This window comes from Cydia amplana, chromosome 14, assembly GCF_948474715.1.
Source record: "Cydia amplana chromosome 14, ilCydAmpl1.1, whole genome shotgun sequence".
Classification (NCBI taxonomy): Eukaryota; Metazoa; Arthropoda; class Insecta; order Lepidoptera; family Tortricidae; genus Cydia; species Cydia amplana.
The window spans coordinates 6157010-6297106 of record NC_086082.1 but is presented as its reverse complement, the minus strand read 5'-3'; the positions used below and the strand labels follow the sequence as shown (position 1 = coordinate 6297106).

The window sequence follows — 140097 nt, the reverse complement described above, 5'->3', positions numbered from 1 at the left end:
CACTCATATATTTTGATGCATTGTATGAAATGATACTGATAACTACTATAACTAGGTTGTCAAACGTACTTAAACGTTCTACTAAAACGTGTCAGTATTCCTTTGTCTATCAGGCACCATCGTGGCCACCTCCTTAGGGGTTGGGCGGGTCTGGACAGGCCTGGCCGGAGGGGCGCAAAATGCCCTCGCTTTGTAGCCGTCTCTAATCCTTTAATAGCAATCGAGCTTGCAGAGCCGGCTTCTTACCAGATTACCCTGTATAACTCCATTTTGGATACCTAATTATTGATTGACTAGTAATTCAGGAGCCTTATTTAACTCGTCAGAATTGACAGTTCGTGAAGTAGCCAGCTAGTATCTGCTTTTCCATAGATGGTAGGATCCTAATAGATGTGGTATACGCGTGCGTCCGTGAGGGATACGATGTTACGCAATGCGACTCTATGTTTGTTCGAATTTATTTGTTGCTCACCTTAATCCATAGGTACTTATTACGGTGGGGAAATTGGGAAATAAAAAAATGTGAGACTGTGACAAGGATAAAAAAATAAAAGCGCTTTCGCTGCTACTCCTACTGAACGATACATAAGACTATCCCGTTCTGTCATTTCCCCCCACCCCTCATGACTGATCTAGTTAAAATACTAGATTCATGTGCTTTTCAATGTTTTGCGCAAAAGCAGGAAACATACCTACTCGTATTATGGTACCCATATCACTCAGAAGAGTCAAACTCCGAATGCGAGAATGCGTATCTAAATGTAATAACAAATTTATAAGTTGCTTGAGATGTACTTATAGGGTACTCTTCATTTTTCAAGTACCACAGCTACCAGGCTAGACTGCCTAGACTATACCAGTTGTACTAACAAAAAGAATCAATAGTGTGTATAGTTAATTCTAGACACGTAAATTCAATGTTGGAATTACCGTAAAGCTCTCAAAGCTTGTAAATAGTGAAGCAAAGCTCGCCTTCAATGGACGGTAAGAGCCGTACGTAGTAATGTGTCTTCCCGGGAATATTCCCGTGTTGGGAATGTTCCATGATGAAGGAAAAGTTTGGGAATGAACATTTGAAATACCATGTTGTAAAATGATATCTCCAATAAGCATATATGTTTATAAATGTATAACGTTAGTAATTAACCCAGTGTTTAGTCTATCATTAAATGGATGCTCGGACTCTGCGAAATGGATATTGTAGTCTAAACAACTTTTTCTACGGGACTAACTCTGTAAACATGAAAAAATTGGCTTCACTTCATGGAAAACCTATTTCTAGACAACTATAAGAACTCTTGTTAAGTACCTATAAGGTAATTTTACGTAAGTAGGTAAATAGTCGCAATTTAGCAAACTAAAGGACTTTCGCAAATGTTGACGGATAAGATAATTTTGATCACAAGAAGTCCTTGGAAGAGCCATTTGTACTACTTCTTGACACCTTTTGGCTGACATGATTAACTAGTAACAATTGATTGTAGCTAATATTCCCGGGATATTCAATAATGCTCTCAGGGCATCACTAGCCGTAAGCAAGAAAGCTCATGTGCCACTTATCCTCTTAGTTAAGCTTTTAATTATTAATGACTGGACTTGCATATTCATTTAGGTTCCGGCATTCTTGTTTTATTTTGATTACTAATCGTACTCTTTTGTTTTGTTGAGGTACGTAATTGCAAAGAAAATTATTATGGAAAATATTTTGACATGGTCTTAAAATAGCGGTAAGCTAAGTAAAACACTCTCAATTTAAAAATAAACGCAGTAAACACAAGTAAAAGCAAATATCATACGAGATTTTTTTTAAAGCCGCGAAGTGAATCAACGAATTATTAATATTCTACTATATAATTTATTCAAACCGAAAAGAGATATTCTATTAGGTAGGTACCTTATATATACCTTTAGGTGTCTTGAATATAGCTATGGGAACAAAGCTAATATACCTACCTACCTAAATAATAAAAATTAGGTACTTTTCTTTGCAAAACAATATTCTCTTCTGGACTTGTATTGACAGATAAGTTCAGAAACATTAGTAGGTCATCGAACCTTATAAAACTCCCAACTCTGTTTCTATTAATTAAGGCTATTAGAAATTTTTGACTTCGTAATTTAATACTTTGTTATTCGACTCTGTACCTAATTAATTAGGGGCTGATATGAAACGTAGCTTGCGCGAACTTCGCCTTAATAAGCCAAGTTCGGTACAAAACGTCTTTTTAAGTGAAACTTGGCTGCTTTGATGGGTCGAGGGGCGCGTGATTAGACGGGACTTGGTAAGACTTTCGGTTCGTAAACAAATCGAGACATCGGAATATAACACATTTTATTATAGTTTGATATAGAACGAACAAACATAGAAAATATAAATACAGATATATCGAGTCGGTCTGGATTTAAACCTGACCTATCATGGTCGCATTTTTATCACCTGTCATGCCATGCGTCACTTTCGCACTTACGTATTTGATAGAACGTGACAGCCATGGTGACAAATGATAAAGAACCGGCCATCTTAGCCCTACGGCACGATATAAGTATTTATGTAGGTAGTGGAAAATATCAACAAAACACATGCCATTTTTCTTCGTCCGAGTTATTTATGTGCGACAGCGTCCGAGATTTGAATAGGAGATTAATTGAGAAGATAACCTATAAGTTTGTTGTGTTGCCAATTGATTAAGACGTATAGCCAAGGCCTGAAGACGTATTCAGCTTTTAAAAATACGATAGAAATACCAAACCAATCTCAACGCGTGCCGTTCTCGCTTTTGTATAGGGAGTATTACTGCAATGTTTTGCCGCCAGAGTGCAGCACTAGTGACTTAAGTATACCACAGAGTAACTTTTACATACTGTACCTTAAACTGTTTTTTGACAAGTTTTTACAGACAATCAAATATGACAATGATGTATCAAGGCGGTTTGCTTACAAAGGGCCTACCGGAAAACGCGAAATCGAAACTCGGCTATCTGCCTCTTTATCGCTCGAATATGCCAGAGTGATGGAGAGGTTAGATAACAAAATGTCGACTCTCGTTTGCGGTAGACCCTTAGATTGTTTACTTGTTGTTGTAGTGGCGCCCCCTACGCAGACTTTCGCGTAATATTCCCTACTGGTGCAAGAAGGATCATATGGGATTAGTATTGTATTTTTGGAAGTCTGAATGTGTCCCTTGGATATAAATCATACCGCCCTCGCCCGAGGGGTCCTAACTTAATATACTGAGAAAAAGTAACCCGATCTCGCTGGACAAGGAAATACACTTTTAGTTGTCGGCCTTTGGAAGTAGTTCGTGGAGTTTCGTGCAAATGAATAAAGTAGGTATAGGCTTTTGGGATACCTTCTTCTTGACTAATTATAAGTATAAATTTTTGACATATAAAGTTTGTAATTTTATGAATAAAGAAATATGAAATATGAAATATATTGAAGATTTTGAGACTTTTGGCAGGCGTGTCTCGCTCCGCGATTTCGTCGCTTTGCTACAGGTAGCTAAAAGTACATCCGTTCGGCCCTAATTTTGGGGAAAGCCATAAGCCACGCGTGGCGCTGTCGCCACCTAGCGGCCATATCTGTGCTGATCGTAACCATAGAGAAATATAGTAAGACAAGAGTGCTCACTCCATACATCAGTTCAGACTATTAATTTCAGTATCTACATCTAGCATCGAGTAGCGGAACTATCAGTACTGCTACTTGACAATAGATGTAGCAGCGACCGGAAAGTCTTATGCTGTTGAGATAAGACTTTCCGGTCGGTGCTACATCTATTGTCAAGTAGCAGTACTGATAGTTCCGCTACTCGATGCTAGATGCTAATAGTCTTTTTGGTACTAAAACTGATGTATGGAGTGAGCACTCTATGCATTTTTTTCTCTATGTCGTAACAGACACGTTTTGTTAGAGAGTGAGTCTTCTGTACTTAGTACTATTATTTATTTTGTGCTTTTGGACTAGAAATATTTGCATGTACCTAATTGTAAAGGGTTATTGAATGATCAAGTAAGCTTAAGATCGGTCTGGTGAAATTATACCTACCTATGCACTAAATATAGTGACAGTCGACAATCATCAATTCATCATCCTCTTCGCATTTTGCCACGGCTAATGGGAGCCTGGGGTCTGCTTGGCAACTAATCCTGAGAATTGGCGTAGGGGTAAACTAGAGGGTAAACTAGACCTTACTGGGATTACTCCGGTTTCCTCACGATGTTTTCCTTCAGTGAAAAGCGACTGGTAACTCATTGGTACGAGGCGGGGTTTGAACCCGCGACCTTTGGGTTGAAAGTCGCAAGCTCTTACCGCTAGGCCACCAGCGCTTATTGACAGTCGACAATCCTTGCTGTAAAAAAACGGTTTCACCATATTTTCATGAAGTGAAAGTTGTTTTGCTTTTAAATTCTCGCGTTCCTTTGAATCACCTTACTCGTACAGTCGCCATCAGATATATCGGAGCGGTCAAGGTGCTCACAAACATCTGAATACGCCTCTATTGTCAAGGCGTTAGAGTGCGTGTTCAGATATTGTGAACACCTTGGCTGCTCCGATATATTTGATGGCGACTGTACCTATTTTAATAAAGACGTTATATCTTCTTGTACTCTTACTTGTGTATAGGTATAGGTACATACCTACTTAGTTTTTAGTTTATTGTGATAAAGTAAGACTGAGCAATTAAGACTTACGTTACGTAGGATGGGATTACTGAGAAGTTAAGTCCAAACACGTGGACACTAGACCCAATTTGGTGGAGAAGCCGGCTTAGTAGAAAACGATCTATGTTATACTTATAAGTAGGTATATAATTATTTATAGATCAAGGAAGCGTGTAATCTTTAATCTTGGTAAACATGGTAAAATATAACATATATTTTTGGTAACCTAGAATTCAGAATTCAGGGTGACCATATACAACTGATTTTGTTTCTTCTATCGAGCTAACAACATTTATGTCAACAACAACAACAATCTCCTTGCAAATAACCCTAGTCTAGTTAGGTACCGTGTGAATTTTATTAATAGGATTTGCCATTGATTAAAATGTGTGAAAGAATTCATTATAATCACAACGTTATGTAGGAGCTGTTGATCTAAAATTACGAAACAAAGATCTCAAACTTCTCCTTATTTCACCGTTGAAAAACCATGTTATTTTTCACTGGCACTTGTTTACATTTGTGAACCCAGTCACGTCCCCATCCTTTGTGTTGTTCGCTGTTGGAAGTCACGTTGGTAGTGGGCGGTGTGACGGTTACACAATAAACAGTACGACGCAACTACCCGCTAGCTTCACTCCATAGGGAAGTGTCATGGCGTGCGCGTGGCTGCGGAGTGCACAAGCGATAACAGTTGTTTCATTTGGTCACCCAGTACACAACGGCGCCTGGACGTCACAGGCGGGATTAGTATAACGCAACTTTTTATTTGAAACTCTTTTTATTTAGTGATCTGTCTGTCTTTTACTCTCTCATCTTAGCGTTAACCGTAGGTAACCATTGTTACATTCTTCCTGATAGGATCTTAAGTACTTACTGCTTTGTCACTAGGTACATCTTATAAAAAAACCGGCCAAGTGTGAGTGCAATAGCCACTCTATTTCTGTTTATCAAGTGTTATATACTCGTAGCATATTTTTCTTTTGGCTTGTTTCTTTCTGATTTGTTAGGAAAAGCCAATTACTATTGTATGTACCTAATAGTGGCCAATAACTAATAAAGATCACGAAAATATGACAACAAATGCGTCCGATTAATAATAGTCTAACTACAGCAATCCTTTACTGGAGGCTGAGTCGGTGGCGGCACCTATAAATCAGCTCCAGGAAGCGACGATCGAGCGGAGTGGACATAATACAGTAGGCCAGATTTAAAGATAATACATATAAAGTTGTGTTTTTTTAAAGTAGTACTACTACATATGTTATATAAATATTAAACTGAAATAGATGTCATTTATTAAAGAAAAAAGTGACGAAGCCCTCCAGTGGTGAAGGCCGGATTCGAACGCCGTCTTTAGCGATCAGTGCAATTGTGAACCCGTTAGTTTACAATCTAACGTAGGTTAGGTTAGGTTAGATTATAATCTCCCTATCGTCAGTTTATAATGTAACTAGCGAGATTATAATATAACGAGTGTTTACAATTTTACGGTGACATATACAACACATTTCAAGATGTGACAATCTTGCCCAGAAAGCGGTTCTAATTTTAGTCTTACCATAGGTCAAACTATTGGATTTCGTGGTTAGTTTTATTATTGAAATGTACCTAGGCATTTTAATGTTTTGCTATTTGGTTACTGACGAACTTACCATGCCTTTTCAGGAATACTCATATACATATTATAGGAGCGGGATGCGTAGTATTAGATGACTAGCTTTTGCCCGCGGCTTCTCGCGCGCAGGAGAGTTTTTTTTTTATTTTGGACCCCTATTTCACCCCTTTAGGGGATGAATTTTGAAAAATCCTTTCTTAGTGGACGCCTAGACCTTATAAGGAACCTACTTGCCAAATTTGGACTTTCTAGTCCCAGCGGTTTGAGCTGTGCGTTGATTTAAGTCAGTCAGTCAGGTCTTTCACGTTTATATATATAGATTATCAAATTGTTTTTTGATTATTAAAATAAGTAAGTACTCCATTATAAAATAAATTCGCAACAAATGATACAATTTTTCAACATTAACAAAAATCAAGTTTAAATAAGTGAATTTGAGGGATTTTTTTGCTGTGAGCTACGAGTTCTTAACTCCATAAACAAGAAATTGGTCTACATATTTTTCAACGATTGCAGCACTGAGTGTATATCAACATCGGAAAGTTCGGATAGGCCTCATACCGCGGTATTCGGAAAACAAGATCCGTTTTAGAGAAGAGAACGATACGATATGTACTAGATACCAACTAGTTTAGATTTCAACTAGATATCTTTTGCAGCTCAATTCGGGCAACCAATGTCAATTTTACGTTAAATTATCGTTTTAAAATAGTTTCAAAATCGTTTTGAGATCTAAAAATACATAACGAGACGTTTTAGACATTGTGAAAATCGTTTAAGAGTCGCGGAAAGTCAAAGACAGGCTACATCTTAAAAATACCGTTGTCGTATCTTGGTGATGTCTAATAGATATGTGGCGTCTCCTCCAGCTGTCACTGTCGACGACTTGCCACGTGATTCTAACAGATGGCGTTAGTGAGGTAGAAACCTACATCGCACTTACGGAGTTTCAAATGTCACTTACTATATATACTCCTTCTATCTCTCAGTGGACTTCGGTCCCCAGGCATAACACTCGCCTGGAGAGAGTACGCTCTATTGCCCTCTCTCTACCTTTCCTACAGATATCTAGTTCAAAATCCGAATAGGACCCCTAGCCTGCTGTATGGGTGATCCCGCTATGCGCGGGAGGGGAGGCGATTTAATTAAATCTTGCATCGAACTCCTGAGGCCTGCCGCCGACCTAACGAACGCCATTGTATTTAAATAACGTGCGCGCACTTTTTGCGCTGCGAATTAGTTTTGATCAGGGTACAAAGGGACGAACTTATATCTGCATATAGCGTTTAGGATTTCATGTAAATAGGTACCTAAGATCATACGATATAGATATATACTCGTATGTGTAAGTTTAGTGAATTTGCGTAAATTAATTGTACCTACCTATACCTAATATACATGTTTATTACAAGCTTTTATTTAACTTACAATGTTTGTACCAGGGATGTTGCGAACATCCGCAACCGCGGAACTTCCGCATTATTTTCAACATCCGCATCTGCATCCGCATCCGCATAAAATCGATGCGGAGCTTATGCGGATACGGATGTCGAACAAGTCGGTACAGGGGGCCGATTTTTGAATTTCGACCGCTCGACTTCGTTCGAGTTTCTAGTATTTCGTTCAATAATATCTGCAGTACCTACCCGGCATTTAAATTCTACTAATAGAATTGAAAACGAGTGGTCAATACCACTCGATTCCCAATTTCAATCGCTCGTATTTCAAAAGTCAGCATTACGCTATTTTCCACCGATTTTCGAGTGACGAAATCGAGCACTCGAAATTCTAAAATCGGCCCCCAGGAACGTCTTAGCGGCGGCGTAAGTGCTAGGTAATTTCGTCATTACCTATAACGTAATCGTCTAGATCCAGAAAAGTCGGCCAAGTTACTGTTTAATAAATATTATAACGCACTATATTCTTGCTCAAATAGGGTAAACATACCAGTTTTCGGCCATTTATCCGACTTGCTCACTTACGCCTTAAATTTCATCCTAATGCTGTTCACCTACAGTGTTTATTTTTTTATTATAGCATCCTATGATAGTCTAGTTTATTAAAATGACATGTATGTGGACAAATACCTTGTTAATAAATTATAAAAAAATATTATTTCCAAAACTAGTAAAAACACTGGTTATCGGCCATCTGGTTCAGTTTTCGGCCTTCTGAGCACCATTTATCGGCCGCCTAATTTAGCGCCGAAAAATGGGTCGTATCATTGAGGACGTAGGGTTGATTGTTGTTTGAAAGAAAAACAATTGATTAATTCAATATAAACGGTTTATTTCTTTATATTAGCTTTCCCTACACACCAGCAGGGGGTAACAGGATGGAAAGAAGAAAAAGACAAATAGTATGGTCCCTTGTTACTTATTATAACTTCCTAAGACTTCTTTCCTGACACTGTCAGCAGTTTTGCATAGTAGGCACTGGTACGGTTGAATAGCTGCTTGGCTATATGATAAATAATTAAGATTTGTACATTTTAGGTGATACCATCGAATGCATTGATCACAGCTTATATTCTTTTCTCCCTCTTCCTCAGTCTCACTTATGAGGTCACAATCGCAAGATCCACACTTTATATGGGATTGCGTTTCTTCTTTCTTTTTCTTTGTAACATTTCTTTTCTTTCTTTGTGGTTGTTCTTTCTTTTTCTGCTCCCTTTCAAGTTTTCTTTTTTTTATTTGGTTTTCTTTATCTTGCTTTTCTTTTTCTTTTCTTTCATAATGATCTTGCCAGGCTTTTGATGATATAGCACTGGGAAGATGGTCCGATGTACGACCGGGTTTTGTTTTGTTAAGGACAACAGGGAATTTGAGGTGTTTTTCGAATGGATCCACTTCATTGTTGGTGGCTGGGGCGATTATAATATTTTCCAATATTTGAATCGAGGGTTTTTGGATTTGGATTCCATCCGTACCGTAGCAATTTTCAATTGGTATTGGAGCTAGAGTGTCACCTTGATTGTCAATGTCCGAGGCGATTTCAATCGGAATATCAATAATATCTCCATGTATTTCCGACAAATTTAGTTCGTTGAAAATTGATATGTCGTTTAGCGAAACATATGAACCGATCTCTGGAAACTGCATCGGGGTTGACGCAGATTCCAGAGTCGGTCGGTTCATAGGTGTATCATCTGTCGGTTTCACCACTTCAACCATTTGTGGACTCGGACAGGGCTCAGGTTGGGCGACTTGGGCGGAGGTTGAATTTCGAGGAGTCTTGCTTAGTTCGAAAGACTTCGACTGTCGTACTGTTGAACTCGACAACGACGTTCTCGGTGTCTTAGATTTAGACCGTCTGGAAGAATTTGACAAGGAGGTTCTTGGTGTCTTTGATCTCCGTTTTTGCAAATATGTCTCCTTAGTGCGCTCTAGTTCCCGTAAAATAAGGTTGGGGTTTATTCCCATCTTAGTAAGGTTCTGTTCCATAAGGTAAAAAACTTGTTGTGCTATGTCGAAATGCCTTTCAGTAAGACGTTTTTCTGCTTTGGTGTTATCAGCAGCAGCAATTCGCATCTGCGCGTCCCTTACACATTTAGAGAAGTCGACCTGTTCGACATCAAAAGGGTACAAACCGCATTTACGGAACCCGTTCTTGATGGACTGTGCCATGTCTATGTTTAGCGTTTCATTGAAAACGCTGCAGAAGTTTGTTTTTGTTACACATTTGTTGACGTTCGACGCCTGCCATTTTCTTACGGTACGCTTCCACTCTTGTTTCAGTGGCTTGAAAACACTTACATCCGCTGGCTGCAAGATGTGAGTTGTGTTCGGCGGCAAAGCGTATAAGATGATTCCATTGTCTTCGCAGAACTGGCTGAGGGGCATAGACATGTGTGACTTATGACCGTCAACAATGAACAATACCGGCTTTTTAATGTTTTTTTTAATGAGCCAGTCGTTGAACCCGTTAGAAATGTACTCATAAAAGACATCTGCCCTCATCCACCCACTCTCCGATTTACCTAAGATCCAATCAGGTGGCATGTTTTTGGCTATCTTCGGTGGTGGTTTTACGTAAGGAAACACAACTAATGGTGGGCAGATTTCCCCAGAGGCAGAAATGACCATAAGCACAGTTAGATTTTCTTTTTCGTTTCCCTTCTTTACAACGTATACGTTTTTATGGCCTTTTGGGGCGAGAACTTTCCCCGATTTTGGAGCCAGCGCCACTCCAGTTTCATCGGCGTTCAGGATACGGTTCGGATCATTTAAAATGTCTAAAGCATTTTTTTCTGCCAAGAAATCATGTAAATCAGCGAACCATTTCCGAATAGAACATTCCTTAATTGCTTCTCTCGCCTTATTTATTGCTTCAGGCTCTCGAATAGCTATGCTAGGATGGCGTTTCAAAAAATTATGGTACCACCGAATGCCTGGTTTACCTCCGGGAAACCGTTGGCTTATGCCGAGATCTTTGGCTAGGTCAGCCACTGTGTCCAGGAGGTCGCATTTATTAACTGGAATTCCACACTTTGCCATCTTGATTATCCAGTCAACTATTTTTTTTTCCCCTTCGAAGCCAAATATAGGGTCTGGACCAACTTTTACATTATGTTCGGCAACACGACCAGCAAGCCTGTCTTGTACAGTGGCTCTTGGAACCCCATATAATCGGCATGCTTCTCTAATACTCCTGATATCACCACGAATATCTGAAAGAGCCTTAGTAAGAGACTCCTCTGTATATTTAAACCTTCTAAATCGTTCTTTCTTTTTTTCTTTCTTTTTTTCTGTCGTAATCGGTGCCATCTGTAAAAAAAAGACAAGCAAACTTCCAACACCATGCATCCAAACCATAATAAATTAAGGTATTAGCCTTTTTTTCTCAAGAGAATGAAATACCCTTCTCCTTCAGTAAATATGAAAAATCTTTAATTTTACAGAAATAATGAAACAGCATTAATTTAAATCTCCATCAACACCTACTGCCGGAAATAGGTTATATTTTTACCAATTATCGGCAGTCTTTTATTTGGTGGCTGTAAACAGGTTTGACGTTTACTAGTTATCGGCCGCATTTGATTACCTACGGCCGTAAACAGGATTATTTTTTACTTGTTATCGGCCGTCTATTATATCCTACGGCCGGGAACAGGTTCCATAATTACCAGTTGTCGGCCGTAATTTTACACCTATGGCCGAAAAAACATTAAATTTTAACTAATTCTCGGCCGCTAAAAAGTAGATGTTTCAAATGTTCGTATATTTAAAATTGTACGGTATACTGACGGCCGGAATCTGGTTACAAAGTCACAAAGATCATGTTATTTACAAATATAATGTTCTCTATGCTAATGATAATAAGGTGTTCGCAATATAAACAAAAATAATGCACACATTTAAATTTGGTTTTCGGCCACCCGGCCGTAAACTAGATTTTGATGTAAATCGTCAACGTGTTCACCGGCCACCAAAAATATCGTAAGTTATGTTAGTTTGATGAGGTTTAGCAATTAAATATTAAATTTTTATATGTTATATACACACCAACCAAAAATAAACACCAAATAACCAATAAAAACATTATAAAACTCACCTTTGAAAGTCACTGCACTTGATTTTTTTTTTGCTAATTTTCGCACGCGTCCACACAGCAAATTTTGAAATGGCGACTGAGGCTTTGATTCGCCGTTGACAAGGTCAAACTTGCTACTTATGAATCGTGAAGTTCGGTCGGTTGATATGGCGCGAAATTTGAAACGCATTGACGTTTTATAAAGCTATTATTTAAAAAAATGTGCAAAGCGGCCGAAAAGCGGTAGTGGCCGGGAAACCGGTATGTTTACCCTACTAAACGTTTCGTTTTTTTTTTAAATAAAAAAATACTAAAAATGTAATATTTGACGTTTTCTAAGTACCTAATCTTGACATCCGCATCCGCATCCGCGGATGTGAGCCTTTAAATATCCGCATCCGCATCCGCGGATGTCAAAAAATCGACATCCGCAACATCCCTGGTTTGTACGGGTCAAATCTTGCAAGTTAAATTTGACTCACTTCCCAACTTCCAATGAGGCTGAAAATTTGCATACCTACATATGTAAGTCGGGTGACAATGCAATATTATGGTACCATCGAGCTGATCTGATGATGGAGACACGAGTTAGCTATAGGAAGTCTGTGATGAAACAACGCAACCTAATTGTGTTTGGGGTTTTTAGAGTTGTCTCGCCAAGTATTAGTTGCATGTGGAAAGAAAAGTACAGTCAGCGATAAAAGCTTGTACCAAAAATATTTTTTTAGCAAAAACTTTTTTAGGGTTCTGTAGCCAAATGGCAAAAAACGGAACCCTTATGGATTCGTCATGTCTGTCTGTCTGTCCGTCTGTCCGTCTGTCTGTCCGTCCGTATGTCACAGCCACTTTTTTCTGAAACTGTAAGACCTATAACCAAACTTGGTAAGTAGATGTATTCTGTGAACCGCATTAAGATTTTCACACAAAAATAGAAAAAAAACAATAAATTTTGGGGGTTCCCCATACTTAGAACTGAAACCGAAAAAAATTTTTTTCTTCAAACCCATACGTGTGGGGTATCTATGGATAGGTCTTCAAAAATGATATTGAGGTATCTAATATCATTTTTTTTCTAAACTGAATAGTTTGCGCGAGAGACACTTCCAAAGTGGTAAAATGTGTGTCCCCCCACCCTGTAACTTCTAAAATAAGAGAATTATAAAACTAAAAAAAAATATATGATGTACATTACCATGTAAACTTCCACCGAAAATTGGTTTGAACGAGATCTAGTAAGTAGTTTTTTTTAATACGTCATAAATCCCCTAAATACGGAACCTTTCATGGGCGAGTCCGACTCGCACTTGGCCGCTTTTTTATTTCTACACTAGGTTATATGTATGCAATGAAAATACAGAAGTGAAAAAGGGTAATTCTTTAGTACAGGCCACTTTTTAGGGAAGAACACCAGAAGTGCTAAGTACTTATTCTCCTCAATGGTTCATATTTCATTTAGGGGGCTCTAAATAAGGCTTTATTAAGCAAATAACCCCCAAATATTCGCTAATTAATATAAGGGTTCGGTAAGGGATGTGTTGCGAGGTTTACGATCTGAGCATTGTTGATTTATTTTAATGATATGCCGTTGTAATAAGTTTGGGTGAAGTTATATCTTGAAGGAGGTTTAACTTTGGTACAATTGTGAGCTAATCAGTGAAATTAGGCTAATGTTGATGAAACAGTAGGGGATTAAAAGATAAGATTTTATTTTACTTGGTGGCGTACAACGTCAAATAACCATTATATCTATGGCTTTAGTTCACTTGAACAGGGTTGCTGGTTTAATTTTTTAAGAGATAGAAAGCAAACGAGCAGAGGGATCGCACTGATAGTAAGCGAATACCGTGGCCCATGGACACCCACAACACCCTAGAGTTTGTAAGCGCGTTAGTGCGTTTGTGCGTTTGCTGGACTCTGAGGTGGAAGTACACTCTTTTCTTGAAGGTTTGAAGATTTGAAGTTCAAAGATTAACTCAGTTCAATGTCTAAAGGGGTCGTCCAGAATTCATGTGATCATATTTGGCCTATTTTTTGAGTACCTAACTGTTGTTTTTGGCCTCCCCTCTTCGAAAAAAAAAATTACACGTGACATCTTCTCTGACCCCCGGCCCCCTCCCCCACCGTGATATTTATCTTACCCCCACCCCCTACCGCCCCCTAAACGATCACATGATTTCTGGAGGCCCCAAAGTCCCGAATCACCCCTGAAGAAGGAGCCCCATTGGAAAACGCTTCCCTTAGGCCCATTTGCACCATCCCACAAACCCGGGGTTAAGCGATTAAACCGTTAACCTAGTGTCCAATTATACTGGTGGCCATGGTAACTCCAGTTTAACCGGTTAACCCCGGGTTAGTGAAAGGCAACAAGCACTCAAGCGCCGGTCAAAGCAACAAATGCGTGGATTTACATATGTTTGAGCAAGTCCTAGGGGGCCGGCCATTCATTATTCAGGGGCTTGCTTGCCCGGGGAATTGAATAGAGGAGATATAGTATGTCAAACCAATGTTGCCAGTAGAAAAATCGTTCGTCTGGGAGTTCCAGATGAATTAAAAAAAAAACTCGCTTCTGGCCATAACGCCCATGACTTAAAATAAATTATTTCACACCGTGCACGAAATAAAGCACCAGATAATTATTAGAATAACATAGATAGCAGTTATTTTAAAACACGATTTCTATTTAATTAATCGGATGGAAAAGTATAAAAAATAGGTGAATTTCCATATTAGCAAATCGTTTTGACAGTTCTAAAAAAGAAGCTGATTTGACTAGTAGGAAAGTAGCCAATTATGGCGTTATCCTTATGGATAACGCCATACGCCACGCATACGTTTATACGTTTGCCAAGTTAATCAGCTGATGATCATCGTTTGTCCCTCTCTATGGCATAACGAGAGATAGGGACAAACGATCATCAACTGGTTAAGTCAGCAGCCGTTTATTAATAACGCTAATGGTGTAATTTACATGAATATACCACGTCCATAGTAACTTCCATCCCTCGTTTCACCCCTACAGGATAAAAACTATCCTTTGTCCTTTCCCGAGACCGGGACTAGCTCCATATCTAATTTCATCTAAATCGGTTGAGCAGTTAAATCGTGAAGAGGTAAACAGGCGGACAGAGTTACTTTCGCAATTATGATATTAATTGATTTAGGTTTCTTTCTTCGGTACTAAAGTAGCGTTCGGTAGGTATAATACATTATGATGTCAAACAACGCGATATCTAGGCTGTCCAGGTGCACTATCCTAAGCACTAAGCATTTTTCAGGCATCGATCCACTGCGGTCACAGCTCCACTTAATGAAATAGAAATCACTCGAAGAAGCTCCTAACCCTCTCCCGTCCCGCTCCCACCCGCCGCAATCATCCCCTCAAGTCCCGCGCGACAGAGACAAAATATATTTATACAAAGTCAAAGACGACCGAGTGGGATAGCTGTATTCATTATGAATATAATGCGGTCACGGTTGTGTCCGTGCGTCTACACGTGGTTGCTTCTATGTGTGCGTGGAGCTTTTCTCAAAGCTGAATCAATATTCCATCTTTGTGATGAAGGACGGTGGCCAGTTAGATGTTATCTGCTTATTAAAAATTAGTAGCGTTGTTTTAAATTAGTTTCTATTCAAACTTTTTTAATTTGGATCATGTAGTTTCTAAACTCGCCGGTTAGAAAATACCTTTGAAATTTAAAGAAAAAAAAAACGACTCTAAATAATAAATAACCACCGCGAGCATTTCGAAAAAAGAACGCGGGTTGACTTGAATCGATAACGAGAAGTAAACGTCTCGCGTTGTGGTTGGTTTGCGGTTAGAAGGGCGTGGTCTGTGGTTTTATTTACAACTGCTGATTGGTCGATCACCTGACCTTTGTGGTTAGTCCTGCGGTTTCTAAGATTTTCACCCTTGGAAAAATAGATAGAGGAAAATATATGGTTGGGCGGGCTGCGATTGGTCGGCCGATAATTTTGCGGTTAACCGCGGTACGCGATTCGTTAAGATAATAATGGGTTGTGTGGGCTTATTGGGAGGATTGTCGCGGGTTGTTTTAGGTGCCGCGATTATGTTGTTGCCAAAAGGGAGGTGTTGATTCGCGGTTTTGCTGACAAATCGACACTCTACAAGACCCCTTCTCTGTCATTGGTCTAAAAATCTTAATAACTAAAATTTCTTCTTCACCCTCATTTTATCACACAAAACTGTTGTAATAAATATTTTTATATAAAAAACGGGAAGTGCGCCCTCTCTGGGCAACGCGCCGAACTCTCAAGTTTCTATTTTTAACAAAACTCAAGTGCGAACCTTTCCGCTTTCTTCGTGTTCTTAAGAACGCAAACGTCTTGTAAGAAAGCTCGCTAGCCACCCTAAATAGCACACAAAGACATTTCCACCAAGGGGAATCGTAGTTTAATTCTAAACAGTCTCTTTCAACAACTTACTTAGACACTCTTAAGTCTTATTAGTTCTAAGACGTTTGATCAAAAGCGTTTTATTTACAAACGTTTCATTTTTGAATATAGAGCGTCGACTTACGCCGTTTTGCTTTCCTTTACAACTTTTCCTTTCCGTAAGCTCAATCCAAGACACATTATCTCCGCAGTCATGTCATTCAAAACAAAACCTTAACAGCCGCGCGTTAAGTTGAAACTTCTTTGCATAAAAGCTGAAGTTGCAGTGAAAAGCGGTCAGTAACATTTTTGGCTTCTTTTCCACTCCGTCAGTGTGGGTGAGCGTACGTACACGGGATTTTAAAGAGTGGTGTGCGGTGGCGCTAGTGTGTTGGCGGTTCTGCGTGAAACCGGGAGATGGCGCCACGGGTCCTCTGTGGTCGCCGCGGTCGGCCCGTCTACAGATATTGGGTAGCTTTTTGAACTAAGTAGTAAGTTGGAGTATTGAGAATTATTACGGGAGATGATTTTTTTGGATGCCAATGGGAGAGTATGTAAGTGTGTGTGCACGTTTATATGTATTTTTGGCACGCTTTGTAACCCAAACGTTCTTTTACGCACACGCTCTACTTCGGACGCCTTCCTTAAAAGGAAAAACGGCCGCTTTCCATACATTAGACCAGCGGTTCTCAATCTTTTTTTTTTGACTGAACCCTTTTGGAAAGCGAAATACTTGAGGTTAACTGGAAGAAATCCCTTAAAGGGATAAGTTCGCCTTTGTACTGCCTATCCTGTGCCATAAATTTGTGTTTTGTGTTTTGTACAATAAAGAGTTTATACATACATACATACATACTTGATGGAACCCTACAATAAAACAATAGTTTTTAGAAGTGTATTTTTTTATTAAATAAGCATAATTCTAAATTCTTGCGGAACCCCTGCAGGGGTGTCGCGGAACCCTAGGGTTCCGCGGAACACTTGAGAATGGCTGCATTAGACCCTTAGGACTACCTACGTTTCTATGAAAAGGTGATTCCGCCACTTTCGATACCGGTAAAGAAATTTAAATAATAGTATCGATATAATTTCAGGCCCGGGGAGGTAGGTACCTACACTACATAGGATTAGGATAGTTTTATTTATTTATTTATTTATTTATTTATGTTAAGGAGAACCAACAGCTACAAACTTTAAATAGATAGTAAGATTAAAAACAGGAAGCCAATTACAGGAACTCACAGGTAGTTACAAAGTATTAAATTTAAAACTAATGCTAGCACCTACGCACACACACATGCGTACAAAAAGAGAAGGAAAAAAAGAGAAAAAAAACATAATTGAAAATGGCAATAGAAGCCTTACAATAGATCCTAAGTTTAATAAGTTTAATACCTACTTAGTACATTAGCGCCTGGAATGTCAGAGGTCTCAAAATTCGAGCGATGAAAACAAAATAAAGTAAAATTATCATAACGGTATACAGTTAAATAATACATAATTATGTAATGTCGCTATCAAGGCGCCAATACACTTAGTTGAATAAATTAATTTTAATGCATTTTGCTCGCCTAATTAGAAAAAAAAACAAAAAGTATACATGAATTAAATACATTGGTAGGAAGGTCGCTCACATAAAACACCGCTCAACCAAACTATGCCTTACATTGGGAACTTTACAATTGAATATATCGATATCAAGTTCCTTCGACAGCTCATTGAGCCTTCGACTCGCACGAACTAGGAAGCTATTCTGTCTATACTTGGAGGATGCAGTCTTAACAGATAATGGGGGATAGTACCTTTTAGAACGATACCGTTTAGAACGATTTTATCAATCATCATTATCACCATCCCACGCAGGTAAAGTCGCGGGCAGAATCTAGTTCCATATAAATAGTTACCTACATAGTGTGTTCTAAATAACTATCACGTCTAGTTGTATGATAGTTACATCCCCAGTATAGGTAGAAGTATAACGACGTGGATATGGGATCCGAGTATAAAAGGCACTTAGTATAACATCGGGCGGCTGCGGACGGGGCTTGTTCCACTTAGCACTGCACTCGCACGGCTGAAAATGACTTGAATATAAATGTATCAGATTTAGCTATTTCCTACTACCTAGTGTACGTACAAAGGTAAGAAGAGTTGGGGGCTAGGCGGAGCGCGCCAGACGGGTGAACACTTACCTAATGTTCTGGACTATTTATCCGCGCTGGTCGCATTAAACCGCGACTCGTACTTATTATTTATTAACTATGATATTATTTCCTACTACCTACTTACTGTACGTACAAAGGTAAGAAGAGTTGGGGGCCAAGCGAAGCGCGCCAGACGGGTGAACAAGTAATTTTCTGGACTATTTATCCGCGCTGGTCGCATTAAATCGTGACTCGTACCTACATATTATTTATTATAATTATGATATTATTTCCTACTATTGTTGGTCAAACAGAATTTGTCAGTAAATAATACAAAAAAAAACTATACATACTCATCCTTTTCTGTTGGGTGCTAGTATAGTACCTTTAGGACAAAGATAGTATGATTCTCTCTGTCTATGTTTGAGATGAGACAGTCCTTTGACAAACTATACCTACTGTACGTATGTACAATGGTAAGAAGAGTTGGGGGCCAAGCGGAGCGCGCCAGACGGGTGAACAAGTAATTTTCTGGACTATTTATCCGCGCTGGTCGCATTAAATCGCGACTCGCATGTTTTAGTGCCGAACCCTCATTAAAGCCTTTGTCTGAACCTCTTTGTTTGGATCTACGCAAATCTACGAGTTTAAAGGATAAATCTTTGAAGACGTGATTAATTTCATTATAAAAGTAATGTTTATGGCCGAGTATAATTAAACACGTAAAAGTCGTAACTAATGTAACTAATTCAAATAGCTAACTAGAAAATATGGAAAAACCTAAATTCAATCAATCCTTTTTAAATTTTGAATGCTTTCAGATACCGCTGTTATTATTTTATCACTATTATTTCTAATTACAGACGGTGTACAAGTTGTGGAGAGTTTCCATAAAAGTTGGAAAGAAATTTTTCCATGTGGAAAATTTTCATAACTCTGATTGCATTCGTGGTAAGTAGGTGCTTAAGTACTTATTATATAAAAGTGGCCCACTGATTAACAGTCCGCCGGACGATATCGGCCTGTCGGCAAAGTGAATATAGGTACTCTTTTTTCACTCGTACTTTTCTTTGTATAGGTACCTACTAATACTCAACATACAATAACGTAGGTTCTCATTAGCAAAGCAACAAATTACCCGGCATGTATTGTATCGACGCGTCTTCTGCCTAATCACACTGTACCCTTTTAATTACCGGCCTTTGTGAACGGCAATTATTGCAATAACGCGCCGCTCGTCTCCGGTGACAGTTCTTTGTACTAATCAACATAATTAGGATGTTGAAGAATGGAGTTATTTGTGCAGGTATAAAGTACCTACGTCACGGTGGTTGGAAACAGTATTGTGAGTTAGATTAAAAATTTTTTTTTTAAATAAACGAAAATTAAGAAAGGATTGATGTCATTGATGCAATTCAGATTTAACAAGATACGGCTTTAAACTGGTTTTATACAATAACAGTTTTGAATGATTCACGGTTATAGTTTTACTAGACTTACCTTTATCAACCGGACCTTTTGTATTGTTTTCGAGCTACCGATATTTCGACGGTTCATATCCCGGTCGATATAAGTCTAGTGGTTTGATACAACTTTGACAATCGTCTTGGTGATGGTCTTAGCGATCATCTCACGCACCATTTTCTTTTTACTTCGCATGCACTAATCAGCGTGAGCGATCTTCAAGGTCGTATCAAAATAAGATCAAGAACCGTAACAAGTTGTTAAATCTGAATCGGACGCGAGTTTGAATCTCGTTCGTAACAATTAAATTTAAAATATTGTGTGATTCTTTAAATAGGTACGAAATAGATGGAAAATAAGCTAACGATGCGTCTGACAGTAAGAGATTAACCATAGCTTATCGATCCTTGTAGGAATTGGGGTATCAAATACGTGCTAAGAAGAATCGAATCGATCGATAAAGATGGTCGTAATTTGCGAAAAAATTGTTTATTATGGTACAGATTTTATATTTTTCATCCATTAATAAGTAAGTAGACAAAAAATATATCTTCCTCGCTATTTTTAGAACAATAAAATGCTACGTTAATTTGATTTGCATAAACTGCATAGTATGCTTGTATTGTGGCATGTAAGTAATGTACTGCGAAGTTGGCAAATCCCTAGACGAAATATTCATTATCCGTAAAGGTCCCCGTGTGTACGAAAGGAAAATCTAAGGAAGTATTCTTCCCCCTTTCGCATAAGTGAAGATTGCGAAGCGTTCCCACATTCCAGGGGCCCGAGTAAAGAACAAAAGATTTATCTTTTTTCTACATTTTTTTTCTTATATATCTACTCATAGTCTTATTAACTTATTAGCTTACAGTGAACTAAATAACTTTATTTCAGTTAAGTGTAGAATCATTACAAAAATATAATAGAAGAAATTATCTGACATCACTTATAAAATAAAACAACTAAAACCCTAAAACCTACCTTCTAAGCCATTCAATATTTTGGATCGGCAAGTAAAGTTGCAGGCGTCCATAGGCTACGGTGACTACCATCAGGCGGGCCGTATGTTTGTTTGATACCGACGTGGTATTATAAAACCGTGTAGGTAGATCTAAGTATTGCCATAGAGAAATATAGTAAGACAAGAGTGCTCACTATGGAGTGAGCGTGAGTGTGTGTATGGACATCAGTTCAGACTATTAATTTCAGTATCTACATCTAGCATCGAGTAGCGGAACTATCAGTACTGCTACTTGACAATAGATGTAGCAGCGACCGGAAAGTCTTATGCTGTTGAGATAAGACTTTCCGGTCGGTGCTACATCTATTGTCAAGTAGCAGTACTGATAGTTCCGCTACTCGATGCTAGATGCTAATAGTCTTTTTGGTACTAAAACTGATGTATGGAGTGAGCACTCTATGTATTTTTTTCTCTATGGTATTGCTATATTTCCATAAGTTAATGACGTAGCTCTCTTTCTAGGGGCCCCTGATTAACAAAAAGTCCGTCGGACGGTATCGGCCTGTCAGTTAGAATTAGAACAAAATTTTGACAGTTCCGAACAACTGACAGGCCGATACCGTCCGGCGGACTGTTAATCAGTGGGCCCCTTTAGCAATAATTAAAACCAATGTAATGAATAGAGATTAGTGTATTTAATCAAGAGCGTGAGCTGTTTGAATGGGGCACAGACTCGGAATCCTCTAGACAGAGTTTAGAGCAATTATTTCATGAAACCGATGTTGCCAAAAATACTGGGGTGCGGGGGACGAGGTGAGCGAGTCCCGTGCCGTGATTGGTCCGTTCAAAGACACGGACGTCACACAAAGACACTTTGACTCGAAAATGGAGTAAAACTACCGTATATTTGTGGCAGAGGGGGTAGCGCTACTATGCTCAGTCTAGAGGATGTCTTGTCTGTGGAATGGGGATATTTTAATTACGCCCGTATTTCCCACGGCTGCGATAAAGAATAAACGACCGTCTTGAGCCGCTGCTAAAAATTGCGGGGACTAGGGTTGACACTCGCTTTTAAATATACCTTGTTTTATTTTTTACAGTACCGTTTACCGGGGTGAATAAGGACGAAGCTTGAAATGTGATTTACGTGACAATTTCTTCAAAAATACCCACACAATTGTATGATTCGATTGTACATAATTGTAAATTTTGTATGATAATATTTGTGTGGGTAGGTATTTTTGACGAAATTGTCAAGTAAATCACATTTTATGTTTTCTCCCTATTCATCGCGGTACTGTTTTTAATGTTAATGCGGTAATTACGGATTTTGGAAGCCTTCAAATTCGTAACTTGATAGTTAGTTTTATCATAATTATTAAAGTGACTGCAAGACCATAGGATTTATACACATATGTAAGGTATAGGTAGATGTCACTAAGTAGTGATACTAAAATTGTAACCGTCGGCACAACCAACTACGAAGTTGCTAAATAAAATCAAAAAAGGAAAAGAAACAGCGTACTGAGAAAGCCTTTAGCGGAGGCCTTAATTTGTCAATGGAAACAACATGAATTCTCTAGCAGCTTTTATATTTATTATCACTGTAACAAGGAACGAAATGAAACAGAAATCAAATTCTTCGACTGTGCCAGTTGGAACAGTCCTAGCAAGTCTCAAGGCGCGGGTCCCTCGGGCGCGCTCTGCGGTCACCACCTTGTTAGTGCCCTGATTCTACCCTTCACTAGTCGGCCATTTTATGTAGTTTTTTTTCAATGTTTTTATTATTTTTCACACATTTTGTATGGTAACGGAATGGAGCGAACGAAAAATGTAAGGACATTTTGAGACACTTTTCTTCTCCAATCAGGATGAAGAGAGTTTGTCGTTCTTAGTAGAAATAACATAAAAATATCCAACCTTTATGAAAAGTGGTGTATAACTGATGAGTGTTTACAATTTTACGGTGACAGGCATAGCCTATAGTTCGTTTTTTTTAGCATTAGAATAAAGAACTTGCAAGAAGGTAAGCGATCTTGATATGTCTTTTAATTGAAAAACGCTTTTTAAAAATCAAAAACTATTACTTATGAAAGCAGAAGAATATAAATGATCGTATTAGATTCATAATTGTTACATATTTGCCGTAACTTATTTTTAAAATGTGTTTTTCAATTAAAAGACACGTCAAGATTGTTTACCTTATTTCTAATGCAAAAAAAACGTACTATAGTGTGGGGCCACTAGACATTATATATTGTTAATAAGGTTTTTCCTTTTAAATAAATATTATTCTTACATATAGAACTAAAAACAAAATTGTTCACCAGTTGGCACAGCCCTAGCAACCGTCTCAAGGCGCGGGTCCCTCGGGCGCGCTCCGCGGTCGCCGCCTTATTACCGCCCTGATTCAACCCTTCACTAGCCGGTTTACTAGCTACGCCGTACTTGAATATTTATACTTCCTAGTCTTTACCTATCTTTGAGGAACGAAATATTTAATTGCTCCTCTACACGGATGGGCCAGCGTGTAGAGAGGGTATATAGTGGTGTCGGATGGCTTATGGCGCGCCGGGATGGCGATGGGATGGTCACGGTGTCGGTTTTTCGTCCGCACATCAAAGGTAGTGCGTACGCATCTACACGTGGCCCATTACATTAGTGCGTGCTCTCAACCGCCGCATGGCCATCTCGCTGGTCCAGTGCTGGGCCATCGTGTAGAAGAGCCATACATAAGTAACAACAACGAAATATTAGGTATATTCGTATGGAGTTTCTTAACTTTCTTAACTTTCTTGGGGGCCTAGCCAAGATGACTTCCGTTGCCAGAAAACTAATACCTACCTAATGTACCTATAGAAATAGTCTCGTGACTTCGTAATCGTCAGATGTCATCCACATACATATTTTCATTTTTTTTTGTCGACAGAGTGACATCCCTAGTGCGCAAAACGTTCAAGCGGATAAACAAGACCAAGTGCGGGTAGTTCGAAAAACTTGCGCGGTTAGAAGATGCTGATGTCAACTTAAGCCAATCTTCTCCGAGACCACGGGGACAACGCCGTCCTCGAAACGTCGGAGGTAAATCTTAAAACTTAGATACGCGATTAAGTCCTGTTGTACAATTTAATAATGTGTAAAAATCGTGAAAGTTTAAACCAGTGTTACATATTTTCTTTTCATTGTCATCTTGGCTAGGCGCCCTGGTGTAACTCGTGTGCCTAAGTCCGTTTGTCATTCGACTTCACAATTGTCGTCTAAAATTGTCTTTATAAAGCATAGCAAACTGCTAACGTAAATATACATTTCCATCTGATTACCTCCTTAATTTAACCCTTCCTAGCTAGCTAACCCTTTTCGCCCGCTCGCGCAAAGCAACGACGTATGAAAATATTACCGGCCCACACCAACACAAAGCATACCGTGTGTCTATTTCATAATATTCATTAATTATATTATGCTGGCCCAAACTTATCTATATAGCCTCGTTATGAAATAATTTAGAATTATAAATTCCACCAGATGACTTCTAAAATAATCACAAATAATAGACTATAGTGCGAAATCCACAGAACAAGTAGAATGGCGATGCGAGCAGGGTACGTGTCGCCGCCGGTTATAAGCAAACGCTCGCATGCTAGTACTCGCCCGCGCTGACCGAAAAACGTAAACATGCCTTTTGCGCCACAATAACGTTCAGATTAAGAAGCCAGACATCAAATCTGTCTAAAGGAGGCGTATCCATTCACCAGGCACACAAGTTTTTACTACCGTTGCGCGAGAAATGTGGAAATGTGGAGAGGAACGAGCGGCGACACCGGTTCCGATACTAACTGCGCGCGATAGCCGTTCTAACCTCTTTAATATGTTCTGTGGCGAAATCCAATAAATGAAGTACAAAAATGCGTCAAAAGGAACCTAAATGGCTTAACAAACATTTCTCTACAGTGAAGAATTACAATAAAGATATTATTTCAATACACTCTTTCACCCCCTTTTTCCCCTATCTGGGCACCACTTCAGCTGGGAAACCGACATGTCATTTCTCAGTGTGGGTACATTTGTTATCCTCGTAAGTCCTGTGTTTTTCCGACAGCAGTAGTCATATCTGCCGGCTGTACTATAACAAGTACAAACCAAGAATAGTGCTTCAGACCGAAACAAAAAGATGTCGATATTAGAGATTTTTTGAAGTGAGGTTTTATTTTGAGTATTTTTTATGGTATGTTTATTATGTATAGCACCTCGTTAAGAAGGAAATTATTGAAAATATTTTGTACTTGTGTGAGTACATCAAAATTATATTTAATTAATGACATTATGCAGAAACTAATATACATAATATACATAGTGAGTACATTGGGTTTTTACACAGTATAATAAAAAAATTAAAGGATTTATTTAAATTTAAAATTAAATTAAATATTTTCTCTAAACATCACTAAAGTAAAAATTTTACTTTATTACAACATAACTAATCTTCTTCTTATAAAAAGGTGAATAAAATAACCTCATTTCATTATTTTAATACCATACTACATCCACGGAGGTTGGATTTGGGTGTTCAAAACCTGGACTAGATCTCCAGACCTATCCCTGATACTTTGCCCACGTCGCGCCCTTGTACACTTGTGCTTCTACCACGGTTACGCCCACCTCATTGACCACGAGCACTTTGAAATCGATGACTAGATACACGTCCGCGTACTGCAACTTCTATTTCTCCATCTTCATATTCCGAAAACGAAGAAAAGTCCCTATTTGATTCTTGGTCGGGTTCAGATATAAACATATCTTCATTATCCGAGTCCTTGAAGTCATAGTTATTGAAAAGTTGTGATATTTACTTTTCATCAAACGCTAGAATAAGAAAAAAAATACTTGTAAGTTAGACCGAACGTACTACCGTAAGTACAAATTATTTTGACCAATCACAAACCTCCTTAAATATACAGGTTTCTTTGAAATATTGTTTATTTTACAATATTTATAATTTAAACATACTAATACATTCGTATGACAACAGGAAAAACAAGTGATTACTTGAATATAAACCGATTATCTTACCTCGTGCTGGCCAGCGACCTGAATGTGTGGCCATTTTGCGAAAAAGTGATACTGACACTGACAGTTGACTTTACCTGTTTAACATGGCGAAATTGACCATAGAATATAGAATGAGAATGACCGTGTCAGTGTTGCCGTTGTAAAAAAACTACCCGGTAAATAGGGAATGAAAAATTTGTACTTGAGTAAGTACATTAGGCAGTTACGCCATCTATGTAGTTAAAATGTCAGGTCTGCAGTGCTATCCTAATTTGTACTTGTACAAGTACGCGGGGACTTACGAGGACGATTTAGAAATTGCTTGCTATCAATCCCGGAAAACCGGGCTATGCTAATAAATGTCGCCTTTATCCCATTCGACATTCCGACACAGAATAAATAATAGTAATAAGTACAGAAGACTCACTCTCTAACAAAACGCGTCTGTTACGATCAGCACAGATATGCCCGCTAGGTGGCGACAGCGCCACGCGCGGCTTATGGCTTTCCCCAAAATTGGGGCCGAACGGATGTACTTTTAGCTACCTGTAGCAAAGCGACGAGATCGCGGAGTGAGACACGCCTGATTCCGATCAATTTATTAGTATTTACGAGCCAGAATTTGAGAGGATTTCATCATAAAAACAGGATCCCCACAGCTAATAGGTACTTTTAATTCATAATACAACTGCATATGTAATATTAAAATATAAGTATGCAATAATAGTGAGCACATTATTTCGTTATCAGGCGGCGAGCAGTTTGTGATGTTTTCGCTCGGCGGAGCACGAAATTATTGATTTTGCAAACATTCGACTGGACGGATGATATTAATATTGTTGGAATAATGGCCTTTTAATAAAAAACTCATTATAATTTACACTACATCATAGGTTTCAAGCCTGCTGTTATTTTTGTTATGATTAATAATAAATGAGTTAAGATATTACGAACTCAGTTGTAGATTAATTATTACTTTACAACAAAGGTTTTATTTTTTATTTAAAAACACATAGGTAGTACACACCAGTCGAGAAATATATGGTGCATAAATACCTAAGTATATATCCCATTAATCTACTCTCGGGAAACGGGTTATTTTGAACGGAGATTATATATAAAGTGACCAGTTTTCTTTGCACGTTTCAAACGTGGATACGAGGAGAACACATGCTGTATGTGGTTTGCATTTAGTCTACCGCGGTGGTTAATATATCTACCGTAGGATTATTTCAGAAATAATTCAAAAGTAGGCATATACCTATCTCAGTGCATACGTATTGAGAACAAGTTAAAATCTTCGGTCCAAAATATTTTCAAATACACCTTTTCTGTTTTGGCAACGTGTAATGAAATGACAGCTCTGGAGTTGAAGGTGCCCATATGCGTTTAGGCCATATGCTTGTTTGTCAGCGACATGGATATGGTAAAGGTGTTATACCAGTCCTTAGAATTATCCTACAGGTAAAAGGCAGAGCGAATTTTGTGCAGCCAAATAATTAAAAAGCCAAATTATGAAGACATTGGCGTTAGTCATAAACCACTGCTAATTTAATCAGTTGATGATCGTCGTTTGTCCCTATTTGTCGTCATGCCACAGAGAGGGACAAACGACGATCATCAGCTGATTAACTTAGCAGACGCTTATGAATATCGCCAAATGAATATTACAGTAATTTTATAAGCTACCGCAATAGAAACGACCGAAAATTTAAAGCTGGCTTAACCTTTCAAAGGCTTAGCTCTCAAAAACTCCAACGATTTCATATAATATAATAATATCTGTTTATTCGAGATTATCGCGGTGTCATTTCAGTTTTCAGTAATGCAGGCGTGCATTTTAGCCTCTGCATTATGCAGCCGCGGACACAGCGTATTAATTACATACAGCGCTTAATTATTGATTTTTAGCATTAAATACGGCAACATTTTCTCCAATAACCTACACTACCTCGTATCTTACTTCACTGCTTTATTCAAAAATATACCTTAACGTACAATTAGAAGATTCAGTTTTGAATATAACATTGAATATAGATGAGATAGTGGGGATATAGCGTGTAGATTTTGGCCCGCTCGCTACCAGATTTATGCATCGCTTAACGGCGAATAGTTATATGGAAAATAATGTTTTATTTATGCGGTGTCCTTCGTTTTGTGAAAATAATCATTACGGCTACGTACGGAGCGTGAAGTGCGTCCGGGATTTTGATAGGTAATATAACTGTATATGAATGTTTGATACCTAATAATAATATATGCATGAGGTAAGCATATCGTTTTAAGGATGACTCACGTTAGACCGGACAGGGGCCGGGCCGGAGCTTCCGGCGCTTCGTTTTCTATGGAAAGCACCACGTGATCACCGATCAGCTGTCATATCTAGAAAATGACGTGTCTGACGCCTCGGCACGGACACGGCCCGGTATAGCGTGAGTCATCCTTTGGGGTGTTGCGGCTTAAAATAGGTACGAGTAGGTAAGTACTTGATTTTGTAAATTATTTGATTTGACTCATAACTTTGCGCTATTCTATAGACAGCCAATTAATTTTCTAAATCAAGGGATGTAGATGACAGTAGCGTAGAAGATTTTTCTCTTTAAATTTGAATCTTCATCTTCGTTTCTTAAATAAAGTAGTTAGGTAAATAATGTGACAGTATATTTAGGAATACGTGCATATAAAATAGTTTGCTTTGTCAACAAGAACAATTCTAAACAAAACACAAATGTCTGAGCCTTTAAAATTAAAAATGTGTGTACATTCAGACTAAGTAGAGCGTCGAAAGTTGCATTGTACTATAGAGAAAAAAATACATTGTACATACTTTGATATTAGGTAGGTACATAGGTACTTGTACCCACAATTCTGCGAAATAAATTCGTAGCGACTCTATTCTGAAAGATCGACAGCAAAACTCCATCGTCTACCGTCTTACACCAAGCGTTCCAAATTTAAAATTCAAACTATCGAACTAGACTGTCGAACGGCGACGCAGCGTAATTTAAAACCGCACCACACCCCTGCGAAATTAAGTGCGAGGCGGCAGGGACGTGACATGGGCAAATGCCGGTGTGTGCTCGCCTTAATTGTGAGCTCCATTTTGTAGGCCTTTGAGTTGTAAGATTTTAATTAGACATGTTTACTGACGCTTGGTTATTGCTTAGTGTTAATTGACAACCTTGTTACTTACAATACAACTTATTTTAGCTAGGTGTGGTTTCAGCGAATTCCGAATATTCCTTTATAAATAGTGTTCGAGTAGACACTATAGACAGGCTTTTGATTAGTACCTCGCAATTGTGGTTCCGTAAAACCACCCAACTATAGTCAATACAGTCCAATACAAAATACAAATCCTCTTTCCAGGCAGCCTTGTCGCTAAAGAGCGATCTCTTCCGGACTCTTCCAGACAACCTTTAGGTACATACCATGGAGAAATGAAACTCATAAATTAACCAATTAGGAGGTGCACAAGTCTAAATACTTATTACACTTATGGTCCACAAGTTCCACAACTTCAATACGTGAGTACTTAATACATACCAATTTTGTTTTTGGAAGCCTATAATAATATTGTCCCACCATTAAACATATATTAATGAAATATTAAAACCGTCTCCTTACTCTCCTTAGAAAGTAATACAATACATATATTTATTCCCAAAATTCCCAATTGTCTCTCCGTAAGCGACTAACAGGAATCCAGCAAAGTACTTACCTGTCCGGGAAGTGAGGCACCCGGCCGGCAATCCATCCGTCACGAGCACTAATCCTCATTAATTACTTCGCAATTTTAAATCTCATTATTGCCGGCAAATCGGTCTGGCATCGATTTTTACTTTCGGTGCAGATGGCATGAGTCGATTCGCATACATTATCGCCGGTACCTGGTAGGGTGACAATTATTCGGTGAATGATAAGGAATTTGGACATTTTTATTTCGATATTTTTTTATAATAAAACAGGAGAGTTCACAAACAAGCCAACGTCCCAAAAACATATTTAGACGCCTCTAAGAAACTGATATTGACGTAATGTGAATATATTTTTGGAATGTTGGCGTGTTTAGATGTTTGTGAACTCGACCGTACGAGGCTCTTGAAGTCCTGTAGGCAAAATTCTAAGATTAACACATTTTACTACCATCGACTCACTGAAGGACTTTAGGGCTGTTCGTAATAGGCGCTTTTCGCGAGAAAACGCGTTATCGGCTACTGTGCAGGATTGGGGCTGATGGCAGCAAACAAAACAACCCTGTACACAGTAAATGAATTATATTAATAAAAAATGTAAAAATAGAGGCGCTTGATGCGCGGACGCGACATAGTGCCATGCCGGTCGTTCGTGGAGTGTGAGTGGGGAGACAGCGGCCGCGCCGCTCCGGCGCCGGTGCCCGCCGCCCGCGCCCCGCAGCCCGGAATCGTCCTCCGGTCTTGTCGTCACGCAGTGGTGGCGTGAACAGGGTCCCCGCCTTGGAAGCCCTGGCTTGCAAGAGAATCATCCATTTCGCTATCTCGGACTGGCAGGAGGCAGACTCGGTTTACTGCCCTCTTCACCATGCCTCTGGCAGTTTTAAACTCCGCCACTCTGGTGATGCCGTCCTGGCCTTTATACAGTTGGTGCACTCGTCCCAGGCGCCACCGCATCGGTGGGACGTTGTCATCTTTAATTACGACGAGATCACCCTCCTTCAGCTCGTTCTGCTTCTCCCTCCATTTGGTCCGCAGCTGTAGCTCGCTCAGATACTCATCGTGGAAGCGGATCCAAAAGTGTTGTCTCATCTGTTCTATTCGTTGATATCTGTTCGGACAATTGGTAGTAACAGGTGTCTCTGGTAAGGCGGTGAGTGGACGCCCTATCAGGAAGTGCCCTAGAGTCAGAGGAGACAGATCAGAGGGATCTGACGTCAGAGGGGTCAACGGCCGAGAATTTAGGATACTTTCAATTTGAGTGAATAGCGTCGTTAACCCTTCGAACGTCAGACTAGAATTACCAATTACACGTTTTAAAAGTGACTTTGCCGATTTTATCCCTGCTTCAAAGATACCTCCAAAGTGAGGTGAATACGCCGGACTGAAGTGAAATTTGATGCCCTTATCATGGGCGGCCTCAGTCATGGCCTTTTGGCTTGCTCGCAACATTTTACCCAACTCGTTACAGGCTCCCACGAAGTTGGTGCCATTATCACAATAAAGGTCATGAGGCCTGCCGCGGCGTGATATAAATCGACGGAAAGTCATGAGAAAGGCTTCAGTACGCAGACTGCTCACTACTTCCAAGTGAACAGCCTTAGTACTGAGGCATACAAACAGACATAACCAACATTTGGATAACTTGCAGCCCCTGCCTTGACGATTTGCAATTAAAAAGGGACCTGCAAAATCCATACCCGTTACTGTAAACGCGTAAGTTAGTGTAACTCGAGGAGGAGGCAAGTTACCCATCATGGGCTGGATTGAGTTGCCTTGAATACGCACGCACACTATACATTTTCTAAAAGTGCTACGTGCAAGATTTCTTCCCCCTATAGGTCAATATTGGTCTCTGACAATATTTAATAACAATTGAGGACCACAGTGCATGTGGCTCTCATGCTCCTTTCTAAATAAAAGTTTAGTAAAAGGGTGTTTTGAACACAACAATATTGGGTGCTTTTTAGAATATTCACAAATCGATCCTTGTATATGTCCTCCAACTCTAATCAGGTCATGCTCATCCAAGAAGGGATTGAAGGCTAACATTTTGGACTTACGATGTACAGGCCGACCTTGCTTGAGGCACTGGAGGTCGTCTGCGAATGAATCCCTTTGGCTGACCTTGATGAGAGTTCGAGTAGACTTATTTAATTCGTCACTCGATAAAAAGCCGCTTTGACGTACATTTATTGCTTGTCTACAGTTAAAAATAAACCTTAAAATGTATCCTACCACGCGAATCATTCGGTGGAACTTGGAAAACCGATCAAAGTCGAATGACGGCTGCTTTGAGACTAAGCAAGTATAAAGTATGTGAGTAGCTTAGTAAGCTTTGAGAGTAAGCAAGCATGTGAGTGACTGACATACCTTCGCGCTCAATTGAGCTCCAAGCAAAGCAGCAGCCAATTCGAGCCTCGGAATGGTCGATTTTTTTACTATCGGTGTGACCCGGGCTTTAGCACAGAGCAACTTTACTGAAACATTGCCCTTCGAGTCCACACAACGTATATAAATGCAAGTTGCGAATGCATTCTGGGATGCATCCGCAAAGCAATGAAGTTGTATCGATGCCGGTGAGTCTTGCATGACAAAGCGTGGAATCCTTATGTCTGCAATTTGATGTATATTGGATATGAAATTATTCCACTCTTTGTTCATATCGCAAGGCACCGGATCATCCCACCCGAGTCCAGAAAGCCAAAGTTTCTGCAGCAACATTTTAGGTACTATTGTGCAAGGGCTTAGCAAGCCAAGTGGATCAAATATCTTGCAAGTAGCTGACAGAATATTTCTCTTCGTGGACACGGGCTCATTATCGAAATCAACTAAAAAGTTGAAATTATCTTGTGAAGGACACCAATTCAACCCAAGCACTGATGATTGGTTTTGTAAATTTGAATATTGGTCATTTGCTTGCGATAAATTCTTTTCATCACAAGTGGTTGAAGTGGGGTCGTTCGCAAATATACATGGTACATTTGTTCGAAATTTTCTCAGCGGGAGACAAGCTTCGGCTAACTTGTCAACCACTGAATCGCGTATGCGTTTTAATTCAGTCAAATCATCACTGCCAGTAATGAGGTCATCGCAATAAAAGTCATTTTTAATTACATCTGCAATTTTAGGATCTGTGCATTCCTTTGAAAGCTGAACTAAACATCTGAAGGCTAAAAAGGATGCTGATGCCGTGCCATACGTGACAGTGTTGAGTTGCAGTGTTCTCAATGGTTGAGATTCGTTATCTCTCCATAATATCAACTGTAAATGACGTTGAGATTCGTCCAATGAGATCTGACGATACATTTTGGCTATGTCGCCAGTAAGAGCAAACTTATGTTGACGAAATCTCAGCAAAATAGACAATAGGTCATTTTGCACCACTGGGCCCACGTACTGAATATCATTCAATGATTTACCTGATGTGGTGCGAGCTGATCCATTGAAAACTGTACGTAATTTGGTAGTTTCGCTTTTTTCCCGTAACACAGGGTGGTGGGGGAGATAATTGCCATTTGGTGGCCTTTCTATTTCAGTCAAGTGGCCCAGTGTTGCATATTCTTGAATAAATTCACTATACATTTGTTTTACAGTAGGCTGCTTTCGAAAGCGCCGTTCTAAATTGAAAAAACATCTTTTAGCTAAAGCAAATGAGCCTCCCAGGACCTCTGGGGACTCTTTCAATGGCATTGAAACTTGAAATCGACCGGAGTCTAACCGGATTGTGTTTTTTACAAACAATTCTTCACATATTTGATCATCAGTGGAACATAACTTAGTGGGTGTGGTAAATGTTTCCAACTCCCAGAACTTGGAAAGTGAATCCTTGATCTCTTGGCTAAAATTACACAATACTTTACCTTGCGGCAAAATAGGTGTGGCAGGGCACATGGGTCCCGCTACCAACCAACCTAACTTTGAGTAAACTAGCGTAGGTCCGTTTTCGCCTAATGTCTTTTGATACCCAGCCTTAACAATATTCCACATTATGTCGGCCCCGATTAAAATATCAACTTTGTCACTTTTATAGAACAGAGGATCCGCCAAGCGAATATTGTTAGGTAAGTTCAATTCTTCTAGATTCAGATCCACATTGGGTACATTATCAGAGACCGCTTGAGTAATTAGACAAGTTACGTCAACAGTATATGAATTAAATCTAGATTTAATTGTAATTGTGCAGCAATCAGAGGCACTTGATGTTATATTATTGAGCATAGTTACTTGTCTTTTTGAATTGTTGCTTTTAATATTTAGTTTCCTTTTCAGGTCTTCAGTTATGAAACCTCTTTGGCTACCACAGTCAATCATAGCTCGTGCAAGGTGAGTATTACCATGATCATCAGTGACTTCAACGATCGCGGTGCCCAGAAGAACCTCGCTATCGTCAATGGATGTTGAAAGTGACGTTACCGAAGTGCCAGCAGTAGCTGAGTTATGATTATTTGGCGCTTCACTACTAGGACCAGGTTTGTCGCAGCTGATGTTCTTGTTTTCATGGTAAGACTCATTTTTATTGTTATTTTGATTATTATTTTTTCTACATAATAAACTATTATGCTTCTGATTACAGGCCCTGCAGGAGCTAAGACGACAGGTCTGTGTTAGATGGCCGGGGCGAAGGCAGTTGAGGCATAACCTTCGCTTGGTGATCTCAACTTCCCTCACCTCAGGTGACATCTCTGCAAACATTTTACATTCAAACAATCTATGATTCTGATTACACATGACACATGATCTGTTGTTTGACGCTGATGAAAAGAAGGACTTAACCTGACTATGCTCTTTGTTGTAATTATTATACTTTCCATATCTTGTTTGATTAAATTTATCATTTTTATTTTGATTATTATTTGTCTGAGCGCTCTTGGCGCTGCCTCCTTGCACAGTCTCCAATACGTCGGCACGATTTCTTAGAAACTGATAAAAGTCTTCAAGACGTGGAGACTCCGCAAGGGTGGCTTTGTACTCTTCCCACTTAATGCTAGTCACGCTGTCTAATTTTTGAACAACTATGTATATTATAAGAGTATCCCACATCTCTGTGCGCTCCCCAAGCGTATTCAAGGCTCTCAAATTTTTTGAAACGTGGTCTACAATAAATCTTAGTGACTTATGAGATTCTTTGTTAAGAGAGTCAAGTGTGAAAAATGATTTGAGATGATTATTTATCAGCACGTTCTTGTTATTGTATCTATTACAAAGTAGGTCCCACGCTACTTGATAATTATCGGCCGTAAACTCAATCGATTTTATTGTGACTGCAGCACCGCCCTCTAGGGAGGATCTGAGATAATGAAACTTGCTAATATTGGGAATAGTCTCGTTTCCATTGATCAGCGAGTCGAACGTATCCCGAAATTCGAGCCATTTTGTATAATTCCCATCAAAAGTGGGCAATTTTATCGTCGGGAGACGTAGCTGGCCAGAGTGACCAGCGCAATGATGATTAGAACTACTTCCAGTTGAAAGCCTCCTGCTGGGGCTTTCGACTCGCTTCTCATGGCTGGAGACCATTTCCTCAGCGCTGGAAATGACCGAGTAAAACTGATTTTCTATTTCAAATCTTTCTTGCAAACGTTTATCTAAATTAGCTTCACTGTCTTTAGATTCTATCCTCGTCTGAACAGATTCAAATTCTTGAAAGAGTTCGTTGACCTTTGTTAGTCTTAAATTAATATCGCTTATATTCTTAGTGGTCAACTCTTCCTTACTAATCTGTTCATACGGAGTAAGAAATTCCTTAAATTTAGTAATCCGCGATTTAATAGTACCGCGTTTTCGAACTAACATTTTCAGTTTCACTTCGTCCATTTCCCCGCTATCCTTGCTATCAGTGTCCGACATTTTATTTATATTCACTGAATCAATGCACACAAATAAATAAATGAAGAGAAGGGTTAGAATGTGCAAGCAAACCAAATTCCAGCGAGGCGAAGCAAGCAGATATGCGAGTGCGCTGTTGCGCGGACACGTGGCGCTGTAGCCGGCGCGCTGACCGCCGAGCGCTTAGCAACAAGCCCGCGGCAACGAAGTAGCTGAGCGCCGCTCCACAACCACCTGGAATGTTCGGTGCGTGGGCTAAAGCGATGTGCTATGATTGTTGCGGATGCAATAACAGGGAAAACAAAATACGCAAATAAATTGTAAGTTTGGTGCAGAATGGGTTAATAAGAAAAAACAGAAATAGTTTATCTATGATGAGTATAAACGAATATTTAGCGATGAAATGCACCGTTGAAATAAACACAAAAATGCGTAAATGAAAACAATCGCTTAAGTAAAACTAAGTTTGGACCATCAAAGGGTTAAGTGGGACTATTTATCGTAATTTTAAGTATTTATCCTTAATCGTAACCTTTTTTATGCTCGGCGCACAAATTTAACACGAAATATATGTCGTAAACAAGTTACGAATACTGTACCCTTTGTTCGGGTTGATAATTGCCACGTTGCAATATTAATTACAACTGACTAAATACCTAAACGAATCTATGCCTAAACTGCGCCCTAAATGTCTGACGGAGGCAATAAAGATTCAATACTTATTTCTACAACTGTACGTATTCACGTAGGTAGATACTTATTGCTAATTACTTAGCGAATCTATGCTATATTTTATGTTTGCAATCCCGGTTAGGTAGATTTCTCTGTACCTACCGGCGACTGAACTAAATTCACTTGAACTGTAAGTTAACTATTTGTTTTACTTACGATTTGATAGTGCAAATTTGGATCACACTAACACTAATTATACCTATCCACAAACTCACGACACTATTCACAACAAATCGAAAAGGGGTGCAAGGGAATCAAAACGGAGGTTTATACGGAACGGGCTACTTCCTTTGCGAATGGTCTTCCAGAGCGATGGCTGTCCGAGAGACTTCGAGAAATATCCGCTGCGTGACCTTTGGACCCGTGATGTTGGCCTCGCCCGACGAGTGCGTGATAGTGCAGGCACTGGGATGGCTTCTTTATTCTTTCTTGTGGACTTCACTGGCCATTGCTTGCTGGCCGTGTCCTGTTGCTGGTCGCCATCTTGTGCAGGATTGGGGCTGATGGCAGCAAACAAAACAACCCTGTACACAGTAAATTAATTATATTAATAAAAAATGTAAAAATAGAGGCGCTTGATGCGCGGACGCGACATAGTGCCATGCCGGTCGTTCGTGGAGTGTGAGTGGGGAGACAGCGGCCGCGCCGCTCCGGCGCCGGTGCCCGCCGCCCGCGCCCCGCAGCCCGGAATCGTCCTCCGGTCTTGTCGTCACGCAGTGGTGGCGTGAACAGCTACCAAACCCCGTACCATGAGTCACTGACAGTGTCAAAACTGACATAAACGCTTTCGAGAACGTAATTTGCTTTCTATACATCTCGTTTGCACTAATATGCGAGTACGAGCGAGATGTATAGAAAGTAAATTACGTTCTCGACGGCGTTTATGTCAGTGCCAAACTGATCGTAGCCGTACAAGTGTAGTACGTAGCACAGCTCATGTGTCAGTGAATGCGTTACGGCATATATACGGGTTATAATTGTTATAAGTTATGAAATTCCTGTCTAGAACCACTATTATCGTTCACTGTCAATGCCAGAAAGAAGAATAAAAATCCTTTTAGGCGGACAAACATTAGCTACGATACAGAGGTGCCCGTCAGATCTGCCGGGCGGACGTGGCTGGCAGACAAATCTGCCAATTTATAGCGACCCAATGATATTATATAACCATAGATGGGTTATACTCATACTTGAGGAGCACAAAAATACTTCCATATTTATTTCTGTGCCTACGAAGAAATCTGTTATTTTTGATTAATTTTCTCATTCCATCCATCTTTGTCACACTCGTTGTTACACATAAGGTCGACCCTTTCTCTTTCGGTGTGCGGGAGCTCGTTAGCACGTGCACACTCCTCGCTTATCCAGCCGCGACTAAAGGAAACTTGTCCAATTTGTCACAAGGTAAGCGCTTCAATTTTGGAACGCCTATAACCTATCTTGAGTTATAAATCATTGTAGCGACCCTAATAATTCCCACCACACATTAACAGATTTGTCCACCAAACAAAGCATTGCAATTGGGATAAAAATGTCAGTAAATATCTTTTCTTATCCGATAAATGCTAGTAAAGTCCCATCCTCATTCGATATTCCTGGATTCCCTACGCTCAGTGGGCGTGCGACCGTATGTCCATCGTTTCGCATTGGCGCAAATTAATGAGGGAGGGATATTTATTTCAGAGCAGCGATACCCATCAGAATATCAATTCAGCCATATAGGTAATTATGTGATACGTAATATGTTGCTAGGTGACGTCTGCGCGGATATTGCTGGAAAATACATCGATTTCAACGTTTAATTTCAGTATACTAGTGTTTTCCTTCCATTATCTGCCTTGGAAGAATTTATTGGGTTTTCTCGCGTAACCTTGATAGCCTTAAGAGATACTATGTATAGGCAAGTGTCAGTAAACTAAGCAAAGGTAGGATTCCCATCCACTAGCTAACATAGCGTATGAAGGGGGTTATGCGCATTTGCGCAAGTTTTAAGGCTCTATCAAGAAGGTTCCATTTGGCAGCGCAGCACTTAATGTACTTACTTGGCGCGTTTTATGACGTATTTTGTACCATGTTTTATTTTAAGAGCCTACATGAATGGTACAGCCAACACCAATAAATAATAAAACTCAACTAGTAGAATTCTAGGCTTAGGGTTAGCTGGCAGTTGTGTTGTAACTACGAGTAAAAACTTTATAAGGTCAACTGAGGTAAATGTAGGGTCACGAATTTCATTAATGTGTTGACAGTGTTTGAAAGATATACGGTAGTTCAACCGAATAATCCCGCATGTGATTAACATTTCTAAGTACATATTAGTTCTCTTAATCTGTCCTGCATAAGACGATATTTAAAGCCTAGAGGCCGATTCTGACTAAACAATTTGTTTTTTATTTTGTTGTGATACGACTCACCGTGCGTCTCACGCTTACCAATAAGCGCGAGCGAGATGTCTGATGACCTATATGGCTCCCAAGCCCCAATATATTTCGTGCGCATCAATCAGCGTCAAAGTCGTGTCATAACAAGGTCGTAACCTTACAAACCATTAAATCATAATTGGCTTCCTAGTCTCAAAATGTTTATAGGGTAGTAAAAAATACTCAATGAGGTACTTGTAAATTTATTAATTTCAAATTAATTCCGCTACTTGCAGTAAACAGAATATATTAACAACAATTCATTCAAAATTATACCATTATATAATTACATGTTATATTTTTGAATGATAAGTCATTATGCGCTTTGCAAAGTAAGTAAATATTATAAAAACATATAGAATGTATCTAAACTAAATAATAATGATTTTATATTGCACTAAATAAATCTAATCAATGATTAGCTAAATTAAATTAACATATATTTGGTTCCGGCTAGGCTGGTACAATAATTTTGTAAATTATCAATAATTATAATATAATAACTTGTGTTTAGGTTCATAACTAAATACCTACATACTTAATATCATCAGGTGACAACCAAAACTCACAAATTACTAAAAATTAATTAAACAAAAATAAACCTTATTTTAAGTGATAACATGTTTCACTATTGATGGCTATGAACTTGTGGTGGTAATTAATGAGTTTTGATTGTCACCTGACGATATAAATAAGGAGGAGAGTCAAGTCCAAAAGCATTTAATGTGTCCTAAAAATGTAACAATCTCTTATGTGTTCTTTGTCGATGTTGAATTTTATCCATCTATTTACACTTGACTGTACCTATTCAATCAACATAGCTTTTATAAGAAACGCTGAGATCGATAAACGATAACTTGAAACAATATCAATATGACACTGAAGGAAAAACATATCTACTCAAACTAAAATGGTATCTACAATACTACAAATAAAATTATGTGCCTCGGCAATCTTCCGTGAATCTTCAAGGGGTCGTGTGGTGTGGTTCCAGATCCAGTATGTTTGTACGAGTTCCATATATGTACATAAATAACTTGCATGAAACTTGTACCATTTTAATCTGTACCTTTTCACTGGATACACACTTAGTGAAGCCATTTTTACCATGTCATTTGGACACAGTATCCAAATCTTAACATAGTGTCGGCGACAATCGACACTGTGTCGCTCTTTCAATCGATTGTTGTTGTAGCAAAATAAATGGAAATGTTATTTGACTTCACATTTTAATAACTCGCCTTTGTAGAAATAGGTTTCTCATTCATTCATTCATTAAATATCCATGTATCTGTCGTTGCTGAAGATATGTAGACGAAGAGTGATGAGGCGCTTAACTTTATAAGTAGCAGCGTACTGTACAACTATGGACTTACGTCACATTCCCAACAGACAGCGTCTCTTAGTCTATCAGTATACATCTACTCAACGTTATAATTGCACATCTATTGCACTTAACATTACGCATTTACAACAATGTATTCACAGATTCTTATTTACAAATTACATTTTTGAATAAAATTCAAAAACTCACGACTCTACTTTTGAATCAATGAAATCAAAGTCGTATAATTTTAGGACGGGAGCGAATTTCAAAGAACATACAATTTTACTAAACAAATTTACCCGTACGTTTTTGTATTTTACACTTAATTACATTATCTATCATAATAATTAACATCCGAATTCTATTTCGTTGCAATCGTATTGTTTAATTTTATTGACAACTTCTTTCTTCTGTACATCGACATGGACTTTTCGAAAACAAACTGCCCGTTTGCTATGTTTAATAAAAAATATTTTGATCATTGCTCTGAACTGGGATATTTGCTTAAATATTTCTTATTAACCAAGAAATTCACGTATCTACACAGCACTGCACAGTGTCCTTTACGGAAACGTCGCTTCAAAGAAAGAAGCGTCAAATTGACTTTAGTAAGGTCGCCAGACAGTATTGCTGTCTGGTTGTGGGTTTCCCCGCTGTCCAAGATTATTTACTCTGCCATCCTCCCCTCTCGCCGCGGCGGCAGCACAAGAATTCCCTCCACCGAGCAATAGCTCTTGCCCGTGATTCCCGTGCTGTCTATGATTGTTCGTCGTTGAGGATATTTGATCCATCATAGTCTGTAGCTCGTTGTGGTGGTTCTGCGTCGAATGTATCGAGTTGGAGTGTAGAGGATGGAAGTTGTGCGTCTGGTTCGCTGCTGTATAGAGTTGGCTATATAGTAGACTTGCTGGTAGGACAGGATATAAGGAGTTGTTACAGTTACTGCTGCCGTAAGAGGAGTTCTGACTGCCCATTATGGAAGGGAAATTAGAACTGTTGGTGTGATTGGCGATGTTTGTGGTTGTGTTAGATGTTAGTAGGTCGTCTTGTACTGGGCTCTCCGGTTGCGAGCTGTTGTCGCTGAGGGAGCGCGGGCCGGTGGAGAGGCTGTAGTCGGTGTTGTTGTTGTAGCGGGGCAGGAGGCTGGGGTGGTGCGAGGGCGATGACCCCACGAGCCCGGACAGCTGTTGGTCCAGATCTACTGCCGTCGTGTCGGGAAGCACTGCCGAAAGAAAACTACGGTTAGTATTACCAAAGTACGGTTAGTAGGCCAAAGTTAAAACAGAGATTCGAGTAATCAAATTCGCTCGATTAGAACAGAGAAAATGTATACTAAGTCAGGCAAGTCAATAGTTTTTTGAGATAGGCGAAACCTAAATTCGACATATTTTATTGTAAACTTGACTTGACTTGGACGTGTCGTACACAGTTTTCTAGTATGTGTCGTATAAACAATAATGTGAAAAGTGGTGACTCGCAATTTAGATCTACCTGACTAAATTAACATTTAGTACAGTCACCAGCATAAATATATGACTGTGGGCAGCCGTGCAAAAATATCTGATGCTCCATTGGAGGCATAAGTATATGACGACACTACCTCGGTAAAAATATGTGATGCTTTGTGGCCGGCAAAAATATCGTTAGTCTGTATCCGCATAAATATCGGATCGGGTCGCTTAAAAATATTTGATTACTCATAAAAATCAAAATTATCTGATTGCTCTCATCTGGCATAAATATCTCTCCAATGTGAAAGCAAATACATCGGATGGACGACGGACCGCCTATTATAATATCTGACACATTGGAAAATCATAAATATGTTATCGACCTTCAAAAACGAACCATACATGTTTGGGCCCGGCCACATGTGCGCGTTGCGGCGCCGCCGCCGCCGCGCGGCGCGGCACCGCAGAAATCTGCGGCGCCGCAAACCGCTCTGCGGCGACGCCCGCCGCAACGCAAAATTTTGCGGTGCCGCGCCGCGGCGCCGCAAAGCGGTGCGCGTCGCCGCGCGCGGTGCCGCGCGCGGTGCCGCAGAGCGATGCGCGGCGCCGCGCGCGGTGCCGCAAAGCGGTGCGCGTCGCCGCGCGCGGTGCCGCCGAGCGGCGTGCGATGCCGCACTGCATAGTAAAGAATAAAATTCGACTACCAGTGTTTGATCAGACATGGATCCCTTCACACATGTTCTGCTCTTGCTGTTGTTAAGAAGGCGCAGAAATAGAAAACAATCGAGAAGAAAATTTTGGGTGAACCCATATCTTCGTATAATGAATGAAAATGGAAATCATTTCAAAAGAAAATACGAGGCGTTGAAGATGACTGAAAATAAATTTATTAACTATTTTCGAATGTCTGTGCCGTGTTTTGAAGAACTTTTATGCAAAATATCACCTCGAATAAAGAAGAAACACATATTTAGAAGACCCGTTGGGCCTCTGGAGATGTTGGGATTAACAATAAGGTAAGAAATGATAACTATTTTTGTATATAAATTATTTTAATTCTTTAGACCATAATTATTAGGAAATTTTCAATAGGTAAATAAAAAAAAAACATGTAGGTATATAACTATATAAGTCTTTTACAAAATCAACATTATATATACTACTACTATGGTTAACATTGATGTTAATAACTTATATTATACCTTATTATAAGATTGCCGTTATTAGGAGGTACCTATATAAAATATGTTTATAATTGTGGCTAACTAAATCAAAAATCAACAACTTTTATTTTTAAATCGTCATTTTTTATATACTAACATGACTATAATTTCTTATTCAAAATACTATTTTTACATAAATATTTTATGAAAATCAAAAACTTCCATGAAAATACAGTGGAACCTCGATAAGGCGAATTCCTCGTTAACGCGAAATAAAATGCCATTCCCTTCCCTTCATAGTCCTAAAACTCCATAACTCGAAATATTTAACCTCACCAGACGAAGTAAAACGACGAACGACGATTCCCTTCACGACTATAACTCGAAAAAGATAATAAAACTGTACTTTCTCAGTTTCTACAATTAGCTCTCTCTAACACTAATATTTCGTGCGTGTTTTATTACCTCTGTAACTCGAAACCTCTTTAAGACGAATAAAACCCCACAAGAACTTTCCTAAGTCGGTGCCCTCTATAAGACAAATCCTCCTCGTTAACACGAATTTTTTGGCATTTCCCATGAGATTCGTGCTCTGGAGGTTCCACTACATACATAACTGTAATCGTTACTGAAAATCACCACTTATAATTCTAAAATTAATGCCACCACCATTTTACAAAATGATAAAGTTTTCTTAGCGCGTAAGTAGCGCTATATTTTAATAATTTTACAAATGTGTAATCACAATTTCAACAATCGCTTATATAAATATAGCTATACTGATTTCTTGCTAATTCACCAACTTTCATATATGCTTAATAGGTATATAATCTCAGAAAAAAACAAGTTTTCATATCGGTACAGTCGAGTTCACAAACATCTTTACAAGTCAACATTCCAAAAATAATAATATATATAGGGATATATCTACAAAAATCAACAATCGCTTATATAAATATGGCTATCATGATTAGATACTTGCTAAATCACCGACTTTCATACAGGCTTAATATATCTTAGAAAAATCAACAGTTTCCATATAGTTACAGTCGAGCTCAAAAACATATTTACAAATCAACATTCCATAAATAATTTACACACCTCTAATGGCTCTAATACAATGACAATCAGGTCACGTTGATTTGTAAAGCTGTTTGTGAACGCAACTGTACATACGAGTACATATAAATAAAAGTCTCAATAAAAATAATATACCTAATCTATGTATTATACTACAGAAAATTACCTTTTTTGTATAAACAACAAAGTCTTAATAAAATCAAATTTTAGTAAAAGTACGTACTTACTCTAATTTACCTATATGTGCTTCCTATTATTTTTTTAAGAAAAATCAAATTCATATTCATTGTTTGATTGACTGTCGCTTTCGTTGGAGACTGGTTCTACAGGTGTTTGTAAATAATTAGGACCTGATGAAGGGACTGTTGGTGGATGATTATTAAATGTTTGTTGGGGTCTTTGGTAACCGGATTCGTATGCTGACGAGTTGGGTCTTGGGTTACCATCTTGGTAAGATGAGCGGACTTGGTAAGACCTTTGGTAACTATTTTGAAATGAGCTATGGTAACTATTTGGTGACCGTTGGTGGAGATCAGTGAGTACTTGTAAGACGCGACTTTGAAATATTAAAGTTTGATGATCGTCTAATTTGTTTAGCGACGGTAAAATAGCTTTGAAAAACGACAGATGTCTATTTTCTGCCTCTTTTAAGGCCTGAAGTATGTCTGACTCAAATTGGTCGGTTGCTTTTCTTTTCCGAGAACAAGGCTGGTACCGAGATCTTGCAGTTTCATCTTTCTGGCCATCTTCGTCACTTTGGAATGTAGGTATAAGTAACTTGATATATTATTATTGTAATACATATAAGGAGAGGCATGTAATATGACTCTCCTCCATATTAGGTTAGGAATGTATCCATATACGGAGAGTCATGTAAGATGACTCTCCTCCACATAAGGAAGGGAATTTAGGTCATGCTACTGGACACCATCCACGTGTAAGTCTCCCCACCTAAACACGTGTAACCTAAATTCCCTTCCTTATGTGGAGGAGAGTCATCTTACATGACTCTCCGTATATGGATACATTCCTAACCTAATATGGAGGAGAGTCATATTACATGCCTCTCCTTATATGTATTACAATAATAATATATCAAGTTACTTATACCTACATTCCACCTTCTATCTTCCTACTTATCTTCTTCTTCTTCTTGCGTGAAGTGGGTCCCATCGTTACAACTTTCTTGGTCCTCAACTATGCTCGAGTCCGTTACGTTTGCAGCATTTTTTTTAAAAAACATGAGTTGCTTGTAGAAATGGTACTCTTTGACTTTTGTTGCACCAGCGCCCGATTTATTTAAACTTTCAAGCCTTTTTGCGTATTTTGTGAAATTGTCTTTCATATTCTTCCATTTTTTTAACACCTCGTTTCCTGAAAAATAAAAACCATTTAAAACATTTTAAATTGTCAATAAACAAAACATCTCTAATTCAGATTATTAGTGACTGTTTGCAAATTTTCGACCTTTGCATTAAATTACACATGTACTATAATAATAGGAAACTTTATTAGTAAATATCACAGTCTAACTGGAAATTGTTGCATACGATATTCATTATCTTAGTTTCTTTTTACATATTTATTTATTTATTTGTTTCCTAGTTATGACATTTAAACTTTTTTTACACATTAGGTATCTAATAAAACATAATCAATAACAAATTTACAACAAAATGTATATAATTTGTACTGGACGGTTGTTGTCACTTTGTATGGCTGCGTAACTATATTGGGTCAACCAAATCTTGTCAGTAGAAAAAGGCGAAAATGTAGGTGCGAAGGGATATCGTCCCATAGAAATTTTTAATTTCGCGCCTTTTTTTACTGACAAGATTTGGTTGACCATCTATATTAACTTGCATATACGAGCCCCGGTGCATATGTTTTCGTCTAGTCAGACCATTTTTTGAGGTTCTCGCGTTTGTACAAACATAATGTTTTAGTTTCAAAATCACTAATATTTAATTATTATACTAATGTAGTTTAATTTTATATGGTAATATTCTACAATAACTAAATCCAAATACAAGAAATACCGTTTCTACTCTAATGAAAAAAATAACGATTTTTATTTATTTGACGGGTACCTAGTAATATAACAGATGTGATAAGGGCTATTACTAGGGAAAGCAACACGGCTCTGCCAATGTACTGACAATTTTGTTTCGAGCCCATGCATGCAGCAAAATTTTTTCAGCAATAAAAGTCTCCTGCAATTTTATTATACGATCAAAATAAACTAGATTAAACATTACTATTATGGTTCCCATTGCTGGGTCATTTTATTTTCATGTGTAAAATGTATTAGAATAAACCAAATTGTTGTGTGGAACTAGACGAACTAATTTGCATCGGGGGTCGTATAACTAATACAACACATAAGCGCTGGTGGCCTAGCGGTAAGAGCGTGCGACTTGCAATCCGGAGGTCGCGGGTTCGAACCCCGGCTCGTACCAATGAGTTTTTCGGAACTTATGTACGAAATATCATTTGATATTTACCAGTCGCTTTTCGGTGAAGGAAAACATCGTGAGGAAACCGGACTAATCCCAATACGGGCCTAGTTTATCCTCTGGGTTGGAAGGTCAGATGGCAGTAGCTTTCGTAAAAACTAGTGCCCACGTCAATTACTGGAATTAGTTGCAAAGCGGACCCCAGGCTCCCATGAGCCGTGGCAAAATGCCGGGACAACGCGAGGAAGATGATGACAACATATAACTAATACATGCATGCATACAGATTATCGTGGAAGAAGTACAATCGGAAAAATAGTTAGAGAAGTCTGTCAAGCTATATGGGAAACCCTTCTAGGTGAAAGTATACCTAGAATAACAAAGAATCTACTAGAACAAATCGCGGATGAGTTTTTTAAAAATACTAACTTCCCCAATTGCATTGGGGCCCTGGATGGTAAACACATTCGAATTTGTAGTCCCGATCACAGTGGCTCTCTTTTTTTCAACTATAAAGGTTACAACTCTATAGTGTTGCTGGCACTTGTTGATTCCAATTATAGATTTGTATATGTGGACATAGGAGCTTACGGCAAGGAATGTGATTCCACAGTTTTTCACAATACGAAACTGAATGAATTATTACAACAAGGCCAGCTTCCCGTACCAGCAGCAAAGACGTTACCCGGTTCTCAGACGTCAATTCCCCATGTATTTGTAGCAGACGAAGGCTTACCTTTAACGAATAACATAATGCGTCCATATCCAGGAAAACACTTGACTATACAACAAAGAGTTTTTAATTATCGCTTGAGTCGCGCAAGAAGATACGTTGAATGTACTTTCGGTATTCTAGCAAATAAGTGGCGCATTTTTCATCGACCACTGAATGTCCAATATAACTTTGCAACAGATATTATAAAGGCATGTTGTGTTATTCACAATTTTGTTATTAGTAGAGATGGAATTAAACAACCTGAAGAACTACTGATTGACGACGGTTTTTCAGATTTACATCATTCAACAAATTATATGTCCTCGACAAACCCAGTTAACATAAGAAATGAATTCTGTAAATACTTTTCTAGTGATGTGGGAGCCCTTAGTTGGCAATTAAGTAAAATATAATTTAATATTAGTATATTTAGGTTTTATTTCCATTCGCCTGTACAAAACTATGTATTAGCTTAGTATACTTGTATTGTATTATCCACTTAACACTTAAACATATTTGGAAGATGAGTTTCCATGCTACATATATGACTAATATGACAACAACTATATAAGAAACAGGTAGTAATAATGTTTTAAATAGTTTATTAATATTTCTTATCCATATGCCTATAAATAAATGAGATGAAAAGATTCAGGCAAAAAATGCCACGTTGTACCACTGTCAGTTTTCAAAGACTATTTCACATTACATCTTGATGGCAGGGCTATAACCGCGAACATTGAAGTTCGTAAATTTCAAATACCTATCTCATCTCTGTCACTCTAATAACGCCTCAATTGGCGTAAAAAATAAAGATTCCCTAAATTAGCGAACTTCGGTGTTTGCGGTAGGCCCTCTGTAGTATTAACAACCGGCAATAAGTTATTTTTTGCTTGAAAACGGGACATTGGTAAATTAATTAGGTAAGTAGGTATAATATTAATCAGTAACAAACTTCTCACATTTTACTAATTTTATGTATCTATAGGTAAAAACAAGACAATCGATGTAGGTAATCTATGTAGTTAGTTGGCTAACTCTGGAACGCGCAAGTGGCCCTTAACGAAATGAATAAATAGTATGCGAAATAAATAAACATGCTTACCGATTTTTGTTTTTTCTTTATTAGTTTGCTCGTCAAACGTCGGAAAAATGCTTCGGCAGACCTCCTTCCATGCACTATTTTTCTTATCTTTGTCTTTATACTCTTCTATGGTTTTATCCCAGAGAACTGGACGTTCCTCTACGAGAGATATCAACAAATCATTATCAATATTATCAGCCATCTTCCCCAAAAGTAGACATGGGTAACTCAGGAGTGATAGATAAAAAAGATATATATCTTTCTCGTTTCATGAATCACTCTTCTTGTCTTTACGAATCCGAATGTATCAGTATATTCGTACCTCTCACTCCCTCGGCAACGATTTACTAAAGCGAAAGCGATAAGCGATGTCTCAGTCGCGCGACTCGCGCGTCGACCGAAGTAACATGAACGAGCGACAGCGTTCGTTCGGGCGGATTCGGAGTTTCGGACGCGTCATTCGCTTCGCTATTCCGCGGGAACGAGAAGTCTGTCTCTCTCTCATTCATAAGATGACGCAAAGTCAGCAAGTGCCGATACAGTTGTGAGCGGGGCAACTGATACGCACGGATATAAAGATATAAAAGAGTGATACATATCCCAGTGATAAAAAGATATATATCAATCTTTTCCCTCTACTGACACATTTCGCCCATGTCTACCCAAAAGCAGCGTAGGCACTGACAAAAAAACATCGCATTGGGAACCGGTGTTAGCAAAAGTTTGCGCGACGTTGCCTGCCAGTGCATTCACGGGACGCGGCACCGTACCGTGCGTCGGCCGCCCGGCACAACGCCGTGTTCCTGCACGACGTGGCAACCAGCATCTCCACGGCGCACATGGGACATAACATAAGATCTAAAGGGAGTAGGTATATTATATTTGCTGTATTTATTTACGCCTTATAGGTAGGTACTATTTTTAGATTAAGTATATACTTTATATGCCACTTTTAGCTTGCTCAACGGCCTTGAAATTTTGAAAACTTCATACGAACCTAAATTTACAAATGTGTGTTTTGCAGTTTTGCCTAATCTGATGTTTTTATATGATCAAACTATGCAATTAATAAAATATTATTTTAAGATTAAATTAAATAAATCCAAGATTTATTTGAACCCGATATTTAATTTTATACCTGTGCCACACCATGAAACTCTTCGAGCACGTGTTCGACTCAAGGCTCCGGCAAGCGTGCACGGTCTCGGAATGTCAGTAAGGGTTTCGTCCTGGATGTGGCACTATATAGATCCCATCTTTGCCCTAAGAATGCTAGTCGAGGCCTACAGAGTAAAGAAAAAGACCTTGCATATGGCTTTTCTGGATCTGCAGAAGGCTTTCGACTGCGTACCGCGCCAGGTAATCTGGTGAGCTTTGAAGGAGAAGAATGTGCCATAAACCTATATTGACTTTATCAGAGACATGTGCTTACCACAACTCGGAATCCATAGTAAGGACCGCCGTTCTTCTTTTGTGATCAAGCATAAGAACCATTTTCTCAAATCACAGATGAGCATTATTCAAATAAATAATAATTCACGATTTATTCGCGAATAATTTATCCGCGTATAAATCATTAGAGCGCTTCTCAAATTATTAATGATTTATTCGTTATTTCATTTGAATAAATCAACGAAATACATTTAAGTTGTTTGGCTTATTCTATGCTAATAACAAAACTAATGTTTATGTTTAATATGACTTGTATTTACTGTGTATTTTTTCTGACACGTTAAATATTGTTAAGAGTTAAAGGATAAGCAGGTAGTATAATAAACAAAATTAGCGGGAACAACGAATTACTTACGCACACCGTTAGGAGGAACGAAGTTAGCTAGAACGTTACTACGTTCTAGCCTGGCCTAGAAAGAGAGCTATATATAAAAGAGTAAGAAAAGAAAGCAGAAAGCAAACGGGGACTGGAACCTCAGGTGTATGAGCTTTCTCTGCCAAAAATGTGGGAGGTCGTGCCGCTCACACATTGGCCTCCACAGTCTGGTGACCTTAGAAAGAGATCTTAGAAAAGCGCTGTAGTAGTGCTGTAGTAGCGTTGATCAAGTAAGTTAATAAGTGACTATTAACCATTTGATTACTACTGTAGGTCCATATCCCAACAAAAACATAAATGTGAAATGAGAGCCAAGTTCAATATTAAGAATATGTGTCGTTGTTATTGATCTAGATAGAATGCCAAGATCTGTGCTGTGTAGAAAATCCTGAAATTATAACGGATTTGACTTGGCTAGTTTTTACCAACAAACCAAATTTTAGAAAAGTAACATAGATTAATATAATAGCCTATACGTAAAATCTAGCCAAGACAAATCCTTTATAATTTCAGGATATTCTACACAGCACAGAACTTGGCACCTATCTAGATCTCAATTCTTTTGTCGGCGAGTCAACAACGACACATTTATTTTTAATATTGAACTTGGCTGTTATTTCATTTTTATGTTATTGTTGGGATATCATTACTTCTTGTTCAGAAATTACTATAATATTCATCATGAAACCAGTTTGCCTAAGCTGAAAAGGAGACCCCGGCTAATGCGCGGTCAATTATCAAAAGTTTCAGTTTCCAGATTTTTTTTTTGTACATACATATACCCATCTTCCACTCCCTGTTATTTTAGCGTAGTCCAGATACTTGCATGTGATACGGAATCGAAGGCTTTTTTATAGTCTATGTATGCGACATATAGAGCTCTCCTTCTCTCTTGATATTTTTCAATCATAATCTTTATATACACCTAATAGTCTACCTTGATGCCAAATATCAAGTTTCTAAGTGATCTAGAAGTGGGTTAGGTTTTTGGTCTATAAGTCTTAATTAATCTAATAATAGGCTAGATGACTAATTTTTTTATGGTATCAATCGATCGGGTTTGTTTTTAGGATCAAATGTCTATATTTGCATTAAAGTAACACAAAAGTCAGAAATTATAGTCAAAGGCCGACAGTCGCATTTCACTCGCGTAACGCCCTATACAAAACGGCCAAGGGCCGTGACGTCATCGCCCATCTTGTAGTATGGACAAAACAAGAAAATTTCGTTTTTGTCGGTGAAATATTGCGTTTATGTATATATGTAGTTGCTATACAATATTTTTTTGGATGAAATGTAAGGAATCGAATTTTGAAAAAAAAAACTTAAATTTTGAAACTTTCAGGTCCTGTATTTTTGTAATTTTTCAATATTTTATTTTAATATCCACATTATTGTGATAAATTGCTCGTTTGCTATATATTTTACTAGATTTTGTTATAAAATTCAACATGTGTCATCATCCCTATTATCAATATATTGTAGCCAATAAGCCTGATTGTGATAATAGATCGATCGCAACGTCGGGCCGTGCTCGTTGACATCACCATCCCCCATGATGAGAATCTCGTGAAGGCCGAGAATTACAAGTGCAGTAAGTACCTAGACTTGGCTCACGAGATAACCGCCATGTGGGATGTTGATTCGACGATCATTGTCCCGATAGTCGTTTCAGTGAACGGTCTAATAGCGAAGAGTCTCGACCAACATCTTAAGATACTCTCGCTAGGTGGTTGGATCAAGGGTCAAATGCAGAAGGCGGTGATCTTGGACACGGCGCGAATAGGCCGCCGGTTCCTCTCTCTGCAGCCCTGACCACTAATTTTAGAAAACCAAGCAATATCCGTGAACCGTGAAGTTCGGTTTTAAGTGTAGTAGTAGTAAGATTAAGTAAATATTGACAAAAACTATGCGTTTTAACTAAGTATGTACGTTCAGTTCTAATTTAAGTACAGTGTTTGATTTGCTTGTTAATTATCGGTCACCATAACATGGCACACATTTTGTTAAAATATATCTTATTATTTCCGAGTAAAATGGATGTGACATAAGGACAGACGGACGGACGTAGGTACCTAACGAAACTAAAAGGGTGTCGTGTTTGCCACTATGGCTACGAAACTCTAAAAATAGTACCTACCTATAAGGCGTAAATAAATAGAGCAAATATAATATACCTACTCCCTTTAGATTTTATGTTATGTCCCATGTGCGCCGTGGAGATGCTGGTTGCCACGTCGTGCAGGAACACGGCGTTGTGCCGGGCGGCCGACGCACGGTACGGTGCCGCGTCCCGTGAATGCACTGGCAGGCAACGTCGCGCAAACTTTTGCTAACACCGGTTGCCAATGCGATGTTTTTTTGTCAGTGCCTACGCTGCTTTTGGGGAAGATGGCTGATAATATTGATAATGATTTGTTGATATCTCTCGTAGAGGAACGTCCAGTTCTCTGGGATAAAACCATAGAAGAGTATAAAGACAAAGATAAGAAAAATAGTGCATGGAAGGAGGTCTGCCGAAGCATTTTTCCGACGTTTGACGAGCAAACTAATAAAGAAAAAACAAAAATCGGTGAGCATGTTTATTTATTTCGCATATTATTTATTCATTTCGTTAAGGGCCACTTGCGCGTTCCAGAGTTAGCCAACTAACTACATAGATTACCTACATCGATTGTCTTGTTTTTACCTATAGATACATAAAATTAGTAAAATGTGAGAAGTTTGTTACTGATTAATATTATACCTACTTACCTAATTAATTTACCAATGTCCCGTTTTCAAGCAAAAAATAACTTATTGCCGGTTGTTAATACTACAGAGGGCCTACCGCAAACACCGAAGTTCGCTAATTTAGGGAATCTTTATTTTTTACGCCAATTGAGGCGTTATTAGAGTGACAGAGATGAGATAGGTATTTGAAATTTACGAACTTCAATGTTCGCGGTTATAGCCCTGCCATCAAGATGTAATGTGAAATAGTCTTTGAAAACTGACAGTGGTACAACGTGGCATTTTTTGCCTGAATCTTTTCATCTCATTTATTTATAGGCATATGGATAAGAAATATTAATAAACTATTTAAAACATTATTACTACCTGTTTCTTATATAGTTGTTGTCATATTAGTCATATATGTAGCATGGAAACTCATCTTCCAAATATGTTTAAGTGTTAAGTGGATAATACAATACAAGTATACTAAGCTAATACATAGTTTTGTACAGGCGAATGGAAATAAAACCTAAATATACTAATATTAAATTATATTTTACTTAATTGCCAACTAAGGGCTCCCACATCACTAGAAAAGTATTTACAGAATTCATTTCTTATGTTAACTGGGTTTGTCGAGGACATATAATTTGTTGAATGATGTAAATCTGAAAAACCGTCGTCAATCAGTAGTTCTTCAGGTTGTTTAATTCCATCTCTACTAATAACAAAATTGTGAATAACACAACATGCCTTTATAATATCTGTTGCAAAGTTATATTGGACATTCAGTGGTCGATGAAAAATGCGCCACTTATTTGCTAGAATACCGAAAGTACATTCAACGTATCTTCTTGCGCGACTCAAGCGATAATTAAAAACTCTTTGTTGTATAGTCAAGTGTTTTCCTGGATATGGACGCATTATGTTATTCGTTAAAGGTAAGCCTTCGTCTGCTACAAATACATGGGGAATTGACGTCTGAGAACCGAGTAACGTCTTTGCTGCTGGTACGGGAAGCTGGCCTTGTTGTAATAATTCATTCAGTTTCGTATTGTGAAAAACTGTGGAATCACATTCCTTGCCGTAAGCTCCTATGTCCACATATACAAATCTATAATTGGAATCAACAAGTGCCAGCAACACTATAGAGTTGTAACCTTTATAGTTGAAAAAAAGAGAGCCACTGTGATCGGGACTACAAATTCGAATGTGTTTACCATCCAGGGCCCCAATGCAATTGGGGAAGTTAGTATTTTTAAAAAACTCATCCGCGATTTGTTCTAGTAGATTCTTTGTTATTCTAGGTATACTTTCACCTAGAAGGGTTTCCCATATAGCTTGACAGACTTCTCTAACTATTTTTCCGATTGTACTTCTTCCACGATAATCTGTAAATTCCATATCTCTGAATGTGCTCCCAGTCGCCAAAAACCTGAAAATAAATGTTTCATAGGTTACATATATGCATGTATTAGTTATATGTTGTCATCATCTTCCTCGCGTTGTCCCGGCATTTTGCCACGGCTCATGGGAGCCTGGGGTCCGCTTTGCAACTAATTCCAGTAATTGACGTGGGCACTAGTTTTTACGAAAGCTACTGCCATCTGACCTTCCAACCCAGAGGATAAACTAGGCCCGTATTGGGATTAGTCCGGTTTCCTCACGATGTTTTCCTTCACCGAAAAGCGACTGGTAAATATCAAATGATATTTCGTACATAAGTTCCGAAAAACTCATTGGTACGAGCCGGGGTTCGAACCCGCGACCTCCGGATTGCAAGTCGCACGCTCTTACCGCTAGGCCACCAGCGCTTATGTGTTGTATTAGTTATACGACCCCCGATGCAAATTAGTTCGTCTAGTTCCACACAACAATTTGGTTTATTCTAATACATTTTACACATGAAAATAAAATGACCCAGCAATGGGAACCATAATAGTAATGTTTAATCTAGTTTATTTTGATCGTATAATAAAATTGCAGGAGACTTTTATTGCTGAAAAAATTTAATTTTCAAAAACGTTGTCCAAATCATATTGTCCTCTCCTACAGCACTGCTGCATGCATGGGCTCGAAACAAAATTGTCAGTACATTGGCAGAGCCGTGTTGCTTTCCCTAGTAATAGCCCTTATCACATCTGTTACCCGTCAAATAAATAAAAATCGTTATTTTTTTCATTAGAGTAGAAACGGTATTTCTTGTATTTGGATTTAATTATTGTAGAATATTACCATATAAAATTAAACTACATTAGTATAATAATTAAATATTAGTGATTTTGAAACTAAAACATTATTTTTGTACAAACGCGAGAACCTCAAAAAATGGTCTGACTAGACGAAAACATATGCACCGGGGCTCGTATATGCAAGTTAATATAGATGGTCAACCAAATCTTGTCAGTAAAAAAAGGCGCGAAATTAAAAATTTCTATGGGACGATATCCCTTCGCACCTACATTTTCGCCTTTTTCTACTGACAAGATTTGGTTGACCCAATATAGTTACGCAGCCATACAAAGTGACAACAACCGTCCAGTACAAATTATATACATTTTGTTGTAAATTTGTTATTGATTATGTTTTATTAGATACCTAATGTGTAAAAAAAGTTTAAATGTCATAACTAGGAAACAAATAAATAAATAAATATGTAAAAAGAAACTAAGATAATGAATATCGTATGCAACAATTTCCAGTTAGACTGTGATATTTACTAATAAAGTTTCCTATTATTATAGTACATGTGTAATTTAATGCAAAGGTCGAAAATTTGCAAACAGTCACTAATAATCTGAATTAGAGATGTTTTGTTTATTGACAATTTAAAATGTTTTAAATGGTTTTTATTTTTCAGGAAACGAGGTGTTAAAAAAATAGAAGAATATGAAAGACAATTTCACAAAATACGCAAAAAGGCTTGAAAGTTTAAATAAATCGGGCGCTGGTGCAACAAAAGTCAAAGAGTACCATTTCTACAAGCAACTCATGTTTTAAAAAAAAAATGCTGCAAACGTAACGGACTCGAGCATAGTTGAGGACCAAGAAAGTGACGAAGATGGCCAGAAAGATGAAACTGCAAGATCTCGGTACCAGCCTTGTTCTCGGAAAAGAAAAGCAACCGACCAATTTGAGTCAGACATACTTCAGGCCTTAAAAGAGGCAGAAAATAGACATCTGTCGTTTTTCAAAGCTATTTTACCGTCGCTAAACAAATTAGACGATCATCAACTTTAATATTTCAAAGTCGCGTCTTACAAGTACTCACTGATCTCCACCAACGGTCACCAAATAGTTACCATAGCTCATTTCAAAATAGTTACCAAAGGTCTTACCAAGTCCGCTCATCTTACCAAGATGGTAACCCAAGACCCAACTCGTCAGCATACGAATCCGGTTACCAAAGACCCCAACAAACATTTAATAATCATCCACCAACAGTCCCTTCATCAGGTCCTAATTATTTACAAACACCTGTAGAACCAGTCTCCAACGAAAGCGACAGTCAATCAAACAATGAATATGAATTTGATTTTTCTTAAAAAAATAATAGGAAGCACATATAGGTAAATTAGAGTAAGTACGTACTTTTACTAAAATTTGATTTTATTAAGACTTTGTTGTTTATACAAAAAAGGTAATTTTCTGTAGTATAATACATAGATTAGGTATATTATTTTTATTGAGACTTTTATTTATATGTACTCGTATGTACAGTTGCGTTCACAAACAGCTTTACAAATCAACGTGACCTGATTGTCATTGTATTAGAGCCATTAGAGGTGTGTAAATTATTTATGGAATGTTGATTTGTAAATATGTTTTTGAGCTCGACTGTAACTATATGGAAACTGTTGATTTTTCTAAGATATATTAAGCCTGTATGAAAGTCGGTGATTTAGCAAGTATCTAATCATGATAGCCATATTTATATAAGCGATTGTTGATTTTTGTAGATATATCCCTATATATATTATTATTTTTGGAATGTTGACTTGTAAAGATGTTTGTAAACTCGACTGTACCGATATGAAAACTTGTTTTTTTTCTGAGATTATATACCTATTAAGCATATATGAAAGTTGGTGAATTAGCAAGAAATCAGTATAGCTATATTTATATAAGCGATTGTTGAAATTGTGATTACACATTTGTAAAATTATTAAAATATAGCGCTACTTACGCGCTAAGAAAACTTTATCATTTTGTAAAATGGTGGTGGCATTAATTTTAGAATTATAAGTGGTGATTTTCAGTAACGATTACAGTTATGTATGTAGTGGAACCTCCAGAGCACGAATCTCATGGGAAATGCCAAAAAATTCGTGTTAACGAGGAGGATTTGTCTTATAGAGGGCACCGACTTAGGAAAGTTCTTGTGGGGTTTTATTCGTCTTAAAGAGGTTTCGAGTTACAGAGGTAATAAAACACACACGAAATATTAGTGTTAGAGAGAGGTAATTGTAGAAACTGAGAAAGTACAGTTTTATTATCTTTTTCGAGTTATAGTCGTGAAGGGAATCGTCGTTCGTCGTTTTACTTCGTCTGGTGAGGTTAAATATTTCGAGTTATGGAGTTTTAGGACTATGAAGGGAAGGGAATGGCATTTTATTTCGCGTTAACGAGGAATTCGCCTTATCGAGGTTCCACTGTATTTTCATGGAAGTTTTTGATTTTCATAAAATATTTATGTAAAAAATAGTATTTTGAATAAGAAATTATAGTCATGTTAGTATATAAAAAATGACGATTTAAAAATAAAAGTTGTTGATTTTTGATTTAGTTAGCCACAATTATAAACATATTTTATATAGGTACCTCCTAATAACGGCAATCTTATAATAAGGTATAATATAAGTTATTAACATCAATGTTAACCATAGTAGTAGTATATATAATGTTGATTTTGTAAAAGACTTATATAGTTATATACCTACATGTTTTTTTTTATTTACCTATTGAAAATTTCCTAATAATTATGGTCTAAAGAATTAAAATAATTTATATACAAAAATAGTTATCATTTCTTACCTTATTGTTAATCCCAACATCTCCAGAGGCCCAACGGGTCTTCTAAATATGTGTTTCTTCTTTATTCGAGGTGATATTTTGCATAAAAGTTCTTCAAAACACGGCACAGACATTCGAAAATAGTTAATAAATTTATTTTCAGTCATCTTCAACGCCTCGTATTTTCTTTTGAAATGATTTCCATCTTCATTCATTATACGAAGATATGGGTTCACCCAAAATTTTCTTCTCGATTGTTTTCTATTTCTGCGCCTTCTTAACAACAGCAAGAGCAGAACATGTGTGAAGGGATCCATGTCTGATCAAACACTGGTAGTCGAATTTTATTCTTTACTATGCAGTGTGGCATCGCACGCCGCTCGGCGGCACCGCGCGCGGCGACGCGCACCGCTTTGCGGCACCGCGCGCGGCGACGCGCACCGCTTTGCGGCGCCGCGGCGCGGCACCGCAAAATTTTGCGTTGCGGCGGGCGTCGCCGCAGAGCGGTTTGCGGCGCCGCAGATTTCTGCGGTGCCGCGCCGCGCGGCGGCGGCGGCGCCGCAACGCGCACATGTGGCCGGGCCCTTTGGTATAGAGCCGTAAATTGTATGAAGTGATTTGACAATTCACGAAAAGAGTGCAGACTTGTCATTGTATATGTCTGTCTCACATTATATTCTATCATCGATTTGACGGAATAAAATGGATATAATTTTTTTGTAAATTTGAACGTATTGCAATCATATCATGAATCTAGTATATAACTGGATCTGGCATGAGGGGTGGGGGAAATGACCGAACGGGATAGTCTTATGTATCATTCAGTAGGAGTGGCAGCGAAAGCGCTATTATTGTTTGTCCTTGTCACAGTCCACAAGTTGACTTCTTTATCATTCTTTTTTATGTAAGAAGGAGGTTTATTAGTTTTATTACACATCTTGTACTAAAAGTCTACCTGAATTATGTCACAATGTAAAATTGGAAATGAAATACGTGAGATAGACATATGCAATGACAAGTCTGCACTCTTTTCGTGGATTGTCAAATCACTTCATACAATTTAAGGCTCTATGCTATCCAGGTATGGTTCGTTTTTGCCGATTGATGACATATATATTTCATAATTTCGTGTCAGATATATAGGCGGCCCGTCTGCCATCCCATGTATTTGCATTCACAGTGGAAAGATATTTATGCCAGATGAGAGTAATCACATAATTTTGATTTTTATGAGTCGTCAAATATTTTTAAGCCACCCGATCCGATATTTATGCGGATACAGACTAACGATGTTTTTGACGGCCACAAAGCATCACATATTTTTACCGAGGTAGTGTCGTCATATACTTATGCCTCCAATGGAGCATCAGATATTTTTGCACGGCTGCCCTCAGTCATATATTTTTGCTGGTGACTGTACAATACATTCTGTAAGATGACATGAAATAAGTTAATGTCTGATCTAAAACCAATTTAAAACAGACTTTTAGTCACTTTTTACCAACTCTCGTCTCAGAAAACTTCACAAAATGTAAACCAACATCTGTTGTTGTTCTTGGCTTCCTACATTTCCGAAAATACAGTGGAATGTTTTGTTAGCATCGTTTAATATGGTGATATTTTTCACGTCGCGCGGCGGGCACGCATCGGCGATAAATTCATCGGACGATCGGGCGCGTCCGAGCGCCTGTAAATTATAATGAGAGTCGATTTAGAGTTTGTGCACACTGTTGACTCGCTTGCGGCTATGAATCCGCTTACGCGTATGGTGCAGCGGGCGATAAATTTATTGGAAGATTGGGGGCGGGGGACGAAGAGAGCCGATTTAAACTCTTCAAACGCTTGTTACAAACTTAATGTAAATAATTATTATACAAGAATATTGTTGCTTGCAGCTTAAGTAAATTCTACATACTTACAATAAGTTAGCTTTAATGCTTAAGAATAAAAATGCAATTTCAAAATTGAGCTGGAATTGAAGATAACAACCCCGGTCACTGGTTTTATGGCGTACAAGCGTGCCATATGTACGAGTATGAGTGATGTTTGGAACGTCATATTCCGCTCGTGAAATTCAAATATCTTCTTTTAATTTAATCTTTTGGCAGTGGGGAGACACTCCTGAATTCTGGCAAACTGGGCTCCGTTCGGCTCAGCATTGCTCCGAGCAATTATTATGGTTGACACAATTTGACGTCCCTTTGCGTGCACGACCACAGATAAGATAATGAGTTGAATTTTGACAACCCTAAATAACCGAAATGGATGGTGCCATAAGTTAGAAAGGGACATCATGATTCGATCCTGAATCGCTGTCAAACTTAGGTTTTGTAGGAAGTGTCCTTTCTGTACGGTAGTATTATTACTTATTCTGTGCTTTTGCATGGGCAGTGCATTCGGTAAGTATGTCCTGAGCCTTACGTCCGCTGCGCCGGCGGCCAGGACGCGCGGGCGGGGGAGGGGTGTATCAAGGAGGATGTCGCTCGTAAAACATGTTGGTGCGTTTTATTTCACCCTTTTGGTTTATTATGGATGAATTACGCCTAACCTTGCATCGTAAATCGATCATTATTGGCTAACTTTAGAAATCAGTTAGGAGAAAGTTTGAAGAAACATATAGTTTGGTTGCAATATGTGAATCATTTTCATCGTCATCGTCATTGTCTTCGCAGTTTTTAACTCAAAACTACTTTTTAGAGACATCTTTTTAACGCATATTTCTGGAAAAGAACGTAGCTTCTAGTAATATTGTGAAAATGTAGAAAAAGGGACCTAGTTATCTGTGATATTAGTGCTAAAATCCTGCGAGGGTGTTTGGTCAAGCACGCTCCCGCCAAACCCTGACGCTGGTTGTTTAAACTGTGGTGCAGTACAGCCGCACAGGACGAAAGGTACGAAGGGTAAGCGCTCGTTTCTGTAGACCACGACTACTACGAGTCTCTATCAATATTATAGAAAAGAAAATGCTGTAAAAAAACTCAATAAGGGACCTGGTTACCTGTATTATTAGTGCTAAATTCTTGCGAGGGTGTCTGGTCAGGTACGCTTCCACCAAACCCTAAACGAGTCTCTATCAATATTGTAGAAATCAAAATGCTGGAAAAAACTCAATAAGGGACCTGGTTACCTGTATTATTAGTGCCAAAGTCTTGCGAGGGTGTCTGGTCAGGAACGCTTCCACCAAACCCTAATGCTGGTGGGTTGAACTGTGGCGCAGTGGGGGCCGCACAGGACGAAAGGTACGCAGGGTATGCGCTCGCGCCTCCGTAGCCCCAGTGCGAGTTGCTTGAGCTGAGACCGAATTGGCTCATGTCTGTGGGGAAAATAAGGAAATTAGTATGTGTTAGATTTAAAAAATTTGTTACCGTGAATCGATATCACCTTTTATCTTTTAAGTGTTTGTCTGCAAGGGGAGGCAAGTATCTATCTTACAAGTTGATTTATCAGGGCTTATAATTTTAAGTCTGGTATCAGAGGGCTTACAGCAAGCCACGTTCGACGTGTCGCCTACCTGTCACACTTACGTGGGAATTTACAAGTGCGACAGAGAGGCCCTCTGGGGTATCAGGCTTAGAACCATACACATTGACTCATAAAAGTAATTCCTAAGTGCACGTGCTAGGATAGAGTACTTCTTAGTACTCTTCTTAGTGAAATAAATGATATTTTATTTTATTTTATTTTTTATTTTATTTAGTAGCGAGTATACAATATCAGCTACTACCTCCCGAAGCACAGCTTCTAATATGCGCTATGCATCAGAAGCAGCAAACATACGGCATGCAAACTGTCAATAATATTCATAAACAATTGAAAATCCAATCTCCAGCCAACAAAACGCAAGTTATACTGCCAGCCGGCAACAACACGCGCATAGAGATATCCCGCTCTCGTCCAGTTTATTTTTCCGGGAGCATTACCGGCTTTTATTTTTCGGTATCACGGTTCCGTTTTTGGCCGGCGATCGGCGGAGTCGGTTTTTATACGATACGCGCCCGCCGCGTCGATTTGTGAATGTTCTTTAGCCGTTTTGAGCCGCCGGTTAAGTTGTTTTGGGGGCAGCCGGATTTTAGCGGTGCTTGTACGTGCGTCCGGATTCCGGTCGGATTTTTCGGTGCTGATTGAATCGCGCTTATATGGTTTGGCTGCTCATTCAGTTTTGAGCGAGTGATAAGGTTTGAGGTTAGATTGCGTTTTCATTTTTCGGCTCGGCTGCGCGTGACGTGTATTTGAACTGCCAAATATTGCAAAGTATTTTTTTCGTTTCTGTCTAGGTAAGGTAAAAGTACTGGTGCTCGACGCGGTACCAGTACATGTCATCTTGAAACTTAAGTCATTGTCAATAGAGGTGACAGCAGGGTGTCATTTATTGGGCATTAGCATGTCGAGCACTAGTACGTTTACCTTATAATTTATCTTAGTTTCTTGTTAGTTTATGTTTGCGATTCACACAAAAATACAAAACAAATATTCTTTATATTGCACCAAGAAATGTATGTACCTACATAAAAATAAAGACACCGGCGCTTTTAACTCGCTAAAGAGTGATCTCTTCCAGGCAGCATAAAAAATTATACTAATTTACATTCAAACTTCAAATTTTGCTCTGCTTTATGTCGGGTTTCTCACGCTCATTTTTCATTAAAAATTCCTTAATTTTTATGCCTTTGAAAAATAAACTTGCCAAAATGTGGTCATGATGAAGTGTTTTCTTTCTTTTTCTATTTTGTAAAAATCTGTGTGACTATTTTATCTGTCTTTGTAATTTTCCATTTTTCCCTGGATCGTTTTTTGTATGTCATTGTTGTACTTTGAATTTGTGTGTATTGTGGCAAACAAATAAATGGACTATCTATCTATCTATCATGAAAATTTAATAACGTCCACCTTAGGCCCATAATCGCTTATTTACCTTTTACCAGCCTAAGAAAATTAGATAACAAGCGCAATAAAGCAAAAGCCGCAGACAGGTCAGGCTGGACGCTAATTAGGGTTCAATTACACTTACTTTGGCAGGTGGTGATGGGCGGCATGCGGAACCCGCCTAGCGGGTCGGGCGGGAAGGGGAAGGGCCGCTGCCCGAACGCAAAGTGGAACTGCTGTTGCTGCCCTAGAAGCGAAAGCACTATCAGTACGATACTAGCTGCTCTTTATAAGCAGCATTCAGGGTTAAATATAGTCTAGTGCGACCCGCTCCGACTTCGCACGGGTTAACAAATTATACATAAACCTTCCTCTTGAATCACTCTATCTATTAAAAAAAAACCGCATCAAAATCCGTTGCGTAGTTTTAAAGATCTAAGCATACAGACAGACAAACAGACAGCGGGAAGCGACTTTATTTTATATTACGTAGTGAAGATACAGTTAGTCATTTATAGTCCCTGCCGGCCTCGCCAAGTTGACAATCGATATCGCTTCGACAACGAAACGCTTTGTGTTTCTCTATCACTCTTCCATATTAGTACGACAGTGACAGTTGCGTTTCGATCGCTACGGAGCGTAAGCGATTAGCATGTTGGCTACGCGGCCTGATCAAGACTGAAGGGGCCCACTGATTAACAGTCCGCCGGACGGAATCGGCCTGTCAGTTAGAACAAAATTTTGACAGTTCCGAACAACTGACAGGCCAATACCGTCCGGCGGACTGTTAATCAGCAGGCCCATTAAGACACTTGGCCACCGTAGTATATTAGGCAACTTATATGCAATTTCTCATTGTACTTATGCATTAAGTAGGTACTCTACATTATACTCGGGGCCCCAAACAACAATAAACATTTTTGAGAGGGTTTTGTTTTTGAATAAATCGTAATTGATGGATATAACTACAGAAGATTCGTAATAAAACATACGTACCTATAGTATAATTTTAAATTAAATAGGTAATCATTTATTTCGGAATTAAAATTTCTGTATTGTATTATTATTTTTATTTAAAATTGTATTTAAATTAAATTTCACATGACAACAAAATAATGTAAAAATTTTCTAACAAAACTTATTTACCAAGCACTTCACCTCGACGATTAAAACAAATTGAATTAACAAAATTGGAACCGTCGAATCCAATAAAGGCTGATGTGAACTAACGTGGGTCCTTATTCTAATTCGAACACATGCTGCATTACGGGGGTGGCGATAAATTATCGACTGTCTCCGAACAAATCAGGGGGTGGATTCTGGAGACGGGTGACTTGTTTCACTATGGTCTCGGAAGGGTGTCATTACAAAATAGATACCTAAGTATTCTTTAAAGTTAATAGACTTCGAAAGATCTAATGTTCTGTTCTGTTCTGTTTTAAATAAAAATGTAAAATAATTTGCACCGAATATGAATATACACACGCTAGACATTATTTACCGATTTCAAAAAACGGCACAACCAACACCAACACCATTAGTTAAACACGCATGAAAAATACACTGAAAATCGAGTTCCACAACGATTTCCAAGATTAATTAACATTTCTCGGAGCAAACTGGGACTATTAGTCAGCGCCAGGCGGCACGCACCACGGGCACATTCCGTATCGACGCGTACCTACTACCTATACGGTCCACGTAACTATCGATAAGTATCGATGTCGATGTCTGGTGCTCAAAGAGGCTACGCGAAACTTGTAGTCTTAAAAGTCTGGAGTTTAAATTACATTCTTGCTTCGATCAACACGGAAGGGATGCGGCATTCACACTATTTCCCCTCTGCCTAGGTACAAGATCAACTGATCTAGCGCGGGTAATAAAACTAGTTGCGCTCGGATTTTTAACTAGACCGAGTCCAGACGCGCGAGTGAACACAGCAGCAGAAAAATGCCTAATTGCTCGGTTTTTTGTTGTAAAACGAGGTCGGGGACATCAAATTTACAAAAAGAAGGTGTTACATTTCACATGTAATATTTTTTTTACATGTCATACGTTTAATTACATTTAAACACAATTATTATATTTTAGTCTCATGTAATTGCTGGATTTATCGATTTTCCTCGCCCAGTACAAATTGCGGATCGGTCGAGCGACAAATCCGATTTCTCATCTCTCAGAAAACGATAAAATTCTTTGACGAAAATGTGTTAGTGTGCGTGTTGTGACACTTGTGACTCGTCCGTACACAAAAACAGATCGAGGTGTGCAAGATTTGTCTGTGTAGGGTGTCATTTTCTATGTATTTGTGTCGTCATTACAGATTAGATTTTGTATGTGTGTGAGAAGTGCGACTGTGTGCACGTTCCCCCCCGCGAAAAATGGCAGAATGATTTGAATGTCAAGATATCGCTTGGGCCTATCCCTTCCGTGCCGGAAGCCCGTGTTTATCGAAGCATTCTTGTTAGGTTCTTTATAGGAAATTATTTTGCATGTGTTATGAAGCAATGAAAAACGTTCAGGATCTTAGTTTCCATGGGTTGTCAATTATCGTTTCACGATATTCGTTCTGTATGTTTAGGTATAGTTAATATAAAAAGCTGTATATTATTACACAAAAATTACGTATACGAAGTGGTCAAATGAAATCTTAAAAATAACTAAACATTCAAGTGGGGAGATTTTTTTACTCCAACCCCATAGCATAGTGTGGGTGAGAGGGAGAGTAAATATATGTTTTTGAGGTATCACTTTTCGATTCAGGAACCACTTTCATACATATCTACGAGTGGGTTATACCTAGTGCTGGAACTCTGGGACCCAGCGAAATGTTTATTAATTTCGCGAAAAATTTAAAAAAGTTGACTTTATTTGTCATCGCATTCTACTCGATCCATAATAAAAAAATGATGATTTTCTCCTAATAACTACGCCGTGCACGACGAGTCATAGTGTCCACATCTACATACATGTATATCCCATGGGTAGGTATGTCGTGTCAATGCTCCGTGTAAACACGCTCCGGTCCGGTCGACATCACTAATCACGTAGCGCACCTAGGGGCTGTTCATAAATTACGTCGTCTATTTTTGACGATTTTTGATCCCCCCCGCCCCAAATCATCCAAAAATCATGCTTCGAATGACCGCGTTTCCTCCTACGCCATGCTACCATCATCCGATGTCCAGACCCCCCCCATTTGAAATGACGTAATTTATGAATAGCCGTACGGTTAACACATCCTACCGCTTATGATGGTCCGGATTAATTCACGTTTTTCACATGCGTCCCGAATATAAGTTATTTGTTGTGAGGACCACGAGTTAAATAATAAAGACGAACTGTTCAAAAAAAAAGTGAAAGTTTACGAAAAACTACGTTTTTACTTCGAGCCTTGCACGACGAGCCACGGTGTCTACATAATATTACCTACATGGGTAGGTATGTCGTGTCAATGCTCCGTGTAAACACGCATCGGTCCGGTCGACATCGCTAATCTAACGGTTAACTCTATTTTACATCCTACCGCTTATGATGGCCCGGATTTTTTTCACGTTTTTAAAATGCGTCCGGAATATATACCTAAGTTGTTGTGAGGACTACGAGTTAAATAATAAAGACGAACTGTCCAAAAAAGATTGTAGATTTTGACTAAAAAATACGCTTTTACTTCGAGCCTTGCATGACGAGCCTGTGCCTACATATTTCGTGTCAAGGCTCCAGTGCAAACACGCTTATCACGCAGCGTACCTACGGTTAACCCTACACCCTACCTCTTGGGGATGGTTTACTTTTTTTTTACATTTTTAACATGTGTCTAGAACAACAGTTGTTTTACAACACCTCCTTACAACTATTACTTTATGTTAACGCTAACATAGTTTAAAAATAAAATGGTTTCTCTAGTAGGTTATATAGGTGGTATAAACGTACATCTTAAACATCAGATAATTTCTTATCCTTAATTACATTTACTAAAACCTACAAATAAACTCATGTCACAGTCACAACCGTACCTATATGTACTATTGACGTTGTACCTATCAATAGGGAGCTAATAGTCGCGGCACCCCTACCAGGTGTCGATCGCGAAATTCGCGAATAATTCATGTGACAAGCCCGCATTGTCTACACGACGACGTAATCAAATCGCAGCGGAAGGGTTGACATTTTAGCAGTTGCGATATAGGTTCTTTTATACATGAATGAGTATACAATTATATTTTGAGTGAACATAATTCTAAGTATTGTTGTAGTAAACAATATCTACTAAATAGGACTACAATACTAATAAAAATGTTTCACGTGTCGTTGAAAGCTACATAATAGGATGGCGGTAGAAACGCTTATTTTTATTAAATGTTTTCATTTGTAAGAGCCATTTTCATAATATGTATTACTTAACTAAAACTTTCCTTACGGGTCCTTGAGTTTAATATTTATTAAATTCCAACACCAACAAACTTATAATCTGATTTAGGTACTATTACTTCACACTCAAGGGAAATATAGAAACTATACAAAACAATACACTATAGAAAACTATACAAAATCATATAAATTATTGATCCAAAAAATAATATGGTTTCATATTCCACAGAAGCCTTTTTTAACATCATACATAAAAACAGCTCAATGCAACACCTACCTACTTTGAATATTGCATTAAATTTGACAAATGCCCTCACACACGCACACGAGTCGAAAACACACACATACAGCACACATGCTGCTTTCCCGCGCTTCAAGTGTATAAATCAACGGGCCAACAATTACACACTTTCATGGCAAGTTGGAATTAGAAACTGTCATTTGCACCGTTCGAGGGACCAAAAAGGGGGGGATACAAATGGGAGGGAAAAATCTGCCGTAATCTCTGAAGCTCACATATGCGCTCTTGCCCTTTTAAAATTTCGATCTTATTTCTTAATGGACACGGTTGGTTTTTCAGTGCTAAAGAATTGTTAGATAAGAGTTTGTGGGAGTGATTGGTTGGAATAGGGTGCAGGCAAGGGCTATTGCGAACCTGATTAAAGGATTACACGGAGGGGCGCCGTCCAGTCTAGTTAGATTTATAATAGCAAGTATTTCCACTAGTTAGCCTCGGTCCGCCGCTTTGTGCTCGAATATGCATTGGGAAGGGATGGTAATTATTTTCGTGGTATAATAAATACCTAGTGTAGTTTATGATATGAGTCTTGCATATATAAAGAGGAGTGATATGTAAAAAGGAAATGGGGAAATAAAATCACTGATTATAAAAACCGATTCAGAGATGTATTAGGTAGAACGTACCTAGTTGTGTAGACTTTTACCATAGAGTGGTAAAAGTTTACACAACTTTTACCATGCTGTAAAATTAAGACATGAAAGTCGTAAATAAACAATAGGTAACTTTAATAAATAATAAAAACTGTTGTTAGTAAAACATAAAAAATATCGATTTAAAAAATCGATTAATTTTATAGGTAAAGAACATTTGTTCCTATTCTTAGCAAAAATTATAGCGAAATCCGGCAGAAATCATAAAACATGACAATACATGTAGCTTATTATACAGGTACGAAAAATAGGAAGTACCTAGAAGCAAGTTGTCTGTTTTCTCAGTTCATATTTTAATTCACCTAAGACAGGTAATTTTCCCATTCCCATCCGCTCCCTAATAGAATAACGAACTCATCAAACTATACTCCAGACCGTTTAACAAAAACAATACACAAACGAAACAAAAAACAAACACAGTGACGAACGTAAACAAAACGTAGCCAGTAGCGCCGCCCGCGGGTGGTCTGCGTTCGCGCATCGAAAATAGCAGCAATGGCCGCTTTAAGAAAAACATCGTTAATACACACGATTATTAAATTGTAGGCAGCTACTGCGCGGAGCTGTAAAACGGGCCCACCCGGCTGTAAAAATAAAAGGGTTATAGGGCTCGACTGACAATAGTTAAAGATAGTTTCGGAGGAAGCTCAATAATTGGAGGAGGGTAGACGGGTTACAGTTTATGAAAGTGTAATTTTATGAGTCCCCTCGAAAGAAAAAATCTAGAAATCGTTTAAATCTAAAAAACCGGCCAAGTGCGAGTCGGACTCGCGCACGGAGGGTTCCGCACCATCAACAAAAAATAGAGCAAAAAAATCGTGTTTTGTATGGGAGCCCCCCTTAAATATTTATTTTATTTTATTTTTAGTATTTGTTGTTATAGCAGCAACAGAGATATGTACATCATTTGTAAAAATTTCAACTGTCTAGCTATCGCGGTTCATGAGATACAGCCTGGTGACAGACGGACGGACGGACAGCGAAGTCTTAGTAATAGGGTCCCGTTTTTTACCCTTTGGGTACGGAACCCTAAAAACCAATGTTAAAAAACAGGCACATATTGAGATAGTTGTAAAACTGGCGTAGAATCAACTATCAATCACAAGATTCACAAGCCTCACCAATGAGGTAGTTAAAGAATAAGTAACACCTATCCATCCATGACTTTTATCCGCAAGGAAAAATTCAACAGGACCCATCCACGACGAAACGACAATTAGTAGGTAATCATTTAAAATTTTATATTTACAACGTAACAAGTAGCACAAACTATATATTTTAACATGAAGCATCAATTTGCAGTAGATTTATAGAACCTAAAACGTTTCTCCGAAACCTGCTCGTACATACATCCATACAGATAAACCTACTTACACATTAACAGCCCGACACACTCACAATCAATCCCGATACATTTATTACTCCGACCATGTAAACATAAGTCTGAACTTTCTAGAATTTAATTATTTATCGCCTCCGCATAGGCAGCATAATAAATCAATATGCAGGGCACATGCATACGGAGAGGGGGAACCCCCCCTCCCAGCCCTTTCTTGACTAATTAATTAAACAACCGATTCATTACATCAGCCTCCTTTGTGCCCTCACATTCGTCTAGCGGGTACGGATAGCAGATATGTCTTTTAAAATGTATTAGGGAAATTTAAACCTATTTGGGGAAGAATTTTGGCTTAATTTATTCTATTAGACACGTAACACGTAGTATAGGATTTTATGTGACATTATTTTTTGTAGGCTGTTAAATGTTTTTACATAAATAATATGTTTCTCATATCAGAAATTGTCCTATGATTTGATTTAATTTCATTTACTTATTTCATAATAATAAATTACAGTATAAATTATGCAATGTCAATCTACACGAAGTTATTTTATGATATTTATGATCATCAATATTTAAATGTCAAAAATTGAAAGAACACAAAAATAACAAAATTAAGTTAAAATAATAATATATCTTACAATTCAGTCACAACGTTACAACGAAAAAATGATACTTAATGTATCCGGTAGATACCTAAATGTTAAGATTTTTATTTACATAGTTACAAATATAGGTACAAAAAACTTGAGCAACTTACAGAAAATTTGCAAATTCCGCAGGCCCCAGAAATACAAAAATTGCATAATTTAAAAACCTGATCACATAAAATAGATAAATTAAATCCAGAGCTCATTACCCCTCCCGCTCTGACGCTATACCAACCCTTTTGGGCCGCACTATCCCGTAGCGCGCAATTATTTTAATTTCTTCCACGGGATTGATCGACAGAGGTGTGATTTGGACCCGACATTTGTTTCTGTCACTGCACAGACAACTATACATGTTTCAGGCATAGTTCCGATTCCGTGGCAATTGTGTGGAGCCTTGATATGTTACGTATTACATTAATATATTCTTGAATGGGTTAATCTGACTTGAACCGATCCTTAGGTATAAGAAAGATTTTCTTGTACGAGGAAAATTCGTAATTCGAATTGTTTGCAATATAAATTATTTTTGAAATTTAAGTTTAATTTTCGTATTATAATTTCGTATATTTCGTACATGCGCCGTAACCACGACAGTATGTACAGATGTAGTGCATAATTATTTTCCATAGTATTTTCACGAAAGCGCTCGAATGTGTCTTGCTATTTCAGTCAGTCTCGGTATAAAAATTACTGAGGTTGACTGAAGTAGCATGACAAATATGAACGTTTCCGAGAAAATACAGTGGAAATAAATTATGCAGTATATATGTCGGAGGCAGATCGTAAAATCGGCCATATCGAGATATTCCTAGGCATACCATGAAACGCCGCCATTTCATGATCTGACTAGCGACTACCAGCCATATCGTTCAAACATCAACGTTTGACGATTTGCCTAGCGACGTTTAGGCATATCAAATAAGTAGGGTGTGATATTCCTAGGTATATCATGAAACGCCGGCATTTCATGATCTGCCTAGCGCGACCATCAGCCATATCGTGCAAACTCAAGGGGTGATATTCCTAGGCAGATCATGAAACGCCGGCATTTCATGATCTGCCTAGCGACCACCAGCCATATCGTGCAAACCTCAAGGGGTGATATTCCTAGGCAGATCATGAAACGCCGGCATTTCATGATCTGCCTAGCGACGACCAGCCATATCGTGCAAACCTCAAGGGGTGATATTCCTAGGCAGATCATAAAACGCCGGCATTTCATGATCTGCCTAGCGACCACCAGCCATATCGTGCAAACCTCAAGGGGTGATATTCCTAGGCAGATCATGAAACGCCGGCATTTCATGATCTGCCTAGCGCGACCATCAGCCATATCGTGCAAACCTCAATGGGTGATATTCCTAGGCAGATCATGAAACGCCGGCATTTCATGATCTGCCTAGCGACCACCAGCCATATCGAGCAAACCTCAAGGCTCAAAAGGAACGTAAACTTGTATTAAAAGGTACGAAGTATGATCTGGCAACACTGGCTCGGACGCAGCGCCATATAGCATTCTATATGGCCACCAGCGCCACCAGTGGCAAAAAATGCAATTATTTTACGATGCGATCGGTATGAATGAAGCTAGGAATCCGACGAATACATTGCTCCCATCGATCTGCCGAATCTTTTATAAGACAGATCGTGATATGCCTGAGTTAGTCAGATCATGAAATGGCGGTGTTTCATGATATGCCTAGGAATATCTCATCAATTATTTTACGATGTGCCCGGTATGTAGCTAGGAATATCAACGAATACATTGGTCTGACCGATCTGCCGCCTCTTTTACAATGCAGATCGTGATACGCCTGGGTTAATCTTAGTCAGATCATGAAATGGCGGCGTTTCATGATATGCCTAGGAATATCTCGATATGCCCGATTTTACGATCTGCCGCCGACATATATATCATGTAACCCGTACTTGCACCGAAGATAAAAACTGCGCAAGGTGTTCGACTAGATGATGCATTCGTTTAAGTTATGCAAGATGAATAGAACAGTATAAACGACATGGCATGATTGGCAAGGTGCGAAGTCGATGGAGGGAGAAGTGGCGCTGATGGCACGTAATCTGGTGGAATGTTAAACATTCATGCTAGCGGCAGACGTTGGAACTAATTTTACTCGTAAAAAAGCCGACTAAATGAGGGCAGCATCAGTCGTGCACCTAGCGAATACGCGTAACTTATCGTATTTTGTGCAGGAAACAAAATATTGTAAAATAGGTGGATTTTTGTACAAAAAGTTAAATTTGTTAATATCTAACGATCTTTCGTAATTATATGTAGGTACGCACAGTGGGCCAAGAAAGTGGTCTACCAGTTTTGACAAAAGTTTCTGAGAGATCTAACGATCGCTAAGGTTGACTTTTCTAACGGAGTTTAAATTAAATCGACCTTGTTGTCTCATGACGTTCAAACGAACCTCAACCGTAGGGTGGTAGACCACTTTCTTGGCCCACTGTAAATTGACAGATATCCTCCAAGTTAGGTTAGGTAGACTAGAGAATTTTAAAAAGTGTCACATGTCTACTACTGTTTCTTCTGAGGCAAATAGTATATTATAATATAGGTACTAACTGGTTTTGGAGCGCGGTTCCCTGGGCCCGTCCACCGTCACCTTGATGGCTTTGTTGTACGTGGTGACCTGCGGCGGCGTCGTCGATATCGTTATCGTCAACGTGAACGATTTGCCTGTAACAAGCGAGGAAATAGTTCAATACTTATATTATTATTATTATTTTTTTACAATTAAGTATGTATATATTTCAATTTATATACAAAAAAATAAATTGACACCTTAACGTAAAAATTACAAACTAAAATTAAAAACTAGAATTAAAAACTAAGCTTAAAAACTAAGCATAAAAATAAACTATAGATAAAAAATTTGGCCCAAATCGCCGTCCATTGGCAGCGTGCCCAGAAGGCTGGCAGCATTGCCACGTTGTATGGCAATGCTGATCCGCTGTGCTGGATATAACCCAGCCCTCTGGTCACGCGTCAATCCCACCAACCTGTGGCTACATTTTTTATTTTTTATTTTTATTGAGAAACAAACAGTCTTATAATAAATATATGAGCAACTTAGCTATAGCTACAAATTGATTTCGTTATAGACCTGTAATTTCCTAATTTACAACGAGATTTATATAGGTACAGTTATCGCAATCTATGTGCTCTCAAGAGTTTTCATGGCATATATACCTACCTACTAGTTTAGTTTTAAGTCAGGTCCCCACTGAAAACCAGCGCCACGGATTGCCGCGGCATTATGCTGAGTGGGGGTCCTATTTTAGCGACAATGTTTTTTTTATGCCTGTATGTTCTCATTTCTATATGTAATATGTTGTGGCGTTAAATAAATGTATTTTCTTTCTTTCTAATAGGTATAGTCGAAAGGTACCTTTGAGATCATGTTGAGAGATGTTTTCAGAGGCGGTTCTAAAAACTATTGAAATACCTCTAAAAAGAAAGGTTTCGTTACATAATAAATTGTATGCGTTTAAAAAAAATAAGCAGAAGTTTATACTATTTTTATAAATACCTATATATAGAGACAAAATGACGCGACGCCAACAAAGTTGCGGCCAACAGTTTCAAACTAGTCAACTGCACTAAAACTGGATCACAATCACATGGTTAGAATGAATGTAGCCAGTATGAAGTTAGAATATATACTATTATACTTAGATACGCTGACAGCTATGCTGGGCATTATTAAAGTGACCTAATTAAATTCAAAACATCAGTAAGTTGGTATCGGCCTGTCAGTTGTTCGGGACTTTTTATTCTAACTGACAGGCCGATACGATCCGGCGGACTGTTAATCAGTGGGCCCCTTAAGTAAGATACCACAAATAAGTGAATGCTTCTTGTGGTTTTGATGAATGTGTTTGTAATACTACTTTAACATTTTTCGTATAAAATAACCACTTCGTCCATAATAAATAAGTTTTATATAATAAATAAGTTTATAAGTTATGAATAGTTACAAACAAGTTAAAATTTTAATGCAAACTTTTAACTCATTCGGAGCGTCCATAAATTCAATCTGTGGTCGGCACTCTTTCCCGGCGCCACTTTTTGTAGTTCGATTTAAAAAAAACTTCACTTGTTCGAAAAGTTAAAAATTTATTACCGGTTTGTTTTCAATTTGTGTGTCCGATGAAATTTACATGCAACTCTATCTACGACGGCTACAAAAATAATTGTCAGCCAAAAATATTTCCCTTTTCAATTTATAGTGAAATTGGTTTTGCTACAAAAAGAAATTCAAGCCGAATCCATCCTTAATTTACAAACCGATGACGGCGATGACTAATGAAATTAATTCACATAACAACATATCGATAAAATGCCCAATATTATAAAAACATGTCGATGAATACAAAAAAAGACTCAAGTGAAACAATCTCATTCGGAGTGGATAAAAGAGCAACTCATCCACAGCACATCAGAACGCGTCACAAACAACGGCCCGACCACTTCATCACAACGTTACGCCGGCAATAAAAAAAACATTTCCATCTGCGGAAAAACCACAGTTAATATTAAATGACCGTCCGTCAAAGCTGTATTGTAGCGCTTTGCCGGCCGCTCGCTGCGGGATGCAGCCAATACCGATTTTGTGATTTTTCCCGTCCCCCCGTGGGGTGGTGGGAGAGTGACATGTAAGCTTTAATGGGACCTGAACCGGCGGTGGCGGGCTACACGCGAAAAAACTGAAAAAAGCCTCATTCATACGTGATTTCATGTGTAGGCTACTTTCTGCGGGCCCGGCGGTGGGCTCGTTAAAAATGGAAGCTGCAGGGTTGTTGCGGCTATCGGAGTTTATTAACGCGAGGAGTCGTTCACACTTGTTTGCGGACCGCTGTCTGTTCACTGATCATCATTATGGATTCATGATATGCGTGAATCATGCATTAAACGGGCATGCTTTAAGGACGACATGCGTGCCATGTCACATACTTACTTCGTACATTTCTATGGGAATTGATATGGCGGCGTTTCATGAGAGAAATATCCCGATATGCCCGATTTTACGATCTGCTGCCGACAAAAAACTGTTAAAAGTGTTAATTAAGTAACCAAAGACCGTATTTTAATAAATGCAATCGTAGATAAAGCTTATATTAATGGAATCTTTAATTAAGTTAAGTCAGTGAAACGAGCTAAAAAATAAGTTTGGTTACATTTTTGAGGCGTTTGGGGTCGAAACGAAACGCCATGGGGCCAGGCTGCACACTGGGCGCATTTCCCACTGGCATCGACTTGGAGGGCGTTTTTTTATTAATAAAGTTTTTATTTCAAGTTTATATTATTAAACTGGGTCCTGTGACACAGGGTTTCTTAGCTTCCTAGGACACAGGGTCGTGATTTGCTGTATGTTTAAATTTATAAATAAACTTATTTTTAGTTTATTTATAGTTTATTTTTACAAATTTGTCTAGTCGTATATTGGTATGTGCAATTAATAAATAACTCAAAACAATTTTTTTTTAGTATACGGAACGCATTGACCGTACCCTACATATATAGGTAATAAGCGCTCTTTTCATATGATTAACTACAACTCTAGATCAATTTTAATAGACTGCAAGCACTACATAAAACACCCTCTCGTATCTCACTTTACTTTTGTATGTTACTGGTTTTCATTTGTTTATTTTTCTCAACGCCTATGCCGCTATTTCCATCCATCAACCACATCACATCACTGTCAACCTTTCCACCTGTAAACTCTTTGCGTAATCCACATTAGCGAATGTAATTCCCGGGATCGCTCATACAGACGACGTCCAAAATATGTGTACACATTTGCACCTTACTCCTTTGTAATAAGGCGAATGATGTAAACATATTTTTGACGTCGACGTACGGTGATACCGTGCCAGTCGCGGCCCGCCGCCGTCCGCGCCTAAATAAATAACCCCTACTTAATGCCGCGAATCACGACACCAGCAAGATTAAGCAGACGTAGACTGTACTTTTTCATATCAGTCAGTTTTCGGTGAGGGAAAATATTATATTGTTAGGTTAACGAACTAATCCAAATAAGGTCTAATTCCCGCTATGGCTTAAGAGGCCTATCGATATTAGTTGCAAAAATGTAAAATTGATAGATTTAGTCGATGAAATTGTACACCTTTTGTTACGTAATAGATATAACAAGCACTGGTATCTATTAGCACGTCTTCTTATCTTGCACTTTTACACATAATTTTTTTTTTTAAACAGACGCACTAAATTAGTAATGATTTTTTTCTGATGGACGTTTAGGTAAACGCGCGTAAAGTACTGATTTTGTCGATCTTATTTGTAAATTTCGTAAAGTTTGGACTGCTTAAAATTGTAATGGTATTTTGTATTACACATATCCTATGCTCCAACTTTAGTAGACTACATTTTTGCTATATGATATTGAACAAGAGTAAAAGAAAGTTAGACGAAATCAATTTTCACCAGAAATTACTCCAAACAAGTGTCAATTTTTCGTGAAAATCGACTTGTATTCAACGTAATTTTGATACCTAAACAATCTACAACATTTCCTGAAACTGTTCTTAATCTTATAATACTTTGATGAATTTTTAAAAACTGCCCCTTCTCGTTGTATATTGCCGGTGACGCACGCTCGGGACCTCATTATTAAGGCAAGATGAGAAGACGTACTAATAGAAACCAATACTTGTTATTTAGATATTACGTAATAAAAGGTGTACAATTTTAACGACTAAATCTATCAATTTTACATTTTGGCTCTAAAATCGTTAACGGGCTCTTAGAAGTCAGATGGCAGTTGGTTTTGTCGCCACCGCTTGGGATTAGGTTGCCAAAGCGGACCCCGAGCTCTTTTAGTATGAAACCGGTAAAACTACAGATAAGGAAGAGACAGTACTTTTTTGCGGAATGGAGAAAGAAAATTCGGAAAGTGGAACCTGGATCCCGAAGTAGTAGCTGAGAATGACCACGAAATAAACATTAATTTAATAAGTAATAGTACATTATTGTCGAGGCTCGGAAGTAGCTACTTACTGGCTGAGGATTCGTATTAAACGGACGACCTTCGGAGTTCGTTTAATTGTATCCGAAGCCAGCGAGTAGCCTTTCAGCCGAGTCATACATATATAGTGCTTTTCTCAAAAATGGTGCAAGAAATAGAAATATTTTACAGAAGCAACGTTCTAATTTTCACAGAAAAAAGTAAAACCATTAAAGAGATTTGCTTTTTTGAAGGCAGCAGTCTTTAAAAAAAAATAGAAGTGTATTTTCTGCTAAAAATACGCCTACCTATTTGGGACACCTAAATAGTCGCGTTACCAACATTATAATAACTTAGCACTGTTCTCTGTTTAATGGACCTATGCCTTCATTTGATATGGCCATTTGAACTTTTAAAAAGTTTGCAACATTGCAGTCCCGAAATGGAGACTGCAATGTTTTTAACTTTTTAATTTTTTGACTGACCATAAACTACGCACTTCGCCACCTATTTTTTAACCGGCATCGGCAACCGAACGTCGACTTTGCCGTCCATATTTGAGAAAAAGAGATAAAGTACCTAGTTACGATAAATAGATACAATAATTTTCATTTCTCTCGCTTCGAAAATGGCTCATTGGTTATCGATGAACCGGGAACTTCCCAAGTAGGTTATATTAGATACCTATGTTAAGTACCTGAAAATTCGGTTCTAGGTACTTTAAAGGATTTTTATTATTAGTTGGAAAATATCATATGTAGGTAACTAACTGAAGATAGTAAAGGCTTGGCAAAGCACTTTTTTCAAAGCACTGTAACCTCTCTACCTTTTATTCTGTAACCGGACAATTTTTATGAGCTCCCAATTTCCTCGCTTCAGGTGTACGTTCAAATGACTGACGGCTCTGGAAGCGTTTATTGTAACGGTGAAGACAAACTCGCTCTTGACACGACATCTATCGGCGGCATTCGGTTGGGGTGTACGCTAGAACAAATTTTATCCTCCTGAGACCCAGAAGCATTTGTTTTGTTTTTGAATTTGGAACCCTTAGTTACTCAATGAAAGTTCAATAGTTATTTGTACAACAAGAGATCAAAGTTTGATATTTCTTCGAGTGCTTATTTTGAGTCCCGTGCAAGCGAAAGATTCTATACTAGATTCACGAGCGTAGCATGTGAATCTAATTTAGAATCTTGAGCGTAGTAAGGGACTCAAAAGCGCACGAGATGTAAATAACATTGATCTCGTGTAGTTCACAAAACTTTTCACCTCAGCAGTGAGAACATATTAGAGAACCCGAAAAATGTATTCCTTCTTCATCACTTACCTATTCACTCATGTTTTCTTAAGATATACCAACAATTAATTTTCACCTCAGCAGCTCGAACAAGGGTACTTTGCTACTTAAAAACAGTGAGCAAAATCGCATTTTGCTCATTTTGTCTCACTCAGTGAGTAAAATGCGACTTTGCTCACTGTTTTTAAGTAGCAAAGTACCCTTGTTCTAGCTGCTGAGGTGAAAAATATTTTTTAGAATATGTACAAAAATTTGTACGCACCCTGCGGTTGGTTGGCTTAGGAGGTTGGGGTTTTCCCCCCGCAGGTTGCTCACCTTGTCGTGGTGGAGGGGCTTAGTAACCGTGGCTTGGTCACCCACGGTGAAGCGAAGAAGCAACCAGGGCCGGCCTGTTTGAGGTGCGGGTTGGCCCGAGGAGGACGCTCCAAGTGGGCTTGTTAAGCCCGCTTGTGACGCGTTGGAGGTGGACCGTCGAGGAAGAGGAGTGTCGGTATTGCGGTGAGCCGTTCTCCCTATCTTCGGCGGCCGAGGTGGGATCGCAGGGGAAGAGGCGTGATGGTATTACGATACGCCACTCTCCCTATCCCCTGCGAACTTGGCGGGGCCGTTCCGCTGTAGCGGCGTTGGTGGGGCTGCAGAGGAAGAGGAGTGTCGGTGTTACGATGTGCCGTTCTCCCTATCCTCTGCAGCCGAGTTGTGGTTTTGCGGCAGAACCATAGACCTGATCTGTCGCCGGGCGCCGGGGAATTTTCTGGCGTCCGTGGCTTCCTTGTGGCGGGCTCGGGGGGGTCCGCTACAGTGCAGAACGGAGGCCGAGGAGGAAGGCGCGTCGAACCATCTGGCGCGCCTAACGTGAAGGGCCTTCGGGCATTCGCGAAAGAGCCGCTCGTAGGCGGCTGCCGCCGGTGGGGTCGCGGATGCGTACGCAAGCGTTCCCGTAACCCCACCAATAGGGCGGCGAGGTGGCATATGGGGGGTTTTTAGTGGGTATACCGTGGGCCTCATTAGCCTAGATGGGAGTCCCACATAACCACTCGGGTTACCCCTCGCACCCGTGTGGTATGCGGAATGCATTTTCCCCCCTAAAAAAAAAAAAAAAGGAGGTTGGGGTTTTATTGAACCTTTGACTGGGAAAGTGATGTTTGCTAGTAATGCTAGTGTCATTTTTGTTTCTATATAACTAGAAAACTATCTACGTAAAACTGCTCTCATTGCGACTGATCTCAAAATTATTTAATCTTTATTGCACAATAGTAGTTTGTGTTACAAGGGATCAAAATGATATATTTCCGTCAAGGGCGTACATTGAATCCTGAGCGTAATGAGGGATTCAAGTGTTAACGCCCAAGGCGAAATAATTTTGATACCGTGTGACACATAGTGCTTTTCACATCAACTATGAGGAAAATAAAAAAAATCTTAGTTTTGACACAATCTGATGCTTAAACAGATTATTTAAGCAAAAAAAATAATGTGCAAAAAATGTGAAAATAGTGTGCTTGAACAGAAAAGTGTTACTTTGATCCCTCCTAGCAGGGAGGAAAAGTGCCACTTTGATCCCTCCTAGCAGGGAAGAAAAAGCTCTTTTCTGAATAGGAGGTGTGAAAAAGAAAAACTTATCGTACAAAAGGCATTCTCTACCAGAAAAAAAACTCAACTGGGACGATTTGTTAATGTACTTGTACTGTCGGTTTTCTAGTGGAGTAAATCTTCGTTTTGAGACTATATCTATAGTGAGTTCTGATTTTTAATTTTCTTGTTATCATGTAAAATACGTTGAAAACAGCCAATGTTACATCACTGTCATTTTCTTGATTGTGATAACTTAAGCCGAATGTGTGAATTACATAGTAAATATTTCTTATCAACGGAAGGGTCTATGAAAGCTTTGTTATTAGGTATTTAGATTTATTACATAGTTAATATTAATGTAAAGTGTTCTTGTAAATATTAAAAAACAGGTGAAACCAAAGCCTCCTTTCACTCCCTGTCCAAGAAAAATACTTTAGCTTATGTTACATCTTTTATGCAACTGTCCCCGGCTCCTACTATCGACCTGTACAGGTCGCGATAGTCAATTTGACAGGTGTCAACGGCAGCAGCGATTACAGTTGGTAACGAGGTGCTAATGCCGCACTAATTGCGCGAATTAATATGCTGATGTAAGCCGAGGTGTCGCGCTATAATAGACGGTATCTGAACAGTACTAGGTACTTATAATATTATTATACTTATATACCTATCACTTTCTACCTAGTTTGCTATACTGATATGATATTTAACCATGATTAAATAAACGGCCATATCTTTTTTTCACGTTAGCATAGAAGTTTGATTTTTTCACAGCTTTAAGAGGCTGTAGACCTGAGTATATGGTTATAATTTTAACTCGATACCTTCACGCGTTCCCAAGATAGAGGGTCTTGACAGACAGACGGACGGACGGACAAGAAAATAAACCTATCAGGGTTCCGTTTTTTCCTTTAGAGGTACGGAACCCTAAAAAGTAAAGTGACAGTTGCGGGCGTGTATTTCATGAGTTTACATAATTATGTTACAGTTACACTTAAAGTAATTTTTTGTGGACATTAGAAAACTTAACGATTTGGATACTCTTTCTAAGAATTTCATCATTACAAGTTCTTAAGAAGTGGAAGGTTTCTACATGCTTATAAGTTACAAGGATACAGTACAAAAATTAGGGCTTAGTGTCTATTAATTTTATGATGTCCACAGGAAAGTCGTGTAACCTTAAGTCAATTAGATATCAGTATATATTTTAATAAAAAAACAGACGGAAGTAAATCAAGTAAATTATAATCAGTAATTTTATTAGTCAGATACTCGTAATTTAAAATTTATACATGCACGATAAGCTTTGTTACGTAGCCTGTTTCAAACCTAAACAATAGACCCACCTAATTTCCCAAACCCGAAACAATCTCGCAATCGATACTCATATCGCGTCAACTCGACCATGAACTGGCATAGTTACGCAACTTGCGGCTTACTTACTACCCCGAAACCAAGGGGCGACCTTAAATGAAACGGTAGTTTTCCGCGGCTGCCCGCTAACCGGTCTGGTTAACCGGGTCGCCCGGGTCCGTGTGCGCCGTACCCGCTGCGGCCGCGTTATGGTTGACAAGAGCTGTTACGGCTGACGCGTGCGTTGAGGTTGCGTGTCTACGGGTTAGTCGATTGCGTGTTTTGGTTTACGATTTGTGCTATTGGTTTCGATGTGTTACGTGACGTTTGATATGTAGTTTTAGTTTACGGATATGGGAAAGAGAAGTTTTACACGTAATTTAGTCACAAAGGACAGTCAACTTTTGCAGTTAGTTGGAAAATCGGAAGAAGAACGTTAGTATGCTTCAAATTTAATATCCTTCCAGCATTTTTAACGTTTTACCTGCTATTATTTAACCACACCATTAAAAGGCGAATCAAATAAACTAGCATCCCATCTGATATCAAAGCGCTCGAGATAGCGACCACAATATAAATTCAAATAAAGAATCTTCAAAGGAAAAAATGAAATGGCTTCAAGACCGCAGGCGGGGCCTTTCCGCGCAAGACGCAGGAGGCGCCTTCCATTGGCTGTGAGCCGAGAAGGCGGTTCTCAAAGTCTTCGACTAACTTTTCATTTGCACAACTCTAAAATATTGCCTCAGATTAAAAGCACGGAAGTTCGCGCTGCGGTTTCGCCGGCAGCGTTTTTTGTTGAGTCTAAGTAATATGTAGTAAATCTTTTCCGTGCATTTGCTTGGATAGTTGCAGGCTTGCGAGCTTTATTGGTTTTTACCTTTTATTAAGAAGGAAGCTATTTAAGCCAATGAGATCTGTGAAATATTCTATTTACTTATGTAATTTATTTTTAACAGTGGGTATTACTAATGTCAACATTTAGGAAAGTTACGTAACGCTTTTTGTATTTCCTACGTAACGTGAATTGCAAAGCAAAAAACAAAAACAAAATCTTGAAATCTTCTATGATTCGGTCAACAGTATATTATGATGAACAGTATAATTTGATGCAAATTAATTTGACTGTGTTTACTAAATTAAATTAGAAATCTATCTATCTAATACCTTTAAACGAGCAATTCTTGCATATTTATTTATTTATATATATATATTTCGGGGATCTCGGAAACGGCTCTAACGATTTCGATGAAATTTGGTATAAGTATGGGGATTTTCGGGGGCGAAAAATCGATCTTATCTCTGGGAAAACGCTAATTTTTGAGATTTAATGTGTTTTCCGAGCAAAGCTCGGTCTCCCAGATATTAAAATTAAAAATCTTAAATACCTAACAAATAACAATTTATAGAAAAACTTAATTTCAAAGTTACCTATTTCCATTGCTGTTGTATAAAATGAAAAGACATTCAAAATCGTCATAAGCCGTACGTTTTTAGGCACTCATTTTTTCTTTTAAAAATAATTTAGACGCGATTACACAGCATTCTCACTTACCACCTACATCTGTTGCTAAGCTTCCAACTAGATTATGAACCGCTAAAGCCTAAAGCCTAAATCCGCCATCAGATGCTCCATACCTGTCTATTGTTATGTATGTGTATAGATAACATTCGGATCTGTCGATCACGAACTGCAAATGAGACGGGCGAACTAATGAATGGTGCAAGCCGTTCAACGGGGTTTACTTTGCCGAAACGTGTTGTCTATTTGGAGTGTATTTAGTTCGGATTCAATTTCATTTTTAACAAGCTTTTATTAGGTCGACCTATGTAACTAACTATGTAATGGAATCTAAGGTAACTAATTTAACCATCTTCCAAGGATCGTAGCGTCATGAAAATTGGCAGCTGTATGTAGTTCTGATGACAATACAATAATATGGTACTGTCGAACTGATCTGACGATGGAGACAGGAGGTGGCCATAGGAACTCTGTGATGAAACAATGCAACCTAATTGTGTTAGGGGTTTTTAGAATTGTCTCGATGAGTATTAGTTGTCTGTCGTAAGAAAAGTACAGTCAGCGATAAAAGCTTGTACCAAAAATTAAATTTTTGCCAAAAACCTAGCTAGATACCTAGCTTTAAACGTTTTTTTGCACTAAGAAGGTACTCTTAGTGCAAAACTGAAAACACGTTATAGAAATTGGAAACTAAATTTATTATGTTTAAGTACGTTTTTTCTCATAACAGTGCTGTTTATTATTTATAGGAGTGTTCTGCAAAAAAAATTATGTTAAGCTTAGTTAAGGACCTATATGTGTCTTAAGTTAAGTGATTCCAATCTGTTACGGAAATTAACCATGTCAATTGTATTGTATTGCATTTAAATGTACCTACCTAATTTTATAAGTTTATAGTACATATTTGCTAACACGCTTTTATGTATGAGACTTTAATATAAAGAGCTCAATTGCCATAACACAATTAACTAATTGCAGGTCCTTAACTACATACGTACAAGTTTATTGCATTTCAAATTTTACTTGCTGTCACATTAGAACAAAATACTGTTTATGTGCTATCTGCCAATTTACCAAAAAGATAAATGAAAGTGTTTAAACATATACAACTCGAAATAAATTAATATTAAGAACTTCTCAAGAAAAAAGTTAAAAAGTATAACGACGTATTTAATTCTCTGTCTAACAATAAGCTTGATATCAATTTGGATATTTTTATTCAAATGACATCTAAAACATATTATTCAATACATATTTTAATCAATCTTTTTGAAACGTAATATGTGAACCTGACACATATCCCTGTCTCTCCTTCCTCTCTCCTTCCCGTATCCGACACGAGGGCACGCATATTTACTCAAACTGCAATTTAGACGGAAACGTGCACATGAACGGGCACGGTTCGCACTTGACGACCTTGTTTAGCTGCCCACAAGCTCACTCAAAGCGCCAAACCTGCCATACTTCAGCCTTTTCATTCCCGAAACATCATGTATCCACATATTACCTCGACCACCGTATGACTTGACCAAGTGTCATAATAACTGTGTGTGTCTGGAGTTAGATTTATACTAGACCATCAGTGGCAATGTGGTCGAAGAGTTTTGTGAATAAAATTCCAACACTTCATGCTTGCTAGTTGGTTTACGCTTCATGCGTAATTCGATCATATCTTTTGACGTTGGGGCCAAGTTACTTTTAGACACAACAAGTTTCTGATAAAAATAATTTTGGATACAAGGTTTTATTGTCGATTATTTTGAATCGTCACCTCTCATTCAACGAGGCTGTTTAGTTTTTATCTTTAGCCATCCTTCGTTTCCACCCAGTAGCAGACCAGCTCAATGGTAATAGACTGTCCAGCTTTGCAGTCTCTTTTTTGTGACTGGATCATAATTTGTTGTGAATTTACTCCCAGTTCCAGCCAAAGATTGGGTCATTTTGCGGTTTAGATGTATCCAGACGTGGCAGCCAATGCACAAGCAGTTTTCTGCTTGATTTATAATAAATAAAAATTGTGTAACAAAAATTGTGTGTCAACGTTACTAGGCCGTCTCTCTTTACAGTATTATATTGTTATCATCAAACATGGAAAGAATGTGCGTGAAAACTAAGCAGTTTCATAAATGTACATTTTCCATTACTGATGTCTTTATCACGAAACAATGGTGTTCCGAACATTTGGGAGGTGTGCACAGAGCCGAAGCCAGCACGTAGAGGCCCTTTTGACACTTGAATGTAAAAAGTACACCGAACGGATGCTGCCCTTGTTTCCCGTGTCATGGGATGGAACTAAACATTAACAAGGGTATTGGGTGAAACCGATGGACTAACTACTGGGCTATGGGATATAAGACCGGATGCCTTCTTAAAGGGGCCCACTGATTAACAGTGCGCCGGACGGTATCGGCCTGTCAGTTGTTCGGAGCTGTCAACTTATTGTTCTAACTGACAGGCCGATACCGTCCGGGAGACTGTTAATCAGTGGGCCCCTTAATAACTGCAGCGGACGGTAACTCGCCCCAAAAAGATGGGCTCCCACAAACAGCGCCATCTAAGATGGTTCAAGGGCAACACCGGTGTAAGGGCTGCGGGTAAAGAGGTTTCACTAGACTTTAAACATACCTATAGCCAACTCGCCACTCATCTTTTTATCAAGCAGATTATATCTGTGAGCAATACTAAAAATTTTATATTAAAGGAAAAATGGAAAAATTCACCGCTTCCGGCAGGACTAGAACTTTTTGTTTCCACATCTACCCTCGAGAACGCAGTTCTCACGACTACACTCTAGATGGTCGGTCAAGGCAAGCCAGAGGCAAGGCAAGACAGGACTCCCCAGAGCACTCGGGTACGGCTCGCCACAAGCTATCCTGCGTTAAATAAGTTACTGATGTCTTTCTCATCACTGAACAATGCAATGGTGTTTCGGACATTTGAGAGGCACGCGCGGAGCCGAAGCCAACATGAAGGCGCCCTGAATTAAAAAATCCAGTACCACTGTATGTATTTCTAGCTGTAGATAATCTACATGGGAATATCAGAAACTAAATTTAATCTCATACAAAGAGTTCCAGCCGCAAAATTTTTTGGGGATAAAAATACCTAAGACAGCGAAAAGTATATTGACCCACAAGCGCGTTGAATTCTTTGACTCTTATTTGCAAAAAGTAAACTTCCTTAAGACAGGGCGGGCGCTGTAGGGCGGAATTGGCCGCCCAAATATCCCGCCCTCCCTATTTGACATTCAACTTTCTTAAGTTGCGCGAAAAAGTTTTGCCAAGTTTCCAATGTCATGTACTTTTACCCCAGTTAGGATGGGAGTTAAGCTTAATATTATTGTTATGAGTTTTCAGAGAAAGTAAGGGTTGACCTTGTTTTTATTTTTATTATTGTGTCGATGCATTGATGGAAAAGGGAAATATGTACGTGTATACCTATATATTTATTTGAAATGATATGAAATAAATATAAATGAAAATAATGTATTTGAAACAACACAATCTTAAAATGTACTACTAACTAATAAGCTTTTGCCTGCGTAGAACCAATGAGTATTTCCATATAACACCTCCATAGTCAATTTCCACTCCCCGTTTTCATCCCGGATGATTTCCGTGATCCAAACATTCTTTATAAAAGCAGAAAGCTAACAAACCAGACAGTCTATCTGTGACAGAGGGCCCGATTCGGATTTTGAACTAGATATCTATTAGATATCTATTAGACATCACCAAGATATGTCAGTGTCAAACGAGTGTCAAAAGTGACGTTTTTGTTTGAAGAAACGTCACTTTTGACACTTGTTTGACACTGACATATCTTGGTGATGTCTAATAGATATCTAATATTTGGCGTATCTTAAAGTTCGAATATGGCTGAGAGTTACTTTCGCACTTATACCATTATATGTATATTGATATTCACAAAAACAACATTAAATTAGGTGATGTGTTTTGTGTTGAAAGGGTAATTTAAAAACTACTTTGACAATTTTTTTTTATTGCGGCATATTGTTAATAGTTTCAATAAGCGTCTGGATTTGTGTCTTAAAGCTACAAGGGAATATTTTGAAGAAGATAAATACCTTTTGTTTTGGTTAATTGATGGTTTTTCTTTATGACATTTAGTAAAAGACGTGTAAGTAAGAAAAATATTTCTTAAAATAATTTGTCAACGTGACGTTTTGGGCCACCCTGTAGACATCAATCATGTCAATAAGTTTAAATCAGTGTCATGTCAATGAGGTTAGGCGGCGTCGTAGTTGAAGCTATAAAGTCATTTTGCTTTTTATTTTTTGTTCGCGGTCAAGTCCTTTTGTTATATTTACATAACATTTCTAAGCCACATACTAGGATCTTTATTGTTATATTTATTAAAAACCATATGTCTGTACCGTACCAGTCCGTAGTTTTATAGTTAGGCCTATTTCACCGCAGTTTAGTTATGTTATGAGTAAAAATATTTCTGATTATTGCCAAAAATAGTAAAGTAAAATTGTACAGGCACCGAGTTTTATGTATTTAAGATCATCATCATCATCATCACAGGCCTTTGCGTCTATTGCAGACGATTAAAGCATTGCTGTTTAGGCAACGGGTTTGGTGACTGTGGAGGCCGATGTCGATGATGCTGTAGTTAAGAACTGCACAGGAAAAGCATTGTTTCATATAATTATTAAACCCTTAAGTACTCTTGTAGATTTCATCAACCAGTTCACCTCTGTTGAGAACTCCATAACAAAATACATTGTCTAGTATCTAGATTATTCTAGATAAATAGAAAAGCATATAAATACAATAAAATGATCTGTTTGGAATTTGTGAAATTGTCAATTCACTACTGATTATACAATTATAATTGATTCTTCATATTTTGGAATATTCTTGCAATTCTTGCTATAGGAATAGGATGCCTATAGTGTATACAAATACGCCGACAATTTTGCACTCCGTTTCTATCAAGCGACGGCACGACTACTTACATGTTTTTTGCATATGTAAGTATATTTGTTAATTGAATAACCAGCAAATTATATTTTTATCTAACAAATTATAAAAAACTTAGCAAAAAAGACAAACAATCTATTGACAATTTTCCCAGTGTTTTATGACATTTGTAAATGATATTTGGACGAACAAAGAAAATCATTATTTCCTAATTTTCAGAATTTCTTATGGTTAAATAAATTACTGATTTAATTGATACGTAATATGTATTATAAATAAAAACACTTGCTAATATCCTAGTAGGTAGTATGACTTTTACTTAGGGTTTGATTAAATTTACTTCATTAAACGACAGGAGAAAATAATATGAACAAGCACCGAAGGGAAATTAAACCATGGTGTGATTCAATTATGTTTCGTTTGAATTAAAGTATTATTTTATACAGAAAAATAACTGCCGTATTCGAACTTCAAGATATTCACAAGAGACGACATGTAGATCCAATCTAGATACGTTATAGTTTAGATTTCAACTAGTTCTCTTTTGCAGCGCAATTCGGGCAACCAATGTCACTTTTACGATAGATCGTGTTAGATATCTATTAGATGTGAATTAGATCTCTAAGTAATATCTTTTGGAAATCGTTCAAGAGTATCCCCAGAATCGCGGAAATATCAAATTTGACAGGTTAGATCCTAAACATATCGTTATCGTATCTTGGCGATGTCTAAAAGATATCTAATAGATGTCTATTACAAAATCCGAATCGGGCCCTATGTACTCGTTAACGATGATGACCGAATACGGTTTGCACGACGGATCCGAAATGTATGGGAAGATCCGCGGATCCGGATCCAGATCCGGATAATTTCATACATTCCGGATCCGGATTGCAAACGCTATGACCGAATATGCATGATTATTTGTAAAAAAATGAATACTATTTTATTAGCTTACAATGAATATAAAAGTGATATCTTTTTCACTGACTAATAACAATGCGTGCTTATTGGTTATTATTTATATTTTTTACAGACCAGTACTGTGTCTGAAATTGGTCAGGCAGGATACTTCACACACACAAAACTTTGTAGACAAAGTAAAACATATAAATTTAGTTTAGTACGTGCTATTCGTTGTTTACATTGTTTTTAGGAATTTAGTTAATAACCAGCCCTAGTAGCACGGTGGCATTTTTATCGTTTATCACCATGCCTGTCACGTTCTAACAGGTATGTAAGTGCGAAAGTGACGGGCATGGTGATAGTCGATAAAAATGGAACCGTGCTGAGCCCGCAGTATGTACGATTTTGATTTAAACTTAATTGGTGTTTTTCAGTAGATGACGCTATTTATAAGGTGCCTTGATATATACTTTAGAATATGTACTCGTAATTATTTATAATGGGATAAGTATTCATTGTGTATCAAAACTGCACCTTCAGCACTCACCGCGACCGCTGCGGCCGACGAACCTCAGGTCGTTAAACTTCGCCACCTGGTTCTTCATTACGGCCGAGCTGTTCCTCAACTCCGCGCAGCAGTTCTCGTCGTTCCCTGCTCTCACGGTCACCAGCGTGCCGTCGCCCACATCCCCAAGGGCCACCACCTTGAAGGCAACAGGGAGAGTCTTGTTTGATCTCCAGTGTGGAGGTAACACTGTGCAGACGAAGTGAGGACTGCCCGTCCTCACCAACTCCCCGGGGTGCTCCGAGATAAAGTCCCCCAACGTTCGCTCGGCCAGAATGTCTGACGTCATCTTCGTGTACGTCTCGTGCAGCAGCGTCGAGCTGGTGTCCGGCGACACGGCGCCGCTGCTCGCACCCGTCAGGTGCATCCTCGCCACCCGTCTCTGCGTGCTACACATAGAGTCGGCTGGCTCCTCCTACATCTCACTGTCCACTCACTGTCAACACGCACGTTGACCGCAACACACCATCACCACTATAAACTACGGAGACAACTAGTTGCTAGGGAACGCACGCGTGGCCACTTGACGCGGTGACGTCACGGACGGCCTTGCCACACTTTTTTCCTCGGTGAATGAAAAGTTCGGCGGGGGCGCGCGAGGGGCGCGAGGCGCCGATTTTTTCCGCCGCCGAGGGGTGGCTCCCCCGCGCTCGGCGAAAAAACTTTTCACTAGTTTCACTGACGGCACTTTTTGCGCTCGGTATTTACGCGATCGCCGTCACGCGCGTCGCTCTCGCTTTCGATGTGAAGTTTTTTTTAATTTTATTCTAATTACGTTTCGTGTCGTGTTTTCGTAGTGTCGTGTTGTGAAGGGTGCGAGTGTAAATGCGTGCGACGTGCGGCGTGGTTGTGGAACGACTCGTGGGGGCGGCTCGTGCCGCGAGTCGGTGCGGTGTCCGGTCGCTATTAATACGCGCGTACGTCCGCGCCCGTCGACTTCGGACAAAGTTTCGCGGCAGCGGCGGCGAGCGAGAGGCGGCGACGGCGCGGGCGCGGCGGGCGCGGAGCGCACTTTGCGGTCGGGGTGGGTTGGGTTTAAAGCCGCTGAAGGATAAAACATACAAATAAACACGTGTTCGCGCCGGCGCGAGCGAGAGGTGCGGGCGACGCGCGGGAGCGAGCGGGATGGCGCGCGCCCGCCGCGGCATTTAGCACCCGCTGCTCGTTGACGTCGCCGTGGCTGCCGAAATCTGGAACCCTTTCTAGCAAAGAACCGCCACTGAGGAACCCTAGCTGAAAAGTTGTTCGTGTAAAAGTGAATGAAAAATAAGTGCCCGCTAATTAATATACATAATTATAATTTGATTACTTAACCAGCAACATTAAATTACAGTTCTGTGGACGAACCTACATGTAGGTAGATAAGTAACTAGGTATGTTTCAAAGTGCGACAAGTACTTAATAATAAAATGCTATGATAAAAAAAGTTATATAAAATATGTCTAAAATACATACATAGATAACTACGCTATGAAAAAAATTTCACGCGTTCAAATTATAACTTCTTGGCTATACTAATTATATTGGCATGTATTTTTGGGCATGACAAATTTTAATCACCTGACGTGGTATGAAAACGAACAAACCAGAATCACAAAATCGCCAAAGCATGGCATCAAACGTTTATCCCTTTGAAAGCGTGTAAGTACCTACTTATATAATACAGGTACACCAGCTAAAACGCGAGGTCTTACCCCAGGAAAGATCACGTTAATGAAGTCGGTTATCTCGTGCCAATCAGCTTAGCGGCTGTCGTGTCGGCAGGCTAGAAGGTAACGCGAGATCTATTATTATGTACAGTCAGCAGCAGAAGTTGCTAAGCGGGCCAGGTGTTCAAAATGATCTTGACGCGACGTTATTTCTAAGAGAATAAGAGCGTATCCAGGTAATTTTGAACACCTCGCCCGCTTAGCAACTTCTGCTGCTGACTGTAGGTATATGTACAGTCAGCATCAACAGTAGTGGATCAGACTACGTGTCAAAAGTATTTAGCAACAAAAATAAATATGTCTCTACGTGTAACACAATTAGACTATAGGTAAGTAGCAGATACTTTTAAATAGGTACATAATATTGTTTTGTTTGTTTAATAACAGTGACATGAGATTTATCTAACAAAATATTGGGTAAGTCCTACTGTTTTAACTGTATATCATTTTCTGTGTATTTTTAACTGTATGGTGCACAAATTGCAAATGAAGAAAATTGACGGTGGTTTCTGGGTTCAAATATTATTTTGTAGTTACCAAGCTATGTAAAAACTGTCTTAAAATTAGTGTTACTCAGGTGAGCACCTTAATCCCAATAGGTAAGTAAGTACTCGTAGGTAACATCCCTTACGAAATCTGTAAAAAATTAAGAGCCCAACGAGGCAAAGGAAGGGTTGATAAAGCAACGTTAACGAAGCTGCTTATAATAGCGAGCCGGCTTAGGGTTGAGGAGGGTTAACGTATAAGCAAAACTATTACTGAAGCTATGCACGGTTAACTATAATGGTTATGTAGGTTTTTGGTAAGTTTAGCCTTAATGAGTCACATTTACGCAGGTAACAAACGTATAGTATGAAAGTCTATGAGTATATTACAGTGAAACCTGGATAAGTGAGACTTCAAGGGACGAGCAGATTTGTCTCACTTACAGAGGTATTTCACTTACCCAGGCTCTCAGTTAGCCAGGTACAAATAAATGTCTGTCTCATTTACAGAGGGTTCCATTAATAGAGGTGAGAATAGAGGATATATTTCAGTTATAGAGGTGGTTAATAAGGTATTTTGTACTTATCTTTAAAAATAAATAAGGTAAAATAATCCTTGTCCCTAAATATTTTTTAAGTCTGTTTAAATATTTCAATGCGTCTTAGAAATGTATTAAATGAAAATCTGTTTATTCGTGTTACTTATCAAAATTTCAGCTTTCGTTTCGATAGTTTTAAGTACATAAAGTAACTAAATGAAACTTGAAGTCGTTTAGACACAATTAAGCAAATCCGGAATTTGTGCATAGACTAACAGTTAGTAAGAATACGGAAATTGATCAATAAAGTCCAAGTTAGAGAGGTCATAGATTGACGTTATCTCAGATACAGAGGTCAATTCCTATACAATTCTAAAAAAACAATTAGGAAAATGTAATCTTATAAATATAGTCTCAGTAAAAGAGGTAAAATACACTCTCTGTCTCAATTATAGAGGTAAATGTGACTATAAAATCACAACAACGAATCCCAGTTATAGAGGTTCGTTTTTTCTCACTAACAGAGGTAATTAAGTGCTAAAGTGTCGGGACCGCACCATGAGTCCCAGCTATAGAGGTTTCTCACTTATCCAGGTCCCACTTAACCAGGTTTCACTGTATGTGGTTGAGATCGAAAACTACACTTTTGAACTAAACATTTGTGCATCCACGAATTGTTTTGTTTTCCAGTAAACGTAAATGGTGCCTGGCTAAAAGTCTTTTTACTTTTTATACTCTCTAAACCTTATTGTATCTTTGTGAAAAACAGACTGCAAACAAATTGAATAATATACAACAAAATGAAATGCGTACGTAGCATCACTTCATCTCTTAAAATTTATGGCCTTTTTGTTTTAAAAAAATGCTGGTGTTATTTTTTAACGAGTAGGTTGTGTTTCTACTATTACTAAGGACAAAATATACGGATGTATTAGGCTAGACTTTTCCTGGGGTTTCATTCGTCATTAAAACTCATAACACCCCAGTATTTAACTATCTTCAGTCCTACACTTCAACTATATTCGCACTCTAAGTTTCAACGTCCAGCCCAAGACCGTCCATCTGCCAACCAATTTAAAATTTTATTACTACCAGATTACGGTTCATAATGGCTCCTAAATAGTACACGAAGGGCCATTAGTGCCGCTTGCACCAGCTGTCAGTTCCCAGCCTTCGTAATAGGTACGTTTTATCCCGTGGTTATGGGGTACCTACAGTTTCAGGGTTACTCAAAATCGGACCCTAGGATGCAGTCAAATTAGTAACTTTTGCGCCAATCGAAAATGACAGCCGACATGATATATCCATCCATAAAATATAAAATAAATTACCATCAACTTATTACTTGTAAAGGTAACTTAAAAACTATCTGCTTTGATCCAATTAGAATAGCGTTCATCTACGTCGGAACTTCGTTACGTAAACTGAGCCACAAACGCCGAACACTTCACAAATTCACCTCGATACCCAAAAAGGGTACCTACACTTTTGCCGACGCTCTCAAAGCTATGCAGATCGGTCGGTCTCGACAAATATTGAACCGGGCTCCCTTACAACACAAAATCAAACCTTTTATTTAAGTCCGAGCACACAAGGGAGCACTGTTTGCGGGGCCAGAGGTCAACAACCCTTCCAGATGACCAGAGGATAACCAGATTCGCTATTAGAACAATTTATTATGCTTGTAGATCGTTTGAATTGTTTCGAATAGACCTTTGAGGAGCGGGTTGAAGAATTTTCGGAGATAATGACCGGGGTAGAGGGTATATACATACTTTAGGTAGGTACTGTGTCTTTGTTTGGAATAAAAATAGGGAGGATTCTTTTTCAGTAATAAAATTTGTCTGGCGGGCAAGGTATTTAGTGAGTAATATGGCTGTGTTACTGAGTCACACTTACTGATGATAATAGTACAAAACACATGAAATATGTACCTAGATTTAATACTTCGTGAAGTCAGTTTATATTTTTAATACCTATACATACCGGAAATTTCAACTAACTGGTTACGTAACATAGGATAATAACTCGCTTCACTAATAAAATCATATCGTTGAAATAATCATTTCATCCATTTGATATCTTCAATCCAGTCGATATAAAAGGGAGGGATTAATCAGTCTATGAGTGACAGGCGCCAGCGGATATGCTACAACAAACAGCTGATTGTGAAGAGGCAAGTGCGGCGCGGTAGCGTTTAGCGTAAAGTACTTAATATTGAAGTATTTTTACAACTTGCGCTAATGGTTAAGTTACTATTGTATAAAAAATAATCCTAAGATCATCTATAATTTTTTTGATGTGATTATTTAATTCTGGTAAGATGTTGTCTCTCGTTAAGGTTTTTAAAATTACCAATTTTAGAATTATTTTAACTTGACTTCATTAAGTTTGCTTAATATAACTCGATTCCGAAAATATCAACAATCGGCTCTATCATATCTTGTCTCGAAGCCAAAAAAGCGGTAATAAAATTGCAGGCGTTCATTTACCTACAACAGGTAGCGATAGCAACTAGCGACAATTGAAGCAACAGCTAAAGCAGATATGGGACAGCGGACATGGCAATTAGATTTAAGAACAACTAGGCCGCGTCAGCAGGAGATTAGCCGATTATAATTTATTACAAGTAGCGACAGCGTCAAGCGGAGCTGAAGCGAGAGCGGTAACGGGACAGCGGGCATGGTAATTAGATTTAAGAACAACTAGGCCGCGTCAGCAGGATATTAGCCGATTATAATTTATTACAAGTAGCGACAGCGCCAAGCGGAGCAGAAGCGAGAGCGGGCACGGGACAGCGGGCATAGTAATTAGATTTAAGAACTGGGCGGCGTCAGCAGAAGAATAGCCGATTATAATTTATTACATCAAGTAGCGACAGCGACAAGCGGAGCGGAAGCGGAGCGGAAGCGAGAGCGGAAGCGAGAGCGGTCACGGGACAGCGGGCATGGTAATTAGATTTAAGAACAACTGGGCGGCGTCAGCAGGAGAATGGCCGGCATTAATTTGAGCTCCTCTAACGAGGGCGACGGACGGCGACTGGGGTTGCGACAGCGGCGTGTGTAGAGTCGCGTAGAAAGCAAGTTAATATGATACGACTAATGTACAATCCAAAAGGATGGGTATTGAATGAGAAAGAATTTAATAAAGATAACCAATCAACCTGTTTTATGAAGTCTAGTTAAAAAAGGAGACAAAAAATTAGTTTATATACCTATTACATATTCATGAAAAATCTGTGTATCTTTTAAAGCTACGAAAATTTATACTATATTAGCTTGTAGTATAAGATTTTTGAATAAAGTTGCGTTTCATTAATTGCGTACCTATACTTAAAAAACTTTCACTTATTCCGATAAATTTTTCGCTGAAGCTCAATTTTTTTTAATTAAAAGTCATCTAGGTATGTAGACCTATCGTATCTGTGTGTGTACAGACAAACTCACAAACTAACGTTCCATACAAAATACGTATCTAGGTACTAGAAGATATAGTCCACGCCGTATTACAATTAATGCAAGTTTATGACTTTTTCAATCTAGACCAAATATCTAATAATCATTCTAATCCGTAGCAGCTCCCTGCCTCCCCTGTGCTCCGTAGCCAAGCTGTGTCCGACGTAGCAGTGGACTACGCGTCCACTCCGCTATGTTTATTGCAATCTGGCGGTAAATGCCTGCTTACCCCTTAACCCCCTCTCCCCTACCCCGCCCTTTTGTTATTGCACATTTAAATCCCTAACCTTCCTTCTAAGCTGAATCGAATGCCAGAATTAGCCGTAGAATTGCCCACTTTTGGGTTGAAACGCGGCCAAGGAAATGTTTGGCTTACGGAGTTTCAAATTTTGAGTTTAATAGATAATACTTACCTACTGTGGGTAATGTTAGAAAAACTGGGTGATACACATACTTAGAAACTCTGAAAATTAAACCTATAATCATACTTGTTACGTATTTAAACTGTGTAATAGGTACTTGATGTGAAAGTCTTTACTAAATTCCTAATTAAAATACGAAAAAGTTAAATGTCTTACGACATAAATGAATAGTGGACTTCCAAATAGATACGATTTAGGTAAACATTCACAATTTGCAAACGCCTGATAACCTACAATTTTAGTGATCCTACTAAACACCTATTATGTAAGCTTTTGAGTACCTCAATTCAATGAATTACTTACATAATAAATGGTTATGTGAATTTAATTACATATGTAATTACTTATGTTATCAATTATTTAATACGACGATACGATATTACTTATTATATATTTTACTTGTTCTTGAGTTTATCTGTTAACCTACTAAGCATCTCTAATTGCTAAGCATCTCGGTCCGCTATGCCTGAATGCCTGATACTAATAGATAGATAGGTATATAAAAAAAGATGTCCAATGAATCAATTTTGATACACCTTTTCAAATTCAGGCCAAAAATCATGCAATATGCAGACAATTTTTTTCAGTTTTTCATTGCAGACCAACAATGCATCGCACCGCACTCAAAGCGTAAGCACTCAGTAACTGCCAATAAATCCCCCAGTTGTTAACTCTTCTGTAATGGTTTTTCGTCTCGTTCCAATTAAAATATTCAACCGTTTGCGGCACGAAGTGAAACGAATCGCCCTGAAGTACGCCCCAGCGTTGCCAGGTCTGTGGAAAAATCTGTAGAATACACAAATCTGTGCAGTTTTTGAACCCAACACAGAGAATTGAAGATATAAAAGCATTTATTTTCTTTTGCATTGGAAATGAAAAAATAGTGTTATGCTAGATTTGGTGTCTTTGTTTTCTGATGATGGTGTTTCTGTTATGTGAGGTATCTAAACATTCGCAATAAACTAAATACTTAATTCAGACAGAATCAACTTTGTGTTTTTTTATATGTAAGTATCTTCAATATTTTTTAAAGACAAATCTATAAAAATAAAGTCTGTCAAACAACTTTGTCACTAGAAACAGGCGCGAAGTTCAAATTTGCTATGGAACGATAACCATTCGCGTCTACATTTTTTTAATTTGCGGCTTTTTTTTTACTGACGGAAATGGCTTGACTGACTTGACTTGACTATATACCTAAACAGATTTTTAAGCATTAGCCTGCAAATTAAACATAAATGATACAGCAACACTTGTCTGCTCCAAACTTTTTAAACTTCCACAAACATGTGAGGGCGGCTAAAATAGAAGTTGTTCTCGAGTTTAGAATTGTTTCGGCGAAAAAAGAAACTTTAATTTGGACGTTTTAAAACAAAAGTCGGGGGATAATGGCGGGGGCGAGTGTCCTTAAGTGCCAGCGTTTGCTGGCTTTTGTTTAAGCCTTTGAGAATTGAGGAATGCCTTTAATAAAACAAATTGCAATTTTCACATACGTCAACTGAATACGCGGTGATATGAGATATAATCTTAGTTTTGTAAAACATGTGCCCATTTGTTTTACAAATAATAAAAGCGAAGGTACAAAATAAACCTTATTTGTAGCACATTATAGACCTTTAATATAACTTTTTAGAGTCGGACCACGCTAAGTTTTCATGCCAAGTGCTTCGTCGAGTATGGAACATATAGGGACACGTATGCGTTCTCACTGCCATGTTTGTGGGAAGATAGCGTGGTCAAAGTCTATTTACTTATTTAAGCGTCAATAAAAGAAGGGTTTATTGATTTAAGTTTACTTATGTCGAAACAAACACAAGTGTATAAATGTGTAAAGCGCATAGAATTAGATGAACAAGAACAACTGTCAATCTTCAAAAGTGTGACCAAAAATGAAATGCAAGTGTGTGCGTAAATTGTCTATGTGAGATCAAAAATAGTGATGTCAAGTTACAACATATTAATAATCTGTCGATGTTTTATTGCTTTATCGACTACTTTTTCAAATGTGTTATTTTAAACGTAAAATATCTACGACATTAAGACGTATAAGTAACACTTGCACTGCGTGTGCTATCAAAATCCTTGCAGATTTATCTTAATGTAACTCTTACTGTGTTGGAAAGTGAAGTTTAAATTTATTGCTAAACATGAGCACCTTCAAAAAGGTATAACATTCGTTATTATTTCAAGTCGGTTATAAAAGCTAATATCTTAATGATGTCTTGTGAAGAAATAATTACATAGCTATTGATATACCGACAAGTTATCGATACTGTCATATGAACATTTTGTCAAGCCCTAGCGTAAAGTAACAGATTATGTTTTTACACAAAATATTTTAAATTATAGACTAATATGACAAAATATTAGCACACAAAAACTTATAATGAACTGTATAAACCGGCTTCTTACACTTTTTACGCTGTTAATTTGACAAAATATCGTTATGAAAATTTCGCTCGGAATATCATAAATCCTCTGAAATTAGTATTTGCTTGGATTATTTGGCCCTGTGACACTGCAACCAGGCACACTACAAGACACCATCTTCACTGAATTACTTTATTTAATACTTTTCGTCCTAATCCGTGTATATTTTTCAATTTGAAAATTACCGTGATACGCTCTTGGCCGTCAGCGGCCGTCGTCAAACTCAAAAGTGGTTACGTTTTCTCATTGGTAGTCCGACTCTTTCGCACTCATGGGATGATCATATACGTGATGGCTTCCCTTTCGCACACTTAAGCTGTCTGTCAAGCGCGAGCGGATTCTAGGTCTGTGGTAAAGCGTATACTTTGGGAGCATTTGGGAGTTACAAATCCACAAACAAGGAAATTATTATGCTTGTAGAAATGTCACTTTTGACAGCTGACAGATCATGTCCAGAAATTACTGTCAGAATAAACCTCAAGTAATAGGTACCAGTTAGCAATATTGACATTTGTAAGAAGCACATGGTGGATAGGCGCTCTAGTATTTTCTAACGCGACTACAGTCTAAAATGTCTAAATGATTAATTTAAAATCGCTGTGAGACTAGCGGCGGCACGCTGGGCATCCTTTGCAAGATGCCAGGCGCGCTCCTTGCGGAATGTAGTGCAGGCAAAAACTGGACGCTTCAAACGGAGGTGACCCGAGCGGCACCACGCCCCAAACTGTGCTTTATAGGCTAAACCTTGGTGGAAAAAGAAATATACCCGTTTAAGTAAGAAATCATTGAGTTTCAGAACTAAGTACACCTATACCTACTACACCCCAAACTGTTTGGAAAGAGCTAACTAATTCTTAAAAGATAATGATGTAGTGTGAGCAAAGATATAAGGTGAATTAAAAGAAAAACTTAGGCTATATCAAGGGCATATTCCAATCGTCTATCTGTTTATAAATGTGATTAACCCTGTAGAGTGTAGGTACTGCAGGTATTAATTCTTACGAATTTTTTATAGCTTTGAAAAATGAGTAGGTATTTTTAAAACATAGTTTGAAGAGAATTATAAGATGAAAAGACAGAAAAGAGAAAAATAAGATGAAGTATAGAAAATAACTTAATGGATACCCTAATCCCAATATGACTCGGATAGTATTTATGTTACCTATAAGATACAACCTATCCGACAAATTCAATAGATCAAAAAGGCATATTTCAATAAACTTTGTGAGCCGCAGCCGCCACACTATATAAATTTAGATACAATATGCTTGCCTAATGAAAATGAGCCCTTTCTTTCACGGAACCCACCGGTCAAGCGGACCCTCTCATCTAAGGAACCCTAATGGAACCCCGTATGCTTTAAATGGAAATCGCACTTGCAATTTATGTGAAAGGGTTTGGAAATTGTTCCCCACTCATGTTCTGTATGTGTTTTCGCGCTAATTTTGCGTAATTTGGGCAGGTGGTGTGTTTTACGAGAGGTTTTATTGCGTTTTTTGTACGTTTTGTTTTATGCATGGGATTCTTCTAATGAGAGCCGCCGGCTTTGGCATGGGATAGATGTTATATATGGTGATGTTCAATTCTAATAAGAACGAAGCCAGCCGTATGGGTATCCCGTTTCCGTAGGGGTTGAACCTGGGTGATGTAGCCCAGCAATACAAACATATTTGGCTACATCACTCATGTATTCATATTTTATAAGGTATTCATTTTAGTTTTGATACTTGTTTGCCTCGTCTTATTAGCGTAGGTCTACGCTAATAAGACGAGGCAAAAGGCGTATTTAGTATGTCTTCTAAAATAACAGCAAAATTATAATCTATTTATCTATCTATCCTAGCAATTATCTAGCTAAAATATCCTACCTTTAAACGAGCAATCCTTGTACCTTTATTTATTTATATGTATATATATTTCGGGGATATTTCGGGAATCTCGGGAACGGCTCTAACGATTTCGATGAAATTTGCTATATAGGGGTTTTCGGGGGCGATAAATCGATCTAGGTTTTATCTCTGGGAAAACGCGCATTTTTGAGTTTTTATATGTTTTCCAAGTTAAGATCGGTCTCCCAGATATTTTCTCTAAAGCAAAACAACTCTATGAAATTAAAATACATGGATATATTTAGGGTCAGCGGACTCCCCCTAGTCCCCCTACAAACTAATTAGTAGCAAGTTATTCTAATTGCAAATTCCAATTAGATATTTCGGGTCTCGATGAATTCTTGCCGGTAAGATAATTGTTATCGCCAGCCCTTTGATTGATTCTGGAGGGAATTATTCTGGGACCTTTTGAGCTTTTGGGGGAACTTTTGAATTTCGAACCGTGGGTGTTTATTTGATCTTTTGTTTCGGTTTCGTTCATAATTACTTGTGAATTCATCTACCTATAAATATAATGTTATAATTATAAATAATCTTGTTATTATTATCTTGTTATATTAGGAACCTCATTAACGGTGTCATCGTGTGGTTAAGGTACTTGTTAAATGTAGGGTAGGTTACTCATTAAATACTTACTAAAAATATGAACCTTAAAAAGTACCCTTCTTATTTGATTTTGGTAACGAGTAAAGATGGAATAATTCATGTAAACATTTTCTGAGTAAGTTTATTGTGCTCTATTTATTCCTTTCTATATATTAGCGTTTGTTTAATTTTGCTGAATTTTAAATATTACCTATATAGATTATCTAATAGGTATGTATAATATTTAGTTAGATTATTTAATAAAATATGACAGTCCAATTGCCTCACCTGACTTATCCCAACAATCTGTCACTTCAGCACAAAATTGGAACAAACCCGGGATTATTGGGAGTAAATTGTTCAATAGAACTATTTAATATCTGCACATGAAAATAGCGCTTACTATAAATAGGTAAGATTCCTGGCCTAACGGTGTGACGTTAGGTTACCTACTTATTCTTATTCAAAAGCAAATTAGATACCTATAGATAAGGTTTTAAAATTATCAATAACAAAACAAACATTTTAAATGTCACCACGCCGAGTATTTAAACATTTCTTCAGATCATTACCCCATCTTACTGACTCCGTCAAAAAACGCCAAGTTTAGCCAGACGGCGTGGCACCGGTTTTTTGCCCGACTCTGACCATTCCCGTTCGGTGCGCAAGCGAGAGCGAGCCTATACCGGGCAAACCAGTATAAGGCGGTCTTCACATTTGACCAGGGTTCGAAAGAATAATTATTAATGATAGTTATCTTGATAATTATCGTGATTTTTATGCCTGATGATCATCAAAGACTACAATTATCTGGATAATTTCTGTACAACGGCACATCTAAATCTATCAGAGAACTACTCGACACAACTCAAGAATGCCTGAACAGCCTTAAAAATAACGACGTGAAGATTACCGAGTGGGATACTATCGTGATTCACATTATACTCACTTTGTATGCTCTAGTAACTCATATTATGTAAAATAAGAACTGAAACGCCGATATGCAACACAATTAATTATATTATTATAATAAACGCGAACACATGTTAATTCGGTAAAGAATATTGCAAAAATGAAAAGCTTGACAATGGCCGCTGCTTATATAGGTCGCAGGAAACTCAAAACGCGCGATGTATGCAGCGCAGCGCCATCTACCATGATATTGGGTAAACTTTCTCGCTTGCCGCAACAATTTCGAACCCTGCATTTGACGCAGATCCACAAAATAAGATGTTCCAAAATAAAGATTTCCATACTAAACCATTCGACAATGGAGACCAGGACTTTTTTCTGTGATTTCAGAATTGCTGATATAGTAAAAGTTTATCATAGAAATGAGTACAATCGAGTACATATATCTTGTATCAACTAAAAAACTTCACCTAGAATAGGTACGTAGGTACTTACATACTAATTCTATATCCACGTAAGTTAGTGAAGCAGTAAAACGTTCGTTCTTGAGAATCTCCGGCTTACCTATAATTTAGTTTATCAACGATTCTGAAATAATGTTTCCTCGCCTCGGATGTACACTACAACCATTTTTTTAATTCCCGTGGAGTATTAAAAGTAAAATAAAATGTTCTTTTGACAATAGTTTTGTGTCCAAGGGCCAGTCTTCAATGTAAGGTCGAGGTCAATCAGGGCGAGGCCATGAATGCGTAAGATAAGACGAAAAGCCTTTCAGAGAAGCTGTGGCAATTCGGAAAATCCTTTGAGAACTAAAAATAAACCAATAAGCCACATATATTTTGGTTTCATAGTAATATGTATGAGTAGTAATCGTTATTTTACAATCAAAGTAAAATGGACAAATTGTAACAAAAATAAGGTATTAGGCGCTAACTTACCTACAGTCCTACATTTCATCAGGATATTCGGTTATTTTGTTAAAGAGACGTAAAAGCTCTTTGGAACATGATTCCGCTAAAGTACCTAAATAGGTACTTAATTGACTTAAGTTGTCACAATAACTATGTTTGGTTGGCCTAACATTTCGACTCACCCAAGCTTGTCAAGCGACTGTGATGATGGCATGGATTGAACCGACGACATGTGTACCATAAATCCGGCTGTCGGAAATGGTGGCCGGCCCACGGAAGACCTTGTTGACTTTGGCTAATGCCACTGTTATAAAACAACTTTGCAAAAACTTATAGTCAATAAAAAGCTGTGAATTAATGATCTAGTTTTGTGTGGGCCACACATGGTTTCGGAAATGTTGGGTCTTAAACAGATTTTGAAACAAAAGTAGCCACTCATGTGGACAATAATACATTAAAAATTACTTTTTGGAAAATAAGGCCTTCAATTTCAGTGCATGAACATAATTATGACCTTATTTACTTTACAATAAATTTTAACTAGGTAACTTAAAATTATTTATTTTTGGTAGGAGGGTTTCAACTTCAAGTTCCGGCGGTTCCGCGGCCGACCCCCTGACACCGCGGGGTTGCGTAATGCATCGCAGTCAAAGTGTTTACTTATAATACTGATTATTATCATATCTAGATTTATTACTCATATTACCTAAAAGACGAATGAAGGATCTATTTCTAAATTAAAATTCAAAAATAGGTAACGAGGGTTCCCTCTTAACCATACACAAAATAGGCCCTTTGTCTTCAAAAGTAGATCACCCATACATCCCCACAACTATCTGTGCCCCATCTATGCCCCCTGTGTACGCTCATAACATTTGACGTATGCGTTAATGAAATGGAGTGTGTATTTATTGAGTTAATTAAACCCGTCTTGAAGCCTCGGGCGATAACTCCTCTCGTTGCTTACCGCCTGGTACTTGTAGCTCAATGTCAACTACTTGCCTGTACAAGATACAAGTTGCGTTTTTTTGCCATTGACACTTAAACTGTCTCAAGTAGCCGCTTGAAGTAGGTATTTAACTTTAAACCCTGGATGATGCTACATTAGATTCATAATCGTAAAGTTAGTAATTAAAGGTATAATCGTCGAAGGCATCTTGGATAGTGTGGGCGTTTCTTGATGATTCCAAGAAACAATTGTAAATGTTCTTGCGCTTTATGATGCCCTGGTACTCGTAGTTAAATATCAGCTATTTACCTGCTATAGTTATAGCTAGATAACCCTATTAAATGCAGTTTTTTATTAGTCAAAGCATAACTTTAAGGAGATTATTTTAATTGGACCGAATGATAATATAAAACGAATTAATAATATCAGCATAAATATCAACCTATATAAAATACTTACTTACACAAGTTACACATAATACCGCTATATGAAATATTGCCAAACTCAAAATTTTAATTTAATCAACGCAAGAGATTATTATGTTCTTTGAAGCGCATGGATGTGAAAGAGTCTTAATTTTAATAATTCATAACAATAATGAGATATTATTAGGGAAGAAACTCGTATATAACGTTTGAAGAATCGACATACTACGTCTAATGAAGCGACACTAGGGTTGTCACTTTTTATTATGAAATATTTTTATAACAAAGTAAACAGTACCTACTTAAATATTATACTAGCGCGGATAAAGTCTAAATGGATTTTAATGAACTCCAGATTATAATAAAAAAATAATGGGAAAAAAGTTTTTTTCTATACTGCAGTTTTTTTGTAAGTTTTATTGTCGTGTTGAGCGCTCGGACTCCTATTCCACGACACTGCTGCTATACGACGACAGATAAGTAACATTATACTTTTGTATGTATTTACAATATCCGATTTGCAACTGTCGGTGGCAACCCTGCCCTCAGGACTCAATTCATTAGTGGAATATATGAGTGCGTGGTCACGGAGATTAATTTCGAGCGAGCGAGAGTTTTCTTCATTACCCGGTTTGTTGTGAAGGAATTTTCTAAGCTGGTAAACAATCGCAAATTTTGATAGACTTTTATGAAAACATTGCTCAACTTATTCGCCTTAGACATGATTAGAGCTTTAACTCTTCAACAACGGACTAAATTAAAAATTATATGTAAGAAAAAATATGAAGTAATATATAGTTATAAAATATAAAGTTATACATATTGTGTTTATGTTTAACTTACAACACAGATTGCGCCCCCCTATAAAGGATTAGAAATCTAAGTTCATATTTTTAAACTGTTATAGACAATAGACTCTATTTTATATCTATCACATTCGTACTTATTCATTATTTTGTAGTTTATACCCTGCCAAAACCTTATTCTACTTACATAATCAGTAAAGTCGTATATAGGTGATAGGTGAACCGATTTATATTAAGTATTACGTTATCAGTTAATCATAAATAACTCAGATAAACAAAACGCAGAAGCCACGGCTATTATCTCAATCGCCTACAAGTTGGCTCATCTCAATTCAGCCCAATATCAGTTATTCCATACCCCGCCATACATCACTCTGACAGCCCCCGTATAATGGAGACGTGCTACAAACTATAATTCCCTATCTAAATGCACCGTCGACAGGCATAAACAATTGAAATAATTATCAGGATAAGCCTCCCGGATCAACGGAAAGCCCTCGAGGATCCAACCCTTCTGAGAACAGCTTGACAGCATCTTATGCAAATTCACAAAACTTGACTAACTCATCCACCTCCATCTTAACCACTTTCCCCCAACCATCTAAAATAAACCTTAAACGTACCGCATCAGGACTCTTATTCGCTTGTTGGTCTATGTGTTTTGTGTCGTTTTGGTGTGAGTATGTATTTCTTGTTGCTCAATTGGCCCCAGAGTCTGCGATATGGTAACTCGTGTTTCGTTACTTTCGTTTAGCCTCTTGAATACAGTGCGCTAAGTAAATCACTTGTTCCTACAGGTTCGACAGGAAGATGAATGAAGTGCGATGTTTATTAGCGAGTCGTTGATTGTGTTTGGAAATTTATATTGTTTGGCTTAGAAGATATCCGTTCACAATCTCTGTATTCGGTTATGATTAGAATCCCTATGTCAGGATAAAAAAATCAAAGACTAGGTATCATTATTTAAAAGGCGACCGAATTTCAATATGTCAGTGTACTTACATTCAAATTGGCCTCTAAATTTCTCGGCCTCTGAAAGCATGTTACGAACGGTTAAAAAAACTTCAGAATCGCTGCCCGTTCGGTTCGTTTAAATAAACGTAATTGAAATAGTTATTTACGATACAAGTGCGGAAAAGAGGAAATTCGAAACGAGTGGCGATAATATTAAAACACGACCGAAGGGAGTGTTTTAAGTCGACACGAGTTGCGAATTCCCTATTCGCACGTGTATCGTACAACGTTTTACAGTACATATGCCCCTTTAAATATTTGACATAGCAACGAAAAGTGCTTATTTACGCACTAGTGCGGGAAAGTAGCACCATGTATGTAACAAATAATATTGTAACAAACCTACTAAATTATATTCTGGACTGGACCCTTTCAAATTATGGAAGAGCGGGGCCTTCTGCCACAAGTATATTTTATACTTAAAAGAAGGTTCCAACCTTATTACTATTGAAATGTAAATTGAAACACCCAATAACACATATAATTATTAATGAAAAACTTAATAACACTTAAAAAATAAAAACTTATAAATAAAAAATTTAAAATTGAAACCCAAATAAAAATATTTTTCATTTTCATTTTCATGTACTGTAAAATATCTTTCAATCGTCGGGGATGACGAGATGGGCTATCATAACTGCGAGCAATTTCTGCTACTGACAATGGTACCGTGACCAAGGTTTAAATAAAATATGCAAGGACTAAAAAAAAATTCTGCCATTTCAAACTGGCTAGATGAGCATGATTTATAATGTCAGTCTAAAGTCAGAAGAAATTTAAGAAATACCTACGTATACCAACATGGAAAAAATAAAGGTTTACATTTCTAAATGAATTGAATACACACGACCATGACCAAAGAATGCAGCAAAAAATGTTCCCAATAACGTGGACTAACGAACTGATCATGATCTATTAGATATTAGACTTATTAGAGAACTATGATTGCAATATACACTGAATTAAAAAGTTTCATAGTCCGTACGCTCTACGAATCTAATTTGAGTCGTAGGAAGTGGTAACATCAAAAAGACGTCTACGTCTCGCTCACGGTGGGCTGGCCGTTATTCCTGTTATAAAGGACTGATATCATTAACTCGCCTTTTACAAGTAATTAAATGGCCTATAAAAAGTACAGTAAAAGGGGGAAACTAGAATAACAAGCCACATAATGAAAGCACAATTTAATCTAACGGGTCCATAACACAGATTTTAAAACAACCTAGGAAAATACCAAATGTTGTCACTCCCTGGGAAAAACAATGCAGCTTGCGTGCATTTAAGATTAACGATTTTATCACACAGGTTTATGAAAAACAGAAAAATACAACGGATACCCTTAATTTTGGATATACTTTATTGGGGAGATGTGAAATAAATTGCTTTGTTTAGCCCACACGAAGACGAATTCATTATTTCAATGTCATTATAATACGTGTTTAGAAATGATATCTGATAGACGCCACGTCAGTTACAGTAGATACCAATTAACTCCCTCGATAGCAGAGGGTTAAATCACCTCATTTTACATCCACTAAACGTACCAATAGCATTAACCCATTACGTGTAACTAACAAACTTTTTACCAACTCCACCCGCAAAACAATCCCATAACGAAACAACCCGCCGTAAAACGGAACGATTGTAGCTAACAGCTCTTCAAACCGACGGGTAAACATCATTGTACCCGTGTACCCTATAATCGTGTAAAATGGGTAAAGGTTATCGCTCACTTATCAATACCGCCTGAGTTTTTGCACTCAGGCGGTATTTGCACTCACTCAAATCCTATCGACCGATATCCCTTGTACCTATTATTTCAAAGGTGTTTGAGAGACTGCTCAGTAACAGACTTATGCAGCATTTTACCTCCAATACACTTTTGAACAACCAGCAATATGCCTACCAGCCAGGTCGATCGACGACGGACGCCGCTCGTAACGTAGTGACGCGAGTGCTAAAGCATCTCGAGGACGCGCGGCAGGTCGCGGCCATATTCTGTGACCTGTCCCGCGCCTTCGAGATGATTGACCACTCGCTCCTTCTAACTAAACTGTCACAGTATGGTATAGCAGGTACATTTCACGAAACTATTTCTTCATTTTTAAAAAACCGGAAACAGTGCACTTATGTTCTAAACTCTAAGTCTAATTTAGAATCCACAGGAAGCTGCGCGGTACCTCAAGGTTCTGTCGCTGGTAACAACCTGTTTTTGATTCTCATAAATGATATAACAGCAGCTTGCCCAGACCCGGAATATATTATATTTGCGGACGACACCTGTATTATTGTACAAGCAGATAATTTCAACAACCTAAAGTCCAAACTCTGTCATGTGACAAGTTTAATCGAACAATGGTTCTCTGCAAATGGCATGTTAATTAATCTCGATAAGACAAATATTGTCCATTTTCAACTAAAAAATACAAATACCAGTAAACTCGACATTGTAGTAAATAACACCCAAATCCCACAAGTAGACACTGTAAAATACCTAGGATACCAAATTGATTCGGGACTAACTTGGGCCCCGCACATACAATCCACCTGCGATAAACTAGCTTCAGCCTGTTTTGCGCTCTCCCGAATAGCACCCAGTCTATCTATTGAGAACTTAAAGACCGCCTATTATGGATATTTCCATGCAATACTTTCCCAAGGTGTCGATCTTTGGGGTACAGCTGCTGATCGCGATAGACTGCTTAGAATGCAGAAACGCGCCCTTCGTATTATTGATGGCAAACCTGTTGACTATCCTGCACAATCACTGTTCAAAAAACACAAAATATTAACGCTACCATGTATATATATATTGACCGCGTGTATGTATGCCAGAAGAAATATACACTTGTATAAATCCAGTGGATCTACCCGCAGTCACCCTGCCCGCAGATTGCCTATTCTGATCGCTCCCAAATGCCGGCTCGCGAAGTCACGAAAGTCACTAAATATCATGGGACCAACTCTTTATAACTCTGTACCGACTTATATAAAGGAAGCTAAAAGTGACACAATATTTAACAAAAAGCTAAAAACGTTACTTATAGAAAAAGCATACTATTCAATAGATGAATTCATAGAGTCTATGCGAAACGATCATTGATCCAAAAAATCTATAATATAATATTATATTATAATTGTTAATAAATTTGTTATTTTTAAGAACGATTGAATGACTTGTAAAATGTATTTAATTTTACCAATAAAGATCTGTATCTGTATCTGTATCTGTATCTGTTACCTCATGCACGCGCTCGCTACGTGCGTATTTTCGACGCAGTGAATGATTGGTTAAAGGTACCCACGGGCTTGGTTTCCTCAACTCAATATCATAAAATTGCGCCCATTGTGTGCCCACTACTCTTGCAAACCCAACTCTACCAAGAAGCCTATCAGACCCTTGATGTTGCCGACGACTTCTGGGAGAGACGCAGTGAATGATAGAATAAAAGGCTATCGTTTTTATCGAGCGGCGTTAAACAGTTATATTGCACTATCATGACGATGGTACGTGATAACAGTGTCCATTATGGGCGTATAATAGAACTATTAAGTACCTAAATAAATATTACTTATAGCTCAACAAAAGAAATCAATCAAAATAACAGATTTGCAGCTCGCTGTACATAAAGAGACAGAAAAAGTTCAAAATACTGGAGATTTATTTCTGGATATTATTTAGGTAGTAGCCTGCCCAAAACCGTGGGCTTTTGTGTCCTTAACTTTCAAATTACAATCTTAATCTCGTCTGCATAGGTAAGCCGCCAGCTATCGCAAACATCCGCGGATGCGGATGCGGATATTTAAAGGCTCACATCCGCGGATGCGGATGCGGATATTTAAAGGCTCACATCCGCGGATGCGGATGCGGATGCAGATGTCAAGATTAGGTACTTAGAAAACGTCAAATATTACATTTTTAGTATTTTTTTAATAAAAAAAAAACGAAACGTTTAGTATTTGAGCAAGAATATAGGTGCGTTATATTTAATTAACAGTAACTTGCCCGACTTTTATGGATCTAGACGATTTCGTTATAGGTAATGACGAAATTACCTAGCACTTACGCCGCCGCTAAGACGTTCCTGTACCGACTTGTTCGACATCCGCATCCGCATAAGCTCCGCATCGATTTTATGCGGATGCGGATGCGGATGTTCGCAACATCCCTGATCGCAACACCTTAAAATAAAATTCAAAAAGTAGTAGTCAGCATTACACAAAAGATTACAATAGGTAATAGAGTTTACAGGTGTGTAAATACATCTACATAAAAAAAAACAGCGATATAATTTTATTATTGGTCACCAGTCGACCTTTGGAAAAAGCAGCCGCATTGACAAGTGAGCGTTAAACCTTACTCACGCCGGCCATTACTTTTGAGCGGAAGCGTTCCCCGGTGAATAATTGAGCGGGAGAGATGGACCCGCGAAAATATGACATTCCGGGATTTGTCCAGGTGTGTAAGTAAATAATGGTGACATGCTGGCGACAAATGACATGCTTAGTTAACTCTTGACAGCGGTCTGTGACATATAATAATTGAGCGGGAGAGATGGACCCGCGAAAATATGACATTCCGGGATTTGTCCAGGTGTGTAAGTAAATAATGGTGACATGCTGGCGACAAATGACATGCTTAGTTAACTCTTGACAGCGGTCTGTGACATATAATAATTGAGCGGGAGAGATGGACCCGCGAAAATATGACATTCCGGGATTTGTCCAGGTGTGTAAGTAAATAATGGTGACATGCTGGCGACAAATGACATGCTTAGTTAACTCTTGACAGCAGTCTGTGGCATATAATAATTGAGCGGGAGAGATGGACCCGCGAAAATATGACATTCCGAGATTTGTCCAGGTGAGTGAGTAAATAATGGTGACATGTTGGTGACGAATGACATGCTTAGTTAACTCTTGACAGCAGTCTGTGACATATAATAATTAAGCGGAAGAGATGGACCCGCGAAAATATGACATTCCGGGATTTGTCCATGTGTGTGATTAAATAGTTAATGGTGACATCCAAATGACATGCTTAGATAACTCTTGAAAGCGAGTTATGACATATGAATTTGTGTGTTAATCACGAATATTTGTTCCCGAGTTTTTATATCTCGAGTGGGTGATATATATGTATCTAGGTAGGTATGTTGTATAAGTATGTCGTCGTTTACCCGTATGTACGAGTAACCTACCCACAGTACAAGCTTTGTTTAGTTTGGGCCTATGTCATCCGTGTAATTAAGATTGTCCCCAAATTCTTTGAATACCTAATCGATTGCTTTTATATCATTGCCCAAAGATTATTAGTGCCGGGAAGCTTACAAAGAGAAACAGCAATTAATTACCTACTACTCAAAGGTGGGTCTGTAATCCTGTAAGCAATAATAACATTCGGCGCACGACCGGACATGAACCCAACGACCACCGGCGGCTTTTCCACGCAGTTTTTATGGCCTAACGATTTTTACATTTAATAATTTTATATGAAAATGGTCTGATGTCACATTACATTTTAAATAAACTCTGAATTTATTTTTCGTACACGATTAGTTTTTACAAGCATTACTTGGTAAAAAAAACTGTACGAATTTACATTATGCTGTATAATTTTCTAGAGAAATACCTAGGTAGGTATTTCTCTCGTACCTACTTGAAAATATAAATACTTAATAGTTATTTTCTTACGCAAATCAGACTTTTTAAGAAAGGTCAAATACAATTGCTACTTGCTACTAAAGGTTGACCAACCAAGGTACCAGTACGATGCTTATAGTGCTTCAAAAAATATCAAACGGGCTGTTTTAAAATAGTTAAGATGCAATACGAGTGATACCATTTCAAATTCAGATCAATAACGAGTGCTCCGAGTATTTTATATTTATATATATGACTAGCGACCCGCCCCGGCTTCGCACGGATTAACAAATTATACATAAACCTTCCTCTTGAATCACTCTATTAAAAAAAACAGCATCTAAATCCGTTGCGTAGTTTTAAAGATCTAAGCATACATATAGACAGACAGGGAAGCGACTTTGTTTTATACTATGTAGTGATATCTAGGCAACAAAAAAAAAACAAGAACAGGAAGTAACTGCCGTATTCGAACTTCAAGATATTCACAAGAGACGACACGTACTAGATCCATTCTAGATACGTTATAGTTTAGATTTCAACTAGTTCTCTTTTGCAGCGCAATTCGAGCAACCAATGTCACTATTACGTTAGATAGAGTTAGATATCTATTAGATGTGAATTGGATCTCTAAGCCATATCTTGTGGAAATCGTTCAAGAGTATCTCCAGAATCGCGCAAATATCAAATTTGACAGGTTAGGTCTTAAACATATCGTTATCGTATCTTGGCGATGTCTAACAGATGTCTATTTCATAATCCGAATCAAGCCCTCAGTCTATCGCCCAGGAAGGTCCATAATCCTATAAGCAATAAAAACATTAGGCACACGAGCGGGCTCGGACGACCACCGGCCCTTCCGCGCGGTTTTTGTGGCCCGACTTTATACTTCCGCCTCGGACATGTGAATAAACATGTGATAGAATTACATGCGCGTAGAATTTGGAGCTCAGATCAGAGCTAAATTGTCTTATGGGGCCCACCGATTACCAGTCCGCCGATATCGGCTTGTCAGTTGTTCGGAACTGTCAACTTTTTGTTCTAACTGTCAGGCCGATATCGTCCGGTGGACTGGTAATTACTAATTAGACAACCTTAGATAAGCTTAGCCTAGCCTAGATGACAATCGTTGATAGAAAACACCAATCGAAACTTAATAAACCTAAATGGTCGCGTACTGTGCGGTTTAAGAGGCATTTCCTCCCGCGGACGCTCCGGCTGTGGAATGAGCTCCCTTCCGCGGTTTTCCTGAGGGTCTACAGTATGGGGTTCTTCAAAAAAGGAGTGTACAGGTTTTTAAAAAGGTCGGCAACGCGCATGTAACACCTCTGGAGTTGCAGGCGTCCATAGGCTACGGTGACTGCTTACCATCAGGCGGCCCGTATGCTTGTTTGCCACCGATTTGGTATTTAAAAAAAATGTATGGAAATAGTCACGTGACTTCGTAGCGTCTGTCATCCCGATACATTTTTAGGGTTCCGTACCCAAAGGATAAAAACGGGACCCTATTACTAAGACTCCGCTGTCCGTCCGTCCGTCCGTCCATCCGTCTGTCACCAGGCTATATCTCACGAACCGTGATAGCTAGACAGTTGAAATTTTCACAGATGATGTATTTCTGTTGCCGCTATAACAACAAATACTAAAAACAGAATAAAATAAAGATTTAAGTGGGGCTCCCATACAACAAACGTGATTTTTGACCGAAGTTAAGCAACGTCGGGCGGGGTCAGTACTTGGATGGGTGACCGTTTTTTGCTTGTTTTGCTCTATTTTTTGGTGATGGTGCGGAACCCTCCGTGCGCGAGTCCGACTCGCACTTGGCCGGTTTTTTCTATTCGTTGCGAGTTTGTCGATGTCGTTCTCGTCTTACTCCCTGATGTCTGATCCTGAAAAAAAAAAAACTAATTGTCACTGGTCAAAGAAATGGAGAAAGTCTATGTGAATGATTTCCGTGATCATAGAAGTCAGATCAGAAATTACCAGAAACAATAAGGCTCTTATTTTGTATAGGTACGGTGCAAAAAACTGAGGACTAAATGGAAAACCTTGATTCGTTGATGGGTAGATTGGGTAAGCTACAAAAAGCAGTGTACTCGTAAAGGAAATAAAATAATATAAAATTATACATATTATGTACTGTACGTAGGTACTCGACACTCGTGGATACCTACTCGTACTATCAACAATGTTGATAGTTGATTCAACATACCCATAAGAATCGGACCAAGCAATGGCAATGTCATCATTAAAGTCAAATTTCTATGTAGCATGTCTGAGTTTATTACTTATTTAAGAAAGATTTCCTAAGAAAGGTAAAATTTTATTATATGCTTAAATTCAGCACTTGTTTTATAAGTAGCTTATCTGTCCAATATACAATCTCTTTTTATTAAATAATCCGAAGCAAAAACCTCATATGTCGATCGTAATACGTTACGTATTCCCAAAACATCCTCACACATCCCATCCCGCCCACGCGCTCTCCACACTGCCGGAGCAGCGGAAAAGTTTAATTCGTTAAAGCAGTCGCGCGCGCCCTCCCCCCGGCGCGGAAAAACCGGGAAACTCCGCGAGCTCGCGCCGCTAAGCCACGCAGTTCGGGGATTAGCCGGCAGAGGGCGTTCTTTTAATCCAATTACCAACACGGCTTCGCTGGGAATTTAGAATGGGTGTTAGATTAGGAATTGTTTTTTGCTTTAGTTGGAAAGAGTTGTAGGTATTTATAAACTTTTTTCCCGCAATGATATCATAAACGAAGACTACTGAATTAGAACGTTTGGAAAACTGTACAGGTACTAGATATGAGCGCCGATAGGCAGTTAGCCGGCGGCGGCGCGCCGGTCAAAATTGGTCGGCGGCGGCGGCGAATCGGCGGCGTGGCCTTGAAACACCTTCGATGAATGAAAAAAGAATTCAAACCAAAATTTTACCGAAAAAACATGTTTTTGCTGTAGGAAAGTTATGAAATAAATGCATATTTTATTTTCAATGATAATTTATTGAATAATGGTACGAAAAAAAAATGATATCGTATAAACTGTGGATAGGCGGTATCGCGCGGCATCAGAGGCGGTCTTAATCTTGGTGAGGCTCTGGCCGTAAGATCTTAGCGAGGCCCTTATCTTTTGAGCTAAGTTAAAAATTGCGAAATGACTGTATCAGGGAAACGTCTTGTCGACAGTCCAAAGAAAATCGAGCTCCGTCATTAACCAATATCGATTCAACAAAACCGATTTATGTCAAAAAGTGAGGCCCAACGCCGAGCTCCATGTAACACCGAAGACTTGATTTCGACGCCTCCCAATGCGAGGCCAGAGGATGAGCTGCAGGTAAGCATACAGCTAAGAATCGAACGCCAAGTGTAAGCTTAGCTGACGGCCGAACGCCTGGAGCGCCGATTGCGGCGCGCTTCTGTGCAAGGCCGAGCTGCAAGAGAGCAGAGCGAGGGCGCAGGCCGATAAAGACTGAAGCCATAGTGTTAAAGATCTGGAGCTTTCCTGCGGGCGCATTTGTGCGACGCCAAAGGCCGAGCTGCAATGGAGCTAAGATCGGATAAGGACCAATGCTCAAGCGTTTTAAAACAGGCCGAAAGTTGAGCTCCAAACAGGGCCAAAAACTTGCAGGTTCAGATAGCGGCTTAATTCCATGCGAGCGATGCAAGGCCAAAGATTGAGCTGCGAGAGAGCAAAGCTTGAAATTTAAACAGTGGCCAAGTTTAATTGAGACCGGATTCCGACGCCCTTCCGTGCGAAGCCAACGGCCGGACATTTGGACGTGGAAACGCTTAATATCTCAAAATTAACCCCCTTTTATGCCTTTTAAAGACTTTTAACCATGCTTGCAATGGTTAAATTCGCGGTAAATGACGGATGGTTAGCTGGCAAAATTAGTTAAGCATTGGATCGGTTAATCGGTAATCCAAAGATGTGGGTTCGAGTCTCACGTTAGCCAGAGTTGATCACAGTTAATTTTTTAATTGTGATTGACATATGTGTAGTGTATATTATATACAATCTATAAATTGTAATGTGGAACGTTCCACAATAAAATGGAAGGAAATCAGTATGTTTATTACAAGCATATTGATGTTAAAATTGATATTAAATCATTTCGTTTCCCCAAGACTAGTAGCGCGGTTACTAGACAGATAAGTTTGCAATTGCCTTCGATATTTTTGAATTATATGGGCCTAAAATACCTTGTGAATGCCTATAAACTGTTTGAAGTGGCGCCGTTAATGATCTAAACTCGATTAAAAATATATTAACTAATTCCGAAAGTAGTAGTAACTACCAAGGTCACGCCGATGCCACGCCGATAGCGCAGCGTCGGCGGCGGCGGCGCGAAAATTTTGTCGGCGGCGGCGGCGCGCCGGCGCGGCGCTCATATCTAACAGGTACACACTTACATATTCTTATTTAAAAACTGACCTCTGAACATAATTCAGAATTGCATTGAAATTTATCAAAATTTACGTTAATATTTTAAAACATAAATCAGGAAGAATAGCAAACTGTAAAAAATAGAGTAACTTTATTTGGTAATACTCAGTTTCAAATGTACCTACGCTAAATAACAAATATCAGTTTATTTCAGCTAATAAAAGATTGCTGATAGTGATTGATATACGTTCTGTCACATCGCCATAATAACCTTTGCATACAAAATAAACATCACATTTTCACCATACGAATATCAAACAACGCATTTGTCACACCCGTCACTGAATAATCATTTAGTGCGTGGACGTGAATATTGAATTAGTTGCGGACGTTACATAATATTAATTATTTTATCTTTATTTAACAGTATAACATTGTAAAAAAAGCGTTGTCTGTCAGTAACTATCAAGACAAATAGAGATGAAATCAAAAATGTTATGGGAGATGGGAGTAAATCAAAAAATAATTGAGTATCAAAAATCTATCCCATACCTACTTCGCACGTTTCAGACACGATTTTTTTAAATTTGGTAGCAAATGTGAACATTGCATTGGTATAACTTATTTAAATCAATTTGATTCGCGAATGCTGGCGCGGATTTTATAATTATGTCAATTTTGACAATTGTAAAAATCTCACGCCTATACTGATATTCATATTCATATTCCTTTATTGATAAAATTACAAACTTTACATAACCTAAATCTACCTATTATTTTTGTAACTGCTCATTAACTTCAATTCACCAGAAAGTTCAGAAAATATGTAACAAGTAGTTACTAGGTAGGTAGGTTGCTAGTGATGGTAGGCAGAGGTAGTTGTAGGTAGTGCCGGGTAGGTTAAAAAGCGGCCATGCATAATTACCTCCCGCGCGGATCGGGAGCCGCGTGTGAACAGAGGCGACGATAGAGTCGACTTGCTCCTAAAATGATTATTTTTTAATTTATTTATCACTTAATTTTTTTTTACTAAATCTATTATCTAATAATTACTTAATAAGTGGTACCGAATATAAAAATGCATATGCCTTTTATTTTATGACTTAAATTAGATTATGATTGATTAGGTTAGGTGATAATTGACAATTGTACATATTACTTTAATGGCTTCAACATTCCAGTTAACTGTTGGGAGGAACGCGCGGAGATGAGACCATACTTATCTACCTAAGATCAAGTGTATAAATTGTTTATGTACCTTATTTGACATGTAAAACATTATGTTTTATCAATAAATAATCAATCAATCAATCTATAGGAGTGGCGTCGTAACTTACGAGAAGGCATGGCAAAGCAAGACGAAGTCTGGTCGGACCATCTCAAGCAGAAACGACTTGGCAGAGCTGCTGGATCACCCCAAGAGTCAAGACATATCTGCAAGAAATGCGGATCAGCCATTGGTTTATTACTGAGTACAAATATGCACACCAAGAGACTTAAATGTTAATACATATATTTATATCATGCATTGACTAAACTCGCAAACCACCTTATTTCATTAGAGTTAAAACGGTTACGATTTCAATTAACAATTAATAAAATAACAAATGTGTTATCGTTTCTATTAATAGATAATAATATGATTGTTTGCCACCAACGTGATATTTTTTTGAAAGCATGTAGGTTTATAAGTATATAGGTTAATACCTATAGGTACCTACAGGTTGTTTTTCAAGTCGCATCGCATAGTAAAAGATGCTTGTATTCTTCACCTCAAAAATTATGACTAAGGGTTTAAAAAACTTAAGGGTTTTTGACACCGAATGTTTATTGTTTTGCCTCTAACTTTACTTAATCCCTTTTAACTACCTTTGTCACAAATCCATCAATCTCTATAAACGGTGTGTTCATAAAATGAAACTTTAACACCGCTACTCCACAGAGGCCGCCGTGCTTCACCGGACTCTTTTATACGCGTTTGTCAGTGAATTACAGCGAATGGCTATATAGCAGCTTTATGCAGATTATTATGTACTTATTGCCTTGCTTATTCATGCGTGGGTAATGCATTGTCCCTCATCCCATATACATATTACGCATTATTTATTTATTTTTGAGGTAACGTAACATGTCGGGATTATTAAGTTATTGTACCTTAATGGTCTAGTATTAGTAATTAAGTTCTACATTTACCCACGTTAAAATGAAATTGGAATTGGTTTGTACATATTATTGTAATTTTAATTACAATCCATATTGTGAAGTACGTTTATTTTAAACCTCAAATCAAATCAGACTCTTACTTAAAATTACCGGCTGGCAAAAACAAGAACACATTAAAAAAGAAAAACAAAGCCCTCGCGGTCATGCCATAATCCAATACAGGGAAAAAATAAGCTATTAAAAATAATTTCCGACTGACCCCGCCGACCAGGCCAGTAACAGAATTACGCGGCGCGCGTTCATTAGCCTTGTTTGCTGAAGCTTTTGCCGGCAATGAATAGATTTATACGATGGCTATTAAATCAACGCGGTTCGACACTGTCTGTGTTTGGAGAGGCTCAGGTGATTTACAAAGACCTTAATTCTGGAGAGAAGTTGGGAAAAGGACGTATAGATGTCATCACCCAGTATTGTCACAAAAATGTTAATAGGCTTTAAAATCAGAACTATAGGTAACATTAACATTAATAGTAGCTTAATTTCAATAATATGACAACAAACCGTACAAACCTATTGTTGTGTTTCAATTTAATAGAGTTTTACCGGCAAATTAATATATTTTGGACGACGGCTATTTAGTCAACCCTGTCTATGTTTGGAGAGGCTCAGGTAATTTACAAAGACCTTTAATTCTGAGATTTCTACACAGTTCTTATAACTAATATTATCAGTTCATCTTGTGAGTTGAATTCATGACTTTTTTAATTATTTTTTCAGGCTTTAAGTCATTTACTTTACGTCGAAGAAATATAAAGCCAGAACCATTGATCGTCGCATCAAAACCACGCGTATATAGGGTACAGTTGCTTTAATAAGTGAGGAACATATTATGTTAGTGCGAGATGGGAGTAGTGATACTGATATTTAAATTTCCAAATTTACTGTAAGTAATACTATATTCTTATTGAAAAGTATAATATGTCTAATAAATAGTCCCAAATTCCCTAAAACTTGAACCTATTATTAAACCACGGTGCAAACATTCGCTCTCGTGCACTGGCCAGTCCACCATTGTTCGCTAGACGTATCAGTTTTCTACTTGACATATGAATGCTTGTCGATTCGCAAATCTCGAACAGATGTTTGTTCGGCGCATTCAAAAATTATCGCAACAAAATCTAAATCCATACACCATAACTAATTATATCCACCATGTAATACCGTGTCAGAGAGTTGTTGAAACTAAAAAGTTACAAGTCCAATACATTTACCTAAAGTTTTCTACCGTTCGGGTTTTAAGAAACATCATTGTTCAAATACTGCCTTTGTTGGCCGTATTACTAACCTACTTTTGGGGATATTTAGCCAAAAAACTCTGAAGATATCACGGTATTTTGGTTCCGAATGCGAGTTATGTTTTCTTTTGTTGCCGATGTATTAGGGAGCCGAGAGTCGAATTTGGTTTCGGTGGATTTCTGAGGCTCGTATTGATATCAATCTGACCAGAAATTGAGGTGTAAAAAAGTATTAGCAAAAAATATTTTTTTTTACATCTCGTACAGGTACGGTGTCAATTAGTTATCTATTTTTTAAGAACTTCCCTACTATAATACAGTAGAGTCCGATTAGTACGACTTCGCATATAACAACCAACCGCTTATAGCGACGTAAGTATAGGCACTTGTTTGGTTTTAGTATGAGCTACTATGAAAGTACAACCGTTTATTACGACTCCGCTTATAGCGACCGATCGCTTTTAACGACGGAAATTGACTCAAAATCCGTCCGTCAAGTCCGGTTACAACGACGAGCGACGTAGTTTTTACAAATAAATAGTTTATAAGAAGCTTACTCCGTCCCGAGCACCTAACTCCCCTCGCCCTTTTGCCTATACGCAGCAATATATAAAATATAAAATATATAAAATAGTCATGTGACTTTTCGTAATCTTGCAAACTAAATAAAACCCAATTTCCATTATTCAATTGAGCTTAAACTTCACATACATATTATGTACATAAGTTAGGTACAATGCAATATTTTGGTAGGTACCTCGTGCTGATCTATGGACACAGGAGATGGCCATAGGAACTGTGTGATAAAACAACGTCAGCTGGATTAGATCCCCAAGAATTACGACTTTTTATTTTACGCGATTCGAGTAATTTGCGGATGACGAGTGAGTTGACTACGCGTAGGTACCTTGAAAAGTGGCTACTTCTAAACACACACGTCTCTCCATTTAAGACAAAGTGTTGTAATAGTACTAACGTAAATAAATATTTTAAAGGAAATGTTTATTTTTCTTTGATTGTCGCATAAGTATTAATAAATACAAAATGACGTAATTATTTTGATTAAAAAAATATATTAAAATTGGCAGTTCGTTTTGTACGACGTCCGGTTAGTATTAGTACGACCATGACGTAATATCAGCGGTCCCTTGGGCGTCGTTATAACCGGACTGTACTGTATATACATATCATAGAGAAAAAAATACATAGAGTGCTCACTCCATACATCAGTTTTAGTACCAAAAAGACTATTAGCATCTAGCATCGAGTAGCGGAACTATCAGTACTGCTACTTGACAATAGATGTAGCACCGACCGGAAAGTCTTATGCTGTGGAGAGAAGACTTTCCGGTCGGTACTACATCTATTGTCAAGTAGCAGTACTGATAGTTTCGCTACTCGATGCTAGATGTAGACACTGAAATTAATAGTCTGAACTGATGTATGGAGTGAGCACTCTATGTATTTTTTTCTCTATGATACATATGTAAATACCTACTAGTAGGACTTACAACTATCCGTTTTTATAATTTTTTTATATTTGCACCACCATTAATTAGTATTTTAATTTAATAATTTTGTTGAAGATTCATGCGTTTATCTATAAAATAATCGACATGCCATGATATATCATTGTTTACTTCCATCGGACATATCATATAATTATGTTTCAGTAATGTATAACAAAGCACAGAAACCACATTTAAATCCACCCTAGACTCGTACTTTTAAAATCAACAACCCAAACCTGAACGAGTAAACCCCACCAAAAGAGGTTTGTTGATTAAAATAAAAATAGAAAACAAATACGCAATTGTATTCGCACACCGTAGGCACAACTAACTGGACACGGACGCACCGCAAACCCGAAAACCTACATCCGTCCGATATCGCAAAAATAAACAAACACGAATTGAATCCGAGTAGCGAGACCAATCGATACCGATCGACTCCCCGTCTAACTTTTGTAATACAGCCACGGACAGCGATTAGTTCTAAAAAAGTGCATAGTTCTCGTAGGCTGGCGTGGGAATCGTTTAACTATACTTTTTGTTGTTATTTGGTAAGCTATACCTATGAGTACCTACTACGTTGGGTAAACTTAGTTAAAGTCAAATCGCTCGTCCTTAATTAGGTATGAGACACTGTATTCATTTATCATACTTATGATCAGATTCGTGAAATTGCCATAAAAGTCACGTTATAAGTATACCTATTTATACGTATTACCAGACCCACGTATTTTTCTCACTTTTAAGTATTGAAATCTTTTGAGTAAATGGCTTATCTGAGTATTTCCAAAAAACAAGAAAAACGAATCGCAAAATGTGAATAACTTCGATTATCTGCTTATCTGTCCGGTACAAAAACACAAAAGTCGATTATGACAAAAAAGAGCCAATTTCATATATTCGTGTACCGGCACGTGTCCACGCCATAGACACGAGGCTTTTTATTAAAATCCTTACCCATGACCTTCGTCAAACTGACAGATTGCATATCACCGATGTGCACTGGGGTAACATTACAAACGCTCGCCGAGAACAAGCAATTCGAAGCTTGGAAGAACCAGTATAATCGCGCTCTCTGTTTAAGTATTGGGTATTTAGGGATCTCGGGGTCACTTTAAGCTAGTTCATTTTAAGAACTCAAGCTGCCCACGCGTATGCCCAATGAGATTGCCCGGCCTGTTTTGCAGTCGCGTTGACGTGCAAAGCATTTACATAATAACAAAGTTATTGGCGACACGAAACAAGCAAAAATATCTTTTTTGACAAGGGCGTAAGGACTAAGGATTTATCGATAAAAATAAGTTGGTGATTTTGACGTGCTAGCGATGCGTTGATAATTAGCAGCATTACGAGTAGCTTCCGATGTCTGATTTAGGCAAAAATACGATTAAACTTTATTGTAGTACGAATGTTAATATTCTCAATTTTGCTTGCTTACAATGTGGCAAAACGTTGAATGCTATACCAATTGTTATAGCAACGTATTTTAGTATACATACTAGCTACGAAGATAAAGTTTTTGTAAGATTTTAACTGCAACGATGCAGCTGCACGTAGTATACTACCTATACCTTCATGATTAAATTTTGTTTAACTTCGTCATTCTTTTAATTCCAATAAAATAAGGAAATTTCCCCACTACTGTGCTTCGCAGCTTTAACGGCATACCCCACGGATGATTCGTTTTGATTTTCTTTTACGTATTTAAATCACAGGAAAATCTGACCATTTTCCAAATGTTATGTGAAAACGGGATAGGATCTACTGGCCGTAATCAGTCATACCTGTAGCTCATTCTGAAATTATCTGCTTTAAAGTAGGTTTTTATTGCTAGTTATACTTAGTTGCAGTTGCATTTCTGTAATCGAGATTTCAATATAATACAGTTTCATCTAGAAGCAGTAAATAACTACAGGTATTTTCTCTACTCACCGAAAATCTAACCAGACCAGCAATATATCTAAGAATCTTTCGCAAGCTAATATCTTGGTCAACATCCCTCTCGCAAAAACAGCCTTATTCCTTATAAATAAGGTCTCATTTTCGAGAACAAAAGAAAAGAAAGCGTGAGATTGTTAAAGATGTGTCTTGAAATTGGTGCGTTCAGCGGAAACGGTCGATCACAGTGTAGATAAGTAGCGTCGCTGGAGGAAGCGTTTGGCACGGGCAATTGACGCCGCTGATAGAATCGCGACTATTGCGCTTAGCTGGCAGATTGTGTACCGGGAGCTGGTCGTAGACTAGGCGATAATCATTTCAATAAAAATGTAGGTTCGTTATAATATTTGTAATACTATTGTAAAAACTTTTAGCCAATACTAGAAAAAATAGAGTAAGACCAATATAGGCTAGACGGCCAAGCCATATATTCTGACCAAGGTGTAGAGTTTATGTTAGGGCATGTAGAGTTAGAAGCTTAGCTTTACACGCAGTGCGAGCCATATGGTCTCGTCTTGGCAACATTTTACATGAAAATGTTTTTGGTTGGAAATTCTTTACCTAGACGTCAGACCGTTTACTACTTTTTCAGTAGGTAGTGACGTGTTTCTTAAACCTAATGCAGCTGAGTTCATGTAAGGTTTTTGGCCACTTCTCAAATAAGGTGCATCTCATAATTAATTATTAAATTATCTTAAAATAAATATCTACATATATTAAATTGGGTCACTCTTTTGTTTTACGTCCTACAATTACTCGACATGTTTCGCTCCATAGCGAGAAGATTCAATAGGATTTTTTGACAAAAAAGTATGTATGTATATTAAAACGGATATATTTAATATGTGTCAGTGTCACGGAAGTTTTGTTATAAAAAATAGATATTTTTTGAAGATTCAGAAAACCTACTTGTAGGTATTAATAAATAACGTCCGTTTTCTGTGTTCCCGCTCTAGTGCATGAGAAGAGGCCTGTGTCGAGCATTAGAACGTATATAAGTTAAATTATTACTAGTGGCTCTGTGAGCTGTAGACCTCGCGAGCATAGCTTATTGGGACCGTGCACGATGACAGCGCCACACAGCGGTTTGATCAACAACAAAACAAAGATTTTATTTTTTAAAAATAAATACAAAAAGTTATGTCTTACTGGGGATCGAACCCAGACTTTCTGTGTGCAAACAAAAAAAGCGATTGTTTACAAAATGCGCCATGATAGTTATTAGCTAAGCTGACGAAATTCGGCTACTCATTCTCGAGTACAAACTAAATATCTAAATACCGCCTAAACCAGCAATACAATTTTTCTGCATTTTTTGCCATTTACTATGTAAATATGTCTCAAAAAGAAAATACTCTTATGATATCGATACAACTATTTGTTTAAGCGCGAAGTATCACAACTCCTCCATTTTTGAAAATTTCCAAAAACGGGATTGACAAAAATTTTTTATTTATTCATTGAATCTGGTCACAACATTTCACAAGAATCGGTTGAGAATTGTGACCTGTAGAGGAGAACATCCGGACATACAAAAGCAAAATGCCCGAGTCAAAACGTAGACCTTCGCTACGCTTCGATCAATTAGGTAATAAAATAAAATAAAATAATAATGTGAGCCTATATACGTCCCACTGCTGGGCACAGGCCTCCTCTCATGCGCAAGAGGGCTTGGGCTATAGTCCCCACGCTAGCCCAATGCGGATTGGGGACTTCACATACACCTTTGAATTTCTTCGCAGATGTATGCAGGTTTCCTCACGATGTTTTCCTTCACCGAAAAGCTAGTGGTAAATATCAAATGATATTTCGTACATAAGTTCCGAAAAACTCATTGGTACGAGCCAGGATTTGAACCCGCGACCTCCGGATTGAAAGTCGGACGTCATATCCACTCGGCCACCACCGCTTATTATTAGGTAATAATATTTTTCTAATTATTAAATAATGTCCATTTTCTCTGTCTCCGCTCCCGTTCGGCGGCGGGTGGTGCGGTATCGGTTTCCCGCGACACCGCTTCCGATACTCCGCGCTTTAGATAAAAGAAACCTTCATATACTGGATACTTATGTATTTTCATCCGACTGATAAAGAGAAGATATTGATTTCGAGTTTTTGTTTATATACTCGTAGCTTCTGACCGTTTTCATAAAGTAAACTAGTAGGTACGTCACTTACGTATGCACCCAATTCATTTACGCGACAAGTTTTTGGAAATCTCGGGTGATTTAACAAGTTAAGTAACATAATATTTTCAGATTAATTTTGAAACGTATGCTAACAAGTATGCTAATGAAATCACAATGTTTGAAATTAAGGAAATATTCACAATTTCAAAGAAGTATGATACTCTAAATACACTGCATTAAGCAATGTTTTCTGAATTATATTCTAGACTAGTCGAAATCCAGGAACAAGTAACTTTCAAAGGTGTATAAACCCTCACAAACCATATTAATAAATACCAGTATCCAAAACATTCAAAATAATAGGTACTATTAATGAAAGAAACAAAAGAACTATGTCTCAAATTGTTATTAACTTATCAACCAAATGAACCCCCGACAGCCCGATGCCCGTCTTCCACAATCGATTATCGTTTCACGCTTAATTGTAGCTTCGAACAAAAGCTTACGTCTGCCGTCTGTTACATTCACAAGTTTCACAACCCTTTTACATCGACACAGGGCAACCAGTGTAACCGGGCGAATCAATTTTACCAAAAATGTATCTGGAGTTACCAATAAATCACGTTTCCAATTTAATATTTGAAATTATATCGTTTGTTTTAAAGTGTAACATTAAATTATAAGCGAAATTTTCGATTCAAGTTTAAATGTAGATAGATTAGTGTCGGTATAAAAGTTACTTCGCCCAACTCTTAGCATTTTTTTGATACTTGCTGCTGTCAACGATTTCGTTTGCGTAGTTTTAGTACTTTTGCCTACTTATAGTAAATTCTAACCCCCCCTTTTCAGGCATGAGGGATGATTTCCGTGGTAAAATTCTATATCCTTTCCTATCAATACCAAATTTCATCGAGTTAAATCGATGCAGGGGATTAAGCGTGAAGAGAACACAAACAGACAGACAGAAAGAGTTACTTTCGCGTTTATAATATTATTGTAGTAGGGGGTAGTACTTTGACATATATGTATATATCTCAGGACTAGCCTTACGGGCAATAAGAATGAAGCATGAATGGGGCCAGTACAGCGGATGAGTTCGCATCACGCGCGCGCGACCGCGCGATTGGTCGCAACTAGTTGCGTTAGACTACACGATTGGCTCGAATTCGTGAGTGATAACGCTGAACTAGTACCATTTTTACTGCACGTTAGGCCAGTCCTGAGATATGTCAATGGGGTAGTAGGGAAAACGGTATTAACACTTTGGGTCACGTTATACTAGACAATCGACTCCTAGTCATTGTAATACTTTGTGAATATATATGATGTATAATGGGCCCATAAAAGAGGTATTATATGGTTGGTTGAACGACCGTTGCTTGAGACCAATGTTTGTATTCCTTAGGACATAAGTACATGTACATGTGATCGAACTTATGAATACTTATGTAAAATGTATGCACTAGTACTTAGACATACATAGGTATGATTATAAAATGTCGAACAACCATAAGATCTATAGTTTAAATGTTTATCATCATGTAATTCTAACTTTTACTGTATTTCCAAATTGGTTTTGCTAATGATTTCCTGCCGTCTTACTAAGATTTTGGTGTGGGTACTAGTTTCTGCAAAAACAAAGTTATAATATTGTATAGCGTTTTAATGACCACATATTATACATATATAAATTTTAAACAAAATTTCAAACGATACTACTCCAAACTGTGTCATGCAAAATTTAGATTGGATTAAAATGATATTGCACTCAAACTCAACCATCGGTAGAGTACTTACCTATGATATCTATAGATAAATTTATAATATATTTTCTTTGAGGGATAAAAAACACATTTTATTCCATCACCTTTTATAACCCACGCAGTGTCAAATAATCTCCTCACAGTATCTCCGCATATTGAACTCTTTGTGACAATGTCTTTTTATCAGCGACGATAACGAATCCCATATAATGCGGATGGGTTTCCCAAAGTTTTCTATAGGAATTACAACCTTGTGTAGTTGTGATAAGGGATAGTGAGGTTGGGTTGGGGTGCGAGATTCACGGGAGCCGCGATGAGACCGCGCTGCGCCCGCGGTTTATGGCTTTCCTTTAAGATTCGATTTACAGTATCGTCTTGACAGGGTGTGCCGAAAAAGCTATTGAATGTATTAAGAAAAGTACCTAAATAGTTGATATAAGTAAATCAGTTTAATACGTAGTCGGTTATTCTGGTGCAAAATATGTACATTAGTTAATTTTGTCATAGATTATGTTTATTTTTCACCGGATTTAAAAATAGGTGGGGGATCTCAACTCGTCGGAACCTTTTTTGTAAAATATTGTGGTCGCCATCAGATATATGGGAGCGGCCAAGGTGGTCGTATTTCGTCGCATAATAATTGATAGTCATAATGTAATGTTACGCATAAAACTCTTTTCGCATAATTTTTCTCCAGCTGAAACAGAAAGTATTTTCGAATATATTTTGCATAGGTTGTGTAGAACAGGGTAGGTTAGGTTAGGTTTCTTTTATGATATTTTAGAAATGTTAATAGTTTCAGCACAATAACAATTATGTATTTATAGGTAAATTTGGTACAGATTTTCAAATCTTAGAAATACGTTTGATCCTTATACCATAAAATCAGAGTTTTAAAAGTTATCCAGCGAATCGAAACCATGGCCACCAGTGACAAAAAAAAATATTTCACCCTTTTAAATAAAAGAATATGCCAAACTTTCCGAAGCATATTGTTAACTTGCTGTCTAATAAATATAACAGCAGGTTGAATGTTAAACGCTGTTAATTAATGAAACACAACTTTAATTTTCCAACTGACTCTTATAAAAAAAGGTCAAGCGGTGTATAATTTACGTAAAGGGTTCTTTTATTTATGAAATGAAATGAAATATTTTTATTTCCAACATGAAGTCCATATAATTGCATATCTATGCAATTTGCTAGTTTATAAACATTTATTATTCAAAGTAGACCCATTTGCTCTATTAACAATAATAATTGATCGTTTACATACCTATTCTTATATTGATAAATACATATTTATATACATATATAGCATCCATAACTTAGGAACAAATATTCGTTCAATACACACAAATAAATATCCTTACCGGGATGGAACCCGGGACCTCCAGCTTCGTAGGCAGGGTCACTGACAAGTAACAACTAGGCTAGGAGGTCGTTAATATTGTTGTTCAACCCGCGGATCTCTATAATCGATATTCCACCTGTTACAGTTATCCCGACCCGGAACAATCGTAAAAAGCGTAACGTTTTATTTGTTTAGATCAAATGGAGTCATTAGGCAAGCCGCAGGAGACGCGGTTTATGTCTTTATTGGCCATTTATTGGATCTTTAACAACTGACGCTGATGCCGAAAAGATAGCAGGTATATGCATAATGATCAAATGCAGGTCTTCATGATTTTATTACTCGTTTCCAAAATTGGTTAGGTAGGTATTTACAAAATGTTGTCTTTCATCATTGTCAATATACAAACTTTCTAAATACCAGACTACAAGTTCAGGAATGCTTAGGCGGTGTGGTTGCCAAATTAGCGCTAAGCGCATTTTAACTGCTGCCTGCTGGTCGTAACAACTCACATGCGTTTGGTAGTTGTAGCTACCAGCTGCCTCTTACTGTACTTATCTAATCTAATACCTTTAAACGAGCAATTCTTGTTTTTATTTATTTATCTATATGTTTATTTATAATTTTTTTTTGAGGATCTCGGAAACGACTGTAACGATTTTGATGAAATTTGCTAAATGGGGGTTTTCGGGGGCGAAAAATCGATCTAGCTAGGTTTTATCTCTGGGAAAATGCGCATTTATGAGTATTTATAATATGTTTTCCGAGCAAAGCTCGGTCTCCCAGATATTGTTATAATGATAGAGGAAAATATATCATGTGTTGATAATAATATCCTGATTTCCTGACAAGTAAAGCGCGCCTGCAGTCACGCACTAAGGCGCTGGTCCGCACATTACCTACATATGTCAACCTATCTATCATGTAATTTCGCCACAAAAGTAAAAAAATCGCGTCCCTAACAAAAGATAACTGTTATGTTGATATTTTCACCCACAGGCCATACATGTACATGCACATAATTATGTATAAGGTTTACACGATCTTATGTAAAACTGAATACCCGGCTCAGCGGAGCGCGACCGGCGACGGTCACGCACGGCTCGCGGCGCCCCGCCATCGCCACGGCTTCGGTTAGACGTAATTACCAAACACCAATTGCCGCCATATTTTAGCCAGTGGAGGGTAAAAATAAAAATGTGTAAATGTAGCCGTTTTGGAGGTTGCATCGTTAGTTACTGTGTCCATATCGTCATTATATTTAGTATATTACTTATGCTACTGCGTAATGTGCAAACCGTTTTGTAAGTTTAACGTCAGGCGGACTGCATGTTGCGGAAAAATGTGAATTTATAAACTCACATTTCAACAGGGTGCCGTAATTACGCGAATTACCAATCACAGATAATTTTAAGAAGTTCCTTGAACCCCATAAAAAAGAAAGAAGTTCACCACATTATTTCCACTAGGTGCCAATATTAGGATAGCCTTTTCTAATTAACAAATTTATATTTTTAAACCCAAAACAAAACTTTTAATGTATGGTCGACAGAAGAAACTCTGAAATTTTTGGCGGTTGACATGAGCTGAGATTTCGTTGCACATTATTTTGGATACATGGACTCCACAGCGAACTTATACAGGTATCTGACCCATTTCTAATTAGGTACATCAAATTGGACGCCTTAACAATTTGTATTTTCTATCCTCCTTAAAATTATAATGTCACTATTATCCGTATCTTTCCGTCAGGCCTACAATCTACTTCCCATAAGGTAAAAAAAGGTGCACATGTCACCGTTGAGGTAAAGGCAGCACTTTCATCAGAGCTCATCAGCTAAGAGTTTCAGCCCGCCGCGCACATTGTGTGCGCCAAGTATTGTTGCCTAGGTCTCTGCGTTACTGCCGTATGACGAGGTCTGAAAAATCGGCGCAAAAGTTACTAACAAAATCTAGCCCACCATTTCTGTTCTATGTTTGTGTATGAAGGGTCTATCTTCTACGCATACATTACGATAATACTCTTGAAATTAGTGAATTTTTATTCGACGATATAGTCACAGAGTTATAGACTCATAAAAATTGGTAGTAATTAACCTATATCCATGGATATAATAATTTACGTACACTAAGTACTTACACGTGTAAAATAATTATTCAAATTAAAAAATAAGTTTGTACTTATCTAAAATTGGGACAGATTAGTTGTCTAATATCACTAATATGTCCTAATTTTAGAATAAAATTTTTAGTTTATCCGTATTTTATTGAAATAATCTTGGACTTGTGCATCAGTCAGTTCTAGTACTCATTTTCCTATCTAAATTTCTTTGGTGGCCACTAACCCCGCTATGTGGCCCACCAAACTTTACGCGCGAGCCGCGCTCCCAACGCACTGTCAAGAGCCGGTGCAAACTTAGCGTGGTCGCAGACGACATGTTTTGCGTAAAAAATACGAGTATTTGATCTTTCGGTTACTAGCAATCCACTGATTCAAGATGTATAAAATAATTAATAAATAGCAAAGCATGTTGAGCGCGGCACGGTGCAATGTTCGCGCGCGTTTCCGCGTCGGCGGCCGCCGACAAAGCGCTGACACCCCTAATGTCGCCCCGTGTGAGCTCGAGCCACCTTGGGCCTGCGTGTGTGGTGCTCGGGCAGCTAGGGTTGTCAACAGCAAAATACATACCATTTTTTTAGTTCCATATGTATCTATTTTATTGTTTCCTTATCTTTCTTGTTCCACAGCAGTTATTCGTTGAAAAAAAGGATAATATAGTGAAAAAACTATTAAATACATTCCGACGAAATAGCCTCTCTCATGATCATAGGTTAGAAAGAGAAAATATAAATCTCTGGCAAAATTACATTGTGCAAAACTACACACATAGATACCTACAGATTGCTATTAGGTACATCGTTAATTATAACATAGTCGGAGTAAAATAAGAATTAAATAAATAAATAAAATAAAAATAAAATAAAATAAATAAATTTGAAAATTATGAATTGACCCATACTTATATATTTTTTAGTTTAATAGTAGGTCTTAGCCTCAAAAATCAATTCCGACGCTGTTCCGATTCAGGAGATAGCCACACAAGTTCTTCTTCTTCAGTCGGTCCCTCAATACTGAGGATCGTGACATCATGTCCTTCTGTTGAAGACCAGGTTCCTCCATAGGGTTCTGTTCCCCGCCAAGCGCATGGCCTCGTGCAGTTTTAATTGCATAGGTGCCGTAATTTGAGAACACCATCTAGTAGGGGAAGGGGCCTGAGGTCTCGAGCCTTCAACTTTGCCCGTCATTATTACTCTTTCCAGGCTATCAGGAGAGCGACGTGAGAGGTGTCCGAAGTATGCAAGCATTTGGTCCTGGCATATCGTTGACAACCGGCGTTTTATGCGTAGCTCCTCCAGTATGGAGAGATTGGTACGCATTGCTGTCCACGGTATTCGCAAAAGCCGGCGCCAACACCACATCTCAAACGCGTTTATACGCTTGGTCAGATTGGCGCGGATTGTCCATGTCTCCGAACCATACAGAAAGATTGGGAAAACCAGAGAACGCACAAGCCTAACCTTCGTCTGTCTTAATATACTACGGTCCTTCCAGATCTTATCAAGCCGAGCCATAGCTCCCTTCGCTATTTGAATCCTCCGGATAATTTCCCCGTCACAATTACCATCGCTAGATATAAGTGAGCCTAGGTAGGTGAAGGCTAACACAATCGAGAACCTTAAGTTCTACACACAACAGTTATACACAAGTTCTACTTTCACTTTTTAAACAATAGGTTTTGTACAATTTGTAGTCAGTTCTTCAAAAAAGTTCAATTGTATCTCTATGCCCAAAAAACACGAATTAAAATAGAAATCCACAAATTATAGATCTGTAGTTTAAAGTATTAATAAAGTTTATCGGTGGCAACCCTGTTGATGTGGCGGCTTGCTGGGAGCTCCGCGGGACGCGACGCCACCTTTGAACGCCTCTTATTTTGCACGATCCGTAATTATTGTGATTAACAACGGAATATGACTACCTACGTAAACATCGAAATATGATTTTGACGAAATAAATGTGGTTTAGTTGAAATAAAAGCTTTGACTTTAGACTTTGGCACACACGTTAATAGCTTGCTGCTAAGTATGTAGTAGGTACGTTTTTTAAGGATACCTGGGCGTTTTTTTTGTTGTCCCCTACACTTTTTTTTTTTCAAATTTGGGATTTTTTATGTTATTTCTACTCAGAATCACGAGCTCTTTCTATCCTAATAGGCTTTGTATGGCGGTCGCGTAATGGAAAGATCGAAAAATGTATGGAAATTTTGGGACACTTTTTTTCTCCTATTAGGATAGAAAGAGCTCGTGATTCTGAGTAGAAATAACATAAAAAATCCCAAATTTGAAATAAAAGTGTAGGGGACAACAAAAAAAAACGCCCACCTATCAAAATGAATCTATTTTGGATTACATTTTTGTTATTTTTTATAGTTCTATTAAAAATTGCAGAATCAGCCAGCCTAGCCAAGGTTACAATCGCTATCGCTTCGACAACGAAACGCTTTGTGTCTCTCTATCACGCTTCCATATTAGTGCGACAGTGACAGTTGCGTTTCGATCGCTACAAAGCGTAAGCGATTGGCATCTTGGCTACGCGGCCTGGACTCTTAAAATTCCGTTATATGTATATTGTGTGTGACTCTAGGTACTTCATCTGCAACATACGTATCCGTTTATCTCAACATCCGCATGTCACTACAGACGTTTAACTCTACTTTAAGACCACAGGTTGGACCTACATAAATATGTATCTACAAAAATATACTTAGGTCCTATGTCAAACCTTGGTCGATACTGCTCGAGTTTGTATATATGTCCATTTTAGACAGTCATACCAAAAAAAAAAAACTGGTGTCACATGTGACTTCCATAAACACCGTTCCCGCAAAGGGGAAATAGGGGTTAAAAATCGCAACGTGAACATTGGTAGCCATGGCAATACCTCGCGGGGCGCGCGGCTGCTACTGAAAGAATGATACATCATCAGACCAATAATAAATCACACATGATTCAATTAGAAAAATACGGGGAGCGTAAAACGGTGGGAGCGTAAAATTTTGTCGTTTACGCTTACATTTGTAGGGTAATTTGACGCCCGGAATTGCGTCATCAATCAAGTGCAATTAACAATGCGAGTTGATGTTTTGTTGATAAATTGCGTTTGAGTGTCGGTTTTGTTGAAAATGGAGATAAAAATGGCTAAGCTCCCCTAAGTATCTTTAGGGAAAGCTTAGATTATTGGGGCTTGCAGGGTTTAAATTTTTAATTATCGTTAAGCGTTATGAAATTTGGGAATCCGCTTATTTGTGTAATACATTTTAAGGGCCTACTGCAGCCGCGTCTGGCGCTTCGTAAACCACGCCCGCTAGTTCTTCCCTCCCCGCTAACACGCACACATGGAAACGCTTCGCGCCGCACGTGAAGTTTGTGTGACCTTTTAGCACCATCTAACGTTAGAGAAGTTAACTACCATTATACGCGGTCGCTGCGGTCGGCCAGAAACTTAAATTCGGAAAAAATTGAAACAGATGGCGTTGTTACTTGTTCATAATAGCAAACAATAAAATAATTAATTAATAAACCTGAATATTTATTGTTGTTTTGGAAGATGTTAACAGCATAGAAGCAGCAGCGTATATAGCATATAAGTTAAGAGTATTGATAATAAGAAAATAGCACAAGAACAGAAAAGAGATTATTTTTGATAAAATATGATGAAAACAGATTTACTTGATTACGCTCACCTGACTTTGCGGTCACTAAATGCAAATTTCAACCTTATTGTTATGGGGTTAAAATACCCCTGGGGTTGCAGGCGTCCATAGTCGTTATTATTATAAATGCTTTAGTTGAAATGCTTTTTAACCCTCGAATTTTTCATAGGTACAGTCACCTGCAATAATATGTTACTCTTCGACGGCCGCAAAAATATGTGACACGCTCTTATGGCTCTACAAATAAGATCTAACATGATCTACCGCAAAACGGCCTTCGGTGTGTAACATATTATTGCAGCTGACTGTACTCGTACTCATTGTTGTATAGGTAGGTATTAATATCTTTTATCCGATCGATTTGCATTTATTTAAAATAAATCACAGTGTTTAGTAATTATATGTTTTATTGAATAAGAGATTATTTAGGTATGTAAAGGAATACAGGGTGCCTTTTTGAAACACTCATTTTTAGGGTTCCGTAGCCAAATGGCAAAAAACGGAACCCATATAGATTCGTCATGTCTGTCTGTCCGTCTGTCCGTCCGTATGTCACAGCCACTTTTTTCCGAAACTATAAGAACTATACTGTTGAAACTTGGTAAGTAGATGTATTCTGTCATGGACTAATCTACTGTGAACCGCATTAAGATTTTCACACAAAAATAGAAAAAAAAAATTTTTTTTGGGGGTTCCCCATACTTAGAACTGAAACGCAAAAAAAATTTTTTCATCAAACCCATACGTGTGGGGTATCTATGGATAGGTCTTCAAAAATGATATTGAGGTTTCTAACATCATTTTTTTCTAAACTGAATAGTTTGCGCGAGAGACACTTCCAAAGTGGTAAAATGTGTCCCCCCCCCCCCTGTAACTTCTAAAATAAGAGAATGATAAAACTAAAAAAAATATATGATGTACATTACCATGCAAACTTCCACCGAAAATTGGTTTGAACAAGATCTAGTAAGTAGTTGTTTTTTAATACGTCATAAATCCCCTAAATACGGAACCCTTCATGGGCGAGTCCGACTCGCACTTGGCCACTTTTTCTGGATAATTTTGAATTTCAATTGTCAGGGGTGCCTACATTATTTTTTAATACATTTTACAACGACAACAAACAAAAGTTCAAATTCGCCGTATTTTTATTACCCGGGTCGATCGCAACAAAATAGAAAATCATGTTTTTCAAATCTAAGCGTTATTGTAATTTATCTCAAATAACCAAAAAGTCAATCTGACTAGAACTTAAAAACGAACTGAATTATTTTAATATGTCGATTTTTCTTGGTGACCCAGGAGAATTTTTTTTTGTATCCCATACAAAAAGAGCGTATCCCAATCGCGTAGCGGTTTTGGTTTTTACTTATAAGTGTGAAAAATATATTCTACCATATAGGAAGGATGTGTGTTTTTTCATGTTTTATGTGTCTTTTTGTACAATAAAGTGTTTTACTGCTACTAATATATCATATTAACGATTAACTAAAAAGGTATTTACATCTAATTTAACTGGTAAATTATTAAAGTCCGCTAAAATTAATATATATTCAAAAAAATATTTGTTAATATGTCCCAAAATCATGGCTCATTTTTTAAGTCTCCTGACTTACCAAACATATCGCAACGAAGGCAAGGGTACAACGCGGCATCGTGAACCTAATAACGTAACGTTTCAGTTACTTTTTTAGTCGCCGACCATTTTATCCGGGGTACGAAAAGAGGTATTAGATCTATCCTGGGTCTAATATGTTATAAAAACATAGTTTTTTGAAAAATGTTCGTAGGTAGTACACAAAATTTACATTTTCTTTTAAATGTGATTTGGGTCATCGTTCTCCCTGGTGACTTTTCTGGTGACCCAAGAGACATCAATTTTATTATGACTCAGGAGACTTTTTTTCTATGCACTTTGATTTTTTTGATGCGCTAATTTTGTAATCTAAAATAACTTTAAACTGCTGATATACTTATATCACTTTGTTGATGAGTGGAAGTGGAATTGAAACTTAATTTATTGTTCTCTCCCTTGACATTTTGGCATACATTTGACATGCTGCAGTGCACTCCTAACGTTAATAAAGACATAATTTTTAGAAAAAGTTTTAGGAAAACTCACTCTTGAGCTTAAAACGATTAAGTCCTTATCATATTATGTTAGATTTTTAGAGCCCAGACCCCAAATCAGTGAAAATATCTCTTAGCCAACTAAATTTGTCTCTGGGAAAAGTACGATATCCCTAAAAATTGTACGTACATTTCGCATTTTTCTGAAGGAACGGAATTCATAAATTGGGTTATTATTATTTTTTCAGATTATTTGATTGCATTGACATATCACCAAGATAGATAGAACATTTAAGTTACCAGAAGAAAAGCATTTGTGTTCTTTTATACAGTGTGGAAAAAGTAGGTTCGATTCCCGGGCGCGACTAAGCGAATTTAAAAAAAAAACAACGTGTTGCATTCCGGGAGTGCCGACAGAAGTGAAAACTCAATGACTAGTCCAAAATGTCTGCAGCACTATGTATAATTGACCCATCCTCCTTTCTATTGAAAACTTTTGGTTCCGAAATTGCTGGTCAGTGAGCTTGTTTAAAATTCGAAATTCAAATTTATAGCGTTAATTGTTTAAAATTCGAATAGAAATTGTAAAGTTACCTTGCAGACCTCGCATCTAAATATATTTGGTCATGATATTTTGAGTTTTATTCACCAGTACTAGAGTTCACTTTTATTAGCGATTTCATCAAGATGTAGCTTTATTGAATTATATTTGAGTGATATAAAGTTATAATACTGTGAGATCCTTGTATTTCAGGCCGTACAAGATTATAACCTTTTTCATGTAATGTCATTGAGTTTTTCTTTATTGATTTAAATGCCATCTAAACCTTACGGTCACATGATCGCCTTACGCTGTCTCGAGTTTATCATTTTTTCCCCACCTCAAAAATGCCTAGCGCCGCTAAAGAAGTTTTCACTTCAAAAATCTTTGATTGCAGTTGTTTCTTTAAAAAACAATAATGTTTCATTTAAGTAAAATGAGCAAACTTAAGCTTTTAAGGCACTTTCCCTCCAGGGCTCATAATTTTTTTCCACCCGGTAGTAGACAACTATTTTTTTCGACTAAATGAAGTTTTATTAGATAAATCGTTGATCACATGGTTCGTTTCACACATCACATCAAATCGTTTGTCATCACAATCAAAATTTGTCAAAAGTAATGAAATTTATGCCAAAAAAACATAAATAAAACATATAAATTCAACACATTTTTTTAATAAAAATATTTCTCGATGATATAAAAAAGAACATCGACAAATGATGTTCAAAGAATTAATATCAAAACAGATGTCATAATTAGGATTGGATTGGCTACTTTAAGAAAGGGACAGAGAGATTTAATCCTCTCGCTCTGCACGTTTTTCTCATTCCTCCTTGTCAAGCCAAAATAAACTATAAAATGATAGTAACACAGTACATTCACTTAGTAATATTCACTTTTTCCACGGTATCATGTCATTGTAAATTACTTATGTGAAATTGTAGTGGCGTGCGACTTTCAAACCGGAGGTCACGGGTTCGAACCCCGGCCCGTGCAAGTGAGTTTTTGTAAGTAGGGACCTTTTTTTAGTGGTACTTAAATATAATAACTTTTCGTATTATTGAAATAAAATATTTTATTCAAACAAACTTAATAATATAATAATTAAAACGAATAATATCAATTAGTTTTTAATATTTATTCAATTATTTTAAATTATTTGAGCATGAAACATACTAGATTTATTTTTATCATTACAATAGAAAAAAAGCAAAAAATATATTCTTATAGATATTTTATTTTCAAACAAAAATAAAGCAAAAAGTTACGATTAGATTCTGATGGCTAAATACCAAACAGCTACCGATACATTTCAATATCTGTCGAAATTTCCTAACCCGTTGTAACTGACAAAGAGAGAGTATAGATTTCGACGTAGCATGACGTAGCTAAGCAAACACGCACACATGCGTAACGTATAGGCCTGTAAGAAGGCACCATCATAGGTTTACCTCCGATTCCGTTACTACTCAATGGAGTTACGACTCAACGTTTATTGGATATTAAAATTTTACGTAATTCGGAGCGCTGCGCGAAGTGACATAGGTCTTACCTCTTTGAGGCACGACGGCCATCTAACATTACTGGCATAAAGGATGCATTTATGACTTTGACGCATGACAGAAAGAGAAACCGAACTGCGTAAAATGGGCGTTTGCTGTTGAATTCATAAAATCAAAAATCGATAATAAATCCATCGGTAAAGGATAATAAGTTAATATTTAGTTCTTTGAAAGTTAAGACGAGATGAAAACCTTTGCTGTAAGGTGGGTTGTGCTGGATATGGATGTGTTTTCTAGTTGCACGAAGCTAAAACCGAAAAATGAACACGTAAGTTTGGATTTATTTTCTATCGAGCAAATTTTGAGCATTCGTGTTTCGACAACTATGAAATCACTTATCATATAGTCAAGAAACATATATCCGAAAATCACTACTGTTTGTTTCCGGGGCTAGCCACTGCCACGTTTCTAAGATCCTGTTATTTTTCGATGCACGGCCTTAAATTTGTTTAAAGCAAGCATTACTTTTGGCAGGCAGACAAATAAAGTAGGTAATAAGTCAGTAGGTAAGCCATAGCTGTGATGTTTAATACGATTTTGACTAAACTACTCGATGCAAAACAGCTTAGTAAAAATTACTGTTTATGGATATCTATTGCCGACATAATTAGTAAAGACATCCGACAAAACTCTTGATGGGCGGTTCGGCAAAATGGTGTAACAAAATGTAAGTGCTACGTGTAATACGAGTATGTCATTGTTTTGCTTACCTACAAATTTTATTGTAAGAATTATTTTAATCCGCTATGTAAAGTAACTTTTTCTCATCCAAACCAAACATTAATACAGTCACACCCGAGCTTTCACTGCACTCAATAACTCATTGCCAAAATGTAACAGTAGGGGAGAGTGGGCGCGTGTCACGTGCCCGTAATGAGTTCCACGTCTCCCCGCTCTACCCTCATATGGAATTTCACACATACCTCAATCCGGTGTTATTTGAATATGGCATCATATTTTTAGGGCTCGCCTGGCATGCGTATGTGCGTGAACATTTTTAGTTTACACATAGTCGTCATATTTCTGTGTAATTTTGCTAGCAATACGAGTAAATGGGAGATAGGGTAGCTTTGCCCTAACCTTGATAGAGTGTATTGTATACCATATATGTACTTACCTATGTAAGTAAGTAAGTAAATATTCTTTATGGCACCAATAATTATACGTTTTACATACCTACTTACATGTAAAACTACAAAGAAATTTTACATACCTACATGTAGGTAACTATATGTTTGTACGGGTCAAAGCTTGCAAGTTATATTTGACCCACTTTCCGGTTTCCGATGAAGCTAAAAATTTTCATACGTGTGTAAGTCAGGTGACAATGCAATATTTTTGTACCATGGAGCTGACCTGATAATGGAGACAGGAGGTGGCCATAGAAACTCTGTGCTGTGATAAAACAACGCAACATACCTAATTGTGTTTGGGGTTTTTAGAATTGTCTCTATGAGTATTAGTTGTCTGTGGAAAAGAAGTAAGTACAGTCAGCGATAAAAGCTTAAATATATCAAAAATAAAATGTTTGCCAAAAACTTATTTATTATAAATTTTTTGTACTTGTAAAAAATATCACGTGCATCGTTTAACCATCACAAAAATATTATTTATTCTTACGATTGGATGCAAGATTACTTACTGGCATTATTTTATTGTACTTGAACTACAAAGCAAGCAAATATTAACGGCGCTTAAAAGCACCATATTGTACAACGCACAAATTAAACTTAATTCCAAATTGACCAGCAACATCCGTTCCAGAAACCGTTTCAAAGAAAAGTGGCCAATTACACCCATAATACTCGACGTCACTTCAGCTCAGTACACCCACTTCAACGCTTGCTCGCTGCTACGTCGCTAAACATTGGACGGAGTACCTTAACATAACTGCGGGGATATTACATACTTACAAAGAAATTAAAACGCTCAGTTAAGCGATAAAAGACTTTATACAAAGACATGAGGACTGCTGTGTGTGTTGTAGTTTAATTTTGTTTTATAAGTAATGCGTTAATAGCTATAAAATGTGCATTATGCGTCAAAAATGGGTTTTGAATGGTACGTATTTGGATTAAGTACCAGAAGATGTGAGGGCTCATGGTGCATGGTTTATGCATGAATGGACCTAATGGCAGTTGCATAGAATAAAAGTAAGGATCTTAAGTATTTTTAGGGTAGTAGATTCTACCATAACTTAGTTACTAAGAATGTTGAAAAGTAACTGCATTTGTACAAAACCAACATTGTAGATTTCTATAAATTGAAATGATATATCGTCCAAAGGCAACGAATCATATCGTGTACCTTCATATTTGTTAAGTGATATTCGGTAAAGAAACAATAGCTGTTCTACTTAATCGTTAATAGTAGGTACCTATACCTACCTACCCAGAGCGTTTGTATTAGATGTTTTAAATTCCAATTTACCTGTAACTACCTATAGGTAATTAATGTAATTACTAAATATGTAGCTACTAAATACTTAAGTTTGAAAGTGATGTTCATCATAAGTTCATAACACGAAGTAATAATCACTGATCAATTATGATCAGTGATTTAAACTTTCACGATTTTTACACATTATTAAATTATACAACGGGACTTAATCGCGTATCTAAGTTTTTAACTTAAGCCAGTCTTCTCCGAGACCACGGGGACAACGCCGTCCTCGAAACGTCGGAGGTAAATCTTAAAAACTTAGATACGCGATTAAGTCCCGTTGTACAATTTAATAAATTATGATCAGTGATCATAATATATTTTTTATTGCAGCTTCCC

General features: G+C 38.0%; 3 protein-coding genes across 3 annotated transcripts; 1 reads left to right on the top strand and 2 right to left on the bottom strand.

The window, feature by feature from the left end:
* Nucleotides 1-39809: 39809 nt before the first annotated feature.
* LOC134654027 (runt-related transcription factor 3) lies at nucleotides 39810-89871 on the bottom strand. The gene is made up of 5 exons (XM_063509416.1): nucleotides 88640-89871; nucleotides 72092-72205; nucleotides 62333-62449; nucleotides 60452-60637; nucleotides 39810-41041 (listed from the first exon to the last, which is right to left on the bottom strand). Exons 1-5 carry the CDS (start codon nucleotides 89052-89054, stop codon nucleotides 40425-40427), a joined length of 1449 nt encoding a protein of 482 aa, XP_063365486.1. The 5' UTR covers nucleotides 89055-89871; the 3' UTR covers nucleotides 39810-40424.
* On the top strand, nucleotides 46246-47104 carry LOC134654040 (uncharacterized). The gene is made up of 2 exons (XM_063509436.1): nucleotides 46246-46426; nucleotides 46691-47104. Exons 1-2 carry the CDS (start codon nucleotides 46246-46248, stop codon nucleotides 47095-47097), a joined length of 588 nt encoding a protein of 195 aa, XP_063365506.1. The 3' UTR covers nucleotides 47098-47104.
* On the bottom strand, nucleotides 52859-53742 carry LOC134654039 (uncharacterized). Its single transcript, XM_063509435.1, has 2 exons — nucleotides 53532-53742; nucleotides 52859-53267 (listed from the first exon to the last, which is right to left on the bottom strand). Exons 1-2 carry the CDS (start codon nucleotides 53713-53715, stop codon nucleotides 52861-52863), a joined length of 591 nt encoding a protein of 196 aa, XP_063365505.1. The 5' UTR covers nucleotides 53716-53742; the 3' UTR covers nucleotides 52859-52860.
* Nucleotides 89872-140097: the final 50226 nt, after the last annotated feature.

What these genes read in the sequence shown, in the direction of transcription:
- LOC134654027 (XM_063509416.1), bottom strand. Translation starts at nt 89,054, where the DNA reads ATGTGTAGCACGCAGAGACGGGTGGCGAGGATGCACCTGACGGGTGCG. An exon ending in GCCCATCACCACCTGCCAAA is followed by an intron (nt 60,638 to 62,332) that starts GTAAGTGTAATT and finishes TTTTCCCCACAG; the next exon opens with ACATGAGCCAATTCGGTCTC. An exon ending in CTTTGGCACTAATAATACAG is followed by an intron (nt 41,042 to 60,451) that starts GTAACCAGGTCC and finishes TTCTTTCGGCAG; the next exon opens with TGCTTCCCGACACGACGGCA.
- LOC134654039 (XM_063509435.1), bottom strand. Translation starts at nt 53,715, where the DNA reads ATGGAATTTACAGATTATCGTGGAAGAAGTACAATCGGAAAAATAGTT. An exon ending in TTGCATTGGGGCCCTGGATG is followed by an intron (nt 53,268 to 53,531) that starts GTAAACACATTC and finishes ATGTATTTGTAG; the next exon opens with CAGACGAAGGCTTACCTTTA.
- LOC134654040 (XM_063509436.1), top strand. Translation starts at nt 46,246, where the DNA reads ATGCATACAGATTATCGTGGAAGAAGTACAATCGGAAAAATAGTTAGA. An exon ending in TTGCATTGGGGCCCTGGATG is followed by an intron (nt 46,427 to 46,690) that starts GTAAACACATTC and finishes ATGTATTTGTAG; the next exon opens with CAGACGAAGGCTTACCTTTA.